Source organism: Hyperolius riggenbachi, chromosome 12 (assembly GCF_040937935.1).
Source record: "Hyperolius riggenbachi isolate aHypRig1 chromosome 12, aHypRig1.pri, whole genome shotgun sequence".
In the NCBI taxonomy this organism is placed as follows: domain Eukaryota; kingdom Metazoa; phylum Chordata; class Amphibia; order Anura; family Hyperoliidae; genus Hyperolius; species Hyperolius riggenbachi.
In genome coordinates, this window is record NC_090657.1 from 209,222,581 (window position 1) to 209,360,694 (window position 138,114).

The following is a 138,114-nucleotide window of genomic DNA, read 5'->3' on the forward strand; positions in this document are numbered from 1 at the left end:
CGCTGTGTAACGATTGTGGAATTCTCTCCGCGATCAGCGCACAAGACGTGCGCTGACACTCCGGAAATCCTCCACAAGCGTATAATTTGAGGGAACCCAGCAAAAGGTGCAATGCACCTGTAGAGGGAAATTCCTGTCGACAGGTGGAGCTGTGGAGTGCAGAGGAACAGCTCCTCTGCCCTGCCACAGACGCCAGACAGGAATTGTACGAAGGGAGGAAACGCAGGGCAAGAGAGCCATGAAAGAGAGAGATCAAAGCGACAGAGGGTATGTGTGTCCACCAAACTAGTCGCCACCCTGCGACGATGAACACACAACCATGAAGATAAAGTGAGAAGGCAATCGCCAAAGATGGCGATTGCTAACAGCGACACAAGACCGAATAAGCACAGATGAGGAATGTATGTATGTCCACCAATCTAGCCGCCAACCTGCGACGGTGAAAAAATCAATTAACCCTTCGCACACTCACATGCAAATGTTCAAACAAATGCATTCACAGATTTACTCATCCAGGCACAACTGTTATCCCTACAGCTAAACTAAAAGCCAGGGTTTTAGTTCACAGAAGAATGCATTCTTATGCTTAGTCACCTATACTGCGTAGAAGTACCCAGGTAAACATAGGTGTCCTAACTCTGGCCCTGTAACATGCATAGTGCAGACATGCAAACATATTCATTGCATCAAACCTGAATGCATTTGTTTGAACATTTGCATGTGAGTGTGCGAAGGGTAATTGATTTTTTCTGTTTCTAGCCACACCCCCTTCAGCACCTCCCTTTCCCTAATAATTTATTTAATGTCCTAACTAGAGGCGATGTGCCTGGATATATGTATGTTTATTCTTATCATTGACCCCTGTGGCTAGGGTCCAATTCGGTGCACTCCCCCTTCCCCTGTATGTTTGTCAACATGCAGACAGCTTATGCTGGTGTATGCGCATGGTGCACATGGACACATAATGTTAGCTCCCTTGTGCGATTGGTAAGATGCACTGTCTTTTCCAGGAGAGGAAGTTAGGATGTGTGCTTCTAATCCATTGATAGGTTTGATGCAATGAATGTGTTTGCATGTCTGCACTATGCATGTTACAGGGCCAGAGTGAGGACACCTATGTTTACCTGGGTACTTCTACGCAGTATAGGTGACTAAGCATAAGAATGCATTCTTCTGTGAACTAAAACCCTGGCTTTTAATTTAGCTGTAGGGATAACAGTTGTGCCTGGATGAGTAAATCTGTGAATGCATTTGTTTGAACATTTGCATGTGAGTGTGCGAAGGGTTAATTGATTTTTTCTGTTTCTAGCCACACCCCCTTCAGCACCTCCCTTTCCCTAATAATTTATTTAATGTCCTAACTAGAGGCGATGTGCCTGGATATATGTATGTTTAACCTGCGACGGTGGACACACAACAGAAGAAACCAAGTGAGTGCAATCGCAAGAGAAGCGATTGCGGAAGAGAATGAGCACAGGGACAGAATGTATGTATGTGCCCCAATCTAGTCGCAAACCCGCGACAGTGCACATACAACAGCAAATATGAAGTAGGAACGCAATCGCGAGAGAGGCGATTGCCAGAGGTGACACAAGGCTACAGCAAGGCAGAGCACGAGAGTAGCAAAGGCACAGCAAATCATACAATGAGAAGATAAGGAAAATAACAAACGCTAACTAAACGCGAACACCGCACTCATTCGCAACAGTGCACGCGTTTATGCGCGGTCCCCGCGTGTTAAGCACAACAGAGACAAGCACGCCTAACTAACCACCGACAGACAAACATGAAACAGAGGACGCGAGCGCTTGCTTAACGGTTACCTCACCGAGCCTCCAGCAAGCGTTCGTAGCTGACAAGACAGATACATGAAAACAGGAATAAGTGAGAGATACGATCCACTGCTCTTTCCGCCAGAGCGAGTGCGATCCAAGTATAGCAAGAGAGATGGAGATCAGACGGATCCACAGCACTAGCGCAAGGCGAGTGCGATCCAGGAAAGACAGATCAGATGAGATAGCTGGTAGCAACCGCTGCTCCAGCTATACTCCAAGAACAAAGATCAGAACGACTTCCTGTCGCCCACCGCTGGGACAGGACAATCGCAACAGACAAACAAAACAGATATGCAATCCTAACTGCACTAGGGAACCTGCCTAGTGCAGTCCCAGGAATTACTCTAGGCTAATCTTCAAACAAAGAGCAAGGCTGACACTCCAGGAGTGTTTCACAAGACTAACCCTTTTGACCAGCAAAGGACTCTAGGAAACATAGCTCTTTATACTGCCAGTCATCAAAGGAGGCAGGTAGGGGATTTGCATAACGAGTGTATGCAAATTCCTCAGCAGCAGAACAGACCAGAAACTTGTAATGGAAAGACAGGTCTCTCTTCCAGAGACCTGCAGCCCACAGACTAGAGGAATGGTCAAACAGCTGTCTGCCAGTGCAGCCAGCTGAGCGGATCATTACACGCTGCTATAGCATAGCACAACGTTATAGTGCGCGCACTGCACAAGGGTCATTCAGGGTTCCTGTGATCACTGGACCCCGAATGACTTCTTCCTCTGAGTTGCTAGGACTCTGAGGGGGAATAGCATCCGGCTACAGATGGGAACTGAGCCTACAGGACTTACGTAGATCATCCAAGCTTTGTAGCGTTCCTTCAGATTGTACAGGACAGCCGGTTCGTTCAGGTGAGTCAGCATGGCCATGTCCTCTATCTTATCGAACTTAGGAGGATTCATAGGGAAGACATTATCCGGTTTCACCGTGACAGTCTGAAACACAAAATACAGATACACTTCACCCACTGTCTGCCTCTTGTGTTACTTTTTCAGCTACAGTTCATTACAAATATCCCATATTCCGCAATATGATGTGTGCTTTGAGGCTGGGGGCACACTAGGCTGAAATGCTAGAGATGCTACTGTTTTTTTTTTAGCTTTTTGTTTTATTTTGGTAACTATGGGGAAGGGGTGGAAGGAGTTCGAAAATAATAAAACTGTATTTAATTTTTCTATGTGTAATATGTTGGCGCTTTATAAATACAATTAATAATAATAATATGTAAAAGTGTAATCTTGTAATTGGGTGTAGTTTCACTTTTTAGCCACAAGATGGTGATACACTAACACCATGTTCTATAAATAGAAAGGTACAGACTAACCAGCAAGCTCATGGTGACCCAGAACTCATTGGAGTGTGTAAGGGACAACAATGGTCCTAAAAGCCCCCTTACTAAGATGTTAAGAAAAACAAAACTGAATTATCGCAAATTCTTTCTGTTTTAGGAAAGCAAACTTTTGTTTTTCTTAACATCTTAGTAAGGGGGCTTTTAGGACCATTGTAGTCCCTTACACACTCCAATGAGTTCTGGGTCACCATGAGTTTGCTGGTTAGACTGTACCACTCAGTGTTACAAGCCCTACTGCATAGAGCCAAATTAATCCATGCCATGCACTGATGAGGATCAAACATTTCGAAACAGTCTGTATGCATGTTGGATTATTATGGCTCTGTACAAATGAACAAGCTGACACATCATTGCATTCCAGCGGTTCTGGAGGTGTGTTTAGCTTCTAAGGGTACAATGGTTAATTTGCATATATCCAGCAGTGTTGCTCTGGGAGACATCTCAAGCTCACTCCAACCTGAATTATCGCAAATTCTTTCTGTTTTAGGAAAGCAAACTTTTGTTTTTCTATAAATAGAAGACAGACCCAAGTGTTTACATGTGCTGTAAAGGTGCCCATACACTTAAACGTTTTACCGCCGATAGACAGCAGATTCGATCACTGTGATCAAATCGGCTGTGAAATCGATGCGCAAACGCTGACCGAACGACCGATTTCCGTCCGAAATCGATCGTTCCTGTCGATCTGTCCGCGCGGAAGATTTTGCTCGATCGCCGGTGAGTCGGTGCTAGCGGCAATACATTACCTGTTCCGCCGGCGCATGTCCCCGCTCTCCCTGCTGTCCCTTCTCCATGCTGGGCTCCGGCTGGCTTCACTTCTTCCTGTCCCGACAGGAAGTTTAAACAGTAGAGCGCCCTCTACTGTTTAAACTTCCCCTGACAGGAAGTAAAGTGAAGCTGGAGCCCAGAGCAGAGAAGAGACAGCGGAGACCGGGGGGACTTGCGCAGGCTGGATCACATAATGTATGCTGGGGGGGCGGCGGTACCGGCAGCTCCACAGATTGTGAATCGGTTTCGTAGTGAAATCGATTCAAAATCTGTTTGCAGTGTAGGCAGCCAATAGATCCCTCTTTGATCAGATTCGATAACAGAGGGATCTATCTGCTGGTCGATCTGGTGGCAATCGGCCAGTGTATGGCAGCCTTTAACCTAGTTTTTTTTTTGTTAAATCAGAGCTTTCGCTGCTGCCGGAAGCTCCGATTCATCACTGGCACAGTGATCGGGTTTGAGAACAGCTGTTTCTCATTCCCCGATCACGGAAGGGACAGGACTGCAGCGTATGTGAACAGGAGAGACGCGATAATCGTGTGCGGCGGCGGTAAGTAAACAGTTTGCATAACTACGCTCCTAAAGTGAAGTAAACAGGGGCATAGATATGCGTAGCAAGGGCGCTGAAGAATTTAAATATTATTTTACTTTATCTGCATACTTTGTTTATTGAATACAATCCATTTGCCCATAGGAGGGACAGGAAAGCATTTGGGGAAGTTTCTCCTGAAGTGAGGCTGTTCATAACAGGACAGTGGAGTCTGGAGGATGAAGCCTAGTTTGTCTATCTTCATGGAAGCCTGTAAATTTGCATATAGAAGAAAACCTGATCTTCCTGTGTTTGTGAGAGGATTTGAAAGTACAGTCCATACAGGTTGCTGGATATTAGGTGTGGTTTTATTCTTCTTCTTTTACAGTAGTGTGATGATGGTAACGCCAACAGTCTACAGTGACATCTAACTATTTTAGGGAAGTGATATTTCTTAGGAAAGATTTCCTGTAGGACTTACCCTGCCATCCTCAGTTTCTACGGTTGTTTTTCCAGCGTCTGTACTCTTGATCTTGCCTTTGACGTAATCGAGGTTGGGGTCGGTGACATAGCAGTAAGTCTTGGCTTCAAACGGCTGGTTCTGGGCCTCAATTCGCTCTTTTTCAGGCTTCCGGAGGAAGGGAGCCGCCACCCCGTACACCGCCATCTCTGCGTCGCTACTCATGATGACAGCTGGGGCCAGAAGGAAAGAGAAGAGACAGCGGTCACTCACTGGGACAGTGGTATAATGTAAAGACGCATACACACGCCATACCGCCGGCAACGACGGGTCCGTCAGACCCTCCCACTGGGCGGACATTCAGCCGACAGTAGCACGTGTGTACGCGCTGTGAGCAGACCGATAAGTCTGTTTCTGAACGATCTGCTCAGCGGAATGTTCAGAAACAGCCTTATCAGTCTGCCGACAGTGCATACACATGTGCTACTGACGGCTGAACTTCCGCCCAGCGGGAAGGTCTGACGGACCCATTGTTGCCAGCGGTATGGCGTGTGTACGCGCCTTAAGGTAGATATTTTGAGAGGCTGGATCAAGTAACTATAACAAATGGAATAAAGTCATGTTAAGCTGGAGTTCTCGAATAAGCCAGAAAATACCTTGGCTATTCAATCACCTTTTTTTCTGAATCAAATTCAAAAAGAAAACAGGTGACTGGCACTCGAGTGTCCTGGAAAAGCAATTGGAATGGGATTACCGAGCCGACTGTGCTCTCTACCTGGTGAGAGTATCACAATTAAAACTTGAAAAGAAAAGCAGGTCCGGCACCAGTCGGCAATGCTTCAGTGAGAAATTTATTCCAATAGGTACAGTAAGGTTACTTGGAGGTACAAAAAGACGGCCTTCTTTTTGTACCTCCATGTAACCTTACTGTACCTATTGGAATAAATTTCTCACTGAAGCATTGACGACTGGTGCCGGAGCTGCTTTTCTTTTCAAGTTTTACCTTTCTTCTGAATCCTGTTTCCACAGGATTCATTTTCTCTCCTTAACCTCCTGAGCGATAATCCCGAGCTGAGCTCGGGGTATATCGCGCAGGAGGATTTCTCAGGCCCTGGTGGGCCGATTTGCATAATTTTTTTTTTGTTACACGCAGCTAGCACTTTGCTAGCTGCGTGTAACTTCCGATCGCCGCCGATCTGCCGCTACCCGCCGTGCCGCGCAGCCCCCCCTCCAGACCCCTTGTGCAGCCTGGCCAATCAGTGCCAGGCAGCGCTGAGGGGTGGATCGTGACTCCCTCTGACGTCACGACGCCATGGCGACCGGCGACCGGGGAAGCCCAGCAGGAAATCCCGTCTGAACGAGATTTCCTGCTTACTCTAATCGCCGAAGGCGATCGGAGTGGGTGGGGGGATGCCGCTGCGCAGCGGCTATCATGTAGCGAGCCCAGGGCTCGCTACATGATTTAAAAAAGAATTTTTTTTAAAAAAAGTGCTGCGCCCCCTCCTGGGTGATGCAATTGTATCGCCCAGAGGGTTAAAGGAGTCGTCAAGCAACTCCTGCTACCCATAGTAGTACTTATCCGGGGCTTCCTCCAGCCCCTGGCAGCCCTTTTGTCCCTCGCTACAGCTTTGCTGGCCCGTTCTACTGCGCCTGTGTGAGCGCCGTTGTCAATCACCTCCATGTGGTCCGCATTCGGCCTGCAGGCCTTGTGTTTGACACCTGTGCTCTACAGTAATCACTTTCAATAATCAGTAAACTAACTTACTCACTAAGCAATGTGCTAGCAGTTAGGTGGTGAAGCGTTTTTGGTTTGAATTTTTTTTTTAATCTCCGTGCATAAATTAAGGTAAGAAATCTGAAATGACTTTTGATAAAATCACATCGATCTGAAGCGTGAATCTTTTTTAACAACAAAAGTGGGCTTTCCCTTTTAATAATGCTAATTATTACTTGTCCTACTAAAAACAGAAGGTATTTGCAATTATTCAACTCCCAAGGATCACAGATCAATTACTGACAGGAGAGGATTGTAATGTTCTCATGTCAGCAGTTTAGTTCTGTGTGGTCCTTGAATGCTGTCCATGGATTAGTCTGTGTGACTTGTTAGCAGCTCTACTCTAATAACATAATGTGATAATTAGTGTGAGGACAGTACTGAAGACTTCAGCAAGTCTCCAACATGTGTAATGCTCAGCTTGCTTTGGTATGGTGTACTTATTACAGTCAGAGCTATTCCTGTATCACAGACCACTTCCTGCTTCTACACAAGAGCAGGTTCCACGTCTTGGCAGGAAGAATCATTTGCCAATGTTCTGGGAGGACCCCAAAAGTCACTGTGATGCTATGCTAGGTACTCACGATACAATTTGCTGGCAGATTTACCTGCCAGATCGAACATGCTCTGATCTGAATTTTTATCGATTTTCCGATCGATTTCCATAAAAATAAATGGAAATTGATTGGAAAATTGATCAAAATTCAGATTGCACACAGTGGAAGAAAATCGATCCGGCAGATAAATCTGCCAGAAAATTGTATCATGTACCTAGCATTAGAACACCAAGTGTTAATGTGTAATAGTTCTGGGATCCACAAGTGTTAGTGTCATCATTTTGTGACCACAAGTGTTAATTCTGGGACCCCCAAGCATTAGTTTGTCATTGTTCTGAGACTCCCAGGAGTCATTATATTATTGTTCTGGGACTCTCAGGAGTCAGAGTGTCATAGTTCTGGAATGCACAGTGTTAGTGTGTCATTGTTTTGTGACCCCAAGTGCCAATTTGTCATTGCTGTAGGACTCCCAAGTGTTGGTATGTCATTGCTGAGCAGCCCCCAATTGTCAGTGTTATGGGGCTTCCAATCGAAATTTAAATTAGATATCCATGCCGTCAGCGGGGTGGGGGGTGGGCTTACCTATGCTGCCGCCTATAGCCGATGTGTTCTACTTGTGGTCCACATAACTCCACTATTTCCTCCTTCATAACCGGAAGGAGAGAATAGTGGCATTGTGTGGACCGTGAGGGTAACACATCGGCTACAGGTGGCATGGGTAAGTCAAGCCCCCCTCTCAGTGGCGTAGCTAAGGAGCTATGGGCCCTGGTGCAAGTTTTACATGGGGCTCCCCAAGCGCTATATACATAACAATTAATACCGTGCATTAAAACGTCCAAGGATTTCCACAGTGTCAGAGGTGCAAGAAGGGGATGGGAAACAGTTTGTTAATGATCACTACTATTTAAAGCATCTATAGAAGTGATTATCTAAATTACACAGATACAATATGTTACTGTTGCCAAGACCAGAGAGTGTTGGAGCATACAACGTAATACTGGAAACTTTATGGAATCACAATATATATCGTTTATGACTTTCATAATGTTTCATCTTATGGTTCAAACCTATATTTTACTAAAACATTCAAAGAACAAACAGGAAATTACCTTACTAATACGGCCAGCAGCTAAAAGGGATCAGATGGAAACCTGGAGGGGACATAACATAAAGCTTTAGATCATAACATATGGATAAATTGTCTTCCTAGACTGTTGTTGAAAGATTAAATGATGGCTATGGAAAGGTCGATATAAGTATAGTAAAACCATCATAACCAATATAATAAACCCATCATAACAATAATTACATGCTACAGAGAAAGAAGTGTGGATAAGGAGAAAAGACAGGTAGTAGGTGAAGTGGGAGAGAATACAAAGAAAGGCCGACAAAGAACAAGAAAAAAAAACAGAGAATAAAAACAAAGAGGGAGACAGAACAAATAAGGAGGGTAAATAAAAAGAAACCAAGATAGAACAGAAAAAAAGAGGGTAAGTTATAAAGGAAAAAAAGCAAGTAAAAATGTAAGAGAGAAAAAAAAAGGATGAGAATAAAAAAAGAAAGAGGGAGAGAGGGGACACAAAGAAAGATGGGGTAAGGAGAAAACACACCAAAAAATGGAGAGAAGGTACTCACCTTCTTTCCATTTTTTGGTTTGTTTTCTCCTTACCCCAACTTACATAACATAACAGGGGGGGGGGGGGGGGGTAGACTGAGGCCCTTATCAAATTCCCTTTTCTCTCCTAAGTGATATGTTCACATTTTATGAATAAAGTGCCTTTTAAGCCACCAGCAAGAAAGAAAATAGTGCTTGATTTTGACAGCCCATTTTCACTCACTTTTTGGTACTTTTTTTTTTAAATGCCGAGTGCTGAAAAGTTATTTTAAGCAGAAGATGAAAAATTATCTTCTATGAGAAAAAGTTAGTCCTCTTTTCCATGAGCATCTGACAGGTGGTGAATTCACCGCCCGTCAGCAGCTCCCGTCCACCGGTCAGATGCTTGCTAGCGGCAGACAATCCCCCCCTCCCCCACCATGCAGTTGTGTTTGAGCATTGCAGTTGCCGTACTGAAAGGCAACATGAGACGGTTTTATGCCGCATGGTAACGCCACTGCTTGTCAACTCTTGAAAGCGGGGAAAAGGATGAACGGGAGATATTCAACGATGGGGAAGTGCAAGGTATTTTAAAGAGTAACTGTCAGGCTGCAGAAGCTAATTTAAACCTCTATTCTCCTGTGTTAAACAGTTTAGAAGGAAGCTCAAAAGCCATTAGTGAAGATAAAAATCTCAGTTACCTTTGATGTGTGCTTATCAGCAAGTCTGTTATAGACCCATAAAGACGCAAGCCGCATACTAAACTGCAAAGCATTCTGGGGCCCTCCCCTCGGCTGCTAATGAGACGTTACAGAAGCTTCTAATCAGTCCAGCGTGTAGCACTGATAAATCTCAGGGCAGAGTACTCTGCAGGAGTCAGCTATTGTTCCTAGCCACATGGCTCATTAATATTCACTGCACACTGTGTTGTTCAAGTAGGAGCTTATCTGTGATCAGGAAGCAGGCAGGACATGACGACACATTTGACAGAAAAACATGGAGCCTGCCATGAGCTGTCAGGAGCATCTATCTCTGCATATACTATATACAAATTCTGTGAAATCCAAACGTGGACAGTGAAATGCATATGTAACGTAAGTACAGCCAATCTTTAGCTACTGATATATGTGTTTATTTTCTCTGAGACCTTATACCTAACAGCTCCTCTTTAAATAAGATTTCCTCCATCTGAAACAGCTTGAAACTGAATTTGATTGAAAAGGACACTGTCACAAGCCTCCATACGCCTGTTACCCAGCTAAAAATAGCTGCTTGTTATTATGGTTTATTATGATTCACATAACATTATCTCATGAATTATCTCATCTTACATATTTTCACCTCAACTATAAGGAGAGATGACTCATGAGATAAAACCAATAAAGGGCTTGACGCACTGCAGTAGAGTTGCTGTGCACAGGGAGCGCACAGAAATGTTACCATTACTAACATCAGGGGAACACCGCACGTTAACCCCTTAGCACCGATAACGCATCTGTGGCGAAACTAGGTTAACGTGTAGTGCTACTCTTGCGTTAAAACTGGGAGATTGACGAGCGCTTTCTGCGCATGGCAACGTCAGGCTCAGTTCCCACTTGAGCAGATGCAAAACAGACACGGTAAGCACATCTGCCTGTCCATTTTGCGTTCGTTCTGTGCTGTCTGCTCCGCATCCACCTGCCGACCAAAGCATTTCGCCGCTCACCTGTCCCGCCACCAATCGGACTCTATACATTTAGCCCGAAGGCTGGCAGGAGCATGGGGCTCTCCATAGGCTGCATTAGGTCAATTCTCTCTAGCAACAGGGAGAATTTTCATTGGTCCACTATGAACACCAAAGAGAATTCTCCCTGTTGCTAAGAAATCCCATTGGTCTTTTTAAGCCCAACAGGAAACCCTATGCTTCCGCTTACCACAATGGATCAAGTGTGATTTATTTATAAAATAGGAGCCGTTTACTGTCCGTTTAGCGATGAGTGAAAAACAGAAAAAAAAATGTCCGTTCCCCGCTCCAGCGGGAACACAGCCTCACTGCAGTGTAGTGCATCAGGCCCTAGGAGAAATTAATTATAGGCTAAGACAGATAAGGAGAAATACATCATAAAATAAACAAATAAGGGCCCATATGCAATTAACTTTTTCACTTGAGTTTTCTCCTAGGTGATATTTTAAAACTTGTCAATAAAATCCCCTTTAAATCACCAGCAAGCCAAAAAAAATACTCAAAATAATTTTGATAGTACTTTTTACCTACTTTTCAATACTTTTTTGCATTACAAAGTGCCAAAAAGTTATTTTAAATCGAAGACAACAATTTTTCTCCTAGGAGAAAACTCAAGTGAAAAAAGTGAATTGCATATGAGCCCAGGAGAGATAAATTAGAAAAAACTGAGATAACTTGTGAGTTAAGACAGATAAAGAGACATACCGCATAAGATACCACAGATAAGGAGAGAGAACTAAATAGTTTGTAAGTTTTCTGAATCAACCATTATATGTACGGTATCTAAAAATGGCCATACAAAATAAAACAAAACCACACTATTTTCATTGTTAGTCAATAAACTAATCAAATTATTATTTTTTCAACTGATTAAAATAAATTGATTTTCTCATGTTTTAAAATAACACTGTGGATGATATATTGAATTTACTTTCTAAAAACAACAATCGATTGAAAAACTCGATCACATTTTTTCAGTGTAAAAAAAAAGTAACAATTTTATCCCTCCAATTGATTCTTCTTTAACATACAATCAAAATGTGCACTAAACTGAATAGAAACAACCCTTTCTATTCCCACAATCCACAGTTGATGATGAAACATGATAAAAAACCTGGTGTATGGAGAGTGGTGAGGTCACACCCAGAAACATTATAACTTGGTACAGTGCAAAAGCTGTTATATCAAATACATCACACTGGCTGACATGGAGAGGCTGGAAGGGAAGGAAGGAAGGTAGAGAAAGACAGAGGGAGTGAGAGAAATCGAGTAGGGCTGGTTTAGACAAAACAAAGAACATTCATATTGTGCTTTTCTCCTGGCAGACTCAAACCACCAGAGCTGCAGCCACTAGTATCCCGCCAGTAGTGCTGTTAGGGAGTCTTGTCCAAGAACTCCTTACTGAATAGGTGCTGGCTTACTGAACAGGAAGAGCCGAGATTCAAACCCTGGTCCCCTGTGTCAGAGGCGGAGCCCTTAACCAGTACACTATCCAGTTAGATGGATGGCGGATGGCTGATAGCTGCTGGCATAAGTCCATGCTTACCACCAGGGCCCACTGCGTCCTGCACTGAGATGATTGGGGTGTTCATCTCAATGAGTTTACCGCTGATTGCACAAGAACCGCAATCAATGTAATTTTCCAAGACGCTGCAAGCAGCTTCTAGTGTTGGCTGTGTTTGTGGTTCCCTATCCACTGAGGCTCAAAACACGCCACAATGACAAATCGACAAGAAACGATGCAAAAGGGTTTTGCCACTGGTAGCCGGCCATGTGACCCACAAATAACAGACAGAAGGAGGGAGAATTCGATTAAAGTGAATCAAATAGTAGGAAAGGAAGAGAGGTAGGAAGGAAGAGAGATAGACAGGAGGCGAGAAAAAATACATAAAAAAAAGAGTGAGAACGACAGACATAATTCTGTTAATAATGAAAATAAATTCCATCAAGCAGTACAGCTCGTAGGGAACATCTAGCGACTACCACCCAAATGCGCAATTCCTCCAGCTATTGTGTTTTCCAGAAGGAAAAGGAACAGCATCTCCCCCTGAATGGAAGGCATCCCAGCTTGCTTGGATAAAGTCGCAGCTAGGAATTGTTGTGATGTCCAGCAGGTCTCAAAGTCGGTGAGGATATCTGCTAGTCTATATGCCCAGCTTATCTCAAGAGTCCTATCTGCTTAATGACTTACTGTGTGAAGCACTGCAAACAGCCTCCCGGGGAAGGCATAATGTGCTTTTATAATGTGCAACAATAATCCTCCGGTTGATCCCCCTGCTATAATTGGGAATTGGATCTGGCTGCTGCTGTGTGTTGTTTTTTTTCTTTAATATATAAATATAGCGATGATGCTGCCATCTGTATTTTGTTTGCCATTCGGGGACTTGGCCAAGGTGCACAATTGGGGGGAGTCACGACCTCCGGCTCTTAATAATAGGATTATCACCCTGGCATGAGATATGGAGCATAGTGACAGCTAGGATGCAGCACGGGAGTCTCTCCTGTCCCAGGAGCATGTGGCCACTGTACCCAATAATGTGTCAGCAGCTAGCAGGATTTACAGGCTGCAGAAGCCCACAGAGCACCAGCTGCTGAAGAACTACAATGTCTAGCACACCCACGTAAGCTCAACAGAGATCGGGAGAACATGCAAAGAGAGGAGTGGAGTTAAAGGAATACTGTAGGGTGGTCGGGGGGAAATGAGTTGAACTTACCCGGGGCTTCTAATGGTCCCCCACAGACATCCTGCGCCCGGGCAGCCACTCACCGATGCTCCGGCCCCGCCTCCGGTTCACTTCTGGAATTTCAGTCTTTAAAGTCTGAAAACCACTGTGCCTGCATTGCCGTGTCCTTGCGCCCGCTGATGTCACCAGGAGTGTACTGCGCAGGCCCAATATGGTCTGTGCCTGCGCAGTACGCTCCTGGTGACATCAGCAGGAGTGAGGACACGGCAATGCAGGCACAGTGGTTTTCAGACTTTAAAGTCTGAAATTCCAGAAGTGAACCGGAGGCGGGGCCGGAGCATCGGTGATTCCCCCGACCCCCCTACAGTATTCCTTTAGGGCCCTTTCACACCAGAGGGCTTTTTCGGCGTTTTAACGCCACTGCCGAAGTTGGCGTTTTGCTTGGTAAAAGAAAGTCCATAGACTTTCATTTTACCATTCACACTAAACGCCGCGTTTTGGAGCGTTGCGTTTCAACGCTCCCAGGCGCTTTTTCTGGGCCTACCGCGGCGTTTCTTATTACAATTGATAGTGATGTATTGGCGTTAAAACGCCTTGAAAACGCCTTGAAAACGCCTGCAGCCAAAACGCAGCGTTTTAGCCTTTTACCGCTGCCTGTAGTGTGAAAGAGCCCTTAAAGAACATTATGTTATATTTATTACAACCAAACTTCACCTTCTTATTTTTAATAATCACGTTTCATAAATACTTACCAAACGTATACTGTATTCACTCTGATGCAAGACAATGGAATTCCCCTGCCTTTCCAGTCACTGGGGGAAACACTGGTGAAAAAAATGCAGACGCAGGCATCCGATGCTGGCGTTCACACTAGTACTGGATACCATCAACGACGCCACCTTATATAGATGCGACTTAAAAGGCAACTGAAGTGAGAGGGATATAGAGGCTGCCATATTTATTTCCTTTTAAGCAATACCAGTTTCTTCGCTGTCCTGCTGATCCTCTGCCTCTAACACTTTTAGCCATAGAACCTGAACAAGCATGCAGCAGATCAGGTGTTTCTGACACCCTAGGTGGGAGATTGCATGGCACCTGGAAGATACCCTATCTGGGATTTTTATTGTAGAGCGCTTTCTTGATATGGGGCACTCTGTGATTCGGGTCCCTGTCTGTAAGTCGCTTTTTGTTTTTATGCTTTTGAGACATTTGAATTAAAACATCTACACTTAGATCGCTTTATCACCTCATTTACTATTTACCCATTGATGAGTATCCAAGGAGAAAAGCATTTCGCTTGCTGGCTGTATAAGAGTCAACGGGAGACCTGTCGGAGCTGTCCATACAGATGCTCGATATACAACCTTATAATGTGGGTTGTCATCAGCTAGAAAGCCTTTTAGTTTTATTTATGCACTCGCAATTATCGTTTGGAATGGGGATTGGATTAGACAGCGCCGAGAATTTGTGCTTCAGTGTTTTAAAAGTAACTTAAGCTCCATCTTCTTCCGACGCCAAAGTTACTTACTGTGCGCAGCTATAGGCGTAATTCCTATTACGGCCTATAGTGGCGCCGGCTGCGCCCAAATCTTCTGCAATGTTTTAGCAGCGCTCGGGAGTGCCATGGGACAGGTGAGAGTTAGCTCTGCTGCCAACACTCTTTGTCGGTCATCGCCAAACTGAAAGCCGCTAGGGTGATCAACCGAATCAATTGCTTTTGGATGGAAATGGATTGATGGGGCATTGCTGGCGGCATCAATTTTTAGCAGATTTGATCACAGTGATGGAATCTGCCAAATATGGACAAGTACAATTGACAAGTGTATGGCCACCTTATCAGCATCTTTTGGCCATCAGTGTTGTTTAGCATAAATTCCAGTATAAACAGTTTTACAACTTGTTAATATAATACAATTTTGGGAAACATTACTCATAAGGAGTTCATGAAATACTCCAGGTCCGCTTTGATGTGTGTGTGACCAGCATCAGGGCATAGGGATGGGGGTGTAAAAAGGGAGAGAGCACAAGCATTTATGTTCCAGCCAGAAGTAAACAATGGGCTCTCTGCTGTGTTCTCATATATCCTCATAAGGAAGAAACCAATAATGCATTATGTTTCTATTACTTTTTTTTACACTGTTTTTATTAAGAGCAAAATGATTAAAAAAAAGCAAAACAGTATACATACAGCATCAAAGTTATTGTTATACAGAAGACAATAGTATTCAGGTTACAGTCTGTAAGGAGCAAAGAGAAACTGCAAGTAAAGTCCAGTCAATAAGTGCAAAGAGAACATGTGAGAAACGGTCCATCCACAGAAGGTAATAAGAGTCTATGTAGTAGAAAATATTTCAGAGAAATGTCCCCTTCGGAGCTCAAAAACCATAGAATAACTTAGATAATGCTGCTAAAAAAAGAAATAAAAGGAAAAACTAAAAACACCAAACTTAACACAAGCAACTGAGAAAAATTCAACCAAGCTGGTATTAATACCACCTGTATTCAAGGAGGGAGGTCTGGTTGCTCCCCAAAATGCTCAAGCTGACGTACACACAAAAAATTGCAAAGAGGAAAGGCCCCACACAAAAATAAGACATAACAGGAGTCAAGCAACGACCTATCACCTACTGGATTGGTGCTGTTCCCATGGACCCCAGATTTTGTCATTACATATTTCTGTGTGCAGCAGAGTGGCTGTAAGCTTCTCCATTAGCTGCGTCCACTTAAAGGAGTCATCAGGCAATATAAACTACCCCCAATCCACTTACCTGGGGCTTCCTCCAGCCCCTTGAAGCTGACATGTCCCACGCTGACAGCTCCGCTCTCAGTCCCCGGCCCGGGGTCCCCGCCAGTGCAGAGGCCGACCTTGAGGTCGTCCTTCCTGCGCCCGCATAAGGCGCCGCTGTCACTCAGGTCCATGTTGTCCACAGCGTACTGCGCAGGCGCAGTAGCTCAGCGCCTGCGCAGTACGCTGCGGACAACTACTACTGAGCCTAATCGGCTCAGTGCTACTGTGCAGATGAGAGGCGTGCCCGTTCATGGATGAGAGATTATTTTTCTATATGTCCTGATGCTCAACTGAAAAAGGATGTGCCTTTGCTTCCTCATGACTATATATGTGTACAAAAGCATCTGCATACTCATACTGTACACAGTGTGAAAGCACAACATTCCAGACATTAGCCATTGAGGAAGAGTCATGCTGCTGGTATACGCAGTCTTGCGGTAACTCATTATCCCTGTAGCTTGGTATTACTGCTGATGGGTGAAGTCTCCCTATTCATTAGCAACATCAGTCTGCCGACACCACTACGGTCTCAGTCACAGCTCTCAATCAGCACTTAGTGTCTTCCATCCTCTTCAGACTGCTGAGTATTGTGTGCTGTCATCTCGCCCGCTTGTTCTTCTATGGCTGCCAGGCATAATTCTGACAAACAAGTTGACAGAGAGTCCTTTTATTTTGTCAATCCGAAATTCAGTTTACAGGAAGTCAATTACGAAAGTGACTGGGTACTAATGTGTTGCTCAAATTATTAATAAAGAATCTTCAACCGTACTTTAAAAGCTCAGCTGCAGGATTTTTTTTTCTTTATAAACAAGAGTTAACAATAACTACAACAATAACATTTCTATAGCGCTTTTCTCCGATAGGACTCACAGCTTCCATCACCTAGAACCACTGAGAAATAGGCTTTCATTAACCATTTGCATACCTCCCAACTTTTGAGAGGAGAAAGAGGGACACTTAAGCCACGCCCCTGCCACACCTCTAATCACACCCCCATCACATCCCTAGTCACGCATACCATAAAGATTTCATAGGAAGAATATGTTGTTTTATAATTCTAACCACACTGGTCCTTTCTAGCCTGGTTCATTTTCCTTCATATTAACATTATAAAATTAGCAATATATCAATTTAAAGGATGGGAATAAAGTTTAGAGTCAATCAAACAAATTTTTTAGTAGAGAAATATATATATTTAAATAGAAAGAGGGACAAAGTCCTGAAAGAGGGACAAATGAGGAGGAAAGAGGGACAGAGGGACAGGGCTCCCAAAGAGGGACTGTCCCTCCAAAAGAGGGACAGTTGGGAGCTATGCATTTGTGGACAGCGCGCAGTTAATATCTATGCCATGCTTGTGACTGACACGAAACAGCTTTAACCAGTTCACCCCCAAGGGTTTTTATCCTAACGGACCAGAGCAATTTTCAGTTGTCAGTGCTCCTCCCTTTTATTCCCTAATAACTTTATTACTACTTATCACAAGAAAATGATCTATACCTCGTTTTTTTCGCCACCAATTAGGCTTTCTGTGGATAGTATATTTTACTAAGAATTTTTTTATTCTAAATGCATTTTAATGAGAAAAACAGAAAAAAAATCATTTCTCAGTTTTCAGCCATTATGGTTTTAAAATTAAACATTCTCCTGTGGATAAAACAAACACGTTTTATTTGATCAGTGGTCCCGATTATTAAACCGTTTAAATTATGTCCCTATCAGAATGTATGGCGACAGTATATTATTTTGAAATATAAGTGATATTTTTCTGTTCTGTTTTTTTTGTTCTGGCCATAATTACAAGCCCCTATGTAATAAATTAAAATTAATTTCCCCCCATAAAATATAGAATAAAAAAGCTGAGTCCCTAAGGCAACTTTTTTTTTTTTTTTTTTTAAGCTGATTTTTTTTTTACAAGTGTTTTTTTTTTTTGGGGGGGGGGGGGGATTGGAAGTGTAATTTTATTAATGATGTGTATATACTTGAAAATGTACGTATTTTGTAGGTGTAATATACTTTTTGGCCACAAGATGGCGCTAGTGAACGGTCGTTATAGGAAGTGTTCACTTTTTTTTTTTTTTTTACACACCTTCATCCGTCCATTCACTCCAAGCACTGTGATTGGGTAGAGGACCGTTCGGTCTTCTTCCCCAATCACCCAGCACGGGATCCCGACGGAAACAGCGGCGGTAGCGTCGCGCACACGGCGGTAGCAGCGGCGGTAATGCGCAACGTATTAAACCGCCATGTTGCCATTAATAGCGGTAAGCATGACGTTTTAATACGATAGGATGTCGGTAAATTGTTAAATGGAGTCTGAAGCAAAAAAATAAATAAAAAATAAAGATACTCACCCAAGGAGAGGGAAGGCTCTGGGTCCTGCAGAGCCTTCCCGTTCCTCTCCTGGTCCCGTTGTTCCTGCGCTGACTCCCCCGTTATAGCAGTTTTTGACTGATCAGTTAGAAACTGCTCTCTGCCACCACGGGAGGCTTCGGAAGTCTTCAGGAACCAGAGTGCTCCCCATGACGGGCCGCTTCATACTGAGCATACGCGATCACACTCTCTCTCTCGCACATGTGCAATATGGAGCCGCCATCTTTGGGAGCACTCATGCTCCTGAAGACTTCCGAATCCTTCTGCGGCAGAAGATTTGAACCGGGAATCCAGCATTGGAACGCGGAAACCGTGAGAGGAACAGGATGTCTTATTAGGATCCAAAGCCTTCCCTTAGGTAAGTATCTGTTTTTTTTTTTTTTTTTAATTTGTGTCACATTTAAAGCGGTATAAAACCCTGACATAATATTCAATAAAAACACGGTTTCCTACTTTTTATATGCCATACAGTTAGCATATTTGCTTTTGTGCATAAGTATTATTATTCATTTAGAAATTATACCTTCCCAAAGTACACTTTTTTACTCTGAGCGCTGACTTTGCATTTTATTCATAACTGCTTTATTCATCGTCTAACTTAAGCATAAATGCTTTCTGATGCTTTCTGATTGTCTCACTGTCTTCAGTAGAGTTTGCAGTGTCAGAGAAGGCTTTGTTTACATTCCTCACTTGATACATTTAAAAACCAAGATAACATTATCTACAACTTTGGATGGGTCCAGCTCTGCTGGCAGGAAAGCTTCTAAAGGTCCGTACTCACGCTGGACTGGAGGCAACGACGTCCCCTCCCGCTGGGTGGGCGTTCCAGCGACAGTCCGGCGTGTGTACAGTCTGTCGGCGGACTGATACGCCGGGCGGATCGCTCAGAAACAGCCGTATCAGTCCGCCGACAGACTGTACACACGCCGGACTGTCGCTGGAATGCCCACCCAGCGTGAGGTGACGACGGACCCGTCGTTGCCTCCAGCCCGGCGTGTGTACGGACCTTTAGGCCTGTGTTAACCCTTTGAATACTGCTCTAGTAAAAAAATAAAAATGCTGGTTGTATATAATATGCTGTAAATAATCTATTAAAGCAAAGTAGAAATGCTGGGTTTCATTCCGCTTTAATTTAACTACACTTGCTCCCAATGCTTTCGCTCGCACAAACTGCTGTCTAATAACACTATTCAGGTGGCAATTTCATTGGCTGCAGACCCTGTAATCACTGTGAGCCAATCACAAAAAAAAGGCTCTGGTCTTTAACCACTTCAGCCCTCAATCGTTTTCACTTTATGCATCGGAGCAATGTTCACCTCCCATTCATTAGCCTATAACTTTATCACTACTTATCACAATGAACTGATCTATATCTCGTTTTTTCCGCCACTAATTAGGCTTTCTTTGGGGGGGGGGGGGGGGTACATTATGCTCAGAGCCACTTTACTTTAAATGCATTTTAACAGGAAGAATGAGAAAAAAACGGAAACAAATCATTATTTCTCAGTTTTCGGCCATTATAGTTTTAAAATAATACATGCCTCCATAATGAAAACCCACGTATTTTATTTGCTCATTTGTCCCGGTTATTACACCGTTTAAATTATGTCCCTATCACAATGTATGGCGACAATATTTTATTTGGAAATAAAAGTGTATTTTTTCCATTTTGCATCCATCACTATTTACAAGCTTATAATAAAAAAAAAAAGAAATATTTCATCTTTACATAGATATTTAAAAAGTTTAGACCCGTAGTTAAATATTTATGTGTTGTTTTTTTTTTATTGTAATGCATTTTTTTTTTTAAAACATTTTATGTGGGTATTTTAGGAGGGTGGGATGGAAATAATATATATATATATATATTGTAAATATATGTGTATTTTTAATTTTTTTTACATTTAGATGTAGTTTTACTTTTTGGCCACAAGATGGCAGCCATGAGTTTGTTTACAATGACGTCACTCTATGCGTAATATGTACGCTTACAGGGACGTAGGTGGACGTAGGAAGCAGAAAAAGCGAAGCTTCTGAGAGAAGCTGTCGCTTTTTCTGCGGGGGAGAGGAATCAGTGATCGGGCACCATGGCCCGATTCACCGATTCCCTGGCTAACGAACCGTGGGTCGGGAGCGGGCGTGCTTGCGCGCGATCGGCCGCGGGAGCACGTGGGAGCGCACATGGCCTTCTGGACGTAGCTTCTACGTCCAGGAGGGGAAAGTAGTTAAGGGGTTACGCCAGAACTGGATGGTGCAGGGGAGGCTAAAAACAACAAAACACAACACAACAATGCATTTCTCCAGGTTTCCAACTTTTTAAGGTTAGAAACCTGCCCACGTTTGGAAGCAACATGGAATACCTATGTCCAGTGGCTATGGGTATTTTTGCCACAAACACATGTGCGTATCCAAATTTTTTCACAAAGAGGTAAATTATTGTGCTGTTATTATGCCGAAACTTATTATGGACCAACTGCTTCTCCAATCTTGTCTTGTGGATAAATAGGTTGATAGCAGTATGGCATTTCTTGCCACATTTGACGCAATTCTTCTAGTTGCCAGGTGCAAGGAATGCTCACCGTTGTAACAGACACTGTTATATGCCTGCTGCTTCACACCCCCATAGAGGAGCAAGATAAGGGGTGGACCAGTACCTTACTGACCGGGGGCTGCCCAGCTTGAGGCGGATGATAACTGGTCAGTTAGCCACGATGGACTATCCCTCCGGCGAGAGTCACCACTGGCGCCCATTAGCGTAGGCTTATCACCGGTGACTGGGACTCCCCGTGTTGTGTCAGCTTCTTTTCAGATGCGGGTGGAGTTGCCTCTCCACAGACGCTGCATCGGCGTGACACATTTTTGAAGACACAAACTTGCCCAGCATTTGTGACCCCCTTTTGACCACATCGAGCATAATAAACAGGAACAAAAACAGGTCATTATGTGAGGAGCCAGGTAAGCTGCAGGAGATGGTGACTTGTTCAGGTTGAACCCTACTGTCGCCTACGGCACCCCAGGTCCGTTGCCCCATCCACCAACATACACCAAATTGAAGTCCATCTCCTCCACCATAGCTGCTGTTAGGGTCTGCACCCCTGGGCATGAGGTCCATGTTATACCCTGTTAAACTGGGTCCCTGAGGAATTTAGCCAACACACACACACACACTTCGCCCAACTAAAGTGAGGGGGGCCCACCCCTGCGGCAAGGACCCCCAGACAAGTATTACCTCAGGGGAAGACAGACAAGGTGGCACTGTCCGCCCCATGGCCGGGCTAATGGCTCGTATAATTCCGTAACAAAAAGTTCTAAAAGATCAGCAACAGCATAATAACCTTTACAGAAAGACATTTATTTGTTACAACTAACAGAACTCCTACAATATATCTTCTGTGTCTACTTCATGATTTCATGAAAGCACAGAAAAAGTTAACCTTTTGCTTTAAATATTAGCACATAACTTTGCAAACCCGTGGCACAGAGCTGACAGCTCAAATTACTCTTGTGATTACTTGCAGACAAGGGAGAAAAAAGCCTTGTACACACGCCTAACTAATGACCGCCTCAGTCAATAGTCAGGCGTGTGTACAGAGGCCCCAGACCAGTGATGGCCGCTCAGCGAGAGAGCGACAGCCAACTACTTTGAAAACGCCACTATCCCGCCCGCTGCATGACGTAGATCGTAGACTAAACTAAGCAGATACCGTGTAGTTCAGCCATCAGTTTGAAAGTGTATAAATTGATGCAGTACAAAACTATGCAGCCATCAATTCCCCCAACACCTCTTGGATCCCAATCAATATAAGTAACAGCTACTACTGATCAACTTTTTTTTAGTATTTCAATAAAAATCGATTGGATGAGGTCCTAGATTTTAAATCTATTTCTGTCTGAATGTTTTTATGAACTTCAATGTAAACATCTAGTAGGTTACGGCTAGCTTAAGACAACTGCTGAGACTGAAAGCTTGGCATGCCCAGTGCTCCGTTCTCAGCTTTGATGTCAGATGCCAATCATTGTCCAGGGCATCTGTACAGTGACCGACCTCTAATGCCAGCAAAGAAAAGCTAAGGGTCGAGTTTCCCTTCAGATTCTTCCAAATACCCACACGGACTTAACTGCCATGGCAGCCAGCCTTAAAAGACATACTCCAAGCATGTGACACTGTGACTTAATGCTAGAACAGCGAGAATAGCCCAACCCTCACCATTCCCTAAAATGAATCTTTAAATAACATTTCTATCTGTATAATAAGTTATATGTCATCTTATAAACTTATAAAACAGTTTAGGCTGACTAAGAGAGCTGTAGCTCCGCTAAGACAAGGAAGAAGGAAAATGCTGTAAGCCTGAGTAAAACAAAATAATAATTTAATAGGTGTAACGAATGGGGAATTATTTCCGTGGTCAGTGCACAAGATGTGCGCCGACACTGCGGAAATCCTCCACAAGCGTTTAAAACAACAGAACCCAGCTTTGGTGCAATGCACCTGTAGAGAGAGATTCCCACCGGCAGATGGAGCTGTGGAGTGCAGAGGAATAACCCCTCTGCATTGCCCACAGATGCCAGATGGGAATTGTACGAGTTGAAGCAATGCAGGGCAAGATAGCCCTTAGAGAGAGAGAGTGAGCACAGAGACAGAATGTATGTGTGTCCACCAATCTAGGCGTCACCCGGCGACAGTGAACACACAACAATGAAAACCAAGTGGTAACGCAATCGCAAGGATGGCGATTGCCAATAGCGACACCAGACTGAGTAAGACAGAGCAAAGGAACAGACAGGACTAACATCACGCGGCCCCCACACGTTAAGCGCAATAGCGACAAAGCGCGTGCACGGCACAGTCGCCACACGAGAAGCGCAATAGCGACAAAGCGTACCAACCCTGACTAACCATAGAAGCACGAAAACAAAAGAGAACGTGAACGCTTGCAAAACGGTTACCACACCGAGACGACAGCAAGCGTTCATTCCAGATAACACAGACAGAAGGAGCGACCAGTAGCAACCGCTGTTCTGGCTACACTCCTAAGGCAGAATACAGAAGGAACCACCGCCTCTACCGCTAGGGCGAATGCGATCCAAACAGACAGAACGATTCTCTGTCAGCCTCCGCTGGCGACAGAAGAATCACAGCAGAAAGACAGAACAGGCAATACAGATAATATTAGCAAACAATATGCAGAGGGCTGAGACTCAAGGTAAGTCTAGCAGGATCAAACCTTTATGACCAGCAAGGAATTCTGGGAGGTAATTGTATTTATACTGCAAGCCATCAAAGGAAGCAGCTAAACAATAGGTTAAATGCATTTACAGATGTATCTATTGAGTTTGTTGCTTGTCCTGGCCTCAGCTTGTGACCTCGGCTTTGCTTGCCTGCTCTCTTCCCTGACTTCTCATTGACCTCTGACCACAGCTTCTTCTGCACCAGCTTATACCTGCATCTCCCCGATCTACTCGGCATCTCAGCCTCCAGAATTCTCCCTGGCTCTGATGGGGTGATCCCAGGGGCTGCAACCTAGTAGTCACCAGCAGCAAAACATCCCTTGACCACTAAGTGTGGCAGTTCATCATTCCATGCAGGGTGCTCTGGTGAAGACCAGGTAGCCCTATACACACTCTGCATCTTGGGAAAGCCCTCATCAACCACTGAAGGCAGAGCCAACATTACCTGCATTCCAAGCCAGTTGATAAGTGATCAACTTGCTTGGCCAGTCTAGCTGTAAGCCTGGCAGATTCCCTGCTTTTGGTTCAGTCTCTATGCCCCAATCTCCACCGCAGTGCTCACTCGATGTGGCGCGTCCTCGCTCAAACTCAGGAGACTTGTTGCTTCTAACGGTGAACACAGTTACACCCAGGCCTTATTTCGCAAGGTATAGAGACTGAAAGAAGGAAGACAGAGATACTACCAGAACCCCCTAGACAAAGACAGGCAATACTGGGTAATACCAGGACGATGCACTGTGGAGGAGCCAGATCAGATAACAGCAGGAGTAAACAGACAAGAAAAAGGGAAGAAGATTGCTCAGAGCAACTGCAGCTCTGAGCTTCTTGTTGAAACAGCTCATTTCGGCACAGAAGTGTGCCGATGATTTGGGCGGGCGCCATAATGAGAATTAGAGCTATAGCGGCGCTAAGCGACTAGTTTGGCTATCTGCAATTGCCGGAGCTCAAATTAGAAATAAAAAGAGGTAATTTGGCCGCCGGCAATAGCCGGTACAAGAATTGCATAACTTTTTGGGTGAGGGCGCCCTCATTTTTTTCAAGGCACCCCTCGGCAAAAAACAAGTATCGAAATGCCTTTAAGACCCTTATTAGGCAGCACCCCTCCATCCAAGTAGCTAGAGATGCTTATTAGGCAGCATTCCACCTACAAGTATTCAATAACTGACCATCCCCCCTCCCTCCAAATAGTCAGTGACCCCCACGTTAGGCAGCACTACCCCCTCCAACCCCTCCAAATAGTCACTGACTTAGGCAGCATCCCCTCCAAATAATCAGTAACCCCCCCCCCCCCCCCCACCCATTAGGCAGCATCTCCCATTCCAGTTAGTCAGTGAGGCAGCATTTCCCCTATTATGCAGCATCTCCCCTGGATGAACATGAAAAGGACGGAGAGTCAATCTTGTAGAGCACATAGACCAGGGGTTGAGTCCTGCGTGAATGCGGGTGAACGGCGTCCACCCACTTTTTCTTCAAAGTGAACGCCGTTCACCCTGGCTTGTGTGGAGGGGGGCAGAGCAGGGAAGGCGAGCTATAGGGACAGTGGGGATGGGCGGACATCTCCCCCCCATCCCTCACCTTTGTGCTCCCCTTCCTGCCTCTCCCCTCCAGCGTTTTTAAGTGTCGGGCCGGCGGCAAAAGTGGGCGGAGACTTCCTGCGTTCCAGTCGCATGGGACGCTCCGCTCTGTGTGCAGCTAGTCTGGTCTTCTAGCCGCACACAGAGCGGAGCGTCCCTTGCGGCTGGAACGAGGTAAGTCTCCGCCCACTTTCGCCGCCGGGCCGACACTTAAAAACGCCGGAGGGGAGAGGCAGGAAGGGGAGCACAAAGGTGAGGGATGGGGGGGGGGGGGGGGAGATGTCCGCCCATCCCCGCTGTCCCTATAGCTCGTCTTCCCTGCTCTGCTCCCTCCGGGTGGGGGGCTGGGGGCACACCTGGCTACCTGGGCACATATACACCTGCCTACATATACTGAGGACATATACAACTGCCTACATATACTGGGGACATATACACCTGCCTACATATACTGGGGACATATACACCTGCCTACATATACTGGGGACATATACACCTGCCTACATATACTGGGGACATATACACCTGCCTACATATACTGGGGACATATACACCTGCCTACATATACTGGGGACATACCCCTGCCTACATATACTGGGGACATATACACCTGCTTACATATACTGGGGACATATACACCTGCCTACATATACTGGGCATATATACCCCTGCCTACATATACTGGGGACATATACACCTGCCTACATATACTGGGGACATATACCCCTGCCTACATATACTGGGGACATATACCCCTGCCTACATATACTGGGGACATATACACCTGCCTACATATACTGGGGACATATACCCCTGCCTACATATACTGGGGACATATCCCACTGGCTACATATACTGGGCACATATACCCCTGCCTACATATACTGGGGACATATACCCCTGCCTACATATACTGGGGACATATACACCTGCCTACATATACTGGGGACATACCCCTGCCTACATATACTGGGGACATATACACCTGCCTACATATACTGGGGACATATACACCTGCCTACATATACTGGGGACATACCCCTGCCTACATATACTGGGGACATATACCCCTGCCTACATATACTGGGGACATATACCCCTGCCTACATATACTGGGGACATATACACCTGCCTACATATACTGGGGACATATACACCTGCCTACATATACTGGGGACATACCCCTGCCTACATATACTGGGGACATATACCCCTGCCTACATATACTGGGGACATATACACCTGCCTACATATACTGGGCATATATACCCCTGCCTACATATACTGGGGACATATACACCTGCCTACATATACTGGGGACATATACCCCTGCCTACATATACTGGGGACATATACCCCTGCCTACATATACTGGGGACATATACCCCTGCCTACATATACTGGGGACATATACCCCTGCCTACATATACTGAGGACATATACCCCTGCCTACATATACTGGGGACATATCCCACTGGCTACATATACTGGGCACATATACCCCTGGCTACATATACTAGGCAACTATACCTCTGGCTACATATACTGTGGACTACTATACTCATGGCTACTTATACTGGGGACACCTATAGACCTGGCTACCTGGGGGTACCTATTTTGGGGGAACTGCTGTCAGATTATCTGCATTTTTGTGGAACCGCTGTTATGTATTTTGGGGAACAGCTGCCAGATTATGTGTATGTTAGGGGAACGGCTGCTGCCAGATTACGTGTATTTTAGGGAACTGCTGCCAGATTGTGTATGTTTGGGGGACCACTACTGCCAGATTATGTCTTTTGGGTGTTACGTGTATTTTGGGTGATCCGCTGTCAGGTTTCGCGTATTTTGGGGAACTGCTTCCAAATTATGTGTATGTTGGTGGAACTGCTGCTGCCACATTGTCTATTTTGGGGGAACCACTTCCATATTATCTGTATTTTGGAGGAACTTCTACCAGATTATGTGTCTTTTTGGTGAAATGCTGTCAGATTACATCAATTTTTGGGGGATACACTACGGCAGAGCTCAAACTTCCTTGGCAGACCTTTTACATCACTGCTAAGGTCATGTATATTTGGCCCCACCCATGACCACGCCCACAGTGTGCTTGACCACGCCCACTTTTTGGCGCGCAGCGCGAAGCAGAGGTTCTCCGGGTGAGTCCACTCACTTCTTTTCCCAGGACTAGACCCCTGACATAGACATCTCCCCACATGGAAACGGCAGTTAGTAATACCCCATTTAATTATGCAGCATCACCTCAGCACACCTTCAGATTGTAAGTGACCCCCATTAGCTGGACAGACATTTCTTTACCTATCCAGGCAAAGCTGCACTGATCCCTCTCTCCATCCCGATCCTTCTGATGTTCAACTTCAACCATGGCTGCCGAGACTAAAGGTTAACTAGTGGGTAATGCAGCCACATTGTATATCAATATTCTGTTGCATTACCTGATGGCAATGCCCAGGGTGTCGCAGCACACAGTTTGATAACCCCTGGCATAAGCTGATCGCTATCACAGGCGAAGTGATCAAGCAGGAAGAGTCATTTATGTGAACATCCACTAATGAGAGCACTCATGCAAATCCCAACTCAGCTGAATGGTAATCGCCAGGGCTGTGGAGACAGAGTTGGAGTTGGAGTCGGCGCAATTTTGGGTACTCGGAGTTGGAGTTGGTGACTTCATAAACTGAGGAGTCGGGAGTCGGATGATATTTGGACAAAATCCACAGCTCCGGTAAGTATAAGACTAAGGAGTCAGAGTTGAGGAGTCGGAGGCATTTTGGGTACCTGGAGTCGGAGTTGGAGTCGGTGGTTTCATAAACTGAGGAGTCAGAGTTGGAAGATTTTTGTACCGACTCCACAGCCCTGGTAATCACCCAATCCTGTGCCAGTCCGATGAACTGCAGACTGAATACAGATGGACAAGACACTTATTGCAAATGCATGCAATACAATGCAGCTGCACGCTTGCAGGGAAGTCAGAACTGCCTGGAAGAAGATGCCACCGGTGAGATCATAACAATTGCTGTCTATGTGGAACTGGAGAGCTTCAGCCTCTTTCTGTCACTTCAGGATTAATGGTATGGCTACTTTCACACTGGGGCATTGTGCCCCCAGAAAAAACAGGATCACCAAACAATGGAGGGGAAAAGGCGCATTGCATACTATGTGTTCAGTGCCATGCACATAGTGGAGCATAGAGTACATAGAAAGTATGTGCCACTGCCACCGGTAACGCGCATGTTATCCAGTAACACACTGCATGCATTAGGTTATGCCAACAGGTCCTGTCACACTGCAGACGCACCAATGTGCTGATGTGAACACACCATTGCAATATAATTGCATCACGTTAGCAATGCGATTATATTGTTTGATGCAACACACCACAACAAACCTCTGTGAATGTGGCCTCAGGACCCTTTCACACCTACTGCACTGTGTTCCAGAACATCGCCACATCCTGTCGCAGAAGTAGTGATAGGCCTACGGGGAAATCACACTGATCGCGGTGCAGTGAGACCCGTCGTGGCAAAAGCTGCAGTTCATCGTGTGCGATTAAAGAACCGCTCCAGCGAAAAAAAGTAAGCAGTTAAAATCTGGCAGAACCAACAGGTTTTGGACTAGTCCATCTCCTCATGGGGAATTCTCAGGGGTTTCTTTCTCTTCAAAAGCATTTTCAGAACGGCGGTTGCTAAGTCTAACTGACAAATAGTGTGCAATGTGGCTGGTATTGGAAGTTAAACAGCCGTTCAGGAAACGCTTTTGAAAACAAAGAAAATCCTGAGAATCCCCCATGAGGAGATGGACTAGTCCTTCCTTTAACTCAAACGTAATGTATACGCATTACCTTTCATGGGGCGTTGTGGTGCGATTGATGAAACTAACATTTCAAGTGTGGATGGGGCCTAAAGCTTACCACAATCATATGCTGTTCATCTGGAGGAAGACTGAGATCTTAAAGGAAACCTGAAATAACTTTAAAGGAAAGTTTCACTTACCTGGGGCTTCTCCCAGCCCCCTGCAGCCACCCTGTGCCCACACCGTCAAGGAATGATCCTCCGGACCCCGCCACAGCTAAGTTTCCTTATCGTCGATTTCCAAGCCGTTGGTCACTGTGCCTGCACGGCCCTGGCTGCTCTCTCATTGCCGGGAGCGTCCTGCGCAGGCGCAGTGTAAGGTTTTCTCATGGACAAGGACGTGCACAGCCAGGGCCGTGCAGGCACAGTGGAAATCCGCTTGGAAATCGGCAAAAACGTAACTAAGCCGCGGCGGGGGCCAGAGGATCGTTCCCTGATGGTGTGGCTGCAGGGGGCTGGCAGAAACTCTGTTTTAAGCCGCGGCGGGGGCCAGAGGATCGTTCCCTGATGGTGTGGCTGCAGGGGGCTGGCAGAAACTCTGTTTTAAGTTATTTCAGGTTTCCTTTAAACAAACAGGTCACGGGTCTTAGTACATAGGCAGAATGTGAAGTCATACACAAGATGTGAAAGCCAAGCTTCCAAGACATAGCAGGCCATAATAGCTTCAATAGCAGAAATATGCCTTCATAAGCTATAAACAGCAGAGCCCATGGCCAGCCTAACCGCACTGTTATAGCCCAGACCAGACTTCTACAACCCAGCTAAGAACTCCTTGACATTTGTCTGCTAAATCTCCTCTACCAGGTGCAAATAGCACATACCATCTCCTTAAATGTGGAACGTTCCTCCAAGGAAACAGGAGGCACAATGGGCACATGCCAGCTGCCAGGGGTTGGGGGGGCTCTGACAGACCGAACCTTAATCTTTAGGAGATTATACTGATGAAAATTTAGAACTGCGTTTCCTTATGTGGACTGTTGTCAAACTATTCCCGAGGAGAAGAAGTGAATAATCTAGCAGCCATTCACAGTCATGTGCTATTAGTATTACTTATTCATATAACTCTACAAATTCCACAACGCTGCACAGAAATCACTGATCCATTCCCAGCAGTCTCTGCACCAGATGAGCTTAATCTAATGTCCTCACTAGTTGACCTATTCCACAGTGCAGTACAGAGATCACTGATCCCCTCACATCAGTCTCTGCACTAGAGGAGCTTACACTCTAATGTCCCCACCACAGCCACACACCATTATCATTATACATCTATATAGCTCTGACAAATGCCACAGCACTGTATGAAGATCATAGATCCATTGCCATCAGTCTCTGAACCAGAGGGGCTTACACTCTAATGTCCCCACCACGGTCACGCTATTATTGTACATTTATATAGCTCTGCCATATTGCACAGCTCTGTGCAGAGACCACTAAATATATTCCCATGAGTCTCTGCGCCAGAGGAGCTTACACTCTAATGTCCCCACCACAGTCACACACTATTATTATACATTTATATAGCTCTGCCATATTCCACAGCTCTGTGCAGAGACCACTAAAAATATTTCTGTGAGTCTCTGCGCCAGAGGAGCTTACGCTCTAATGTGCCATCTATACTCACATACTCTTAATATTGTTTTACATTTACAGTATATAGCTCTGATATATTCCCCAGTCCTGTACAGAGTTCATTGATCCACTTACATCAGTATCTGCACCAGAGAAGCTTACACTCTATTGTCCTCACCCCATTCGCACACTATTATTATAATACATACAATACAATAACATTTCTATAGCGCTTTTCTCCAATAGGACTCAAAGCGCTTAGGCTCTCTCAGATTTAGTAGTTGGTAGTAGGATGAAGTATTCACACAACAAAAGTTATATTTCTGCAAATGCCAAACTGAACAGGTGGGTTTTCAGTCTAGATTTAAACACATCTAGAGATGGAGCTGTCCTGATCTGTTGAGGTAAGGAGTTCCAAAATGTAGGGGCAGCATAACAGAAGGCTCTGGGACCAACAGTTTCCAAGTGGACTCTGGGTATGATTAGATTATTAGAACCTGTGGATCTGAGAATGCGGGGATTGCTATGCAGCTGCAACATTTGTTTCATGTATCCAGGGCCCAGATTATTCAGTGATTTAAATGTCAGTAGGCCGATCTTGAATAGAACCCTCCATTCTATAGGTAGCCAGTGAAGGGAATGCATGACATAGCTCTGACATATTCCACAGTACTGTACAGAAATCATTGATCCATTCAGCTGGTCAGCGTACTAATAAGGCTGTTGCATCTGATGTAGGATCTGAATCTTTGACCAGGGTTCAAATCCCAACTCAAGCCAGTAATGTGAAAACAGTGAAGAGTCTTTGGGCAAGGCTCCCTAATGATCCTGGTTGCCCATGGAGCGCTTCTTAAGTGGCTTAGGTTGGCTAAATTATTATTAAACTATACATGATATAGCTCTGACATATTCCCCAACGCTGTACAGAAGATATCATAGTCGTGGATGGGCACTTCCTCAAAGTATGGTAGGGTGCTTGATGCCGAGGCATAGGCAATGCCTCAAAATAGATAAATCGTTCAATGTATCAGCACATCAATCTTCAATCAAACACGCTCTTTATTGAGCTATATGTTTCCACAAGAGTTTAGCCGACAATTGTTTTGAGGGCCACGCAGGGTCCCCCTTGTGTTTGATTGAAGATTGGTGTGCTGATACATTGGATGATTCAGTGCTGTACAGAGACCACTGATCCCTTCATATCATGCACCAAGTTTTTTCCTAGGACTGAAATCAGTGACTCTATGACATCATTTGAGACTATGGTGCTAAATGACCTTAAAAAAGTTAAAGGTACAACATTTTCGAATCTGTCAAAAGGTGAAAAGACAGCTATAAAGACATTGCGGGAGAATCCTGACATTATAATTTGCCCAGCAGATAAAGGAGGGGGAGTGGTGGTTATGGACAAAGATAAATACATACAGGAAGCAAATAGACAACTCAATGACTCAACAACTTACAAATTACTAAAAAGAAATCCAGTATCAGGTTTTCAAAGTGATTTGAAACTTTTGATTAATGAGGGGGAAACAGAGGGCATTTTATCAACACAGGAAGCAGATTACATTCTACAAATGCACCCGAGACTTCCGGTTTATTACCACCTCCCAAAGATACATAAAAGTGTCACTGACCCACCCGGAAGGCCAATCATTTCCGGGATAGGGTCTCTGACGGCTAATTTGTCAGAATATATAGATAATTTCTTGCAACAAGCTGTCACATGCACTCCAGCTTATCTTAAAGACACTGGACACGTTTTGCGTATTCTGGGGGAGGTGGAATGGAAGGAAGATTATATTTTATGTGTGGCAGATGTTAGTTCCCTCTACACCATCATTGATCATCAGAAGGGAATAGAAGCGGTAGCTTTCTTCCTTTCAGAATGCACTGAAATTCCTCAGATGCAAATAGACTTCATCGCCAAAGCAATTAGATTTATTTTACAACATAATTATTTTGAGTTTGAGGGGAGATACTACTTACAACAGGTGGGCACTGCGATGGGCACGTGCTTCACTCTGGGGTTCGCTAATTTGTTCATTGCCTATTGGGAGCAAACAGTCCTGAGGGGCCAGGGGGGCCCCGAGGCGGAGCTCGTGCTCTGGAAGCGTTTTATAGATGACGCGGTTTTTATTTGGAAGGGGGACGAAATGGGACTTAAGCGGTTCCTTGCCTGGTTGAATATTAATGAGTTTAATCTTAAATTTGTATGTGAATACAGTAAAACTGAAATTAGTTTTTTAGACCTTACAATTTTTGTTAAGAATAATAAATTCTGCACCAAAACCTTTTTTAAAACTGTAGACATGAATAGGTATATATATTTGGACAGTTGCCACCTATTACAATGGTTAAGCAATGTCCCTAAAAGCCAATACATGTGGCTGAGGAGAAATTGTTTCAACAATGCTGACTTTGAGGACCAGGCAGGGATACTTCAGCAACGTTTTTTAGATCGGAAATATGCTTTGGGGGATTTATTAGAGGCAAAACAGGAAGTTAAACAGATGAACAGAGATAAATTGATTGTAGAAAAAACAAAAGAAAAACGGGATTTTCCACTGTGTATTAATATGCAATATAATCAACAGGCCCCGGCAGTGAAGAAAATTATTTCTAAATACTGGCATATATTACAAAATGATAAAACGCTAAATGGAATATTGCCAGAGAAACCAAAGATAGTTTACAGACGAGCCTCAAACTTAAACAACATCATTGCTCCAACTGTAACTAACTGTAAAAAAGTGCTGACTAAAGGAGGCAGTTTTAAAAAATGCACTTTATGCTTCCCATGTAGAAATACCACCAAAGAACCTATTAGAGAGGTATTTCAATCTACAAGTACAGGAGAAAAATTTGACATACAAGGACACCATAATTGTAACAGTAAGGCCCGGTTCACATTAGCGGTGGCTATCCGGAATCGCCGTGCCGGAGCCGCACCGCATGCGGAACGGACGAAACGGACGCACGGCATAGCAATGTAAGTCTATGCCACCGTTCACATGCGTCCGTTTCGTCCGGACCGCAGCCGGACCGGATCCGGACTCCGGCGTCCGTTCCAACATGCGCTATTTTTTGGTCCGGCTCCTCCGGCAGCCGTATCCGGGGCGGAGCCGGACTGCACCATCCGGCCAATACAAATCAATGAGAACCGGATAGCGCACAACACACTGGCTAAAAATCCGGATGTTCTACCCCACTTCCTATGAGGATTGTTGCGGCGATATTGGATCGGGGACACATGGGCAAGCATTTTGGAGTGGAGCAGCACGAGCTGGAGATGTTGGCAGCATGTTGGAGGTGGAGGTGAGTGCTAAACAGCGGAGGGCCTGATTCCACAGGTCCCCCTTCTGCTGACCTCCTAGACCCCAACATTTTTTTTGTTTTTTACGTAACTTTTGCCAAACGGATCCAGATCGCATCCTGATGAACACCTGATGCAACCTGACCGGATCCGGATCGGGATCAGAACCGTACGGTTCCGATCCGGATCCGGTCCGGATCCGGTCAGGTCATCCGGTCCGTTTGGCAGACAACCGCAAGTGTGAACGGGGCCTAAAGGTGTAATCTATGTGATCGAATGCGGTTGCAAGAAACAATATGTCGGGAGGACAAAAAGGAAACTGTCCGAGAGGATCTCTGAACACATGAAATATATACAGAAAAAGGATGAAAAATATCCTTTGGGGAAACACTTTAAATATTGCCAGCAGGGGAAATTAGGACTAATGAAGTTTTATGCAATTCAAAATGTACCGCTAAATTGGAGAGGAGGGGATTATTTGAAATCTATGTCCAGACGAGAATCGTATTGGATTTACACTTTGAACTCGTTAGCTCCAGCAGGTCTGAATCATGACATAGAGCTTTTTGCATTCAATGAAGGAGTTCCATCCACGGACGGAGGGGGGAGGAGTTACACAGCGGAGGGAGGATAAAGGAGGAAAGAGACTGACCAATCACTAAGCCCGGACGAAGGAAGGCGTAACCTTTTGAAACGCGTTGGCGTGATTGGAGGAAACTGCGTGTGACGTCACGAAAATCGCTACTTCCGGTATACGGGGAGAAATCCCGCAGAGACTCTAGCATCTACGGGCTCTGTTTTTCAGCAAAGGACTTTCCTGTTAGAGGCTGTCGGCCGCAGCTATACACTATACAGGATTAAGTTATTCACCGGAACGGAACTTTCCTCCCCCCGCTGCTCCTCACATATGTTTGTATGAAGACATTACCAGCTATCAGCAAGAAGGAACACACGCTGTGGTAGCACGAGTATATGGACCAACATTGCTTAAAGCTGGCCATACACTGGCCCGATTTACCGCCGTTTCGACAGCAGATTCGATCACTGGGATCGAATCTGCTGCCAATCGTTCGCGCTACACGTCGAATTTCGATTCATTTCGTCCGATCCCGTCGATCGCGCCGTGCGGAAAATTACCGTCGATCGCCCGCGGGTAAAGAGCGCATCGCTAGCGGCGTTCGAGTGCCCGACGACCGACGCAATAGAGCCGCATACATTACCTGCTCCGCCGGCGCGACTGCCCCCGCTCGTCTCCGCTCTGGTCTCCGGCATGCCTTCACTTATTCCTGCCCGGCAGGAAGTTTAAACAGTAGAGGGCGCTCTACTGTTTAAACTTCCTGCCGGGCAGGAAGAAGTGAAGCATGCTGGAGCCGGAGACCAGAGCGGAGAAGAAGAGCGGAGAGAGACCCGGGAGTCGCGCCGGCGGAGCAGGTAATGTATGCGGGCGGGGGGAGCGGCGGCAGCAGCACCACCACCACAACAGATTGTGATCGGTTTCAGGCTGAAATCGGTTCACAATCGGTTTGCAGTAAAGGTGGCCATACGATCCCTCTCTGATCAGATTCGATCAGATAGGGATCTGTCTGTTGGTCGAATCTGATGGCAAATCGACCAGTGTATGGCCACCTCAAGGCTAATTGTTCTGCTAAATCGATAAGAATCTCATTGCTTAAGGCAAATGAATCTTGCTAATCAACAGGATTTTGCTAATCAACAAGATATAAATGGGAACTGTGATATATTGACATATTTACATAGACTTTGTTATACGAGTCAAAGTGCTCTTTTTCTATCATAAGAGATTCTCCAGGCAATTTTCAAAGGAAATCATTTTGGAGTTCTATACAAAAAAAAAAATGTTTTAGTCTTGGGATTCTATGCACAATTGATGTTCACATTGGGCCCATATATGCTCATTATCAATCAAGTTATCGATTAGGTCACGTGTACACGGCCGCTTGCTAAGTCAAGCGGGCTTATTTCTGCACAGGTCTTTTTGATCAAGATATCGATGTTTGCATATTGGACAGTAAGTTGTATGACCATATTTGTATGATTTTACATAATTTTAGCTGTGGCTAATAAAAAAATCAAGTATTTTATACTAATTTGCAGGGGCGCAGGAGTTCATTTTTAATAGTTTTGTCCTATTCTTGATGGGTATTTGAGCACTATCCCATTTCTCCGTGCAGCCCTGGTATATATCATAGGTTGTCCAGCGCTGCAATCTTTCGTTTTGAATATTTTAGCCGACAATTGTTTTGGGGGCCACGCAGGGTCCCCCTTGTGTGATTGAAGATTGGTGTGCTGATACATTGGATGATTCAGTGCTGTACAGAGACCACTGATCCTTTCATATCATGCACTATAGGAGCTTACACTCTAATGTCCTCAATACATTGCCTAAGTGGTAAATGTAATTAAATGGGACACATCCTTGAGCAAATCTTCAACAGCCACTTCTATATCTGAAGGTTTATTGGGGATGGTAACATTGGATGGTGCGTTGCAGCCTTTAATCTAGTCTGCATTTAGTCTTCCAGTTCAGTATATCCAGCATGTGTCAGAGTCAGACTGTCTTCACTCTCTTCCTTTGCAGTAAATTGTTAGGGAAGGATAAACAGGTCACATGCTCAGATAATGTGATGCTGTCAGTGAAGGGGGAGTGAAACTAGAGACCCAGGAGAAAGTCAGAGGTTAAGCAAGCTGTTGGCTGTGTGCATCCAACCCAGAGGTGATAAAGAAGCAGGACGGATTCTATAATTGCTAGCCAACAACCTAACCATATGACCCTGCTAAGCATCCACAGAGGTGTCAGATGCTGCTATACAACTTAATCAGAACTGCAACACAGCGCAGTGGTGAACTGCTTCAGAGCTCTTCTGGTCTAACCCTCTTCTCCTGATATACTCAATACTGCTAGAGCAGGGCTTCCCAACACTGTATGCAAGTCAGGGGGGTACAAGCTCTATGCAGTGACAGGGGCCAGCCTCCCTGCTGAGTGACATACATTTAACAGTTGTCATGCTCCAGCAGTTTGCACTGAGCATGAAAAACTAACAGTCTCAGTTTCGAAGATTAGGAATTCCACACTCAAGCACACAAATTGTGTTTTTTTTTTTCTTCCCCCCTGTATCCTGGATTTTTTTTTTCATTTAGAGCTGAATTCCTCTGTTAACAGCTCATTAATTCACTGGCTAGCCAGACCAGGACATACCATGTTTAGCATAGGTAAACAGGAGAGTCACGTAAGATGGGTGTATGTATTTTTTTTCTTTTTTTGCATTTGATTTTGGATCTTGAGGCAACAGAACATCTGTCCTCCTCTTCTTCCATTCTCTCCTGTTATAGAGTACAGTCATGTCACTGACTGTCCTCAGAGGAGCTCACAATCTAATCCTACCATAGTCATACTCTAATGTCCGACCATATTATTATTATGTATTTATATAGCACTGGCATCCTGTGCAGCACTTTACAGACTTTTTAGTTATACTGACTGTTCTCAACTGAGATCACAATCTAATCCTACCATAGTCATAATTAAATGTCCTATAATATTATTATTATGTACTTGCTTAGCTTTGACGCAATGTTTATTTTATGGGGAAATACTGCATTTTTTTGGGAGGGGGGGGGGGGGGAGATGGGTAGGGGCCATTAAGTTTGCCACAAATTTCTTAAGGTGGCCCTGCGCAAGGCAAGTACCACAGTACTTTTCTTGCAGGAAACCACAACCATTCACAGGTGAAATAATTGGTGTCTCAGCAGAGCTCATTAACTACCTCTGTGGATTTCCACAAAACATGCACTGTTGGTGGTACTTGAAGACAGGGTTGGAGAAAACCCTGCGCTAGAGTACTCTGCTCCTTCTACTAGTGTTGTCCGGATCATGATTGTGAGTCGAATCATCCGGATCATCAAAATGAACAGATTCGGGTCAAAAGGGGTGGAGCCAGGAGCGGAACGCCCCCCCCCCTCTCTCAGCGGGCACCGGGGTCCTGGAAGCGGAGCGGAGATGGATCGCTCAGTTGGAGGGGAGCCAACCTTGCAGGGACAGGTAGATGAGAGAGGGGACATCGGTGCCACTGCCAGATATGTGTAGAGCACATGTACTGGCTGCAATGTGCTGCTCATTATAGGCTGTCTTGTAGTTGTGAACAAATGGGAAACTTTTGGCTGAGAAGCACAGCTCAGTAACTCTGCAGACAGAGTGCTGGGCTGAATGAATGACAGGACAGGCACTGTGATTGCTGTGCAATATGATCCTCCTGCACTCTGCTCTAAACAGCTGCACTTATCTTCTCCCTAAATTTATGATGTGTTCGAGGTGAGAAAAGGGGAATGCTTTCTTTCACTGTGAGACGTTTGCATTCAGAGTATACAGATGAACATATAGGTGAAATATATGTAAAGCATATGATTGCAATTGGGTATTGTGTGCAAAAAAACATTTCTGCTCTCCCCTCTTCGTTCACCTCCTCCCTTCTGTTCACTCCTTGCCCGTCTCTGTCCACCCCCCTCCCCTTCTCTGTTCGTCCACTCCCCCCCTCCCCTTCTCTGTCTATCCACTGCAGGAAAAGTCCTGTCCTGCTGGTCACTTCACCCCCCCACCGAATGCTTCCCTAGTAAAATGATCCGAGATTCGGATCTAAGATCCGGATCTTTTCAATGATCCGATTCGAATCATCCGAATCATTGAAAAGATCCGAACTTCCCATCTCTACCTTCTACTATCTAACTCTCCTCTCCTGATATACTCTATGCTGCTGGAGGACTCTGCTCCTTCCCCTATCTAACTCTCCCTGCTGATATACTCTGTGCTGCTGGAGGACTCTGCTCCTTCCTCTATCTAACTCTTCTCTCCTAATATACTCTGTGCTGCTGGAGGACTCTGCTCCTTCTTCTATCTAACTCTCCTCTCCTAATATACTCTGTGCTGCTGGAGGACTCTGCTCCTTCCTCTATCTAACTCTCCTCTCCTGATATACTCTGTGCTGCTGGAGGACTCTGCTCCTTTCACTATCTAACTCTGCTCTCCTGGTATACTCTGTGCTGCTGGAGGACTCTGCTACTCCCACTAACTCTCCTCTCCTGATATACTCTGTGCTGCTGGAGAACTCTGCTCCTTCCCCTATCTAACTCTCCTCTCCTGATATACTCTGTGCTGCTGGAGGACTCTGCTCCTTCCTCTCTCTAACTCTTCTTTCCTGATATACTCTGTGCTCCTGGAGGACTCTGCTCCTTCCTCTATCTAACACTCCTCTCCTGATGTACTTTGTGTTGCTGGCGGACTCTGCTCCTTCCCCTATCTAACTCTCCTGACATACTCTGTGCTTCTAGAGTACTCTGCTCTTTCCTCTAATGCTCCTCAAGTGATATACTCTGTGCTGTTGGAGGACTCTGCTGCTCCTTTGCTATATACAGGGCTGTGGAGTCGGTACCAAAATCATCCAATTCCTCAGTTTAAGAAACCACTGACTCAGACTCCAGGTACACAAAATGGTTCCGACTCCTCGACTCCTTAGTCTAATACTTACCAGGGCTGTGAATTTGGTATAAAAATCATCCGACTCGGACTCCTCAGTTCATGAAACCACCGACTCCAACTCCAGGCACCCAAAATTTCTCAGACTCTACAGCCCTGGCTATATAACGCCTCACCTGATATACTCTGTGCTTCTTAAAAACTCTGCTCCTTCCAGTAACTCTTCTGATATAGTCTGTGCTGTGGAGGACTCCGCTCCTTCCCTTAAGTCTCTGCTCCTGATGCACTCAGACAGGCAGGCGTGTGGCTGCAATACAAGTATTAAACCACAAAAACATACTTAGAAATTACAGCTGAATAACCTCTCTAATACAAATGGTTAGCCTTGCGCTGGTTTAACATGACTGCCTGTTAATAGTCTGCTAAGAAGGAAAGTTTACATTCCACTTAGTCTGGCCCTGAAATGCCCATAAAGACATCCTCATTAGTGGATAGTCCTAGTGACAACTAAACACTGACCACAAGTGAAATAGTGCCTAGTGCTGGGTATTAGCAGCTGTGGATGTTAACAGTGTGTGAAAAGGATCTCTTCCAGCCCTCCGCACCTCATCTAGCTACAATGGTCAGGACCCGTTAGGCTGGGAAAGTCTCCTTCACACTGACTTTGACATCAGTGTTATTTGTGGACTTTTTATAGAGAGAATTAACAGTGCCAGGAGAATGGGCCTCGTCTCCTAAGAATGCAGCAGATGGCACCACAGTAAGAAGATCTGCTCCTCAAGAACTCTGAAGAATGGGCTTTTAAAGGGCATGCAGTATTAAAGAGGGATGTCATTGTGGCTGCCCCATACCGGACTGGATGAGCCACTATAATACCCATGGGGAGCTTAGCGTTTCAAACACCTCTGCTGACAGAAAGGCAAAGACCTCTACATATCAGACACTAGAAAGCACATTGAGAACACTACATAAATCAGACGTCCAGACATTGCACTATAACACACCATGTTTCATTATTTACTAGTATCTGTCCTGTGGGCCTTTATGGTCTTAGAAAATGTCAGATGTGGGAATGTATAATGATTCTGCCTGCACAAGAGACAGTGACAGTTGACATCTGGGTGTTCCCTATTACCCAGGTTTTGTGCCTGAAAACTCTTCAGCTAGTAGTAGGTGCTGTCCAACTCTGGTTGTGCTCAAACTCGTGTTCTTGGCTGATCAAGTCTTTGACCCGGGTAATCCTGATCTTGCCTTAACTGCCCCTTGTACGGACCTTAGCCTGCCTCTCAACCTTGCCTTGTGTGCCACTTGTCCTGAATTTGACCAGTAACTCTGGCTTTTCTGCTACTTGTGCTAACATTGGCCTGTTTACCAATTACCCTTGCCTACTGCATGGACTGACCCTGAGTCAACTACCAACCTTGCATTGTCTCCAATGAAGTTCTAGCTACGACTTCATAAGTCAACTGTGGACCCTCACTCGTTCTCTACAGCATCGGAAGGGCAATTCCGGGGGTAGTTACTTGGTACAGACTTGGATGCTCTATTGAAGACTAGAGGTTATCCAGATTTCACATCCTGTGAATGCCCACATTAGATACCAGTGCCAACAGTGAAGCCTCACCAATCCATAACACACCTATAGGGGAAAAATAAATGAATAAAACAGATACTCCCACTAACCCCTAGTCTTCCTTTTTTATACTCTGCAGGCCCCTTCTCCGCCAGTGCTTCTGGGATAGCAACAAAGATCCTCCAGATCCATCTTTCCGGCTGCTACTCTCCAGTACTTCCAATAACAGGCAGTATGGGAAGGTAGGTGGCTTTGATTGACTGTAAAGGGAAGTGGGCAGTTGTCATGTGACTGGAAGGGGCAGGATGGACGGCCACTGGAGTACAGCAGTACTTGCCGATTACCTCGTATAAACAGAGCGAGCAGATATTGCAGATACTGGATTGAAGAAATTTGGCGAACAAATGTATCAGCGCTCAGTTTTTCAGAAAACACGCTCTTTATTGAGCCATATGTTTCCACAAAGAAAGCCAACAATTGTTTCGGGGGCCACGCAGGGGCCCCCTTAATGAAGGCGTGTGGTTACAGTGTAACCAAACGCCTTGATAAAGGGGGAACCCTGCATGGTCCCCGAAACAATTGTCAGCTTTATTTGTGGAAACTTATGGCTCAATAAAGAGCGTGTTTTCTGAAAAACTGAGTGCCGATACATTTGTCTGCTGTATATGGCGGTGGCTTTGCCTATGCCACAGTATCAGGCACCCAGACCTTACCAGATGAAGTGCCCCTCCACAACTCTTGGATTATAAAAGAATAAACTTGGGCGCCCATTAAATAGCAGGCGCCAGCCCATCCAACTTACATTTTTCATTTTGATAATTTATAAATTATCGTTGTAGCTTTTTATAGCATTTTAAAAGTAGGGTTAGGTTTAGTTATAGTAAAATATCGGTAATATTTACCAATGTTTTACTATGCTTACTACGACTGTACACATATTTTCATTTTCATTGTTGTAGACAATATTTTGTGATTTTATTACCGTTATTTTAACATATTTATTCTATTTCAGATAAAGATGAAGAAACAATACAAATATTGTTATAGACAATATTATAACATTTCGGCTATACCCCGCACCCTTTCTTCCTGGCACCCTTATTTGATGTATGCGCATAGCATTGCTTAGCGATTCTGGCTACGTCTGCGCAGCAGAACGGGAGCCCCAGCTGAATCAGAAATGGCTACCAGTGGAAACCGGCCTAAGCAGATTGATGCAGGACATTGCAGGCTTTCATCTTAAGCCTAGTACACACTAGCAATTTTGATAGGCCAATCATTGGTCAATTTTACCACCTACATGTAGTATGACCATTTACCTATATAATCTGCGTAGAATAGAAAATCTGTTTGGCCCCTTTACTACATGGAGGTGGTAAAATTGACCAATCATTGGCCAATCAAAATTGCTAGTGTGTACTAGCCTTTACGTTCCCCATGAAATCCACAGAGTAGCAACAAGAGTCTATAACGGAGTTGATACAAATTTTATGGCAATTTTCATGCATAGTTATACAGCTTGGATTTAAAGAAATTTGAGTAGCTGATGATTTCGATTGGGCTAATTCCAAGCTGCGGAAAATTACAAATAGCATCACCTCACAATGATTAGAGTCTCATTGACCATCACTGCTGAAATCAGACTGAAAATCAGCACATGCTGACTGTAGCCAGCATCCTGGTTACTTCACACTGCTGCTCCTACTGTGTCAGGGACATCAAACTGGTCCTTCGAGGGCCGAGGTCCTCACACATTTTTGACACAGCTCAAATTAGTTGATGGGTCTGAATCAGGAAAGGTGTGGTCCATCAGGTAGAACACATTCCTCGCTTTCTCAGACCATCCTAAACACTGGCATGGATCTGGCCCTCCAGGCCTGGAGTTCAACACCTGTGTACTATGTACTGTATACTGTGCAGGAGACAGTTGGCATTGCTGCTCATTTCAGGCTCCACAGCACCACCTAAGAGCAACATGGAGTACAGACACTGTGTAAATGAACAGTCTCTCTGCTGAGAGTTTTAGCAGTGAAGTAGCAAAAGGGGATGCGGAGCTTGCGACCGCACAAGGGACCTTCCTTCAGCTGCTAAAATAGCTCTTTATTGGTGCTGGGCTGGTACTGATGACTTTTATATCTGCTTTGAATAGAGGTAATCACATATAATAATCGTCAAGTGTCCCTGCGCCCCCTGTCCCTGTGTGCGTTTGCACTACTGCGCATGTACAGCACGGACAGCCATTGGGACAGGGAGAGGACGGGGCCATGGGGCCGCAAGCGTCGGGCGCGCTGACATGTGGCGGTGACAGACCTAACGGGCGTAGGTCAACTGGTCATTAATAAACGATTCCCCTAACCCTGGTTACCCCTCGTGACCATGCTTTGTAAGGGTTTTTCGCCTTCCTCTGGATCAACAGGGATATGTGAGGGAGCAGGCTGGTGTTGTACTTTGTATTCTGGTTGAACTCGATGGACGTATGTCTTTTTTCAATCCAAATAACTATGTAACTGCGGCTTGTCCTTGGCAGGGTTTGGTGCTCTACATCAAATGCTATGTATAGAGTGCTTGAGGAGGCTCCATGTAAAACTTGCACTGGCGCCCAGTAAGAATGTGTGTGGAGGGGGGGTGGGGGGGAAGCATAGCAGGAACTGGGGTCCTTTGGAAAAAGTCTTGGGGCAGGGCGATGCAACAAACAAAAAAGATAAGTGTACTGGGTATATAAAATAGAACACCTTACTCCTATGCTGCTGGATAAACTCCTCAGGCCCCCTTTACACTGCCCTGTTTTGCCACAGGGTAACGCTACCAGGGCTGTGGAGTCGGTAAAAAAATCCACCGACTCCAAATCCACAGGTTAGGATTCCACTGACTCCGACTCCTCTAATTTGCATATTATAATTTGTTGATTGAAAGTATGTAACATGAAATGCATCTCTTAACTGCCAACGCTTAGGAATTTTAAAAGACAACTGAAGTGAGAGGGATATAGAGGCTTTCATATTTATTCCCTTATAATTAATACCAGTTCCCTAGCTATCCGGCAGATCTTCTGCCTCTAAAACTAGTCCTTGGTAAGAGTACTTGTAGAAGGTACAGACAGGAACAAAGAACATCTATCAGGCCCTAGGCAATGTAACTGTGTGTACATGTAAGAATGATGTGCAGGTACTCTGTAGGGGAATGAGGCGATTCTTCCTCTATTACACATTCTTCATGCACAATCTAAACCAGGTTTATGGGTGATAGACAACACCTCTGTATTCAATGTGCACAACATTCTCAGTGGATTCCCTGCTGCTCTGTGGGGAGTGCATATGTAGAGTATACAGTAGTAATACTGTGTAACAAAGTAAACCTGAGATACAGTAGATGAAAGTTTTATACATACTTGGGGCTTCCTCCAGCCCCCTTCAGGCTAATCAGTCCCTCGTTGTCCTCCTCCACCACCTGGATCTTCTGCTATGAGTGCAGGTACTTAAGCCAGTCGGGCTTGGTGCGCATGCACACACTCCGCCGCCAGGAACGTACGACACCTGTGCAGCACTATTGCAGGTGCAGAACGCTCCTGGCTGTGGGGGCGGCAAGCGGCTGGACTGCGCTGACTGGCTGAATTACCGGGACTCATAGCAGAAGATCCAGGTGGCGGAGGAGGACAGCGAGGGACTGATTAGCCTGAAGGGGGCTGGAGGAAGCCCCAGGTATGTTTAAAACTTTTCTTTTAATCCGTCTCAGGTACCCTTTAATTCGTAATCACCAAACCAAATTTTAACAACATATCAAATTATTTGATTTCATGAGCAAAGGGAGGGCATACATTTGCATAAACCAGCATCAGCGCAGAATTATTTCCATCTCATTGACCATCTCTATTAGTGACACAGCTACACATCTTTATTCTTACAGCATAGATGTTATTTAGTATATATGTTACGGCCAGAACCCGAAGTCTGGCCACTTCGGGATCTGGCCGGCCAAAACGCGACGTGGCCGTGCCCCTGCGGCCAATGCCAGAAATGAAATGATTCCCGTAAGTTTCATGTATTTTCTGGCGTTCGTTGTGGGAGGGAATCCTGCCGTTTGTTCTTGCAGAGTGGGTGCTGGCAGAAGCAATGTCTGCAGCCTCCCCGCTCTGCTTGTTTCTTGCGACGAACGACTCTGGGGGGACACGCGTGTCCTCCGGCTGCCAATGTTGTATAGGAGAGAGGCAGGGGGAGGAGAGGAGGCAGAGCCGAAGCCGGCGGCTTCATCTGTTACATTGCCGCCGGCTTAATTTAATTAAAGTAACTGTTATAATTTAAGTAGGCCTCAGTTATTTGGACTGAGTTAGTCAAAAAGGCTTGGAGTGCAGATCGGCCCTTTAAGGGGATTTTCTCTGAGAGAGAAAATCTGCAGTTCTGTCAGCAGAACTAGAACATACCAAGAAGCTGTTCTAGTACAAGGCCGCAGGTCTCCCTGACCTGGGCATGTACCGCCACTAGAACCATAAACATAAGCCATGTTATGTAAATAACCACATTCCTGCATATAGGTCAGGAGCCTCATTGATTATTAATCAAGTAGGTGTGTATGATGACACCACGAGTGGGTCCACCAATAGCCTGATCTAGGGGGTGGCGAAGATGATGTCATATTTAACTCTTTCCTAGTCAGTGCTAAAGGCTGAGGGAGCTATGGGAGCTCATTCTGCTCTTTACTTTCGCAATAGCTCGCAAGGCTGACTGGGACCTCTAAGTATGTGCTTCCTTTCTGTAATCTGATATAATGTATGCTGTACATAGGTAGTCTAGATGTAACATAGAGTAGATACAAGAAGACCTGGGTACTTTCAGCAGGAAGGTACTCACGCAGCTGTAACGCAACATGGAAGTCTGCTTGGCCAGGAGATGATAAACTGTATCTATCTGTATTTCTGTTACTTGAATAAATAACGTAAACCTTGAAGAAGCCTGAGGAAGTCTATTTCCTGCTTGCTGTGTGGAGAGTCAAGTGATCTCAATAGTCTGTGAGACGTAACTGTAAGAAGTTACTGGTGTCGAAGCAAGGTGATATAGAAGCAGGTTCTAACAGTGGTGCTGAAACCCTTCCCTGCCTAGCAAAACAGGCAGACGGGGGCCGGGGCCGAAGAAGTTTTCAAGATATTCCACAGCAAAACAAGCGGAATAGACGCGGACTGTAAAGCTTATCAAGCTGAGACTGATAAGTGGTGTGGGGAGTGTGCGTTGTGTGAGCCAAGCAAGCACACGGGCTGCAATTCGAGGATCAGCGGCGAAACTCTTGGATGTTAAACTTTGACTGTAAGTGCACATCAGTCAATAGCCTAAACCGGACCGCAGGTGACTGGAACGCTCCGAGGCCGGCTGGCAGCTGCCGCTGGAGATCGATCCGCTGAGCCAGTGTGGGTACACAGAGATGACGCTCAGGAGTTCCAGGGATCCACTCAGTTTCGTGGAGAAGTTGCCAAAAGCTGGTCGAATTGGCAGGCGTACGAAGTCCGCGGCTCAGGCACGTAAGATTTACGTTGTTATATGTACATTCTGTGTTAATTGCAGCGTGGAGGCTGCGTGCTTCATTTTTTTTTTCGTTCCTCCTATGTTGGTTTTGGTTTTTTTCTCCCCGTCCAGAGACTGGGAAGGGTGCCAGACAGATAGGGGGGGTCCCCCGCGGCAGAGAGAGAACAGCAGTGTTCCAGTCTGTTAGTAATGGATGGGGGGAGAGGAGAGGGGAGAGAAGAAAGAGAGAGATAGCTGAGTAGACAGGAGAGGGGAGTTGAGACAGTTGTAAAACTTAGAAGTTTTTTCTTCGCTGAGCTGGCGTTTTTCCAGAGCCCGATCAGTGTGTTTTTTTTCCTCTCTGTCCGTAGTGGATAGCGTAGTGAGAGGTGCAAGTTTATCTAGTTCCAGTCAGGGCCGCTAAAAGTTCTAAATGTATATATAGGTTTAATGTTGTAGTCATGTCAGACTGATAAATGTGCGTCTCAGAAGTACTAGCTGTTAATATGGTTTGGAGTTACGCTGTGCGCTTGAGTAGTTCTGGGTTATGGCGGAGATATGCTGCAGATGATTTGTGAGGAGAGAGAGGTTTCTACGTTCCTGGGTGATGCTAAGATGTAAAATATTTAGCATTGCAGCTGTGACCCGGTTTGTCTCAAGTTTGGCAAGCATCCCAGAGAGTATAGGTAGCGGAAGGCTGACTCTCGGTAAAATGTATCGATGCTGTGTGTAACTATGCATAAAAATGTATGTTCTGTGTGAGTTTGTTTTCTTTCCTAAAGTTATAGGATCGAGAGGCTGCTATGGGAGCAGCCATCTTAGCTGGCAGTCCAGGACTCAATATGGCGGCAGTGGAGAGGGCCCGCCCTCAAGAGTCATGGCCCCCACACGTCATGGAAGGGGGGAGGAGGGGCTGGGGGATCCACGTCATGTCAGGCTGTGCTCGCGGCTGAAAGGGAGGGGGGGTAGAAATACAGAGACATGCTACTGTGTGTCTCGGTTCTCGAAGTATTTCCCCAGAGTTTTTCCCTGAGTCCATGGAAAGGAATGCCAGGATACGTGCACCAAGCTATTACTGTCAGATTAGCAGGAGCACGGATAGGAAGTGTGTCCCAGCTAGGTGCAGGGACACACGTAGCAGAGCAGGTCAGGAAAGTGTCTGTACTGAGTTGCTTACGGGATTATTCCTGTAAGTGGGGCACCTTAATGGGTGGTGCAGCATGAGTTCCCAATAGAGTATAGGGGGGGACAGTGCATCAGGTGGGTGCCGGAGTTGGAAAAAAGGGAGTTAACCAATCCCGGGTTTCCGTCGCCGCTGCTGCAGAGCGGTAACGTTTTTTTCCGGTTTTTGTCGTGGACAGGGCCAGAGCTTGACTAAGAGGTCTATGCTGGGCTGGGGCTGTTTTTTGTGCGTTTTTTTTCGTCCACTGATTGGTCAAATATGTTTTTTTCCAGCTCATATCAATTGTAGCACAAAGAACAAGAACTGACAGCAGTTCATGGGGCAATTATACAAATGAAAGAATTGCCATGTACAGAGTGACAGTGTATCAGTACGGTGTTTGCCATGTGACTACCTACCACATGGGCAGTCAGGGATCTGCATACAGGCATGTGACGCTGGTATGCTTAGCCCTGCACCCGGTGTAGTTTAAGTGTTAAATGCTCCTTCCTACAGGGAGGCAGCCATTTTTATTTTTTTTTGCAGTTTAGATAGTGGCACGGCAAACATTGATCAGAGGGTACAACACACAGAATTTCTAGCAGAGCTGGCATCGCGATGAAGATCTAGATAAGTTAATGCGAAAATGAGTAAGAGCATTGCAGGGTTACCTGCAAAGCAGCAACAGGTGTGGCATCCGTAATCTGTGCATGCGACGGCCGCGCATGGACAGATAGGGGGGGATGTGGAGGGAGCTGCAATGAGGTGAGAGCTTCCAGAGGTGAAGTCCGCGGGAGCATATTTTAAACAGGTAAGTACTGAGGATAGTACTGACGTAGGGGGGTGAAGTTTAACTCCAATCTACCAATAAGAGTAAACAGAGTTCATGAGAACCATAAAGCAACGAGATCAATTACGATATATATTGATCAACTTAAAGTTTACAGAGTACAAGCCGCAGGGCGAATCCCAAATCATTAATAAGAATTGATTTGTTGGTATTTTGATTTCAGGAGTTGGGCAATAAGGAATCGAGACAGCTGCAGTGCTGGCAGCAAAGATGGAGATGTCAGTCGGATAAGCGAAAGGTTCCAGATGCCAATCTAAGTTTGGAGAAACACGAGATTCCTGAAATTGGAAAGAGACTAAAACACGAGATTCCTGAAATTGGAAAGAGACTAAAAACCGAGGTTCCTGAGATCGGAAAACGTCTAAAAAAACTGACTGAGCAAAGCATAGTGCAAATTGCTAATGTTTTTCTTTCCCAAGGTGGTGCTTTTATAATGAAGAGTACCGTGCTGATGGTGATCCTAGGTTGTCATTCCGTCCTAGGAGAACGAAGAGAGGACATTCTCATGTATAATAAGGGGTTAATGAGAATGCAAGGCCCAAGCATGTTAATGTTGGGTGACAAAGGTACTAATCCTTTCACACCTCCCTCCGCTTGGCACAGATGGACCATGCAGGGACGGAGGAAAAGAGCACTTCTGCCAGGAGAAAACAAATTTCAGGGCACAATGTGGGTGAAAGGTCTGAAGGGTCAGGTGTGCGGGCAGTGGGAATTGAATGGCAGTATAAATCTGCTATTGAGTACCACACTACCAGAATCGACGCACCGATCCAAAGGTTTGTTAAAAGGTACATTGCAGTACAATGGGTACATGCAAAAGGTGGAGTGTGTGATTCAGGGGTACCTTGTCTTGGTTATGAGATGGTTCCAGATTGGAGAGGAACGAGTAGGAGGCGTCAATTCTCCTGCCGGAGAGACGCGGGGGACAACATCACACTCTGGAGCTACCAACAGAGAGTGCCTCTGAAACAACTATACACACGTAAAGGCTGGAAAGCCGAGGGTGGGTGGTTCTCGAAACAAGAAGTAAAAATCGAGATCAAGCCACATCTCCAGGTGACAAAGAGGGTGGGGAGAGCGGTCCCGGGGGAGGGAAAGCCAACACAGGGAACCCCATTCACACCACACGGGTCACCACAGGGGACGATATTACACAGTCCATATGCAGCCGCTTATCCTCATGCTAGGTGGGTAAGTGAAGAGGTACTCTTAATTGAAAGATTGCAGAGAGTACTGTCTTCCCGACCTCAGGTACATATTGTGCCTCAGGACGTAAGGGGGGAAGAGGTCCAATCAGGACAGTTGGGGGCATATTTTGTCAGGGAGATGCTTAAAGATCCTGTCCAACTGAGATTGGACAAGGGGAGGTATATTAATTTTTCGGGAGAAGGATCTTTTGCATGGCAGCTTCGAGATGTTTGGGTGAACAAAGGGAAACGGTGCAACATTCCTTTAGGCACCGCCACTTCCTTAGTTCCCACCTCAACCCGTGTCTCACACCAGGACCTGAGAGGTCAACATTTTTGGTGATAGACGGGGAGGTGAAGCAAGTAGAGTTGTCCTCATGCGGGCAATTCTTGCAGAAGTACCTGCGTTGGCCGGGGCAAGTCAAATTTAGTGAAGAAGCCTGCAGGCTCAATAACGCAGAATGCGAGGCTACTATTCAAAAGATCCACGCTGAAGCCCAACCGATAGTTCCGGTGGCTGAAGGAAAGGTTTGTTTTTTTAACATAAGGTCTAATGATACATTCAAGGTATATTCTCATAATTGTTCCGATAAGGGAGATTTTCCAAGGGGAACATATTGTGGGAGCGGAGATCCCATATGGATCCAGTCATCCAGGTTGGATGACGTTGTTTCTCAAATTGTTAAGAGAACTCTAAAGTGCAAAGTTTCACGGGTAGTTTTCGTCCTGAAAGAGAACACGACATGGGACAAAGGGGAACAGGGTTTGATCCAAGACGACCACATTTTGTTACAAAGGTTAAACAAACAGTACACTAAGTTAGAGGTAAGATTTCACCATGATACAGGTGATCTTAACGAGGTAGAACACAAAAATGAGCAGGTGAGTGCCAGTCTGACCTGGTGGACAAAGGTTCCGGTGATGTTCCAGGGACACTCGGACTGGGCCTCTGCAGTTCCAAAGTTCTTTCTACACCCACTGGTCGTCTGGATGGGGATGACAACGTTAGGCATCATTATCCAGGTGAGGTTGCGTGTTAAAATTACGTAAAACAAATTAACCTGGTCCAGAGATTGGTGCCTCATAAACAATCTCCTGAACCGATATTTTCAAATTAAGGGATATACAGGGTTACGGGTATAGGTTTAGTAGTACCGGTGATGGAGTTGATTGTATAAAGGCGCTCTTTTAGAAGGCACCTGGCACTGCTCCATTGAGTAACAAACAAACGAGTTTCACTTTTCTGTGGTCATGCAAGTTTGTGAGTAATACGTAAGTGACGCAAATGCTGAGCATGTGGTATAGAGGGATTTAGAAGTAGGGCCTCCCCAGAGAGCCTGGTTCCAGGAAGACCAAGAGGTCTTGCTCTCTCTCTTCCAGGGGTAACCGCCTAGAGCAGAGAAGGTGTGTGAGCACGAACATCGAAAAGTGAAACATAAAGGAAAGAAACCAGGTACGGTTAGGTTCAGAAGTGGGGATCTGCGGATCAAGCCTTTTTAGGGGGGATTGTTATAATTTAAGTAGGCCTCAGTTATTTGGACTGAGTTAGTCAAAAAGGCTTGGAGTGCAGATCGGCCCTTTAAGGGGATTTTCTCTGAGAGAGAAAATCTGCAGTTCTGTCAGCAGAACTAGAACATACCAAGAAGCTGTTCTAGTACAAGGCCGCAGGTCTCCCTGACCTGGGCATGTACCGCCACTAGAACCATAAACATAAGCCATGTTATGTAAATAACCACATTCCTGCATATAGGTCAGGAGCCTCATTGATTATTAATCAAGTAGGTGTGTATGATGACACCACGAGTGGGTCCACCGATAGCCTGATCTAGGGGGTGGCGAAGATGATGTCATATTTAACTCTTTCCTAGTCAGTGCTAAAGGCTGAGGGAGCTATGGGAGCTCATTCTGCTCTTTACTTTCGCAATAGCTCGCAAGGCTGACTGGGACCTCTAAGTATGTGCTTCCTTTCTGTAATCTGATATAATGTATGCTGTACATAGGTAGTCTAGATGTAACATAGAGTAGATACAAGAAGACCTGGGTACTTTCAGCAGGAAGGTACTCACGCAGCTGTAACGCAACATGGAAGTCTGCTTGGCCAGGAGATGATAAACTGTATCTATCTGTATTTCTGTTACTTGAATAAATAACGTAAACCTTGAAGAAGCCTGAGGAAGTCTATTTCCTGCTTGCTGTGTGGAGAGTCAAGTGATCTCAATAGTCTGTGAGACGTAACTGTAAGAAGTTACTGGTGTCGAAGCAAAGTGATATAGAAGCAGGTTCTAACAGTAACTAACTTTTGATACATTTGGCCGCAGCAAGACGGCCAGAAAATACATGAAACTTACGGGAATTATTTCATTTCTAACATTGGCCGCAGAGGCACGGCCACGTCACGTTTTGGCTGGCCAGATCCCGAAGTGGCCAGACTTCGGTTCTGGCCGTAACATACTGTATATAAGAGATTCCTGTGTACACATCATATATATCCTACTACTTGAGTAAACACTGTTTTGAAGCTTGACAAAGGAGGTATGTTCCTCCGAAACGGTGCACTATGTATGCAGTGTCTTTGTAACATTAAAGAGCAATAATACAAGCTGGATGGTGCCAGTCTTTACTTGCTACAATTCGTTCTTGGATCCAGGAGTGCTGCCTGACCAATAGACCCTGGCACATCATTGGAGATACTTTAGGAGTGCTATCCACTTTGCACCTTGTTGCACATCATATATACAGTCACAATCAGATGTGTATATCTGACTTTAAAAATATGGGGACTGTTTAATTGAAGCAGCACAAGTAACTATTTTTGATTGGTTTATTTCATTTTTGTGGACTAAGCACAGCTACTACTGTATATATATAAATTATTTATGATGACTATTATCTGAGAAATAGAACATTTTATCATATTTTTTATCTTAATTACAGTTTAAATTCATTAGGAGTCGGAGCATTTTTCCCAGACTCCAGGTACCCAAAAAATACTCTGACTCCATGACTCCACAGCCCTGAACGCTACGCCAATGAAAGTCTATGGGGCATTTTATACCTGGCGCAGTGCCGCCCAGGCAACAGCGCGTTGTCAGGCAACATGCACAGTGACCGGAAGTCATGGAAGTCTATGGCGACGCAAACATTTTTAAATGTTTGGCATCTGTGTTGCAGCATGCATGCGCGGAAGTATATTTTTTCAGTATACTTCCTTGCAATTCAAATTTCGGCCACAGGAAGTGAGCGCTAAAGAGTCTCACTTCCTGCTTGGCTTGCAGCCAGAAGGGAGATTAGAGCGCATGTCGTGGTAATCCCCAAAGGTTGTTTTTAGTGTTGCAGTGCAATGCTATCATCACACCTCAACACTCCTACAATGCCGGTTGCCAGTGTGAAACCGGCCTAAAGCTTCTAGGAGGTTTGGGCTCATACCCCTTTTCAATACTAACTTTTTTTGTATCTAGTTCTGTCCCCATACATACTTCCTCTCTTTTCAAGCCAACCCAAACGGCCTCTTACCATTTTCTTTTCTGGCTCATTTTCTTTCCCTTTCTGTCTCTCATCCTTAAAGTGGTATGAAACTCATGTCTTCTTTGCTCTAAAAAAATTATTTACAACATAAAACCTATTATCACAAACAAAAACTGGTAGCAGAACAGCATTCAAACAGTTAAACACAGGACTTTCCTCTTCAGTGAAAAACTTGTTGCCTAATCCAAAGAGGTAATTGCATTATTTATTAAAGAGAACCCGAGGTGGGTTTAAAGAATGTTATCTGCATACAGAGGCTGGATCTGCCTATACAGCCCAGCCTCTGTTGCTATCCCAAACCCCACTAAGGTCCCCCTGCACTCTGCAATCCCTCATAAATCACAGCCGCGCTGTGCTGCTGTGTTTACATCTGTAGTGTCAGTCTCAGCTGCTCCCCCGCCTCCTGCATAGCTCCGGTCCCTGCCCCCATCCCTTCCCTCCAATCAGTAGGGAGGGAAGGAGGCAGGCAGGGACAGGATCTCTGCAGGAGGCGGGGAGAGCAGCAGACTGACACTATAGAGAAAAACACAGCCAGCTCTGACAAGCTGTTTGTCAGCAGCGTGGCTGTGATTTATGAGGGATTGCAGAGTGCAGGGGGACCTTAGGGGGGTTTGGGATAGCAACAGAGGCTGGGCTGTATAGGCAGATCCAGCCTCTGTATGCAGATAATATTCTTTAAACCCACCTCGGGTTCTCTTTAACATTTCCTTATCAGAATGAAAATTTAATAAAAAGATAATATATATATAAAAAAGAAAAACATTTCCTTATCAGTCACAATTAAGCTAGCCATACAATTAGGCTAGCGATGATGAGCAGATTTGACCAAGAGACAAATCTCTCTCCAATCGAATTTGATAATCTGTCGGCTGCCCATAAACCGCAGGCCGATTCCTGATCAATTTCATGCTGAAATCGATTTGAAATCGGCCTTGTGACGCCACATCCAACTGCCTCGTCGCTTACCTCCTAATGTTAAAGAGATACTTAAGCCTGGAATGAAAAATCAATTTTACTCACCTGTGTCTTCTACCAGCCCCTGCAGCTGTCCTGTGCCCTCGCAGTCGCTCACGGATCCTCTAGTGGGGACAAGTATGAGCGGCAGAAAGGTAATGTATTACATGCACTGGGCGGGACACTTAACATTAGGGGAGACAGCTCTGGGGGTTGAATCACATTCATTGATCATCCCGAAATTGCACGTCATTACCTCTCCGAACCAGATCAAGCAAGTTGACTCATCATCTTGCAGTATGCGCGATCGACTTATGTGACCAATTTCGTCCTGTAATTGGTTGCATTGTTGGTCAAGTATGCACTTGGCAGCACCAATTTTCATCTGATTCTATTACAATTATCAAATCGGATGGTCGATCGGCCGCCAAGTCACCTGATGTATGGCTACCTTTAGTAAACATTCCTGGCAGTGCTGAAACTGAGCTTCACACACAGCAAAAGCAGAGAGAGCTGAGAAGTGATCACTAGATACATTGCAACATACTGTACAATATAAATACAGCAGTCATGCAATAAAATAAAAAGGCAACTTTCAAAGCCGATAAACTGTACTTTCACCACCTGTTCACCACCTATTAGGCTTTCTTTGGGTGGTATTCTAATTATTTTATTCTAAAGGTTTTTAAACAGGAAAAAGAAAAAAATGAGAAAATTAAAATAAAATGTGCTACTATGGATAAAACCCACACATTTTATTTGCCAATTTGTCCTGGTTATTACAACGTTTAAAGTAATGTCCCTGGTACAATGTATGGCGAAAATATTTTATTTTAATATATAGGTGTATTTTTTCCATTTTGCATCCGTTACTAATTGCAAGCCCATATTTGTAAAAATAACAGTAATATACCCCTGAGTCACTAAGGTAACTTTATGTTCTTTTTTTATGTCAATTGTTTTTTTGTTTTGTTTTTTATAAAAAAAAAAAAAAAAGCTTTATTTTGTTAACTATGGGAGTGGAGGTAAGGGGTTAATTAATGGGATATTGTATGTATTTTTTTAAATTGGGATGTATGTCAGTGTAATTTTACTATTTGGCCACTAGATGCCCCCCCACTTTATTTTCCTGTGTGTACCGTTATCAACAGGAAATAATGTGTGCGTTTTCTACTTTCGTTTTATCAATGATCACGGCATCTCATTGATGCTGGTGATCATTGATCACAGACACTTAGAACGCGCACGCATGACGGGAGCGCACATTGCGGCGAGATACTTACATCTACGTTCCTGGAGTTAAGATGAAGTCTCTGGGGGTATAAATATACTGTACCAAATGTATTAACTGGTTAAATGCCAAATAATCCTGTACTCTGCAATACAGCCCACAGAGAAGAGGACAGGGGCTCAGGGAGTTCACTTACTTGCAGCTTCAGTAATGCCGATGCTTTCTTGGAAGGAGGAAGCATCAGAGTCATGTGAAGCGTGGCATGAACTACAAGTAAGTGAACTGCTCGTGATCCTGTCCAGTTCTTGGGGCGGATCGTTCAGAAACAGCCTCATCAGTCTGCCTGACAGACTGTACACACGCTGGACTGTCGCTGGAACGCCCGCCCAGCGGGAGGGTCTGACGGACCCGTCGTTCCAGCCTATCTAGCGTGTGAACGTGCCTTAAAATGTCATGTTTAACCCATTCAGTGAATGTCTGCTAAAAAAAAAAAATTGCCATAATAGTTTCTAAGCCGTAAGCAATCTTTTAAAGCAAAGTTGAAATGCTGTGTGTTAGACCACTTTAATATTCCTTTTAAAATGCATTTAGGAAAAAATAATTAACAAAATGTACCACCCAAAGAAAGCCTAATTGGTGGCGGAAAAAAATAAGATATAGATCAATTCATTGTGATAATTAGCGATAAAGTTATTGGCAAATGAATGGGAGGTGAAAATTGCTCGGATGCATAAGGTGAAAAACGACTGAAGGCTGAAGTGGTTAAACGCTCAGAAGACGCTCTTGGTGTGCACCAGCCCTAAGCCAGCACTGGATCAGGTCTGCAGAGGAAGATGGGGAAACCTCATTAGGATCCAGAGGCTTCCTCCTCCCCTAGGTAAGTGTTTTATGTCGCAGGGGTCCTTTATACCATAGGTTCTCAACGTGTGGTACGCGTACCCCAGGGGGTACTTCTGAGGGTTCTAGGGGGTACTCGGGCTTGATTATACTTAACCAAAAATAACAAATTTAGAGTTTTAGAAAATGATAAATCTTATTTAAACAGCACCAAATTAGTATTTTAGCTAATTAAAAGCAATAGTAAATGCTTGGAAATGGTTTAGAACCAATTATAATGTACTACGATTAAATATATATTTGTCAAGGGGTACGTGTGGTAATGTTTACCATGCTGGGGGTACTTGGTGAGTACAGGGTTTTAAAAGGGGTACATACCAATAAAATGTTGAGAAACACTGCTTTATACCACTAATTTTCAACTTTTAGGATGTGAAAAATTGCCGGTCTTCTTCCTGATTTTCTCTTTTTCTGCTTATTCATTAATGATTTGCGATCTTTAACAAATTGTAGTATAATCCAAAGTCCAAGGAAAACACACTACACAGTATTTATTTTTTTAATGTTTATTACATGTATTGAAAAATACTTCACCAAATGCCACAACAACCATGTCAAAAATTAATGACTCCACTAAACTTAAAGGACAACTGAAATGATGGGGCTATAGAAGCTGCCATTTTTATTTTCTTTTAAGAAATACCAGTTGCCTGGCAGCCCTGCTGATCCTCTGCATCTAAAACTTTAGCCATACACCCTGAACAAGCATGCAGTAGATCAGGTGTTTCTGACAATATTGTCAGATCTGACAAGATTAGCTGTGTGCTTGTTTCTGGCGTTATTCAGACGTTATTGCAGTCAAATAGATCAGCTGGGCTGCTGGGCAACTATTTGCAGGGTTTCCTTGAGATCCAAAAAATATTTGCAGGGTTCCTTCAAGGTATAAAGACTGCCATAGACCCTGAACAAGCATGCAGATCAGGTGCTCTGACTGGATTCTGACTGGATTAGCTGCATGCTTGTTACAGGTGTGTGATTCAGATCTACTGCAGCCAGAGATCAGCAGGACCGCCAGGCAACTGGTATAGTTTAAAAGAAAATATGACAGCTTCCACTACCCTCTCGCTACAGTGCCCTTTTAAAGTGAACCCGAGGTGAAAATAAACATATGAGATAAACAATTGTATTTATCCTCCTACTCCTAACATTGACTTTTTATTAGACATCCCATGGTTTTATTTTATATTTAAACATTTACAAAGTAGATTGAATGTTTTGTTGCCTCTGCTCAGTGGTAGCCTATTTGTCTCTAAATGAAAATACATGAACTATTGACCTTTTTCTATCTCCCTCTTCTCTCCCCATCTCAGAAGTTGTATTCTGCCAAGCAAACTTTTATGGCTGTAATCTGCTCATCAGCGATGTTTACGATATTCCCAACAAAGTACAGACAAGACAGAAGCCGTCACTTCCATGCCTAAAAAATATCTCCTTTAGGCAACAAAATAACAAGTAAAACAGCCTTGTTATTAAATAGAATCTGTACTGTCCGATGTGTACAATAAAAAACATACTGATCAAGTCACTGATCTCCAGGATCCCTCTTTGCCGTTTCTGCCGCTCCCCGCCATGATCCTGGCTTTTAATGGCCAGTTTTAGGCAGTGTTTACAAACAAAAAATGCAGCTAACCAGGAAGTGGGGTGTGTGTGTGTGTGTGTGTGTGTGTGTGTGTGTGTTGTATATCATGTTACAATATACTACAAGTTTTTATTACATAGTGAATTTTCTGCACTCTAGTCAGGGATTTTCACAGTTTCTCAACATGGGCAGCTACCCAATGATTTCCCTTCCCGGGCCAATGATTTCCCTTCATGGAAAAATTAACAGCCGAAAATATTTAGGAATTTTGGGCGACCAAGTTCATCCTATGGTTCAAGAACTGTTTCCGGAGGGGAATGCTATCTTTCAAGAGGATAATGCCCCAATCCATACAGCTAAAATTGTTAAAGAATGGCACAAGGAACATTCTAATGAAGTTGAGCATCTCATCTGGCCACCACAATCCCCAGACCTCAACATTATTGAGCATTTATGGTCGTTATTAGAGATTCAAGTAAGAAGTCGATTTCCGACTCCATCATCTCTAAAAGAACTGGAGGATGTTTTAACTGAAGAATGGGCTAAAATTCCTTTGGAAAAAATTCACAATTTGTTTGAATCAATACCTCGGAGAATTGAGGCTGTAATTGCCGCAAAAGGTGGACCTACACCATATTAAAATATATTTTGTTGATTTTCAAGGTGTTTCCATTATTTAATCCAACTCCTGTATATTACAGAGACAGTGCAACTAGAAAAGGCTGCAGTAAGCCAGACCACATTAGAACAGGTATAGGAACTTATAGGATAGAAGAAATAAGGCTTAAAATGTTGCTACAGTCTAAGGTTTTACACTGTACATACCCACGCTTATCATGTCCTATATCACCTCGGGTACTCTTTACAACCTTTATTACACATTCATCAGGGAAGCACTGGACAACCTAAGACTGTGCTGAGCAGTAGCCCCTAAGCAGCGGAGGGAGGTAGTCTGTAGGGTCACGTGATCTCCTGTACACCAGAGAAGCTGTAAGTTTTCTGTAGTAATCCCTGGGAGAAATTAAAATTTCTTCCAAGGGAAATTTCATTGAGGTAACAATGTGGTGACCCCTTCATCTTGACTGACAATTCAAAATACAGGATATACTAAACATTTAATAATTCTGTGGGACATTCAGCCATAAGTCACAATCACAATGAAATGCTTTTGGTAGAACATCAGTCTTTGACAGCAATTCAGCCCCACTGTAAGTTTTTTGACTACTACTGACCATCTAATGTTTCACCCCCTCATTGAGGTTTACCTTGGAACTGTGACTAGGTAACTCAAAACATTTAACTTGGCGCAAGGTTTTCAGCCAGAGGCAGCCTTTCTCTTATGTTCCAAGACTGTTGTCTTGCTGTATATTCCAGTTATTCTCCAGGGCACAGATGTTTGCAGACGACCCCTTACATCCAGGCCACCACTTCTTCAGTCGGTTCCCAGCTGGTAGGAGGTTTCGGCCATCTGAACCAGGTTTGCTAGGCATAGGAACACCTTTTTCTCCTCTGCTGTCAACCTCTTGAACTCCATCCAGAGCCCCCCCCCCCCCCCCTAAGGACTGTAACCATGGGTGAATGCTCCCAAAAAAACTTTCAATTGAAACAATGTATCTTGTTGCGTAGCGTATCACATTGAAGCTGCTGCTATTGTGTACTTTGTCATATTCGGTATAAAGTTGATATTATTGTCATCTTTTGGTTTTTCTCTGTTGTATTGATGTGAAGCTGTCATTTTCAACTTTATTATTTGGCTTTCTTTCCCATTCTGAGCTGTTTTTGTGCCAAACCCAATTCCAGGGCACAGCCCAGTCGTGCTTGGCGAATAAATCTGGATCTTTTAGACTATCGCCTGGACATTTCAAGCATGGCAAGTCAGACAGATCCTGAAGAATGCCCACGCCTAGTATGACAGCCAGCATATACATCGTGATTAGCTTAAAGCGGTATAAAACCCTGACCATAATATTCAATAAAAACATGTTTTCCTACTTTTTATATGCCATACAGTTATCATATTTGCATTTGTGCATAAGTATTATTAATCATTTAGAAATTATACGTTCCCAAAAGTACAGTTATTTGCTTTGTGAGCTGACTGCATTTTATTAACTGGTTTTATTCAATATGTATTGAGTCTCTGTCTGTGTCCACCAGTTCCTCCACAGTCAGAGAATGTGTCACATTCCTCACTTGATATATTTAAGTAAACACAAGATAACATAATCTACACTTAGGATGCATCCACATTTAGAACACTGAACTTTCCAGCCCTGTGTGTAACCCTTTGAATGCTGGTCCGGTAAAAAAAAAAAATGCTGGTTGTACATAATGTGCTGTAAATAATTTTTTAGAGCAAAGAAGAAATGCTGGGTTTTATTCCACTTTAACACAAAATGTGCCACCCCAACTTCAAGAGAACCTCTAACAAAAAAAAAGTTCCCCTGGGGGGTACTCACCTCGGTAGGGGGAAGCCTCAGGGTCCCAATGAGGCTTCCCCCTCCCCTGTAGCTGCAAGCAGTCCATTCTGTTTGCAGGATGGCCACTCCAGGGCAGGTCTTCCATTTTCCCAAGTTTTCTCTATGCAGACACGATTGTTCTATTCGTGGTTTATAGGAGTTGCAAGGATTTATAACTTGCTATGTAAGCATTTCAGTAACTCTAGTGCAGTCCTTACAGCCTTTCCTTTTATCAAGGAACACCTTTTCTGCTTGTGTAAACCTTTTACCCCTTTAGCAGCCAATTTATTTAGAGGCTTGCAAGTGCTCCAGTCCAATTTATTCTAGCATTTTTTTATATTTGTTACATTTCCCTGCTTTTAATTAGAACTGCTGTAATGTGTATTTAGGGCCACTTGTCACTAGGGGGCAGTGTGAGACAATAATAGAGGACTTCTGCTTTCAGTTTCTATATTTTCTGCTAGCAGAGTGAGAGATCAAAGCAGTCCAAGAATTTACAGGACGAGTTCTACCGACTGAGGTCAAAAGCAATGCACTTATCTCAAACGAGATAACGCTACTGAAGATGCTGAGGGTTAAACAACTTTGCACTGCTGTAAATGTTCTATTTTTTTCTACGTACATAAAAGAAAAAAAAATGACTAGCAATGAATTTGCTTCTCTACACAGAATGTAACCCTAAAGTACATAAATCTACAGTAAACAGGAACCATTTTCATTCATAGAAGAGCCCTTTTTTTAGCTTCTGTTACTGGAATCTCATCCACAAAGCCTAAAATAAACAGCACAGAATCCAAGTCAGACTAAATATTATATGTGAATTGGATTTCAGATGCAGCTTGGCTCCAGTAGCTTTAGAGCATCTCCATATCACATGTACTAAATCACCCTTATAAAGCAGACAATTTAAATGTGGCATTGTATATGTTCTATAAAAGAAGAATAAGTTAGAAAGCTTCTGCAAACCATTCAGAGGCCTTGGGAGTCGTTTCCGTTCAACAATCTCACTGCTCTGGGGTGATGTCTCCCAAAAACTGTGAAGTATGCAGAGAAAACCACACCTTAAAGAGACACTGAAGCGAAAAAAAAAAATATGATCTAGTGAATTGGTTGTGTACTATGAATAATTACTAGAAGATTAGCAGCAAAGAAAATATTCTCATACTTTTATATTCAGGTATATAGTGTTTTTTCTAACATTACATCATTCTATAATATGTGCAGATTACACAACACTCAGCATTCAAAATGAGTCTTTCAGAGCAGTCTGAAGTAATGACCTCTCCTCTAGCAGAGGAAACGTAAATAGTCCAGGAACAGTTGAGATAATAAAAGTCAGATAACAGCCCTCTCCACTATCAACTTAAGGCCCATACACACGTCGGATTTCCGCTAACGACGGGTCGTTTGAACGTCCCATCGTTCGCCCGCTAAATCGGGCGTGTGTACAGACTATCGTTCGTTTGATAAGAGTGGGTTTGAGCGATCCGCCCGGCGGATCACTCAAACTCACTCTTATCAAACGAACGATAGTCTGTACACACGCCCGATTTAGCGGGCGAACGGGACGGGACGTTCAAACGACCCGTCGTTCAACTCTTCCTGTACTGGAAACAATTACACTGATGTATCTGATCTTAATGTTTTATTTCTTAGCTGTGCTACACATACAAATCATAATATCATAATTTTTTTCGCTTCAGTGTCTCTTTTAAGTTAATTTGCCACAGCGGACTTCATCTGCAGAGCTACATTTCTCGGGCATCAATAAAGACCGGATGCATACATTGGAAGTTTTGAACCCACATTATAGTGTAAAGAAATATTTCAGTTACTGTGTTCGCATATTTTATAGTTATTTTTTCCAGCTACATATAGGATGGCGCACAAGTTTTATTATATCTTTTCCTCACGCCAGATTTGTAGTCACATGTAACAAATTGTAATGTGCAAAGTGAGAAGAAAAAAAGTGGGTAAACTTGATTTTGAAAAGGTGAAAATGCATTTTTTTTTTTTTTTTTTTTACACATGAACTTTTGTGTAAGTCATTAACTATAATCTCAAAAGGTAAATAAAGTGACTTCAGTTCCACTTAAATAGACGGATTTATTAAAGAGGAAATATCCCGATTTTGCGAATGCCATTTGGGGCAAGCACATGAACATGGTGCACATAACGATGTTCTGGAGTGCTCCTTTACTTCTCTAGCTTAGATATTAGGAAATCAGTGTTCTTCCATCTCACCACCCCTGCACCGGATTCCCTCAGGGTCTGAGGCTGAATGGTAAACTGCAGCAAAGGGAACAGGAATTGGAGGGTGACTACGCATAATTCACAGGAAATCCAGTGAAAATATTATTTAAAAAAAAGTGCTTCATTTTTACAATAATTATGTATAAATGATTTAGTCAGTCTTTGCCCATTGTAAAATGTTTCCTCTCCCTGATTTACATTCTGACATTTATCACATGGTGACATTTTTACTGCTGGCAGGTGATGTCAGTGGAAAAAGATGCTGTCTGCTTTTTTGGCAGTTGGAAACCGCTGTAAACAGCTGTTTTTTCCCCACAACGCAACAAGGCTCCCATAGTTTGATATCAGAACCATGGTCCTGACATCACACGGTGGGAGGGGTCCACCACAATATCAGCCATACAGAGCCCCCTGATGATCCACCTGTTAAAAGAAAAAAGGAAGGGGGTATCATGGGAAAGGGAGTATCAGCTACTGATTGGGATGAGGTTCAATTCTTGATTATGGTTTCTTTTTAAGGGTATCTAGTCTGATTTTTGCTGTAACTGTATTAAAATCAGGATCTTGGTTCACTGACTTTGATTTACTTTATCACATGCGTAATGAGCTTTTTGCTAAGTGTGTTCAGTAAGTTAGGGTTTCTCAAAGCGTAAAGTGTCTTTCTGGTTTTCTTTTTTTTTGGGAGGATAAAAAAAACAAGGTGAATTTTTGATACCGCTGCAAATAGAAACATTTCATTTCCATCACCTTGAAAATAAAAAACATAAACAGCAGAAATAATAGACGACAAAAAAGGCTGTTAAGAACACTTTTGTGTAAAAATATTTGACTCAGTCAAAACTTGTTTAATATTTAATTTACAGTTCAATAAACATTTTTACAAGAAAAAAAAGGCTTCAACACGGATCACCCATCCATAAAATGCAGCTTCGCCAAGTCAACTTCCTGCTTTAAATTTGAACATATGAAAAGCGATGGAGCTAGAGATCTCAGTGCTGTTCTTGTTCTGTCCATAATAGTCGATAAAGGAGCCGTCGGGTCCCACCAAATACATAACGATGGTATGGTCCACCTGGGGGCCAGTAGACACCCAATTAGGAGAAAGACAGAATGACAGAAAGAATGGAAAGATGAAAGTGAGAAACAATCACAAGTGGCAAATGGAAGGAAGACAAGAGAAGAGGGAGAAATAAAAAGAAAGTAAAACAGACAGAACAAAAGGCAGAAAGGGAAGAAGATAGCGGAAAGAGACGAGGACAGAACATTGTGTACGGGTGGGAAACAGGAGGGAAGAGGATACAAAAATTAAAAAGAATGACAGGTGGGGGAATGGAATGAAATGAGGACAGAAGAAAGGGAGAGACGCAATCACAAGCAATAGCATATGGAAGGAGGACAAACAGGAAAGGTGAAAGGAGAGAATAGAAAGGTGAATGAACATACCACAGAAGGAATAGATAGGAAATAAGAGAGATCTGGCCAAGAGGAACATAAGCATAAAAGAGAGAGACCAGAAGGGATGCCCAATATTGCGACTGTGAGATGGGAGACAGAATGATGGAAGAGAGAGAAGACCAAGAAACCCAGTTATCAGTCAGAGGGAGGGGTGGGACATCAGGGTAAAACGACTTGGGATGGCAGAGAAAAGAGTGAAAAACCCAGTTATGAGAAAGAATGATGGGAGAACATGGTTATTAAGGGGAAACAGAAGGAGAGAGAGGAACACACCCATGTATATAGGCAGAAGGATGGGAAAGGGGAACGTGATGGGACACATTTGGGTATAAAATACAAGAGACAAGTGGAACTCAACATTTTTTGAAAATTTTAGATAGATTAGGGAAGGAGTACAATATTTATCTGGGTATGTGTGTGTCTGTGTGTGTGTGTGTGTGTCTGTGTGTGTGTCTGTGTGTGTGTGTGTCTGTGTGTGTGTCTGTGTGTGTGTGTGTCTGTGTGTGTGTGTGTCTGTGTGTGTGTCTGTGTGTGTGTGTGTCTGTGTGTGTGTCTGTGTGTGTGTCTGTGTGTGTGTCTGTGTGTGTGTGTGTCTGTGTGTGTGTGTGTCTGTGTGTGTGTGTGTCTGTGTGTGTGTGTGTCTGTGTGTGTGTGTGTCTGTGTGTGTGTGTGTCTGTGTGTGTGTCTGTGTGTGTGTCTGTGTGTGTGTCTGTGTGTGTGTCTGTGTGTGTGTCTGTGTGTGTGTCTGTGTGTGTGTCTGTGTGTGTGTCTGTGTGTGTGTCTGTGTGTGTGTGTCTGTGTGTGTGTGTCTGTGTGTCTGTGTGTGTGTGTCTGTGTGTGTGTGTGTCTGTGTGTGTGTGTGTCTGTGTGTGTGTGTGTCTGTGTGTGTGTGTGTCTGTCTGTGTGTGTGTGTGTGTCTGTGTGTGTGTGTGTGTCTGTGTGTGTGTGTGTGTGTGTGTGTGTCTGTGTCTGTGTGTCTGTGTCTGTGTGTGTGTCTGTGTGTGTGTCTGTGTGTGTGTCTGTGTCTGTGTGTGTGTCTGTGTCTGTGTGTGTGTGTGTGTCTGTGTGTGTGTGTGTCTGTGTGTGTGTGTCTGTGTGTGTGTGTGTGTGTGTCTCTGTGTGTGTGTGTCTCTGTGTGTGTGTGTCTCTGTGTGTGTGTGTCTCTGTGTGTGTGTGTCTCTGTGTGTGTGTGTCTCTGTGTGCGTGTCTCTGTGTGCGTGTCTCTGTGTGCGTGTCTCTGTGTGCGTCTCTGTGTGCGTGTCTGTGTGCGTGTCTGTGTGCGTGTCTGTGTGCGTGTCTGTGTGCGTGTCTGTGTGCGTGTCTGTGTGCGTGTCTGTGTGCGTGTCTGTGTGCGTGTCTGTGTGCGTGTCTGTGTGCGTGTCTGTGTGCGTGTCTGTGTGCGTGTCTGTGTGCGTGTCTGTGTGCGTGTCTGTGTGCGTGCCTGTGTGCGTGCCTGTGTGCGTGCCTGTGTGCGTGCCTGTGTGCGTGCCTGTGTGCGTGCCTGTGTGCGTGCCTGTGTGCGTGCCTGTGTGCGTGTCTGTGTGCGTGTCTGTGTGCGTGTCTGTGCGTGTCTGTGCGAGACAGAGACACACACACACACAGACACACACACACACAGACACACACGTGTGTGTGTGTGTGTGTCTGTGTGTGTGTCTGTGTGTGTGTCTGTGTGTGTGTCTGTGTGTGTGTCTGTGTGTGTGTCTGTGTGTGTGTCTGTGTGTGTGTCTGTGTGTGTGTCTGTGTGTGTGTCTGTGTGTGTGTCTGTGTGTGTGTCTGTGTGTGTGTCTGTCTGTGTGTCTGTCTGTGTGTCTGTCTGTGTGTCTGTCTGTGTGTCTGTCTGTGTGTCTGTCTGTGTGTCTGTCTGTGTGTCTGTCTGTGTGTCTGTCTGTGTGTCTGTCTGTGTGTCTGTCTGTGTGTCTGTCTGTGTGTGTCTGTCTGTGTGTGTCTGTCTGTGTGTGTCTGTCTGTGTGTGTCTGTCTGTGTCTGTCTGTCTGTGTGTGTGTCTGTCTGTGTCTGTCTGTCTGTGTGTGTGTCTGTCTGTGTGTGTCTGTCTGTGTGTGTGTGTCTGTGTGTGTGTGTGTCTGTGTGTGTGTGTGTGTGTGTGTGTGTGTGTCTGTCTGTGTGTGTCTGTCTGTGTGTGTCTGTCTGTGTGTGTCTGTCTGTGTGTGTCTGTCTGTGTGTGTCTGTCTGTGTGTGTCTGTCTGTGTGTGTCTGTCTGTGTGTGTCTGTCTGTGTGTGTCTGTCTGTGTGTGTCTGTCTGTGTGTGTCTGTCTGTGTGTGTCTGTCTGTGTGTGTCTGTCTGTGTGTGTCTGTCTGTGTGTGTCTGTCTGTGTGTGTCTGTCTGTGTGTGTCTGTCTGTGTGTGTCTGTCTGTGTGTGTGTGTCTGTGTGTGTGTGTCTGTGTGTGTCTGTGTGTGTCTGTGTGTGTCTGTGTGTGTCTGTGTGTGTCTGTGTGTGTCTGTGTGTGTCTGTGTGTGTCTGTGTGTGTCTGTGTGTGTCTGTGTGTGTCTGTGTGTGTCTCCTTTATTTGTTCAGTAATTACTTAATTACAAGTCAATCTAAGAATTTGTCCAGCAGCATGCAATTATATCAATTAACACCAGTGAGTTGTAAATATGCATCCAAATGAAAATAGAGCAGTCTTTTTATGTTTAATATTATTTTAGAGCAAAAATGTAATTTAGAATTTCATCTCATTTAATTAAAATCCTGCAAAAAGCAAAAGAGGACTGAAAGAAAAGCCAAGCAATAACACTTTTTAATGTACTTTATCTTGAAAGAGTAGGGTGTTTGAACGTTTTAGATATTCATTTTTTATTGGGGAAAATACATTTTTATTCCCTCTGATAGGAAAATGTATATTACTGATTATATATTGCTTTACGGTAATTACTTGATGAGTTACTGTGCATGTGTGTGCACTGTAATTGGTAAAAAAATAAATTAAAAAAAAACTATAAATATAAAGTAGTGGTTCTCAAGAGAACAGTTATCTATCAAGAGTAAAGAGATGGATTCTATTCATGCAAAGCCAACTACTATGGCAGTTTCTAGTATCATCAGCAAGGTCTAGTAAGAGTCATGCAAAGATCAGCAGATGGGAATCTCTGGTCAAACTTACAATGTAATCATTGTCGTCATCTTTTGGCCCAGGGCTGAAATACACTCTATAGGCTTTTGCCACCTGTGCAATCTGTCCTACTGAGCCCGTCAGTCCAATCAGTTTTGGTGAGAATTCTGCAGAGGAGATTGGAATTATTCACAGAGAAGCCAAACAAAGTGTCAGATCAAGGTGAATCCTGACTGGTTGCCAGTATTTAAAAAGAACCCGAGGTGTAAATAAGTTTTAAAACCATATATTCACCTAAGGACCATAACCAAGTCCCTCTCCTTGGGGGGTTGCATTCCTCTTAGATAGCAGGGGCATGTGTGCCCTGCTAAAACGCCGCTATCACGCAGCTTAACGGGGGTCCCTTCACCCCCAAATCCCCTCCGTGCAGCCGGGGAGCGTTTCCGCATTGGGGCAGGGCTAACCGCCGCAGCCCTGCCCCACGCGCGTCTGTCAGCGCGTATCTCCGCCTCTCCCCCGCCCCTCAGTCTTCCTTCACTAAAAGGGGCGGGGGAGAGGCGGCGAAGCGCGTCTGATATACGCGACTAGAGGCAGGGCTGCAGCCGTTAGCCCTGCCTCCAGGAAGAGTTATTTCACGACCAACTTTGCGACCAAGTCTTGCGGGGGTGGGTTTGGGGGTGAAGGGACCCCCGTTTAGCGGCGCGATAGCGGCGGTTTAGCAGGGGCACACATGCCCCTGCTAACCATGAGCTCTGAAGCGAGATTTATTCTCGCTTCAGAGTCTCTTTAAGATGGGACCAATGGGATTACCGACAAGCCCTTGTCAGTAATCATTAGAGGGTCAGTGCTCGGCAACGGGACTGGAGGACGGCGTGGAAAGCCTCTACAGGATCCAGAGGTTTCCTCTACTTTGGAAAGCATTTACTTTTTTTTTTTTTTTTTTACTTTATTATGCCTTGCATAAGTGCACGTTGCGCTTTACTTGCACAACCTGTTAAGAGATCAAAAATCATGGGCAACTTGCATGCTCATAAACAACAAATAGCCTTGTTGGGCAAATGATAATTGGGGTTAAACAGGTCCGTGACCTGTTAATGACTACATACCATAGTTCTAAGATTAAGCGTTTACCCTTGAGTAATATCAAACTGAGAAACCAGTGACAGTGTAGGATTAAAAGCAATTGAAGACAAGGCGGGGCCAGCGTGCATCTCAATCTTACCTCTAATAATTTGAATACAATAATGAATTGGTATAATTCAAAAGAATTATCTCAGTTAGTTTGACACATAACATCTTTTGACCGTAAAAATGTCACAACAAAAAATAGTGGATAAGAAATTAGTAATCTTATAGTTGTTGTGACCTGGTCAAAAGACAAAGATGTGTCACCAGGAGGCCAGCAATTTACAAGATTAAAGTGGATCCGAGATGAAAAACTAACTATAACAAGTAACTTGTCTATATATCTTATCTAAAGTTTAGATAGTTTACAGAGGAAATCTAGCTGCAAACAGCTTCAATCGAATATGATTATTTCTTCCTGTGATACAATGACAGCAGCCATGTTTGTTAACATTACAAACATGCAAGCTTATCTGCATCTTGAGCACTCATCCTGTGAAAACCTAATTCCCCCTCCTCCTCTGAAACCTCTGGCTAGTAATACCTCCCCCTCCTCCTGCCCGGACTGAGCTCCCATGAGCTTTTGCTACTGTCTGAAAATGCCTTGGCGCTCTGAAAACCTGTGGGTGAGGCTTGTTTAGTTTATAGGGAACTAGAGTACTAAAACAAAAACAAAAAAGTATTTGGCTTGAGGAATGCCCTATAAACAACAGGAAAGGAAGACAATTACGAAATGAGTAAAAGTTCATCTCGGATCCACTTTAATATAACAACCTGGATAAAGAACAGCATATCCTTAAGTGAATGCGTTATGTAACAAAAATAAATGAATATATATATAAAAAGGTTCATCTGAGATGAAAATTCTGATGCAAATGAATTCTAAAGCAGGTTAATAGAGTGCACTAGTGCTGAGAGAATTCTAAACTTGCAGTACTCTTTCCAAGTTGGGTGAGGGTTGACTATTTGCATGGCGACCACAGCGTGGCCACATCGACGTCTCTCCTTATCTTTTTTTTTCAGGGTAAGCTTGCTCTACATGGTTTACTATTCACCCCTTCCGCTCCCTCTGATTTAGTGGTTCATCTGGTGTTCCTGGGCACACTTTCCTGTTATCCTTTGTTTATGCTTTATCTTCATCCACGTGGTGTGGACTTTTCACAACTTGTTTTTATTTTTTTCTTGGATTCACTTAGATTTCCCCTTCTGCTTTTAGCACGGGCACTCTATTGAGGATAACTGGCACCCGGGGCTGTGGAGTTGGGATTCGAGGAGTTGAAGCAATTTTGGGTACCTGGAGTCGGTGGTTTCATAAACTGAGGAATCGGATGGTTTTTGTACTAAATCCACAGCCCTGCTGGTACCTCATCATTTACACATGTTGCACCTTATTTGGATTTACCTTACTTCTTGCACTGCTGCTACATGGATTAGCCATGATTGTATACATATAAATGATGAGATTGTATAGATAATCAGGGTGAAAAGCTGTTCCCGATACACTGCTCATTAGAGATGGTCAATTATATGCTAATAAATCAAGCTTTCATGCTAATGCAATGAAAAATTGTGTGCAGCCCAAATTGTGTGTTAGGCCAATCAAAATCAGCAGGAAGTGCATCCGACTAAGGTGGCCATACACTGGCCCGATTCCCGGCCGTTTCGACAGCAGATTCGATCCTGGGATCGAATCTGCTGCCAATCGTTCGCGGTAAACGCCGCCGACGATCCGATTTCCTCCTGAAATCGGATCGGTCCGTCGATTGCACCGTGCGGGAAATTACCCTCGATCGCCCGCGGGTAAAGTGCGCGTCGCTAGCGGCGGCCGATCCGATGAAAAATACATTACCTGATGCGGGCTCCCGGGTGTCTTCTCCGCATCTTCTCAGCGCTGCACCCGCTCCATCCCGGCGCTTCCTGGGTCACTGCAGTGACCCAGGAAGTTCAAATAGAGGGCGCTCTATTTGAACTTCCTGGTCACGGAGTGACACAGGAAGCGCCGGGATGGAGCGGGTGCAGCGCTGAGAAGATGCGGAGAAGACGCCCGGGAGCCCGCATCAGGTAATGTATACGGGGGGGGGGGGGGGGCAGGCGGCAGGAGCAGCTGAACAGATTGTGATCGGTTTCAGGCTGAAATCGATTCACAATCTGTTTGCAGTAAAGGCAGCCATACGATCCCTATCTGATCAGATTCGATCAGATAGGGATCTGTCAGCTGGTCGATCTGATGGCACATCGACCAGTGTATGGCTGCCTTAACCCAGTTCCCACCTGCATACAAGCAGGAATTATCAACTCGCTGTCAGCCTCTACTGCTCAGTTAGAGATTCACACGGTTATCCAATGAGATTAACAGATGCCAAACCTGCAACGTTATCTGGCTCCTCCTGGTTATGAGCAAAGTAGCCCCACCCACTCAGCTGGAGATGTGGGATCTCTGTAACCAACTGCTGGGCCAGAGAGAGAGGTCACATGGGGTGTGGGGCTATCTGACAATCTAAGCTCAGAGATTATGTCAGAGGCTTGGAAGCCACTTATCCTTAACCTCCCTGGCGGTTTATTAAATCCGCCCGGGGGCAGCAAATACGTTTTTTTTTTAAAAAAAAATTCTTTCTCATGTAGCGAGACAATGTCTCGCTACATGATAGCCGCTGCCGAGCGGCATCCCCCCAGCCCCTCCGATCGCCAAAGGCGATCGGAGATCAAGAGATCCCGTTCAAAGAACGGGATCTCTTGGAGGGCTTCCCCCGTCGCCATGGCGACGGGGCGTGATGACGTCACCGATGACGTCACCAACGTCATCGACGTCAAAGGGGAATCCGATCCATCCCACGGCGCTGCCTGGCGCTGATTGGCCAGGCAGCGCACGGGGTCTGGGGGGGGGGGGGGGGGCGGCTGCGGCGACGCGTATAGCGGCGGATCTGCGGTTACACGCAGCTAGCAAAGTGCTAGCTGCGTGTAACAAAAAAAAAATTATGCAAATCGGCCCAGCGGGGCCTGAGCGGTGCCTCCCGGCGGCATAGCCCGAACTCAGTTCGGGCTTACCGCCAGGGAGGTTAAAGGACATCTGAACTGAAAATAAACTGATAAGAAAAACAATTGTATCTATTCTCCTCTTAAAAATGACTTTTTTTTACAGTATTATATCACAGTATTATATCAAAATCTAGTTTTTAGGTTTTTACTGTTTCATTATCTCTGCTCAATGACACTTTCATTGAGGTGTGTCAGAGCTAAAAATCTATGAATTGACCCTTTTTATTTCTTTCTTGCTGTCAGAAGCCATTTACTAACAGGAAAGTGTTTTATGGCTGTACTTTCTTATCGGTGAGGGTTATGCTAGTCTGACCTGGCCCCGACCTGGACAGAAACTGCCGCTTGCACACCTGATTAACTGTTTTAGGCAAAGAAAAAAAAAAAAAGGAACACAGCATAGTTATCGGTGTGCTTGGCACTGTACACACACACACACACACACACACACACACACACACACACACACACACACACACACACACACCTACCTATCTCATGTCACCTCGGTTGTCCTTTAACGAGCATCAGTTTAACTCGTATAGCTTGAGATCAGGTAAAGCTCAATCAGCCACTGATCCTAAATCATTATTTTTCCATTAACCGTAGTGAAGTATCATATTGCTGCCTGACACTACAGTGTCACATCAGCAAGGATCATTTACCTTTAATGTATTTGCCCACGGCTTCTGTGTTATCCCGCTCAGGATCTATAGTGATGAAGAGTGGAGTGAGTTTGGGAATGTCCTCCATGGCATCTGGAAAACACAAACCAACATCATCCCATATGCAATTCACTTTTTCTCCCAAGTTTTCTCCTAGGTCGTATTTTCACACTTTGTCAATAACATTCCTTTTAAACCATCAGCAACCAAGAAAATACTAAGAAAAATATTGTTATTACTTTTCCCCCTACTTTTTGGTACTTTAATTGCAAAGTCCTGAAAAGTGTCACCATACAGCGGGACCCGGCGTCACCATACAGAGGTACGTGGCGTCATACAGCGGGACCCGGCGTCGCCATACAGAGGTACGTGGCGTCATACAGCGGGACCCGGCGTCGCCATACAGAGGTACGTGGCATCATACAGCGGGACCCGGCGTCACCATACAGAGGTACGTGGCGTCATACAGCGGGACCCGGCGTCGCCATACAGAGGTACGTGGCATCATACAGCGGGACCCGGCGTCGCCATACAGAGGTACGTGGCGTCATACAGGGGGACCCGGCGTCGCCATACAGAGGTACGTGGCGTCATACAGGGGGACCCGGCGTCGCCATACAGAGGTACGTGGCATCATACAGCGGGACCCGGCGTCGCCATACAGAGGTACGTGGCGTCATACAGCGGGACCCGGCGTCGCCATACAGAGGTACGTGGCGTCATACAGCGGGACCCGGCGTCGCCATACAGAGGTACGTGGCATCATACAGCGGGACCCGGCGTCGCCATACAGAGGTACGTGGCGTCATACAGCGGGACCCATTGTCGCCATACAGAGGTACGTGGCGTCATACAGCGGGACCCGGCGTCGCCATACAGAGGTACGTGGCGTCATACAGCGGGACCCATTGTCGCCATACAGAGGTACGTGGCGTCATACTGCGGGACCCGGCGTCACCATACAGAGGTACGTGGCGTCATACAGCGGGACCCGGCGTCGCCATACAGAGGTACGTGGCGTCATACAGCGGGACCCGGCGTCGCCATACAGAGGTACGTGGCGTCATACAGCGGGACCCGGCGTCGCCATACAGAGGTACGTGGCGTCATACAGCGGGACCCGGCGTCGCCATACAGAGGTACGTGGCGTCATACAGCGGGACCCGGCGTCACCATACAGAGGTACGTGGCGTCATACAGCGGGACCCGGCGTCAGCATACAGAGGTACGTGGCGTCATACAGCGGGACCCGGCGTCACCATACAGAAATTCGTGGCGTCATACAGCGGGACCCGGCGTCACCATACAGAGGTACGTGGCGTCATACAGCGGGACCCGGCGTCACCATACAGAGGTACGTGGCATCATACAGCGGGACCCGGCGTCGCCATACAGAGGTACGTGGCGTCATACAGGGGGACCCGGCGTCGCCATACAGAGGTACGTGGCATCATACAGCGGGACCCATTGTCGCCATACAGAGGTGCGTGGCGTCATACAGCGGGACCCGGCGTCGCCATACAGAGGTACGTGGCGTCATACAGCGGGACCCGGCGTCGCCATACAGAGGTACGTGGCGTCATACAGCGGGACCCGGCGTCGCCATACAGAGGTACGTGGCGTCATACAGCGGGACCCGGCGTCGCCATACAGAGGTACGTGGCGTCATACAGCGGGACCCGGCGTCGCCATACAGAGGTACGTGGCGTCATACAGCGGGACGCGGCGTCGCCATACAGAGGTACGTGGCGTCATACAGCGGGACCCGGCGTCGCCATACAGAGGTACGTGGCGTCATACAGCGGGACCCGGCGTCGCCATACAGAGGTACGTGGCGTCATACAGCGGGACCCGGCGTCGCCATACAGAGGTACGTGGCGTCATACAGCGGGACCCGGCGTCGCCATACAGAGGTACGTGGCGTCATACAGCGGGACCCGGCGTCGCCATACAGAGGTACGTGGCGTCATACAGCGGGACCCGGCGTCGCCATACAGAGGTACGTGGCGTCATACAGCGGGACCCGGCGTCGCCATACAGAGGTACGTGGCGTCATACAGCAGGACCCGGCGTCGCCATACAGAGGTACGTGGCGTCATACAGCGGGACCCGGCGTCGCCATACAGAGGTACGTGGCGTCATACAGCGGGACCCGGCGTCGCCATACAGAGGTACGTGGCGTCATACAGCGGGACCCGGCGTCGCCATACAGAGGTACGTGGCGTCATACAGCGGGACGCGGCGTCGCCATACAGAGGTACGTGGCGTCATACAGCGGGACCCGGCGTCGCCATACAGAGGTACGTGGCGTCATACAGCGGGACCCGGCGTCGCCATACAGAGGTACGTGGCGTCATACAGCGGGACCCGGCGTCGCCATACAGAGGTACGTGGCGTCATACAGCGGGACCCGGCGTCGCCATACAGAGGTACGTGGCGTCATACAGCGGGACCCGGCGTCGCCATACAGAGGTACGTGGCGTCATACAGCGGGACCCGGCGTCGCCATACAGAGGTATGTGGCGTCATACAGCGGGACCCGGCGTCGCACAGCGGGACCCAGCGTCGCCATACAGAGGTACGTGGCGTCATACAGCGGGACCCGGCGTCGCCATACAGAGGTACGTGGCGTCATACAGCGGGACCCGGCGTCGCCATACAGGAGGTACGTGGTGTCATACAGCGGGACCCGGCGTCGCCATACAGGAGGTACGTGGCGTCATACAGCGGGACCCGGCGTCGCCATACAGGAGGTACGTGGCGTCATACAGCGGGACCCGGCGTCGCCATACAGAGGTCCGTGGCGTCATACAGCGGAACCCGGCGTCGCCATACAGAGGTATGTGGCGTCATACAGCGGGACCCGGCGTCGCCATACAGAGATACGTGGCGTCACACAACGGGACCCGGCGTCGCCATACAGGAGGTACGTGGCGTCATACAGCGGGACTCGGTGTCGCCATACAGATGTACGTGGCGTCATACAGCGGGACCCGGCGTCGCCATACAGAGGTACGTGGCGTCATACAGCGGGACCTGGCGTCGCCATACAGAGGTACGTGGCGTCATACAGCGGGACCCGGCGTCGCCATACAGAGGTATATAAATATTTATGGTGGAAGTAAAGATGCCGATGGTTTATTGATGTATGGTATAAGCCACCCCACATACCTAGAGAAAAAACAATTACTACAGCAAACCAAAAGTAAGAAAGATATAGGGTCATACATAGAAAGGTGGGATTTCAATAATTCACACAAAAACATTTTGATAAAAAAGACACAGATTTTTATCAAAAACAACAGAATAACTTGACACAAAATACTGTAGCTCTACAAAATAGCTTGACAGTAGCTGGAGAACCAAGGGAGGTGCTCTGCTTCAACTGTGCAGGTTCAGGACCACTAGAACAGCAATCACAATAGGGAAACATTTGACCAGAAAATGAACTGAATTTTGAGGAAGAGGGCAACTAAATCGATGAACTTTAACAAATGCCAAGTTTAAAGGAAAACCGAGGTGAGAGGGATATGAAGGCTGGCATGTTTATTTCCTAAATAATGCACATTACCTGGCTGTCCTGGTAATCCTTTGTCTCTAATCCTTTAAGCCATACACCCTGAACAAGCATGCAGATCAGATGCCTATGACAAATCTGACAAGATTAGATGCATGCTTGTTTCAGGTGTGTGATTTAGACCCAACTGACCAGAAAGATCAGCAGGACTGCCAGGCAACTGGGATTGTTTAAAAGGAAATAAATGTCAGCTTCCATAGATTTCACATCTCGGGTTCCTATTAACCACTAAAGGACCGCAGGAATTTTGAATGATCTGTGCTGGGTGGGCTCTTCAGCCCCCAGCACAGATCGTGTGGCAGGCAGGGCGATCAGACTTCCCCCTTCCCCCCTTTTTTCCCCACTAGGGGGATGTCCTGCTGGAGGGAGTCTGATCGCCGCCGGCTATCTGATGTAGCGGGGGTGGCTCCTAAAAGCCCTCCTCCGCAGCGCTATTCCCCCTGCCTCTCCTCCTCAGAATAGGCGGTACAGGACAGCGATTTCCCGACCAGACGCCGCCTATAGGCGTTGGCTTGTCGTTAAGTGGTTAGATCAGTAATGAGGACTGGGACAGTACAGTACTGAATAAAGACACTAAATAGCAAACTTTTCAATAATAGTAGATTATCGTACCACTTAGCCATCATTTAAAGCTTTCCACAGGGGCAATGCCAAGGATTGGATAACTGGTATCATCATGAGCCAAGTACTTAGGACACAAGTTTTGGAAAACAGCCTCCATTTTGCCAACTCTCAGCTGCTTTTATTGCTGTTAAAGAGTAACCGTTAGAAAAAGGGAATTGATTTTGGATTTTATGCCTATGTGTTAAAGAAAAGAGGCTTCCCCCATTCCTGTAGCTGCAGGCAATCCAGCGCTGGCTCCCCCGAAAAGCTTGACAAGGCTTGATATATGTACCTTGCAGGGATCCAGTGCAGGCGCAGTAGCGGGCGGCTCTTCCTTCGGGTAAGGTGGAAATAGCCGGACCCGATTGGATCCGCTCTGCTGCGCAGGTGCAAAAGGACTCGAGCTTGCGCAATAGAGTGGACCGATTGGGTCCGGCTATTTCTGCCTCACCCGCTAGTGCGCCTGCGCTGGATCCCGGCAAGGAAAATATATACATCACCGCACTGCGTGGGACCCGCGTAGGCTAACGGAGGTCCTCAGGGTGTTTTTTTTTTTTTTTTTTAATACAGGTTTTCTTTAAATAAGTAAAAATTATGCTGAACAGGCAATCCAAAAGTTCATAATTCATCTTCATTTTCTTTTCCAGAAGTAGATCAGTCCCCATGTCCCTTGCTCTTGTTTTGTACATCTGCCGCACAAGAGAAGTTGCAGTGCATACCGGGGTTTGTTTTTTTCTCCTTTACTTTTCTCCCCTTCCCATCAGACACACAGCTAGTTCAGCCCGATTGGCTGAAGCCTCTACGCCTCCCACGCCTGTTTCTCTCCGATTGGTCACCGTAGTGTGCCACTGTATGCCCCCTCCCCACACTCCCGCCGCATCCATGGGAACCACCCCTTCCTCCCGCACGGTTACCACATCCATGGGCATCACCCCTCTACCCTGTGGCATCACCCCTCCTCCCTGCATTAGAGCACAAAAGGGAGGAATAAAGGCAGCGCACACAGACTCACCTCCTCAGAGTATAGACGAAAACTACAGAGCCTGGAACCATAATAAGGTGAGTCTGTGTGTGCTGCCTTAATTCTTCCCCGGTGCACTCTGTAATGCTGCAGGGAGGAGGGGGAATGCCAGGGGAGTAAGGGAGGAAATGACATCAGGATTGGCTTCAACTTGTGGGAGCCAAAATGGCAACGGCCAGGAACAGAATTTTTTAATTTACTAAATAAATTTCACTGAAATCAAAACATGGTCAGTGCAATACATCTGTTGTGCAAGTAGAGCAAATATTTATCTACTTACATGTGTTTTTTTCCTCTGGCATACTATGGCTGATAGTCATTCTTTAATGTCCCAGCTTATTTGGAGCATGGCCGTATGCAATTAACTTACTCCTAGGTGATATTTTCATACCTTGTCATAAAATGCCCTTTAAACCACTCACAAACAAGAAAATAGTCAAAATATTTTTATAGTACTTATTCTCCTAATTTCTGGTACTTTTTCATTTGCAAAGTGCTTAAAAGTTATTTTAAATAGAAGTTGAAAAATTCTCTCCAAGGAGAAAACTCAGGAGAAAAAGCGAGTTGCATACGGGCCCCATGTTTCTTAACCTTCCTGGCGGTAAGCCCGAGCTGAGCTCGGGCTATGCCGCGCAGGAAGATATCTCAGCCCCTAGTGAGGCGATTTTGCCCATTTAAAGTGCTGTGCGCGCAGCTAGCACTTTGCTAGCCGCGCGCACAGCTTGATCGTCCGCACGCAGAGGCGGAACAGGCCCCCCCACACCAGAGCCCAGCGGGCAGCGCTATGTGCTGGATCGGAGGCGTCTGACGTCAGGACGTCGGCTGACGTCATTCCGATCGTCGCCATGGCGACAGGAGAAGCCAAACAGGGGAACGCGTTATGTACACGTTCCCCTGTTTGCTATTGATGCCGGCGACGATCGCACTAGAGGGACACATGCGCCCTCTAGTGGTGTTTCATATAGCTACCACTCTGGTAGCTTTACATGAAACAAACAAAAAAAAAATGGATTTCTGCCTATTTGGCAGAAAAAATAAACCGCCAGGAAGGTTAAATAAAGGGGACTAATGATTGTTGTTTTTGTAATAGAAGTATTTAAAGTTTCTGCAGGTGCGCAACACACAGAACTTCGACTTTAAGGTACCAACAGATCCTTGCATGGAGCTCAGTATTAGCAATTACCGATTTTATCCACAACTTCTATCAGCTTCTCTATTTCCTCTGGACAAACGTCAGGGCAGTGTGTGAAGCCAAAGTAGAGCAGGACCCACTGGCCCAGGAAGTGCTGGTCTGTCTTCGGCAAGCCATTGTGGTCAATTAGTGAAAAAGGGCCACCAAGTAATGCCTTCCCGACCGACCTGTTCTGTTCCTTCTCGATTTCTGCAACAGGAATAACAGAATTCATGTAAGAGGCTCCTTCACAGACATTATTGATTTATAAAGCACTAACATATTCACATGAAGTAATGTAAAAGGAATATAGATCTATACTCACTTATAAGATTCCCATACAATAGTAAATGCAAATGTGCCTAACGCAGTAGGAAATTAGGTGTAACATATACAGGGCATGGTAGCCATTTAATATTTTATCTGATATGGAATCCACCTTGTATGATCTTATGTATCTTGTCTACATTGGAAATATCTACTGTGCGGAAGAATGTCAGTAAGCAGGTTGTGATACTCTCATATGTAAAGTGTATGCATTTGCATGCCCTTTGAAGAGTGCTGTAATATTTGAATATCACCCATTTGGTGTTAGGCTTTTGTCATATGTAGTGAGTTTATTGGTGGAAGGGGGGATGGGGTAGGAGTAGAATCACTGGAAATACCTTCTGTTAGGCCCAGTGCACACCAAAAACCTCTAGCAGATCCGCAAACCACTAGAGGTTTTTGAAGCAGATTTTCAGAGCGATTCTAGGCATGTTTGGAGACGTTTTCTAAACATGTCTAGCGTTTTTTGGAGCGTTTTTGTGTAGCAGATGTCATATATTGTTACAGTAAAAGCTGTTACTGAACAGCTTCTGTAACAAAAACACCTGGAAAACTGCTCTGATGTAGCGTTTTTCAGAGCCGTTTTCCATTTTCCTATACTTTAACATTGAGGCAGAAACACCTCAGAAATCTAAAAAAAAAATGCTGCAGCCCGTTTGCGTTTGTGGGAAAAACGAGCCGCTCTGGTGTGTACCAGCCCATTCACTTTCATTAGCCAAGCGGTTTTTCCCCTGCAAGCGTTTACGCACCAGAACCGCTCTGGTTTGCACCAGCCCTTTGAGGGCTTTTACCACAGGATGTGATTCTTCTAAGAGTGGATTTAATAGCTCAATCAGAGAGCTTGAAAGATAAATTGTGATTGATGGCATATATGATTGGAAACAAAAGAAAAATTCTATTGTGCAGTTTTAGTTAGCGGAACTAATCAATAAATGATGCCAAAGGAGAAAAAAAAAATCAGTTAATTTTTCTGATCAATTCAATTACATTATCAAAAGAACTGTTCTATTGAATGATTGATGATTGAATGATTAGATGGTCACAGGATCGATGCACCTTGTGGCTTCCACGACAATATTTTTACAGAGCTACCAGTAATCAGGTAAAAGGGGTGCAATGACGCAGATGAGATTTTGGCACTGCCATAGGCCGTAATGTGAATTACAGCTATAGCGGCCTTAATGAAATTGAAATAAAGGTATTGTCCAAGGGATTATCATTTTTTCCCACCCATCACTTGAATGTTTTCGACACTATACTTGATGTTAACCGGTTTATCAGATCTCTACTTCTGAGGAAACATTTTGGGGATGTAGGGGAGGGAAAAAGCACATCACATACGTGCGATGTACCCGATATTGGTGACTTTAGAGACACCCGTTGCAGGTGGATGCTGGATACTCTCATCAGCTAGCGGTGGTCTAGTCACTTCAGAGGATGTCGAGTCAGTCCAGGTGAGAAACCAGGACTTTTACCCTTATGCCTCTAGGTCCCCATATGTTGACACCTTTCAGGAACTGGTGGAGAGGGATCTTTTGCAGCTGTCGAGGGGGTCATCCCATACTGTCACTTCCAATCTTACCCCTGAAGAGCGTTTTTCCCTAAATAAACTGCAGAATAACAATGACATTATTATACGCAATGCAGATAAGGGAGGCTCGGTGGTGGTTTTGGATAGGGACGCTTATCGGGCTGAGGCCCTCAGACAGCTGGGAGATGTGGACACATATCTGGGTTTGAAAATGGATCCCACCCCCGATTTTAAAAATAGACTATGTAGTCTTCTTTTATGTGGGGAAACCATGGGGGTCATTGATTCTAGATTAAGGAATTTCCTGGAAGTCAAATCTCCCATTATCCCCATTTTCCATCACTTGCCTAAAATTCACAAGCCGGGCTCTCCCCCAGAGGGCAGGCCCATTGTGGCCGGTATTGGGTCCCTGGGGGAGCGCCTAGGCTCCTGGGTTGATTCCCTACTCCAGCCCTTAGACGCCTTCCGGGATACCTGAAGGATACTAAACATCTATTAGCCAGCATGAGAGGTGTGGAATGGGGGACTGACTACATTTGGATTACAGTAGATGTTAAGTCCTTGTACTCCTGCATTCCACACAGTCTGGCATTGAAGGCGTTGGACTTTCACCTCTCCAGGTACTCTGACTATTCGGAAGATCTCCGCACTTTCATTCTTATGGCCGTCGAGTACCTCCTGGCCCACAACTACTTCATGTTTGACGGCAGCTTCTTCCTCCAGAGACGGGGCGCATCTATGGGCGCCAAATTCTCACCATCCCTTGCGAATTTATACATGGGGTGGTGGGAGGAACATCGTGTCTTTGGGGGGGACTGCCGTCTACTGGAGAATGTTGTGTGGTACGGGAGGTACATCGACGACCTTTTGATTATCTGGAGGAGCGATGCTTCCAGTGCGGCCTCTTTGGTAGAATATTTCAATCAAAACAATTTGAATTTACAGTTTACATACACGGTTGACACACTGTCCATTAATTATTTAGATGTTACACTGTGTGGGGATGCGGATACTGGGCTTGTCAACACCACAACCTATAGGAAACCGTGTAGTGGTAACGCAACTCTCAGGGCTGACAGTTGCCACCCGGCACATACTATTCGGGGCATTCCTGTTGGCGAATTCATTAGAGCCAGACGAAATTGCTCGAAGGAGGAAAATTTGCTGGGTGAGCTGGATATTGTTGAGAGACGCTTGAGAGTTCGCGGTTATCCGTCAAGGCTAATCAGGAGGGGCAGACTTAGAGCCATGGAGAGGTCACAGTCTGAGCTATTACAGAATAATGGTGGCCCGGCTCAGGGCCAACAAAAGCCAACTTTTGTGACCACTTACTCAGCAGAATACAGGAGTGTGACCAATATCATCTCCAGATATCTGCCTATTTTGGAGGGAGATGTAGGTCTCTCGCCTGTCCTGAAGGATGGTGTCAGATTTTCCAGCCGGCGGGCTCCCACTCTGGGACAGATGCTCTCTCCCAGTCTATTTACATCTGGCACCACAACGGACACCTGGTTGACAGTCAAGGGATCTTATAGGTGTGGGATCGCGACATGCAGGTATTGCCACCTACACAACAAAACTAGAACGGCTGTCTCTGCCTCTAATGGCCATACTTATAATCTCAAGCAGTTTATTAACTGTGGCACCTGTTATGTAGTTTATCTAATTGACTGCACCTTTTTTTCCGTACAATATGTTGGGTGTTCCACCAGGCCTTTAAGACAGAGAATAGCCAAACACTATCTAGGGGCAGGGTGGTCCACTACTAACATCTCAAACGTGGCTAAACACTTTAGGGAGGTGCATGGGGGAGACATGAAAGGTTTTCGGTTTCAAGGAATAGAGAGAGTCATGTCACCGAAAAGAGGGGGGGGGGGGATCTGTACAAAATTCTTCTCAAAAAGGAGGCAATGTGGATACATCGCCTGGGGACCAGGTTACCCCATGGCCTTAATGCTAGGTGGGACTTAGCGCTCATCACACATTAGCCTGTTCCCCCCCTTCTCTCTCTCCTCCCTTCCTCCTTTATCTCTTCCCCCCCCTCCCCTTTCTTCTTTTCTCTTTTTTCCCCCCTCCTTTTCCTTCCTTCTCTCCTCTTTGCCCCCCCCCCCTTCTTTGGAAGCCTTCTGTATGATCAACTATTGCCCAGTGGGATATAAATCCCCCCCTTTTTCCCATTACTTGTAATTTTTCTATTTATGGGCAGGGTCCGTATATGCCTCATATATATTTATGATGTTGTGATCACCCGCGCTGTTCTTTTGCTACATTTTATTCATTCATTCTTTGGTTCATTGTATTTTGTATTTTGCATTTTATATTGATTTTAACCTATGTGTATAGTGTGTTGCCCTGTAACGTGTTTTCACAGGTAATTACCTGTCTACCACACTTAGACCACTTTTTCCTTCACTTCTCCCTCTTGGGGCGGAGTCCTAAGTGGTCGGCACAGGATATCCTCCTACTTATAGGAGGTTTTGCCATTTTTTAACCAGCTATGATTAAGAGCTGAGATAGCACGAAACATGTTAGCGTTTTGATGCATGTGCATACTCTTATATTGGACACGTCCTAAATAAAGCTACCGTTTGGAATCCTGGACTGGTGCGGACCTTCTTGCTGTATGGCGGCATTCAAGTGAGTAATTTGGGCACCTCCAAAAGGCGGAGCTCAAATTGTGAAAACCGCACCATAAGTTGGCCTCTAGCAATAGCTGGGAGCCAAAATACAACTTGCCCTGCTGAACAACGGAGAATAGTGGTCCTGAACGCTTGCAAAGGACAGAAGGAAAACATAGAAATACACTAATGTATTTAGACCGTTTAGCCCTTCTAATCCCTCCTCATTGGTGATTAATCACAAATGTAATTTGCGCTCTCAGCTGTGTCAGATCAGGAATCTCCGCTGCCACGGCAGAGAAGCTAATTTGTAAAGACAGGATGTTAACCCTATGTCTGCTTCCATGAAAGCAGCAAGTAAGCACACCAGATTTATTGCAGGATTTGCATCAGCTGTAACAGAAAGCTTTTTCTTTAAAGGCTATTATGCTGTTGCTTATCTTTTAGGGCAGAGAGGAAGTTCGGAGTTCAGGTCCACTTTAACATCGCCAGGACATTTGTCACAGCGGGGTAAGACTTTTTTTCGGCTTCACCCCACACCCAAATCTCCCAAGAGCCTTTATTAACATGCATGTATCTGTGATCGCCTCTAGCCTTAATTAGTTGCTAGGACCAGTCCATACACGGAACGCTACATCATCTTGTAATACACGCTAATCAGCTTGCTTTCAGAATTTTCCTTGTTCACGTTTACGCTTAGTTGCACTTTAACCCTTTCACTGCCAGAGAGCCCAGAAGGATCCTAACTAACTCAGTGAGGGACATTTATCAAGAGAGTCTGAGATAAAATATTGGTAGGTTTATAGAAATCCGCGCACAACAGTCTCAGACATCTTAAGAAATCTGTATAATAGTGTAGTTTCCTTCTTAAAAACTGTTCTAAAATTGGAGGCGTTAGGAAGGTTTCTCAGTGTGTGAAGGAAATTGCTGTTGCTGAGGTAACCAATTCATCGGCTCTATTGATACCAACAGGCTCTGAGTAAATCATGCATAGCCTGCAGTGCACAATCTGTGGAAGTGCTACGCCGCTGTCTTCTGCTGCCTGCAGCTCCGGGTACTGGGTCCTGTAACTTCCTCCAGTCACAGCCAGTCTGCGCAAGAGGAAGTGCACTCAATACTTCCCAGCGGCTGCTGGTAAGATACGCAAATAGCGCACTTTATTTGCGTCAGACTGGCCACGACTGGAGGAAGATTCAGAACCCGGTACCGGAGCTGCAGGCAGTGGAGGACGGCGGTGTAGGATCGATTCGTGCCCATGGGGCTGGAGAAAGCCCCAGGTATGTATAAAAAAAGTATATGTTGTCTCTAGTACACACTTATTTGCATGCAGAATAGATCCCCCTGCTAGTTAGAACTGTTAAACCACTTGAGGTCCAGAGGTTTATACCCCCCCCTAGCGACCCTAGTTTTTGTTCAGCACTTCACAACTGTAAGGATATATTGCTCGGTCATACAACTTAGCACCCAAATTAATTTTACCTCCATTTCTTCTCCCAAATAGGAGTTTTCTTTTGGTGGTATGATTGCTGCTGCGATTTTTTTTTTTTTTATATTAACCACTTTACCCCCGGCGGTACGAATTTCTCCGTCCTTTTTTCCATCCTTTCACCCCCAGGGACGGAGAAATCCGTACCTTCCGCGCTCCCGCCGCTCGTGCACACCGCCGATCGCTCGCCCGGAGATCAATGAACGGGAAAATCCATTCCCGTTCGTTGATCTAAGCCCCCGCAATGATCCGCTGCTTCTATTAGAAACAGCGCGATCATTGTGATTCTCCCAGCCTCCTACTGCTTCCTGTAAGCGTCCTTCCGGACTCTTACAGGTCGCATGTAAACAGACTCACTGTGGCCATCTTGTGGCCAAATAGTAAACTACACCCTAAAGCATTTTACACATACAATTACATTGGGTTACTCAATAAATTAACTCATTATCTCCCACATTCCCCAATTATTTTTTTTTGTAATTTAAAAAAACAAAACAAAAATACAACTAAAAAAAAAAAAAAAAACATAAATAGTTACCTTAGGGACTGAACTTTTTAAATATTTATGTCAAGAGGGTATAACACTGTTACTTTATAAACTATGGGCTTGAAAATTAGGGATGGACGCAAAACTGAAAAAAAAAATGCACCTTTATTTCCAAATAAAATATTGGCGCCAAACATTGTGATAGGGACATAAATTTAAATGGTTTTATAACCGGGACAAATGGGCAAATACATTACATGGGTTTTAATTACAGTATGCATTATGTAAAAACTATAATGGCTGAAAACTGAAAAATAATATTTTTTCCCCACATTTTTTCCTATTTTCCCATTAAAACACATTTAGAATAAAATAATTCTTGGCATAATGTCCCACCTAAAGAAAGCCTAATTGGTGGAGAAAAAAACAAGATATAGTTCATTTAATTGCGATAAGTAATAATAAAGTTATAGACGAATGAATGGATGGAGCGCTGAAAGGTGAAAATTTCTCTGGTGTTCAAGGGGTAAAACCCCTCAGTGGTGAAGTGGTTAAAAATGAGCAAAATGTTTACTTTTTTCTTTTTTTATCTCCCACCCCCCCCCTCCCCAAATTGATCCTACACTACGTTACATACAGTAGCTATGGATTTGAGGGATTAGATAGTGAGCCCATCAGAGAAACAGTTACAGCTCATTTCCATATAGCACGCTTTCATGAACGCTTATTCAAATGCTATCGCAGGGACAGCAGACAGTGCATAGACTGCCCTGTCTGCCATTTAATGCTGAACCAAGCGCATGGTTTGCTGCATTTCGGGGTGCTTCAGCCTGTGATCCCATTCAGTATAATGAATGGGATTGCATGCCCCGCCCCCCGCCGGACGTTACATGGAATCAAGGCCTTAGTGACAAGACCACATACTCTGTACAGCGGTACGCAAGTTGTCAGCGCTATATAAATCTTTGGTACTTTTCCGTTAGCCGGGTGCATCCGCTAGGTGGCAGCAGAGTTACATCTTTCCCTACTATCCATGGCGGCCTGGAGGGGGAATAGTAATTAACGCCACCTCAGCGATCCCTATCTTTCCCTACTATCCATGGCATTAATTACTATTCCCCCTCCAGGCCGCCATGGATAGTAGGGAAAGATGCAACTCTGCTGCCACCTAGCGGATGCGCCCGGCTAACGGAAAAGTACCAAATCTTTTTGTAATAAATACAAAACACAGTCTGCCAGCACTAATCAGCCGCTGGCAGGCTGATCGCTGCGGCCGTCTGCTTACAATGACAGAAGCTCGTTCGAGTTCCCGTCTAATCCCGCAAGAGGATGCCATATGGCGCCCTGGAGGAACAACAGAGCCACTCTGCGGCCTCCAATCGGCGTTAGGAGGTCGCATAAAGGTTAAGAAGAAAAATCTTTCAGTAATGCTTTGATAAATCTGGCCCTGTGTTTCTCAAACCTGTCCTCGTGACTTCTCAATTGTGCATTTGCAGGCAACCTCACCTATGCACAGGTGGGATAATTAGTCCCTCAGCAACATGGAATCCACCTAGCTGAGATGCTAATGACCCCACCTGTGCATAGGTGAGGCTGCTTGCAAAACATGCAGCATTGCGGAGTCACAAGGACAGGTTTGAGAAACACTGATAAACTTCTAATACTGAATTTACCCATTGAGAACAAACACTGCTGATGCAGAATGTTTATTTTCTCAACAGGAGGTGGGACAAAGAAAAAAAAAAAACTTACTTTCTTCTTTCTCCTTCTTCATATATTTCATCCCTGCCATAAGAGCTCCACCCAGAGCGAGAGTGATTGCCAGAGACTTCCAGGAAACCGGCTACTGGTACAAATAGAGAGACAAGAGTCATGGTTACTATAATCTATCTGCTTAGGGAGGGAGTCGCGCCACGTTAGGCCTAGTGCAAACTACATGCGATTCCGATTTTTTTTTTATCGGATGCGATTTTTTATTCTGATTAAAAAACGCACTGCATGCTGCTATGTTGGTACTTATCCGTTAGCCGGGCGCATCCTCTAGGTGGCGACAAAACTCCACCAGAGTTACATCTTTCCCTATCCATGTCGGCCTGGAGGGGGAATAGTAATTAGCGCCACCTGCCGGATGCGCCCGGCTAACGGATAAGTACCGCTATGTTTTTTTAATTGGAATCAAAAATCGGACATATAATTTTATTTATTTTTTTTAATCGGAATCGCATGCAGTGTGCAAGAGGCTTAAAACGGTCTATGCCTTTCACAGTGTAAATGTAGACTGCAGCAGACAAATGACACCAGCATCAAAAACAGCAAGTAAGGAAACTGTGTGGAAATCTCAATGGAAGTATACCTGAAGTGTCAGGGAAGCTGTCTTATTTATTTTTACATACCAGCTGCAGCATGGCAGTACTGCTGCACCTAAACAAGCACTTGGCTAATCTAGTCACACCTCAGTAAGAGCACCTGATCTGCATGCTTGTTCAGTAGGGATGGGGATGCTTAGGGGAACTCATGGAGAAGCATGTAATTAGTTTGAACAGATGATAGATGATGAAATAGCAGCTGTTTTACCACCTTGCACCATTCTATTTTGATTAGATTTTAGCAGAAATCTGTACAAGACTTTATGCAATGTGGCTACCCCTAACTTTGATCTGATCGCTGGAGTAGAAAGCAATCCATGAACCAGTGCAAGTCCATTCACAGTATAGTACACTTGGTAGACTGCTCCCCAGAAGTCTGCCGAGGTTGCTTGCAGGGCTGTGGAGTTGGAGTCGTGGAGTCGGAGTAATTTTGGGTGCCTGGAGTCGGAGTCGGGAAAAAAATGCACCGACTCCTAATGAATTTAAACAGTAATTAAAATAGAAAATATGATAAAATGTTCTGTCTCAGATAATAGTCATCATAAATAATTTATATATACAGTAATAGCCGTGCTTAGTCCACAAAAATGAAATAAACCAATCAAAATCAGTTACTTGTGCTGCTTCAATAAAGCAGTCCCCGTATTTTTAAAGTCAGATATACACATCTGATTGTGACTGTACAGTATATATGATGTGTACACAAGAATATATATATATATATATATATATATATATATATATATATATATATATATATATATATATATATATATATATATATATATATATATATATATATATATATATTCACTAAATAACATCTATGCTATAAGAATAAAGCCTGATGTGTAGCCATGTCACTAATAGAGATGGTCAATGAGTTGATTCTGATTTATGCAAATGTACTTTGCTCATGAAATCAAATAATTTGATTTGTTAAAATTTGGTTTGGTGACTACGAATTAAATGGTACCTGAGAAGGATGAAAAGAAAAGTGTTATACATACCTGGGGCTTCTTCCAGCCCCCTTCAGGCTAATCAGTCCCTCGCTGTCCTCCACCACCCGGATCTTCTGCTATGAGTCCTGGTAATTCAGCCAGTCAGCGCAGTCCAACCGCATGCCGCTTACACTGCCAGGTGTGTTCTGCACAATAGTGCTGCACAGGTGTAGTACGCTCCCGGCAGCGGAGTGTGTGCATGCTCACTACGCCCGACTGGCTCAAGTACCTGGACTCATAGCAGAAGATCCAGGTGGCGGAGGAGGACAGCAAGGGACTGAAGTAAGCCCCAGGTATGTATAAAACTTTAATTTCATCTGTCTCAGGTTTACTTTGTTACACAGTAGTACTTCACTCTACATATGCACTCTCCACAAAGCTGCAGGGAATCCACTGGGAATGTTGTGCACATTGAGCACAGAGGTGTTTATCACCCATAAACTTGGTTCAGATTGTACAGGAAGAATGTGTAATAGAGGCAGAATCCCCTTATTCCCCTGCAGAGTACCTGCACATCACTCTTACATGTACCCACAGTCACATTGCCTAGGGCCTGATAGATGTTCTTTGTTCTGGTCTGTACCTTTTACAAGTACTCTTACCAAGGACTAGTTTTAGTCTATGACTAAAGGGAATAAATATGGCAGTCTCCATATCCTTCTCACTTCAGTTGTCTTTTAAAATTCCTAAGCGTTGGCAGGTAAAAGACGAATTTCATGTTACATACTTTTAATAAACAAGATTGTAATATGCAAATTAGAGGAGTCGGAGTCGTGGAGTCGGCGGAATCCTAAACTGAGGAGTCGGAGGATTTTTGTACCGACTCCACAGCTCTGGTTGCTTGATGATCCAGAAAGATCTTTAAGTGACAATTGGCAGGCAAGTCCATTGTTCCCCTCCCGCTGGACAAGCAGCACCTGCGTGACATCACGGGGCAGTGCTGTGAACAATGGGAACTGCGTCACTGGGGGTGAGAAGATCCGCCCAGGGGATCGCTCACCGGTTGGGGTTGCTGGCTGCCATGCACATGCCTGATTATCATCTGAGGCAGTCAGTGTGTATGAGCCTTGTGGCAGGGCCCTCCCTCCTTGGGCTTCTGTGCATCCTGCTCACAGAGTAACGTGAACATGAATTACTGAGACTATTAAAGAGGAACTGTAAACAGAAAAAAAATCCTCTCAGCGATGTCCAGTAAAAATGCCTGGGACGAACCATTTTTACTCCTGGCAGAGTAACCGTTATTTTTTTCTTTATTCCAGTAGTTGTAACTGTTATACAGTGAAGGTTGTAACCACCTTTTTTTTACTGACTGATGTCATCTGAAGGTGCCCAATGCATGTGTGGAGAGAGAAGTGCAGTTAGAGAACTAGCTGAAGGAGGCTAAAAGTAGTTTGTATATACAAACAAAATTGAATGGTTGTTGTAAAGCAGTTTTAGTAAAGTAATTGTAGCAGGGTAAATGAATGGAGAATAGTGAGGAGCGCAATGACCTAATTACGTTTACGCGAAATGTCGCGTAATTCGCGAAATTAAGATTATGGCCATAATAGAAATTTTGCAAATTTCACGAAATTACATGAAATTTCGCGTCTATGGGGAATTTTGTAATTACAATAGATTTTTCATAAGTAGGATCATTTACTTAACACAAGCAAATCAGAATTTTGTGTTTAACACGAAAATCCTTCAGTTCTTGAAATTGTGTTCCAGTCCAGAGCCTCCTGATACATTTAAAGCGACAGCACTTGCAGGGACCTTTGCATCATCAGATATTGCAAAACCAAGTGTCATGATCACTAAATGCACCTTGACAAAGGGCTGGTGCACACCAGAGCGGTTCATGAGCGTTTTTAAAAATGCTTGGGGATAGAAAACCGCTTGGGTAATGTATTTCAATGGGATGGTGCACACCAGAGCGGCTCGTTTTTTCCACAAACGCAAATTCAGGTCCTGCAGCATTTTGTAGATTTCTGAGGCGTTTCTGCCTCAATGTTAAAGTATAGGAGAGTGAAAAACCGCTCTGAAAAACGCTAGATCAGAGCGGTTTTCCAGGCGTTTTTGTTACAGAAGCTGTTCAGTAACAGCTTTACTGTAACAATATTTGTAATCTGCTACACAAAAACCCTCCAAAAATTGCTAGGCATGTTTAGAAAACCTCTAAACATGCCTAGAATCGCTCTGAAATCTGCTTCAAAAACATCTAGCGCGTTGCGGATCTGCTAGCGGTTTTTGGTGTGCACTGGGCCAAAGAGCACGACTTAGAAGTGGCTGCAGATAGAGCCTCCTGATACATTTAAAGCGACAGCACATGTAGGGTCCTTTGCATTATCATTAATTGCAATCGATGAGTGACTTTCCTGAGTTTAGTCATTACCTAAATGTGCATAATTACTATTAGGGCTGGGGCACACCGAGCGGCTTTTTGAGTGTTTCTGCAGCCGCTTGCAGCTGCGGATACGCTAGGGTAATGCATTTCAATGGGGGTGTGCACACCACAGTGGGAGGCGTTTTGCAGAAACTAATTCTCCCGGGGTGAGGCATTTTTTGGATTGCGGAGACGTTTCTGCCTCAATGTTAAGTATAGGACAAACGCAAACCGCTCTGAAAAACAGCAGATCAGAGCAGTTTGCCAGGCGGTTTTGTTACAGAAGCTGTTCAGTAACAGCTTTACTGTAACAATATATGAAATGTACTACACTGAAATCCGCAGCAGCAATCCGCAAAACGCCTCAGAAAAATTTAAAAAAGCGTTTAAAAATCTGCTAGCATTTTGCGGATCTGCTAGCGGGTTTTGGTGTGCCCCGGGCCTGAGAAATGAAATTATGTCCATTTTGTTAATTCAAATAACTTTGTTTCTGTAGAAGACATGAAATTACGAAATTTTGCAAGAGCGACGAATGCGATGAAACCCCGGCGCTGTTCCCACAATGTGTATGTACGTAATATGTAAGTTCGCGTTTACACATTACCTGTCCTGTGTTGCGGGTGCCCGCCTGTCTTCTGCTGCTCTTCTATTAGCTGCATAAACCACGCTGGCGTGCTATGCGGCAAGCAGAAGAGTGTTGGAAAATGCACGGGCACTGCAACACAGGACAGGTAATGTATAAATGCACATTTACACATTACACACACACATACATATGTACAGTGGAGAGGCGGTGGACAAGGTGGGCTCGGCCAATTCCCAAGATTTCATGCTGAAATCGGTCTGTGGTGTATAGGCAGCTGACAGATGTGTACCTAGCATTAAGGTAGCCATATCGCTAGCAATGATGGGCAGATTCGACCAAGAGACAAAACCCTCTCTAAGCGATATGGCTACCTTAATGCTAGGTACACACGTTTTAATTTTCTGACAGATTTTTCTGTCGGATCGATTATTTCCAACATGTCCAATCTGATTTCTGATCAATTTCCCATTTACTTCTATTGGAAATCCGATCAGACATGTCAGAAATAATCGATGACTGTAAATCTGGCAGATAATTGCATCATGTGTACCTAGCATTAGTTGTCAGTCTTTCAAGACTAAAGAAAAAGACTTTTTTTCTGGACAGAATATTTACAGTGCTGAGTGGACCCCCTGTAGTGTAGGGGGTTGGGGAGGAGGAGGATTGTGCTAAAGGTATGTCTTTACAAAGGGAGAGGTCAACACCCACAGACAAATGACTGCAGAAGGGGAAACAAACAAGCAGAAGCCTGCATTTGTCAGAATGTGTTGTTTACTATGGGTAGCTGTGCAGCCTTGCAGCCCCCACCTCTCCCATATCAGCGTGTTTTACTCACTTCATCCCAGCTGGAAGTCCTCCCTTATCAGCTCTTCCTACAGCCCTCCATTTCAGTAGCTCTATCTCTGCTCTGCCTGCCATGTGAGTTCACCGGAGATGCAGGCAGATGGGACAGAGATAACACAGAGATTGCAGGAGAGCTGTAGGAAGTGTGTGCGGAAAGCACAGGGCTTCCAGCTCCGATGAAGTTCCTTACACATACCAGCTGATCTGCAGGACGTGGAGCTGAGAGTGGCAGCGCAGATTCAGGGGGGCAGAGAGGAGGAAGATCTGTCACAGCAGCTGAGGCTGCAACATCGGCTGCTTCTGCCTCCCCTCGTGCACAACTACACATGTCCTTCCTTGATGACGGTGAGGACAACAGTTTTTTTTTCTCTCCCAACTACTGCTGGTGATGTCACTACCCAGGGGGCAGTGCGCACAACTAATTTATACATCCGCGGAGGAAACTCATGGAGGGGGCGTGGCTTAGCATTTAAAGGTGAAATTCCAGCAAAATGCTGGCTTTATATGAGGAAATACTGGGGTTTCCCCCATAAATTAGGTATGGCTATCTGCTGGCAATGAGTTGTCTTTGATGTTACAGTACCTCTTTAAGGCCCGTATTCACTACACGATTTTTCTGACGATTGCCAATTTTTTGAGCCACAAGCGATCGTTCCCACAATCTCGTGACGTGGGTACAGATGCACAAGTACGTGATCACCATTTGGCGACACGCAGCGATAACTACCGTCATAGTGGATCGAATCTTTAAAGGGGAACTGAAGTAACAGGTATACGGAGGCTGCCATATTTATTTCCTTTAAATCAATGCCAGTTGCCTGGCTGCCCAGCTGGTCTATTTCTCTGCAGTAGTGACTGAATAACATCAGAAACAAGCATGCAGCTTGTCAGATCTGACTTTAAAGTCTGAAACACCTGATCTGCTGCATGCTTGTTTAGGGGCTATGACTAATAGTATTAGAGGCAGAGGATCAGCAGGGCTGCCAGGCAACTGGTATTGCTTAAAAGGTAATAAACATGGCAGCCTCCATATACCTCTCTCTTCAGTTCCCCTTTAAGATCCTCAACGACTCCGTGCAAAGTACTGTGACCGCTTGACATCCCGTTCACGCCCGTCATGTAACATCGCGTGTAACCTCCAGCAGCGAGATGGATCGGGGAACCCTAGTCTTCCAGGGACGTCGCCGGGATCCATCTTCCTGGTCGTCAGGTGAGTATTCAGCTTCTCTCCAGTGTATGATCTGGCATTCTGTACCTTATTGCTTTATTGTCTGTTGTGTGTTGATGGTCATCCCCCTATTGTCCATGTCGGTAACCTCAGTGTTCTCCCCAGGCTCTTTTAGCCGGATGCTCCACCCGGCTAGTTTTGGTGAGCACCCGGCTGTCATCGGCTCACCTCCTCCTATGCGGTAAGCTGAGTTGCAGACAGAAGCACTGGACCTGCATTCTCTCATCTCGCCCCACCCACCTAATTTTTCATGCCACCCGGCTAGAAAAGCAAATTAATAGTAGTAGTAATAATAATAACTGGTCCAAACCCAAGCAGCCTAAAATTAACATAACAGTTTAATCAACACAAAATTAAGAGCATCCCATTGATCTACCCAACCGCGAGACCAATAAATGTTCACTAGCTTCTTAAACTGGCCATACAATCCTGATGGCACAATTACCTTCGATTTTACCAAATGCAAGTAGTTAAAGGACAACTGAACTGAGAGGGATATGGAGGCTGCCAGATTTATTTCCTTTCAAGCAATAACAGTTGCCTGGCAGTCCTGCTGATCCTTTGCCTCTAATACTTCTATCCACAGACCCTGAACAAGCATGCAGATCACATCACATTTGACATTACTGTCAGAATGACAAGATTCGCTGCATGCTTGTTTCCAGTTATTCAGACACTACTGCAGCCAAATAGATCAGCAGGGATGCCAGGCAACTGGCATTGTTAAAAAGGAAATAGATATCCGAAAGCATGTACTGGTCAATATATGTTGTATAAACACTGAAAATAAATATGAACGTTTAAAAAATTGCTCTTAGATGATTGGTGGAGTCCGGATTGGTGTTGCATACATTAGCCCCAATAAATATACTGCGGTATTTTAGGTAAACTTTCCTATTAGAAATAAGTGGGAGGATTGGACAGGGTTGTAAAAACTATTTGTGGCAGATTTTATGGTTCCATTCTCTGTCAGCACCTTAACTAAGTTTTGTATGATCTGCTCAGTTAAGGTTGACTCCTCCTATCCGATGTAAAATGGCTAGTTTGGTGCTGAGCATTAACCTTACCCCAGGTTTGGAAGGCTCTCCGCGACGATCACCAGGGGGTGGGGGAAAGGAGCTCAGCAGGCGAGTGGTCTTCAGGTGATTTGGCCATGATGCTGCATGATTATTGCAGAGCTGCAGAGGAAAAAAGACCAAGACTATGAACAATATGTGTACTTGCATACACTACACTCATACAGCATACAAAGCACACTCATATACTGTATACAGGTAGTCCCCGGTTAACGAATGAGATAGAGACCGTAGTTCTTAAGTCGGAACGTTGTGTCATCTCTGCCCCTGTACCTTCTCTGTGCCCCCCCCCCCCCCCCTCCTGTGCCTCCAGTGTCCCCCTCTGTGTCACCTCTGCCCTTTTAGGCTGGTTTCACACCAGGACGTTGCGTTTTAGGGGACGTTATGGTCGCATAACTTGCCCCTAACGCAACGCCTGGTGCTCTCTAATGTGGACGTCAGAGTGAGCCGCGTTGTGCAGCTTACTCTGGCGTCGGTGATGCCGTGATGCGTACTCTTGGACGCATGCGGCATGACGTGGTCCCGCCCGGCCAATCGCCGCACAGAGCGGCCGCTCCAGGTAGTAAACACTGCACGTCACTGAGTGCAGTGAATATTAATTAGCCACGTGCTTGGCTGTTCTCCGCTCCTCCCCAACATTACAGCGCATGTGCAGTCTAACGCGGCTCTGCTGCTTATAAAGTACTGCATGCAGTACGTTCTGTTATGGCGCAGCGTTACTGAGTAACGCAACGTGGGCACTGTGAACAGCCCGTTGATTTTTCATTGCTGCGTGGTGGGCTGCGTTACAGGCTGCTCTAACGTGCGCCTGTAACGTCCCACTGTGAAACCAGCCTTATACCTGTTTATACAAGGTTAAAAGCTATTTTTTCTTAGATTTTTTTTTTTAAATCGATTTTATCAAAAACTACAAGTCTAATTTGAAAACTTTTTTTTAACTTATTCCCATGGAAACAGAGAATCCATGCCGTTCGTATCGGCGGGTCGTTCGTAAATTGGGCGTTCGTAAGTCGGGGACCACCTGTATGCATATATAATCTAAACAGAACATGGACAATAGCAGCATGCTGCAAGTTTTTTTTTCTACCTTACATGGTAAACATATTACATGTGTCCCAATCTACTGACTTGAGATAGTTGACTCCAAAAATTGATTGGCATTTTGTGTATCGATTTTGCTGTAGCGATTCCCAACATGTGTCTAGCTATTTTTCTATTTATGCCTAGCGATTTTGAAGCATTTGCGTTAGGCAATTTTGTAGTTCTTGTGGCAAACAAGAAGTACACTCTGATCTGGAAGTGAACAGCTGTTGCCAAAAATCCACTTTGAAAAATCACTCTAGTCAGCGATTTTTCAAGAGATTTAGGCTCTATTCACACCTGCGTTTTCAAAATTGCAGGAGTGATTTTTCACGATTTCACACAGAAAAATCACTGAACACTGCGTCGATTTTGGCGCGATCGTGTTTTGAGCTTCTATAGCACTGAAACATGATTGCCTGGAAATCACCTGAAAATGGTGCAGGCGATGCGCTTGGCGTTTTTGGTCGATTTGCGGCCAAAGCAGAGCAGCCGCCGCCGAGTCACATGTGAGAGAATCACATGTGAGAGAGATGCACGGCGGCGGCTGCTCTGTGGTGGCGGCGCTGGAAGTGCTCCCGCTCTCTCTCCGTGTCAGAGCGGTCAGCTGTTTGATGTGAGAATATATCGGCACCTGGTCCTGGGGGGGGGAGAGGGGGGTCGGGCAGACATAGGCATGCTCTGCATGCTGAAGCAGTATCTGATATGCGGCTTTGTGTCCGGAGCTTGGGCAAAAGGCTACATAGTAAAAAAATTAGATTGATTTTTAAGTTCTGCATTGGCTTTTTGGCTCACTTAAATACTAAATAAAACATTGCTATAGAGATTTAAATTTCACTTTGGGGGCTAACAGTTACTCTTTAAAAAAAAAAAAAAAAAAAAAAGAGAGAAAAAAAAAAAAGTGCACAAAAAAGAACAAACAAACATACTACCTGCACCCCACTGCCTCCCGGATGCATCTGCACTGCTCCAGGCCACTCCAGGTGGCCCCGTTCAACCTCTGCAGCCAGTGTAATATTCAATCACCGACAGAGGAAATCCAAGATGGCCACGACCTGGAAGTACTTCCTGGGATACGGCTTAGATACTAATTGGAGGATGCCAGCGGAGGAGGGGAGCAAGGCAATTGATAGCTGGCAGGGCAAAAGTAGGCTAGCGACAATCAGATTGGGGGACTGGCAGGGCACCAGAAGGACACAGAGGCATGTTATTGGGCAGAGAACATGTCTTTGTGTCCTATGATCTATATAAAATCTGCTTTGGGTAGTCTTTAAATGACCAAGAGAGATTTCAACCAAAAGAACAAATGGTTGAAATGTACAGAACAGAAACCCGTAGGTTACCTCAACAACGTGATGGGGACTGAGTGCGAAAATCTATAAGGAAATTCTGCCAATGTGATTGGGTGGACAGCTTTAAAGTTTCAGATAGTTTGTAGTAATTACTCTACCCACTCTATTCACCTATGTGTTACAAGTTGTAGAGGGTACTGAGTAGAGAAGTGTTTTCTGATGTTTCCCATTGGGTCACCTCAAGTAGACTAGCACTGAAAACACAGCGCTAGTCTACCTTAGGGGACCCAGCAGGAAACCTCATAGGGAACAGTTCTCCAATCAGCAAACTCTCTACCGCACAAAGCATTGTGATTGGCTGAATAGTATTGGGCGTAGTTCACTGACGTATCTTAAAACCTAGCAGAGAGGGTGCCATCCACCCAATCAAGCTGACGGAATTTCCCTCTGAGGTTTCCTGCTGGGACCCCTAAAGTAAACTAGCACCAAAAAACAGTACGTCTGCTGCAGCAAGAGATGAGGTACAGCAGGGAAAAGGGAGCAAACATGGGATGTAACCACACTTGTATATGGAGAGGACACAGTGTGCTGTAGAATAACATGACATGCAATGTTTACCAGCAGCTACTGCCTGCTCAGATGTGCCTGCAAGAGTCAGGTGCTGTACCACTGCTCATGCTAGTGCAGTTGCAGCTACCTCCAAGAGCCCAGTGGACAGCAGACAACTTCTCATGTGAAAGGAGTACTTGCTTCTATTAAATACAGTTGCCCTTCTCCATACTCAACCATAAGCTACAGTGCAGAGTTGTGTGCATTGCTGCTTTAACAAGTCCTCAGTTTTCATTAGTGCAGAGACATTAGATGATTTCTATACCAACTCAGAGTCTGAGCAATTTTTGTGAACCCAGAGTCAGCGGTTTCATAAACTGAGAAGTCGGAGCTGGATGTCCACTACCTATGCGACGTTCACAGTACAACGGTAGCATTGAGGTAAAATGAGTTGCAGTTCAGGGTTACATATAATGTGTAGTACAACTTTTTTGTTCTGTTGCATTTCTGTTATACAGGGAAACACAAAGTCCCTCTGTGAATGTGGCCTAAGGAGAAAGGGATAATTAAGCACATGCAGGTTATGAAGAAGAGCTAAAGTCCAGTACAGTACAATACAATAACATTTGTAAAGCGCTTTTCTCCCATAGGACTCCAAGCGCATAAGTACAGGCAGCATAGGTCGTGGGAGGCAAAGACAGTTAAGTAGGTAAGTACACAAAGACTACAACAGTAATAGGCTAGGGTTACAGTGCTGCAGCATAACTGCTGCTATGTAGCGTGGCTAGCTGTAATGCACAACCTACAAGACATTCATAGTGCGGAGGGGTCATTGCAGTATGGTGACGCATGGAGTGCATTCGTGCAAAACACTTGCGTTAAGTGTGGGTGAAGCATACTTTTCATTGACTGTTTGCTTCACTGTAGCCAAACCAATGCTCGGATAACATGCGATCCTATTTCCCATTCCTCTGCATTTCCGCTGTTACTGGGAACCCAATGGCCATTGTGGACGCAGCCCAGCAAAGAGGAAAATGGGTACTACACAGGCGTACGTTAAAAAGGGGCGCTGGGAAAAAAGGGCGCCGGGTTTTTAACGATAAGCATGGATAACGTTTAAAAATGTATTGTACTGTATTTCGTTTAAAATTAATGTTTTATAAAGTTATAAATCATTAAATAATGTGCATTAAATCGGCAATTGTAAAAACGTTAATCTTTCGTTTAAATAGTGAAACGTATAATAACGTTTAAAAAAAAAAAATACTAAGTAACCCTCCCTGTACCTACCCCTAACCCCTAGACCCCCCTGTTGATGCCTAAACCTAAGACCCCCCCTGTTGGTGCCTAAGTAACCCTCCCTGTACCTACCCCTAACCCCTAGACCCCCCTGTTAGTGCCTAAACCTAAGACCCCCCTGTTGGTGCCTAAACCTAAGACCCCCCTGTTACTGCCTAAACCTAAGACCCCCCTGTTGGTGCCTAAACCTAAGACCCCCCTGTTGGTGCCTAAACCTAAGACCCCCTGTTGGTGCCTAAACCTAAGACCCCCCTGTTGGTGCCTAAACCTAAGACCCCCCTGTTGGTGCCTAAACCTAAGACCCCCCTTTTGGTGCCTAAACCTAAGACCCCCCTTTTGGTGCCTAAACCTAAGACCCCCCTGTTGGTGCCTAAACCTAAGACCCCCCTGTTGGTGCCTAAACCTAAGACCCCCCTGTTAGTTTATTCGTTTAAAAATAATGTTAAAAAAAAATGTACTGTTTTTCGTTTAAAAATAATGTTTAAAAAAAAAAATATTGTACTGTTTTTCGTTTAAAAATAAAATTTAAAAATGTATAAATCATTAAATAATGTGTAATCATGAGAAACAGTAATAAAACATTAAGTCTCCGGGCGCCGCTTTTAAAACGTTATTTTTCTCCGGCGCCCTTTTTTCCTATCGGGCGCCCATTAAACGATATTTATTATAGGAGTGAATGGCGGCGCCCGATTTGTCCACTAGCCTCAGGCGCCCGAATTTACTGTTTCCACTACACAGAGCATATAAGTATTGGATACAGTAGGGACAATATAATGGAGGAGGGGCTGTAGGTAGAAATACACTAGCTATAGCCTGTGTATTTCTACCTGACAGCCCCACCTCCATTATACTGGATGGTGTACAGTACAGGCAGTCTGAAAACTAAATACAGGCTCTGTGGGGAAGATACAGGCAGCGTACAGAGAGGTTATGAGGTAAGAACAGATAGGGCATATTGGTTAGTAATTTAGGGAGTTCTCCTCACCCGAAGCCAGCAGTACACAGGGGCTCCTCTGCTCGGTACTACCCTCAGCAGCACTGACAGCGGCGCCGCCATCTTTACTCTGACCTCCAGCGGCTCGCATGGATGGCACTTCCGGTGTGCGCTTCTTTCTGCTGTCCCCCGGAATAGTATACGCTGCAGTATAGTTCCGCATGCAGCCCTGGCGGGGTGGGGATATTACATCAATACACAGATACCTCAGTGGCGGGAAGCGTGAGGAGAGCCTCGGCTGTCACAGGACGTCACTAGCGGTCTCAAAATGCGCTTCCCGGCAGATTGCGCCTGTCACATAAAAAACACACACTGCCTGTAAAAGGAAGATAGAGGGACAGGGAGATTTGGTTCTCTAAGAGGGACAGTTGGGGAGCTATGTAAACTGTATTCCTATTATTGGAAAAAAAATTGCCCAGTTGCTTACCTGGGGCTTCTTCCAGGAAGCAGGTTATTTGGACATACCTCCCAACGTTTGAGATAAAAAAGAGGGACACGAGCCACACCTCGGCACACACCTAGTCACACATACCATAAGGGCTGGTTCAGACGGACGCTTGCAGAGCGTTTACAGCCAGCGTTAAGGGCTTGGTGTTAAACACTCCCATTCAAGTGAATGGGAGCGTTTGTACCAAGCTTTCAACTGCGTTTACACGAACTCGGCGTTCGGGTCCCAATTTTCCTCTGGCGTTCAAGGAGCACCTGGAAGCTACATGTAGCTTCCAGGGGCGGTTAACCGCGACGGCTAATGTCCCCCTAGGGCAGTGCTGTCCAACTTCACGGGCATGGGGGGCCATTTTTTTTCAGACCCCATGGTGGAGGGCCGAAGGTTCTTGCTAGAGCTGCAGACCCCCCCCCCCCAGGAAAAGAATGCAAGTAAAGGACAATTAGATTGGCAGCACTTTCCACAAAATGCAATTGAAGATTTTGGTGAAGTTGCGTAGCGCACACAGCGACAAAAACCATGGGGGTTCCATTGTGAGTGGAGCGGCGCGTGCGCCGTGCCGAAAAATAGATGTGCCATGGACCAGAATGTGGGTGTAGCCACGGGTGGAGACAAACTTACATGAACTTAGCAATGTGGGACATTAGATTAGGACAGTGGTGGCGAACCTTTTGGAGGCCGAGTGCCCAAACTGCAACCCAAAAGTCACTTATCTATCGCAAAGTGGCAACAGCAATTTAAACTACATACAAACTCATGCATGAACATTATGGAAAATCCAAGTTGAAAATAAACTCTGAAGATAAACAATTTCATCCATCCTACTCCTGAAAAATGTATTTTTTTTTTTTAGAACCTCCCAGTTTTATTTTCAGTTTTAAAAAGCTAAAAAAGTAGGTTTAATGCTATTGTCTCATGATGATGATTCAGCTTTTCCATAGTCTCGCAATTCACAATCATGTGACCCCCAACAAGACAAATTCAGCAATCATGAGGCCCCCGACAAATCATGAGGCCCCCAACAAGACAAATTCAGCAATCATGAGGCCCCCAACAAGACAAATTTAGAAATCATGAGGCCCCCAACAAATCATGAGGCTCCCAACAAGACACATTCAGCAGTCGTGATGCCCCCAATAAATCATGAGACCCCCAACAAGACAAATTCAGCAATCATGAGGCCCCCAACACGACAAATTCAGCAGTCATGAGGCACATAAATAGACAGCATTTCACATAAATAGGCAGAATGCCCCTTTAATATGGTAGACACCTCTCACCTAGCTTCTGAATTCTCCTCTACTGGCTGCTGTGCCTGGCTGGCCTGGCAATAGTGTTTTTGGCCAGATTGGTGATGATGTGTGGGCTGAAAGGCCTTGCGGTGCTGCTGTTGCCGGGCTGGCGGTGATGCTGTGGTGTTGGCGGATGAGGTTGTGACAGGTGCCCCCCCAGGTAGATAGTGACAGGTGCCCCCCCCAGTTAGATAGTGACAGGTGTCCCCCCAGTTAGATAGTGACAGGTGCCCCCCCCCCCCAGTTAGATAGTGACCGGTGCCCGCCCCCCCCCCCCCAGTTAGATAGTGACAGGTGTCCCCCCAGTTAGATAGTGACAGGTGTCCCCCCCAATGTATGTGGAAAATATATTATTTGGAAATAAAGGTATATTTTTTTCTGTATTGTGATTTTCGTTTTCTCATTGTACCCCAGCAATAATTGAAAGCCCTTAATTGCAAAAATAACAGCAATATATCCTCGTGGCATACAACTTTAACCACACTGCGACCGCCCAACCCTGATTGGCGACCGCAGAGTGGCTCCCCAGGACTACTTAAAGAGACTCTGTAACAAAAATTGCATCCTGTTTTTTATCATCCTACATGTTCCAAAAGCTATTCTAATGTGTTCTGGCTTACTGCAGCACTTTCTACTATGACAGTCTCTGTAATAAATCAATGTATCTTTCCCCTGTCAGACTTGTCGGCCTGTGTCTGGAAGGCTGCCAAGTTCTTCAGTGTTGTGGTTCTGCTATGCACTCACCCTTTCTGGCCCCTCTATGCACACTGCCTGTGTATTATTTAGATAAGAGAGAAGAGAGAAGCTGCTCTAATCAGCTGGATAAATCGTCCTCTGAGCTGGCTGGGCTTTCACATACTGAGGAATTAAAAACAAGGGCAAAGCTGTTTGCAGGAAGAAAAGAGCAGCCTGAAACTTCAGTGCATGAGAACTGAAGGGGGAAAGAAACACACAAATGATCTCTTGAGATTCAAAAGGAATGCTGTATACAGCCTGCTTATGTATGGATGTATTTTCTATGTGTGGACATACTGTACATCAACCTACTTCCTGTTTTGGTGGCCATTTTGTTTGTTTACAAACAAACTTTTTAAAACTGTTTTTAACCACTTTTAATGCGGCGGGGAGCGGCGAAATTGTGACAGAGGGTAATAGGAGATGTCCCCTAACGCACTGGTATGTTTACTTTTGAGCGATTTTAGCAATACAGATTCTCTTTAACGACGATTGTTGTCAAGTCCTGTCGTCATAGGCTAATGCCTATGAGAGGTGATTACTGACTGGCTCTCGTGGGGGAGGGAAATAAAAGAAAATAGGGAAATTTAGTGACAGGTGCCCCCCCCCCCCAGTTAGATAGTGACAGGTGTCCCCCCAGTTAGATAGTGACAGGTGCCCCCCCAGTTATAGTGACAGGTGCCCCCCCCCCCAGTTAGATAGCGTCCATTGTCTCTCCCGTTACCTCTCTCCTGTGTCCCCGCTGCCGCTGCTTCACAGCTCAGACCTCACAGATCACGGCGACTGAAGCAAGCAGAGCGCGCGCATGGCATCCGCGCGGTGGAATGTCACATGCGGAAGTGACTAATGATGTCACTTCCGCATGTGACGTACTCCGTGCGGGTACCGTCCGCACTCTGTTTGCCTGAGTCGCCGCGATCTGTGAGGTCTGAGCTGTGAGGCAGCGGGGACACAGGAGAGGCCACACAAGAGGGAGCAGGCATAGCGCCCATAGCGCAAGCCATGCCTGCATCTCGGGGCGACGAGCGGGCCGCAACAGGAGGCCTGGCGGGCCGGATGCGGCCCGCGGGCCGCCAGTTGGACAGTGCTGCCCTAGGGGAAGAAAAAACGCGACCGCATCCAGACGCAACACGAACGCTGCTGAAAGCCCACGAACGCGACGCCAACGAACGCAACGCCTCCAAACGTCCATCTGAACCAGCCCTAAAGGGTTAATTAAAAAAAATGTTTTATAACACTGGTCCTTTCTATCCTTGTTCATTTTCCTTCATATAAGGGCCTGTACACACTGCTGAGCTTGCGCAAGGTCTTTCAAAAAATAATAAAAATCGTGATGACCTGTACACACTGGTGTGATGCGTTTTTAGAAAAACGCAATCGCAGTGCCTGCTGCGCTTTTTTAAGCGCAGCGCTTGAAAAACGCATGAAAAAATGCAATGCGATTCCATTGCGTTTTTCAGAAGGCAGTATCCCAAAAGACTCTGGAATTTCCTGATTGCTGTTGAAATGTAAACTAGAAAAAAAACAAAGGATTCTTTAGCCAATCAGCAATTACAAAAAAAACCCGCAAACGCATCAAAAACGCAGGCAAAAGCTCATGCGTTTTTAAAACTACATGCACTTGCGATTTTAAAAACGCATGCGCTTGCAATTTTGCTTGTGTTTTTCAGTGTGTACAGGCCCTTAATGTGTATCTGAGATCAGTAAGAAGAAAGATTTTATACTTACCCGGGACTTCCTCCAGCCCCATGAACACCTGTGCGTCCCTCGCCATCCTCCTGGGTGGCTCTGTTCGGCCGCAATCAGCCCCGGTAACTGGCTCGGGTGCGTCAGTCAGGCTCTTCTGCGCATGCTTGGATGGCAGTGCATGCGCAGAAGCGCCTAACTGGCAACCCCCTGGTGACCAGGCTATTTTTTACAATTCAGTGATCTGCAGCTTTAACAGCTCGCTGCAGAGCCATACAACTTAGTGCAGAAATGAATTTTTCCTTCTTTTGTTGCCACAACAGAGCTTTCTGTTGGTGGCATCTGATTGCTGCCGCCGTTTTTTTTTATTATTATTATTATTATTCATGTTATTCGTATTTATTTTCAAATAAATTTCCCTATTTTCTTTTATTTCCCTCCCCCACGAGAGCCAGTCAGTGATCACCTCTCATAGGCATTAGCCTATGACGACAGGACTTGACAACAATCGTCGTTAAGTAGTCCTGGGGAGCCACTCTGCGGTCGCCAATCAGGGTTGGGCGGTCGCAGTGTGGTTAAAGTTGTATGCCACGAGGATATATTACTGTTATTTTTGCAATTAAGGGCTTGCAATTATTGCTGGGGTACAATGAGAAAACGAAAATCACAATACAGAAAAAAATATACCTTTATTTCCAAATAATATATTTTCCACATACATTGCACTAATGACATAATTTAAATGGTGAGATAACCAGAATAAATAGGAAAATAAAATATGTGGGTTTGATCTATGATAGCATTGTTTACTTTATACCTACATTGGACAGAAAAGAAGAAATGGTGTAATTTTTTTTTCTTTTTTTTTTTTCTTCTCTTTTTTTTCCTTTAATATGCACAGAGAATGAAATAATAATAATAACTAAAAAATACCCTCCAAAAAGCTTAAATTGGGGTGAAAAAAACAACCATGATAAAAGGTAGATCAGGGGTCCCCAAATGTTTTGGGTCGAGGGCTGGGTCAACATACTTCAGACCGCTGGGGGGCCGGAGTATATATAAAATGATGTAGAAGTCTTTGCGGGACAGACAGTGAAGCATACCCAGGTGACAACCTGCGGTCCAATTGGACAGCAGTGTCATCTGATGTGGAATTTGATTGGAAACCAGCAAATTACTGCTTTCTGGCTTCCATGTGGATGGGTGGTACCAGTACTGCTATTTTATATGTGGTCCACCAATATTTACAGATGTAGCTGATCGCATCTATAAGTAATACATTTTGTGTGGGGGGGCTGGTAAAAAAGCCTCAGGGGGCCACATTCGGCCTGCAGGTCTTTGTTTGAGGACTACTGCTGTAGATCATTTAGGTGTGATAAGTAGTGATACATTTATTGAAGAATGAATGGGATGAGTGAGGAAATGTGAAAATTGCTCATGTCTATAAGGTGAAAACAACCGGTGGGCTGAAGTGGTTAAATCAAGAAATTGACAATTTATCCTATACCATTCAATTTTCATAAAAATATATCAGAAAAATTAGCCACTCCCAATCAATTTATATTAATAAAAACTGGAAATTCTGGAATTTCTCACTCAAGGTAGAATAAAATAAGTTTTTTCTCTACAACCTATTATTTTTTATGGAATTACTATCAAATGTAATATTTTTACTGTAATGTATGTCACCACCTTTAGTATGAGTGGTGCCAATTCACAGCAAGGCAGATCCTGGAAATTTTTCTTGCTATCCCTAGTGACTATGAAAAACGGAAATATGTGTTTTAAGCAAATTATTTGAAGAAGCCTTAGCTCAGAAAACAAGAATTTTCAAGTCTAATTGGAATATTTTTGGTTTATTAACTGATACACTGATTTGCATTTTGTTTTGTTATAGAGCTCGGGGTCCACCCCTAGCAGTGCAGAATGGTAGTTAGTGGTGCCCCTGACTGAAGGGAAATCTCATCAGTGAAGTGCCAAGAGCCTTATCGTAAATCCAGCCCTAGTAATCATAATTGCCTGGAGCTGTGCATGGAGCTACAGGAAGGTTAGAAAACACAGCTGGACACTCGGAGTGTACTTTATACCCTGCAAAAACATTGTCCCCATTATCTCCTAAGGCATGCCAGTTAGTTGAGACTTCCAGTTGCCTAAGTTCCCGATTAGAGACTTTGCTGTATTGTGAAATCAATTTTGCGCATGATTTTGATGCATAATTTTACAATGGCTTGCCATTGTATAAAAAAAAAATATTGAGTTGCATCACATTTTTATGCAATCGTTTTATTCACCCCACTGAATTAAAGCTGGAAAGTCTGCAATTCAACTGCATTGTTCCATTTAAAATTCATCGTGGTGACGTACAGAACCAAAATATGACAAAAAAAAGTTGTCTCTGGTCCTCCCCAGTGTCCCGCCTGTAAGTATTGCAGACTGATAGGCACATGCACGGGTTTGCATGCGGGCGCACACATGCACACCGACCCCATACTTACAGGCGCCAAGCGGGACACCAGGGAGGACCAGAGCTGTGGCAAGGGGCCCAAAGGACTTCTAGGGGCTGGAAGATGCCCAGGTAAGTAGAGAGAGATTTATTTCTTCGCCTTGGGAGTCCTTTAAGATTGCTTTTTGTGATCCTAGTGTGAACTTTGCCATAGGGTTGAAGTAAGCAGCTAAATGGAGACAAATAACACTTAAAGAGGAACTGTACTGAAAATAACAGTGAAATATTTTTTTACTTTTTTTTACAATATTCATTTATAGATTATTTAGTCAGTGTTTGCTCATTGTGAAACCTTTACTCTACCTGATTTACATTGTGAAATGTATCACTGGTGGTGACATCTTTAATCCTGCCAGGTGATCTGTATGGAATAATCATTACTGAGTGGGAGATACTGATTGCTTGGCTGTTGGAAACATTATTATTATTTCCCACAATAAACAAGGTTCACAGACAGCACTGTCAGGACCTCGGTCCTGACGTGACATCACACTGTGGGAGGGGTTTCACCTCAATATCAGCCATACAGACCCCCCTGATGATCTATTCAAGGAAAGTTAAAGATTTCTCCTGTGAAAGAGGGCGCCAGCTGGAGCTGGGAAATTTGGGCGCATGGGGCTAGTGGACAAAAAGGGCGCCGCCATAGACGGCCATATTAATTAGCGTTTATCTGGCGCCCAACGGGAAATTAGGGCGCCTGTGTTAATATAGGTTTTATACATACACAAATCCTCATTTTAGCTTTACAAACATATAAATTACTGTTTTACATGCATATTAACAAATCTTCATTTAATGATTTAAAAAACACCTTCTAAATTAGTTTATAAGCATTCTTTTCATAAACCTTCATTTTTTCATTTCAACCGTGAAAAAAGGGCGCAGATGTTAATACAGAGTTTATACAACTAATAAACCTTAAATAGTATTTCATGAATTTTCACACCCTATTTCGATTTTTCTATTGCAAATTTATATATATGTTTAACTACATAAATATTTTAACGTTTATATACTATTTCTGTTTAATCATTATATGAACACTTTAAAAATCTGTCCACCAATTAATTTTAATTTTAATATGTACAATAAATCACTATTTCACAAATGTACGCTACTAATTGATTTATAAAAAATAATTTACAATAAATCCTTACCTAATTTTTGTATCTGAAGTTTTTGTACTAAATTACAAATCCAATATTATATAATTTCCGAAATACGTGGTATTATATTACTTATGATAAAATTATTTCCGAAACTTTTAATTTTCAGTGCCCACTCTTCTTGTGACAGTGGTATTATATTACTTGTGATAAAATTAATTCCTAAACTTTTAATTTCCAGTGCCTACTGTTCTTGTGACACTTGTATTTTCCACTCTTGTTATAAATATTTTCATCTTTAACTCTGTTGATTCCATTCCCGTGTGTAATTTCTTTCCATGTATTGCAGCTTTTTAACGTTTTAATTTACTAATGTCACTTCACCTTATGTCCCTCGTTGTATTACCCCTTTTGTAGTTGTGTTCTCTTCTTTATTCATCTTGTATGTAAACCTCTGGCTGCAAACCTCTGTGCTCCTTGTGTCACTCGTTACTATTTGTTTTATCCTCGTAATAATTTTTTAACTGTAGTATTGTGTAAAGTTTTTTTTCTCCTGGTTTCTATAATTCATGTCCTTATATTTCCCTTTACAGCATACATGTACACCTCCAATTTTTGTGTCAAATTCTAACTTAGTTTTTTACATAACTTAAACATATATGACAATGTAACTGTGTATGTGTGGCCTGATATTCCAAATAGTAACATGACTCACTTTCACAAAACACCTCTTCAATGGCTGACTAGTTGACAGTGTACCTACACACGATAGAGTTATGGCTTTTGCCTATCATTGTAGTATTGTTAACGTACTAAACCTTAAATTCTACAAGAATTACCAAGAAACACATACTTCAGTACAATATCTTTATTTAAACTTTCTTATGTATTACTTTATTTTAATCACCATTCCATACAACTGCTATATCACATACAGTATTTGGATGTAATACAATTAAAACATTTCTCATAAACAGAATTCTCTTATATATCTTTAATATATATCCTTTTTTTATCATTTTACATCTTTAATATAACCTTTAAAAACACCATGCAATTCAAATACATAATTTACATAGTATTCAAATTCCCTAGAAGTTCTAATGTTAGAGTTGTGGCCAATATTATTTTGGGATAGTATGTTCAGTACCATGCTATGAGAGAGTAGTGTATAAGAAGTTTTTTTTCTTTGTAAACTATCAAAATCTCACTAACTGTGGTGTATAAGCACCACCAGCTGGTATGTGCATGGTTGTGTTTATTTATTGTATTATAGTGTATACTAACGTGCCAAGAGACTGTAGTGTCTAAGCAACAGATGTGGCCTACAACCCCACTGACTTATGTCACGCTGAGTCATCTGTACTCATTGCTTTGTCTGACGCCACTACCATGCCATAAGACAGTGTTGTATAAGCAACACCTGCTGCTGTCTGCAAGGCTGTGTTTCTTCTTATTCCTATTGTCTACAGTAACGTGCCAAGAGACTGTAGTGTCTAAACAACAGATGTGGCCTACAACCCCACTGACTTATGTCACGCTGAGTCATCTGTACTCATTGCTTTGGCTGACGCCAATACCATGCCATAAGACAGTTTTGTATAAGCAACACCTGCTGCTGTCTGCAAGGCTGTGTTTCTTCTTATTCCTATTGTCTACAGTAACGTGCCAAGAGACTGTAGTGTCTAAGCAACAGATGTGGCCTACAACCCCACTGACTTATGTCACGCTGAGTCATCTGTACTCATTGCTTTGTCTGACGCCACTACCATGCCATAAGACAGTGTTGTATAAGCAACACCTGCTGCTGTCTGCAAGGCTGTGTTTCTTCTTATTCCTATTGTCTACAGTAACGTGCCAAGAGACTGTAGTGTCTAAGCAACAGATGTGGCCTACAACCCCACTGACTTATGTCACGCTGAGTCATCTGTACTCATTGCTTTGTCTGACGCCACTACCATGCCATAAGACAGTGTTGTATAAGCAACACCTGCTGCTGTCTGCAAGGCTGTGTTTCTTCTTATTCCTATTGTCTACAGTAACGTGCCAAGAGACTGTAGTGTCTAAGCAACAGATGTAGCCTACAACCCCACTGACTTATGTCACGCTGAGTCATCTGTACTCATTGCTTTTTCTGACGCCACTACCATGCCATAAGACAGTGTTGTATAAGCAACACCTGCTGCTGTCTGCAAGGCTGTGTTTCTTCTTATTCCTATTGTCTACAGTAACGTGCCAAGAGACTGTAGTGTCTAATCAACAGATTTGGCCTACAACCCCACTGACTTATGTCACGCTGAGTCATCTGTACTCATTGCTTTGGCTGACGCCAATACCATGCCATAAGACAGTGTTGTATAAGCAACACCTGCTGCTGTCTGCAAGGCTGTGTTTCTTCTTATTCCTATTGTCTACAGTAACGTGCCAAGAGACTGTAGTGTCTAAGCAACAGATGTGGCCTACAACCCCACTGACTTATGTCACGCTGAGTCATCTGTACTCATTGCTTTGGCTGACGCCAATACCATGCCATAAGACAGTGTTGTATAAGCAACACCTGCTGCTGTCTGCAAGGCTGTGTTTCTTCTTATTCCTATTGTCTACAGTAACGTGCCAAGAGACTGTAGTGTCTAAGCAACAGATGTGGCCTACAACCCCACTGACTTATGTCACGCTGAGTCATCTGTACTCATTGCTTTGGCTGACGCCAATACCATGCCATAAGACAGTGTTGTATAAGCAACACCTGCTGCTGTCTGCAAGGCTGTGTTTCTTCTTATTCCTATTGTCTACAGTAACGTGCCAAGAGACTGTAGTGTCTAAGCAACAGATGTGGCCTACAACCCCACTGACTTATGTCACGCTGAGTCATCTGTACTCATTGCTTTGGCTGATGCCAATACCATGCCATAAGACAGTGTTGTATAAGCAACACCTGCTGCTGTCTGCAAGGCTGTGTTTCTTCTTATTCCTATTGTCTACAGTAACGTGCCAAGAGACTGTAGTGTCTAAGCAACAGATGTGGCCTACAACCCCACTGACTTATGTCACGCTGAGTCATCTGTACTCATTGCTTTGGCTGACGCCAATACCATGCCATAAGACAGTGTTGTATAAGCAACACCTGCTGCTGTCTGCAAGGCTGTGTTTCTTCTTATTCCTATTGTCTACAGTAACGTGCCAAGAGACTGTAGTGTCTAAGCAACAGATGTGGCCTACAACCCCACTGACTTATGTCACGCTGAGTCATCTGTACTCATTGCTTTGTCTGACGCCACTACCATGCCATAAGACAGTGTTGTATAAGCAACACCTGCTGCTGTCTGCAAGGCTGTGTTTCTTCTTATTCCTATTGTCTACAGTAACGTGCCAAGAGACTGTAGTGTCTAAGCAACAGATGTGGCCTACAACCCCACTGACTTATGTCACGCTGAGTCATCTGTACTCATTGCTTTGTCTGACGCCAGTACCATGCCATAAGACAGTGTTGTATAAGCAACACCTGCTGCTGTCTGCAAGGCTGTGTTTCTTCTTATTCCTATTGTCTACAGTAACGTGCCAAGAGACTGTAGTGTCTAAGCAACAGATGTGGCCTACAACCCCACTGACTTATGTCACGCTGAGTCATCTGTACTCATTGCTTTGGCTGACGCCAATACCATGCCATAAGACAGTGTTGTATAAGCAACACCTGCTGCTGTCTGCAAGGCTGTGTTTCTTCTTATTCCTATTGTCTACAGTAACGTGCCAAGAGACTGTAGTGTCTAAGCAACAGATGTGGCCTACAACCCCACTGACTTATGTCACGCTGAGTCATCTGTACTCATTGCTTTGGCTGACGCCAATACCATGCCATAAGACAGTGTTGTATAAGCAACACCTGCTGCTGTCTGCAAGGCTGTGTTTCTTCTTATTCCTATTGTCTACAGTAACGTGCCAAGAGACTGTAGTGTCTAAGCAACAGATGTGGCCTACAACCCCACTGACTTATGTCACGCTGAGTCATCTGTACTCATTGCTTTGGCTGATGCCAATACCATGCCATAAGACAGTGTTGTATAAGCAACACCTGCTGCTGTCTGCAAGGCTGTGTTTCTTCTTATTCCTATTGTCTACAGTAACGTGCCAAGAGACTGTAGTGTCTAAGCAACAGATGTGGCCTACAACCCCACTGACTTATGTCACGCTGAGTCATCTGTACTCATTGCTTTGGCTGACGCCAATACCATGCCATAAGACAGTGTTGTATAAGCAACACCTGCTGCTGTCTGCAAGGCTGTGTTTCTTCTTATTCCTATTGTCTACAGTAACGTGCCAAGAGACTGTAGTGTCTAAGCAACAGATGTGGCCTACAACCCCACTGACTTATGTCACGCTGAGTCATCTGTACTCATTGCTTTGGCTGACGCCAATACCATGCCATAAGACAGTGTTGTATAAGCAACACCTTCTGGTTGTGACTTTGTAAAATTCTAGTTACATTTTGTACTGTGTGTAGTCTGTATGTATATTATTAAAAAACTGTACTATTACCATGCCAAAAGATAGTGTTGTATCTTCCCATAAAAATTATTACTTTTTAAAATATCTAAGATGTTTATAACTAATAGTGTTGTAATCAGTTATAACAATTAATAATGCAAATTGTTTTGGAAATAGATGTTTTGTTTGTTTTTCAATAATATTAGCAGTGTAGTTTAAACTATTATGTCGTAGGTGGCGGTATTAAATAATAGTCTGTTGTTATTAATAGATATGTTTATTGGCCTTGCATGAAGTAGGTGCCATGTTTTTTCAGCATTAAATCTTATACAGTTGCCTGATTTTTGCATTATACATCTTTTTTTTTTTTTTTTTTCAAATGTGGGCCGTTGTGTATCTATGGCCTGCAAAACTTAGCATTCTCGCTGTAAATATTAGTCTGGAGGAGGTGGTATAAAATAATAGCTTGTTGTTAATAGTAGATATTTACATTGGGCTTTCATGAAGTTGCTGCCGTGTGTTTTCATCATATAATAGTGGAGACCACCCTGATTTTGGATTTATAGTACCATTTTTTTTTTCCAATGGAGGTCAGGTGTTTATCTATGCCGTGCAAAACTGAGCAGTCTAGATTTGAATATTATGCTTGAGGCGCTGGTATTAAATAATACCCTGTTGTTAATAAGAGAAATTTTAATTGGACTTGCATGAAGTAGGTGCCATGGGTTTTCATCATTTAATAGTACACACCACCCTGATGTTGGCTTTATAATAATTTTTCTTTTTTTGCAAATGTAGGCCGGTGTGTATCTATGGCGTGCAAAACTTATCAGTGTATCTTGACACATTAGGCCGGAGGAGGTGGTATTAAATAGTAGCCTGTTTGTATTAACATATATTTACATTTGGCTTGCAAGAAGTTTGTGCCGTGTGTTTTCATCATATAATAGTGGACACCACCCTGATTTTTGCTTTATATTAATTTTTTTTCCAATGGAGGTCAGGTGTTTATCTATGGCGTGCAAAACTGAGCAGTCTAGCTTTGAATATTATGCTAGAGGCGCAGGTATTAAATAATACCCTTTTGTTAATAACAGATATTTTCATTGGGCTTGCATGAAGTAGGTGCCATGGGTTTTCATCATTAAATAGTACACACCACCCTGATGTTGGCTTTATCCAAAAAACATTTTTTCCAATTGTAGGCAGGTGTGGATCCATGGCTTTGGAAGCTTTGCTCATATAATGTTATGTTAGATGGTATAATTGTGAAGTAAAATGGCTCAGTGGGTCATTATCCCAAGAACTCATGTGCCGAGCAGTGTAAGTAGATCGAAATTCGATCATAAATAATCAGCACATGGCATGTGAAACAACTCAAGTGTTCTTTTGCCAGAATCCTTGTCCTCGTCCTTCCTTTGCGGTTAACAGAAATACAGCGATTTGGATAAAAATTGTATTACTCCAAACAATTTTTAATTAAATATCTTGCATTAATCTAAGGCAAGATTTGCTGCGGCCCCTCTTAGGTATTCTTGGAAAGTTCTGTCATTGTATTCCTTTGCAATTTTTTTCAATTTTTTATCCGAATCCTTGTATTTCTTTCTTTTGTCTTGTGCTGGGTCCCCGCGCACATACTGCTGGTATAGCAGGTCTCTTCCTTTTTGAAATTCTCGCAGGCCATCAATGAACTGCCATATGCTCGAGTGTTCGAATCCCAGATGTGACCGCAGGCAACGGTGCGCTGCCTCCACATAGTTGTTTGTGCGGTCCAAGCCAGTAAGAGTGCGCTCATAAACCGACCACAGGGAGGGAGGAAAGATCGGTTTACGAAGCCCGCTCTCACTGACCCCAATGTAAACCCGACTGAACCATCTGAGCAAAGGTAGAATATCGGGTCTCAGGTCAAACCTGATTGCATCTAATGCCGCCTCCAAATCCACAGGGGGGACAAAGGCAAGAGATGCAATCATTTTTGCCTGCATAGAAAACTCTGCACTACTTGTGTAGAGTTTTTTTAGCCCGATTTCCTCCAGTTTTGATTTCACATTCCTCTTCAAATGAAAGAAGCAGCCATGAACACGACAGGAGGGGAAAACTGCTTTGAATGCATTGATGCCTGCCACTTCAAAATCAGAGGAATAGTGATCAGGGTTCAGTTCAGGCCACATCCGGTGGATAGCATCAAACATTTTTAGGTACGCAGCTTGCGTCTTGTTTGGCAGCAAGCAGTACAGCAGAGGGAGAACATAGTCATTTCTTTTTCCCAATAGTTCAAACACTTGCTTGAAAAGGACCGGAGCAACTTTAAATGTTCCGTCCCCGTATAGCTGTTTAACATTTTTAATCCAAGCACCGTTTGAACTATTGCCAAAAATCAAAATCCTATGTTCATCATCAGGTCCAGAATCGTAAAGGAGAAATGGCACGGTCTCTAGATCTGACACAGAATAAGTTCTGTACGCGTCAGGTATGACAAGGTCAGATAGAGAGACAGGATTTGTTGGATGTGCCATTTCTCTTTTTCTGACATTCTGGACCATATGACGTAAACTTTCCCTCGGCGGTAGTGAAGCTAGTACTGCAGGTTCCACATTCTGGATTGCCAAATTAATAATTGTGGAGGGACCACCCTTTGAGCATATTGCTTTTTCTTTGATGGCGTTGCGAACTCGTGTTACCTCAACCGCCTCTATGGATTCCCCATGGAGGTGTTCCTGAACTATTTTGAACACCTCCCCTGTCGAAGCATCAGTATGTATTCTCCCAAGACATGGCGGGTCTGCATTTTTTTTCTGACAGCGCCAGAAGTTCTTCAGTCCGTCTTTGCTTTTTCTATCGAAGGTGTAAATGTATCCTTCGTGTTCAAAAATATTGTGCCCCTTGTTTGATTTTAATAAGGGGTCAACAGAAGATTGTGCCTGTAATTGCATAAGAAAATCAATTACTATTTTTCCAATATAACAGTGATGTACCAAACAAAGCATTCCTTCTCCATTATTACGTCCAGCTCAGTGCTATGTCAATATATTGCACATTTTTATTTAAGGTGTTGGTGGGAGCATGTGTGGTACCAATCTTTATAAACCAAATTATATAACGTTGTATGAAGGGAATCATCAAAATGCCAGTGTGTAATCAAAAAAGCCGTGTTAATTATAAAACTCTTAATTAAAGAAAACATCCAACTATTTATTGACAATGGTAGGACAACGTTGGTCTTTTGCGCTGTTAACATGGTACATACATAATGAAGTTACATTCTGTTTTCGTGTTTTTTATTAGTTGTCTTTACCAGGGTTCACAAACCTTTTGAAGCACGGTGGCCACTCTTGGGCCCAAATGTTTCTCTGTGTCCATTGGGGGGTGCGTTGTAACTTTTTTGGGCAAACACCACCTTTTTTGTAGATCCTGAATGTAGTATATCGGCAAGTCGGTATCTAGGTTGAGTTCCTTTTTTATATTCCCCATTGCCTTTGAAGCATCTCGTAAAGCAGGGCTTCCTGCTCTTGAGATGTGCTGGAAGGAGTGAAGGAGGCGGGTCAGCATCGTTCAGTAGCGTCGATGCCCGCTATCAGGTGAACAGCTGTCCTGCTTCCTTCCCTCCCAGCAGCTGAGCTTGAAGCACTGCTGTATGTGATGCTGTCAAGGCTATCGGAAATATAAGTAAATAAGTAAGTAAGCAGCCGTTCGCTCTTAAGGTAACAGAAGTGGCGTCCGGGGTGGGGGGGGGGGGGTGTGCGGGTGGCAGAGGTAGACGACCCGGCCCACCATTACAAATCCCACGGCCCATCATGTTGGGAACCCACGGTCTATATTACTGACCAATTTGGTACTCTCCGTAACTTTCATTCACTTTATGAATTTGTGGGAGAAAACAATGTCACTAACATCAAAATTTTACAAGTCTAGAATTTTTTATTTTTTTTTATTAGATTTATATATTTATATTTTTGGTTATGATTTTGTTCTTTTATGTATCTTACTCGGTTTTCAGTTTTTGTTTAAATGAAGTTTATTTAATTTTTTTATTTTTTTTATTTTTTTTGAATATTGAACTACACTTTGTGAATCATTCATCTTTAATTTTATAATATGGATGAACTCAGAGGGCAATATTGGGTACTTTTTTTTAGAGTGAATGACAAATTAAGTGAGATGAAATATAATCAAAAACCTGGTTTTAACATTCAGTCAACCAATGGTATAGGCAAGTGATGAGATTACACCACTCCTCACTGAGCATTACAAATTATCTTTCTGAACCTATGAACAAGGTAAGGTGGACATTTCCCTCAACCGGTACTTGATACATACAATTTGTATGGGCACAGAGGCGGCGGCAGGATTAAATAAGACAATATTTCGTGTCTGCTCATGTGGAGAGAAGCACACCACTTTCTCCAATCAACGTGTTAACCATTGTATCGGATTTCATCCTGCTTGCGCCTCTGTTCACAGTAAAATTTAAAGTTCAGTGTGAAACTATTCACATGGCAAAATCTGAACAAGGAACCGCTATATTTAATTCTGAATATTTACCATTTTGCGTCCTTGAGTGTCCAAAAATTTAAAAAACGCGGCAGTAGAATAAAGAAATTAGCAAAGACGGACTGAAGAGCTGTCTTGGACTGCTTCTGACAGTAATGGAGAAATCCACAGCTGTAGTAAAACAAATTGAGAAGGTTAAGTTTCCTGTGTAATAACCTGTAAAGCGTGTAATATGCTTTCATAACCAAATTTAAATTTTTAACAAGTTATGTATAGAGTTCTCCTTAATCGATAAGTAACTGTAAGTGTGTATATATATATATATATATATATGTATATATATATATATATACATATATACATTTATATATTTGTATGTGTGTATATATATGTAAATATATATATATATATATATATATATATCTATGTACTTTTCTGAATTATATTTAAATAGAGATAGATAAATAGAGAGAGATGGAGGGACTGGATGGCGATAGAGCGTTGTAAAGAAAGAGGGAGGGAAGGGGTTCAGTGAGTGAGTGTAAGGGATATGGACGTAGTTTGATGTGGTGAGGGAAAGCGAGGGAGGCAGGTAGGTAGGGCAAGTGATGTAGACATTGTGTGAGAGAGAGAGTGATATAGAGAGTTTGAGAGAGAGATAGAGTTTGAGAGAGAGATAGAGATAGAGAGATAGAGATAGAGATAGAGAGATAGAGAGATAGAGATAGAGATAGAGAGATAGAGATAGAGATAGAGATAGATTTAGAGATAGAGATAGAGATAGAGATAGAGAGAGAGAGAGAGATAGATAGAGAGAGAGAGAGAGAGAGAGAGAGAGAGAGAGAGAGAGAGAGAGAGAAAATGAATATGAGTGAGATAAAGAGATAGAGAAACATACATTCAGAGAGACCGATAGAAAAAGAGATATACATAGATGGCAGGAGGGTAGAAGCGTTGATGGAGGTGGGTGGGAGAGTGTGATAGAGAGACAGAGAGAGAGAGTCATTGAGGGAGTGGAGAGAGAGATAGAAATGGATAGAGCGTTTGAGAGAGAGAGAGAGAGAGAGAGAGAGTTTGAGAGAGAGAGAGAGAGAGAGAGAGAGAGAGAGAGAGAGAGAGATGAACATCAATCTAAGTATTAAGAAACCTGTATGAGTAAGTAAATTTGTAGTAAGTAAATTTTTTTTTTTAATTATCAACTTTATTTTTGTAAACAATTGCATTTATCGTTGTTGTTTGATAAAGTTTGTTATAATTTAATATTTAAAATGTGTTATTAAGTATATGTGAAAACTTATAATTGTAGCAAAATATAATTACTTAATATCATGGTCATGGCAACCCCATTGTGTGTGAGTATTCTTTACTAAACAATTCTAGATAGCACAATGGAGCTTGGTCATTACTTCAAAACCATATGACCTACAGCACAATTAACCTAAATTTAACATCCATTATAATAATAATGCACATTATTGTTATGTGAATAATGTTGTAGTGTTTTCAATATCAAATTTCATTGATGTAACAAAATATCAACCGACATTTACATATACTTACAGCGATAAAGGACGAGTACAGTCCAAAAATTTAAAATCACTCTAAACGGGGACCAAACACAATGAGTTAACCTATGAAAGAAAAATAAAACTGCATCATTGACCTATTCTTTAGATATCTTATAAAAATTACACAGAACCAAAGCTGAACATTAATTTACCACAAAGGAAGGACGGGGATATGAAGACAGAGATACGGGCTTGCCCTCAACTGACGCAACTCAATCGAAATAAACCTATGAAAAATTAAAAGCAAGTCAGTGCCATAAATCCTCTATTTTTGTCTCACCTATACATACAAAATGCACATGATCACTCTCTTACATTACTTACTTACCTAACCAACAGGCTGTTTCACTAACGTCCCGAAGGTCCACGGACAAGCAGGCGGGTTCCCAACAATCAAGGTCCGGAATGTCACGAAAGGGCCACGGACAGGCAGACGGTTTGGCTGCAGTCCAAGTCAATCTGTGGAGAAGCACAAACAAGGTACAGGCCTAAGTTAGTCTTTCAGCTCGGTAAAGTTGAGAGAAAAGCCCTTCCCAGCTCCTCCCACGATCTCAACTACTTACCAAGCCAACAGGCAGTCGCACTTAGGTGCCGAGTGGACACTGAGGAGCAGGCGGGTTGACAAAAAGGAAGGCAACGGACAGGCAGACGGTTTGGCTGCAGTCCAAGTCAATCTGTGGAGACGCACAAACAAGGTACAGGCCTAAGTTAGTCTTTCAGCTCGGTAAAGTTGAGAGAAAAGCCCTTCCCAGCTCCTCCCACCATCTCAACTACTTACCAAGCCAACAGGCAGTCGCACTTAGGTGCCGAGTGGACACTGAGGAGCAGGCGGGTTGACAAAAAGGAAGGCCACGGACAGGCAGACGGTTTGGCTGCAGTCCAAGTCAATCTGTGGAGAAGCACAAACAAGGTACAGGCCTAAGTTAGTCTTTCAGCTCGGTAAAGTTGAGAGAAAAGCCCTTCCCAGCTCCTCCCACGATCTCAACTACTTACCAAGCCAACAGGCAGTCGCACTTAGGTGCCGAGTGGACACTGAGGAGCAGGCGGGTTGACAAAAAGGAAGGCAACGGACAGGCAGACGGTTTGGCTGCAGTCCAAGTCAATCTGTGGAGACGCACAAACAAGGTACAGGCCTAAGTTAGTCTTTCAGCTCGGTAAAGTTGAGAGAAAAGCCCTTCCCAGCTCCTCCCACCATCTCAACTACTTACCAAGCCAACAGGCAGTCGCACTTAGGTGCCGAGTGGACACTGAGGAGCAGGCGGGTTGACAAAAAGGAAGGCAACGGACAGGCAGACGGTTTGGCTGCAGTCCAAGTCAATCTGTGGAGACGCACAAACAAGGTACAGGCCTAAGTTAGTCTTTCAGCTCGGTAAAGTTGAGAGAAAAGCCCTTCCCAGCTCCTCCCACCATCTCAACTACTTACCAAGCCAACAGGCAGTCGCACTTAGGTGCCGAGTGGACACTGAGGAGCAGGCGGGTTGACAAAAAGGAAGGCCACGGACAGGCAGACGGTTTGGCTGCAGTCCAAGTCAATCTGTGGAGACGCACAAACAAGGTACAGGCATCAATCACTTAATCTTTACGTGCACGCGCATCCACTCACCGATGCTCCGGGCCCGCCTCCATTTCAGTTTTTGAATTTATGATTTTAACCACTTGAGGACCCACCCTTTACCCCCCATTAACGACCGGCGCTGTTTGTTTTGAGGTGTTCTGTGTGGGCTCTGCAGCCCCCAGCACAGATCAACGGACACACAGAGCGATCAGATTGCCACCCTTATTTCCCCCATATGGGGATGATGTGCAGGGGGGTCTGATCGCTCCTGCCTGCAGGCATGTTGCGGGGGGGGGGGGCATCGGCGGCCTGCAGGCTATTCACGGATCCCCCCGCCGTGAATTGACAGGAAGCAGACGCTCACACGAGCGGCTGCTTCCTGATTAATTAGCCTGCAGCCGGCGACGCAGAACTGCGTCGCTGGTCCTGCAGCTGTCACTTTGCCGACGCGCGTTATGAGTGGTTAAAGTCATAACACCATTGCGCATGAAATTGCCATGTCGTCGGTCCCGCTGATGGCACATGTATTTTTAAGCTGAAGTCCACTGTGGTCTTGGGTCTGCGCACTATGCTCCTGGTGCTATCAGGTGGAGCTAGGATACGTCAATGCTGTTGTAGTGTTTTTAAGACTTTAAAGTATTAAATACCAAAAGTCAACTGGAGGCGGGGCAGGAGCATTGTAGAGTGGCTTTGCGGTCACGGGATGTCTGGGGGGGAACATTACAAGGCCGGGTTAACTAAAACTCATTTTCACACGACTGGCCTACAGTATCACTTTAAAAAGAGGATGTAACATTAATATTTTTTTGGCCAAATGTAAGGCACGTCCCAATCCCTAAAATGTTAAAAACCTCAGCAAAAAATTTTTTTAAATTCTGTGTACAAGTATTAACAACGTCTCTATTTCAATGGTATTCTTCTAGAAAATATAACTGTAATAATTTTGTTTTTGAGGGCCGAATGAACATTTGCAGCGAAACTTCCTTACTAAAAAAATGTTCCTGCATACTACTGCATAGAGTTGGATCACTCGACTCCAAGTAAATAACCGAATCACAAAAGAACCAATCAATAAACAACAATAACCAGGTTTTATTATTGGTATGAAATAATGTGGTTTTGCACCATACATGAAAAGATTGATTTATACTTTGTTCACCCAAAAAAAAAAAAAAAAAGTTTTCCAAGTAAATAAAAAGTTATTGCAGCAGACTCGACTCAACTACCCATCTTTCGATTGAAAACTAAGGATATTCCACTGTAAAACCTATCAAACACCTGTTTTTAAAACATCTTTGAAAGTAATTGGTACTTATTGTGAAATTTTAATTTAAATTTCGGTTGCCCAGATAATATTAATATTTGTACCCGCAAACAGAAAAATACATTATCTCCTTTAAATTTAGAAACATATACTCAATACATTAGTATTGTTGAACTCACATTCATAAGCTGGAATCCTTCTTCAACTATGCTGACGGAGTTCTCACTAATAAATTGCTCACTGGTGCACGGACAAGTGTGTGCTAACACACACTGAAGGATGCTTTTATGTACAGTATAAAAAAATTCTCAATTCCCCATTGGTGTTCACTTGTGTCAATCAAACAGGCAGAAATGAATTATGTTAAAAAAAAAAAAAAATAGGCATGTGATTGGTTAGCAAAATCTTTATTTGGTGACGTGTCATTTTTTCACAAATCAGATACTCTCCCGCATTTTGGTCATGGGCGCGCTAAAATCTAAATTAAATTTCCTGACGTCAGGGAAACTTCATCTGCGCTTCTGAAGTACGGGTACCGCGGGAATGAAGTCACGTGACGGGAGTTAAGTCCCGCGCACACGTGATTACGTAGGGTTTGCGGCCAGTTACGCCCTTTCCTCTGGCGCTGTGGTGGAGAAGAGGTGGCGTGCCGTGACGAGACAGCGAAACACAATGCCGGGCAAACGCGGACGTCCCACTAGGATCTCCAGACAGCGGCGATGTGGGAACTGCGACGACGAGCACGGTGCAGCTCACGGAAAGCGTGTTAACAAGAAAAAAGAGGTATCTGAGCAGATTCCCGAGGACGAAAACGTCAATGCAGGTGACGCATGTCAGACATTGTCTGATACAAGTAGTGTGACGCAGCAGCCATTGATGCCAGTGGTAGATGAGCAATCCCAAACAGTTACAATTTTTTTAGTACCTATGGAGAAAGCAACTGTGGCTAGTCCTGTAGATATTGTGAATTTAGAAAATAATCAAGATTCATCATCACAAAACCAAAACTTAGAAAACCAGGGCCTAGTTGAGGAAACGCACGAAGGTTCCATGAACGAGCAGGCCTCAAATTCTAATAATGACGTCAATCTTAGTAGTGAAAATCCCATAGATATGGAGTTGATGGACAATTTTGAAGGAGTTTCTATGCGTGAACCATTACTTATTGATACCGCAAGTGAAATTGTGAACTTCAAACTTGCACTAGATGATAACATTGATTCTGACGATGAGGGCGAGGAAGCATTAGATCTCAGTACAAGACCTGCCTGTCAAAACACGGTGGAGACCCTTGAGAATGATGTGCATGTTAGTTTTGATAGGGAATTAGACATTGGACATACAGAAAAGGAATCTGACCAAGATGCAAACCAAGCGAATGTGCATGAGGAAAATTATTTTAATCAATCTAAGGATGCAGAAAATGTACAGGAGCATAACAATAATTCAAAACACAGAGATTGTGATGATGAAGAGGAGGATGACAATAAGAGTGTTCAGGATGTTGCAGAAGGACAAGAATGTGTAGAGGATCAGGATAGTGAACAAGGTTCGTCTAATGATGAAGATTATGAACCTACAACCAGCGTCAATGATTTTCAAGGAAACCGAAGCTCCTCAGACGGTTGGGGAAATGATGATAGCAGTTTTCTTGGTGATGAGTACTCACTTCATGACAGTGCTGAAGATAATAATGATTCACAAGAAGATGTTGATACTGACACACTTATTTCAGAAGTTAATGACTGTGATAATCATAACCGACAACGAATTGCAGTGCTTCCAGATCATGCAAATGACAGTGCACCAGAGAATTCTGATGTGGTTGTTGTGAATGAAAATGTACTAGACAATTCTGAATTGCATAGGAATGATTCTGACATGGGCAGGCATGGTAATATGCAAACAAACGAAGAGGCCAATGCAAATAGCGTGGACGAGAGTTTTAATGAAACGATCACTAATAATTCCCAGCAATCCAAAGGTGGGATTAGTAGAATGCCAAAATTTACAATTGCAGAAAATCTGATGTTGTGTCGCTTCGTATGTGCAGATTATGAGTTTCTGTTAAAGAGGGATAAGAATGAAGATGTTCGTCGGATGAAAAATCAGAAGTGGAAGTACATAGGAGAAAAGGTAAACAACAATTTCTATCAAGTTATCATTACCAATTCATTGATTACTTTTCAATACTGAGAATTAACGCCAAAAGTACTGTATCTTTTTAATAGTGTACTACCTCTTTGTAACATACTCTTTTTTCAAATCTGTCATTCAAATGTATAATGTTGTTATCTACATGCCCCTCACATGTGTTGTAATTTGCTTGACCTCAGTTATGTGCACTGAAATCTCCTCTTACCTGTTTGTAATGAGAAATTTCCATTTCATTTAGCCCCTGAGACAAGATAGTGAATACGCAGTAAAGGTCATTTGAAAGCAGCTGATTATAATATTCTGTATAGTTGGAAGTAGGCCTGAACGATTGTATGAAAAAATTGAATTGAGCGATTTCTGTTGCAAATCACGATTTCGATTCGATTCACGATTTGCTTCAAATTAAGCTTTGTTCCCCCTCTGTGTCTTTCTGTCCCGTCTCTCTTTCTGCACTCTGTGTCTTTGTGCCCCCTTTCTCTCTCTCTCTCTCTCTCTCTCTCTGTCTCTCCCCCTATTGTGCCCCGTCTTTTTCAGTGTCCCCTGTTTTTTTTTTTGTCCCCTCTGTGTCTCTCTCTGCACCATCTTGGCCTCTCTCTGTCTTGCTACCTTTGTGTCTCTCTTTGTGCCCCTTTTGTCTCTCTGTGCCCCCTCTGGGCCTTTCTTTTGTCCCTTTTGTGTCTCTTTTTGTTCCCTTTTTGTCTCCCTGTGCACGCTCTGTCCCCTAAGCTGCGGTAGTTCTATACCTACCTTCCAGCATGAGCCTAGCGATGCCAGTCTATCAACTTCGTGTCCTGCAGGCTCTAATGCATGGCCTACTTATTGTATGTCACATGACATACAGGAACCAGGAAGTATGCCGTGCACAAGAACCAGCAGACGGCAAGAGAGGATGGACAGCGTTGGACTCCTGTGGAAGATCTGACTGACACTGCGGGTCACATACACGTTGATTTTGACGTTTCAAGCAGTGTCTCCAAACTTCCCCCTTGTGGAAATGTCACGATATTGACCACTTACACGAATCCGAAATTGTGAACTTGTTGATCGCGATTTCGATTTAAATTCGATTTATCTTTCAGGCCTAGTTGGAAGACAGTTGCAAGTTGACATACATAAATACTGCATATTTGTAACAGCAATAATAGTATAGGAATTAAGTAAATATAATTAATTCTAAAACATTTGAAATTCCGAAAATATCACCTGCGTGGCTACTCACCTAGGTAGCGTGAAGCCTCAGGATCCTAATGAGGCTTGGCACGCCATCCTTAGTAACTCGGTGTTATCCCTCATCATGTGTAGTTTGTCCAAAAAACCACCAACTGAAAATCCTCAGTTTAAGATTCCTCCAACTCAGCCTCCGACTAAGACTCCTCGACGCAAACTCCTCTAATTTGCACATTACAATATTTTTTATTACAATTAAGTGACATTACATTCTTGTCTAACATTACAAATCTTATGCATTTTAACAGACAGCAGAAGTGAGAAGGAAGTGTAGAGTACTAAATTGTTTCACTGTAAAATAAAAATAGTCCTTCTTAAGATTGAGTACTTGTGAACGGTACAATCCAGAAGAAAGGACAAATATAAGGCCCTAGGCAAGTAAAATGTGGGTTCATGTAAGAATGATGTGCAGGTAGTGTGCTGTGGAATGAGGAGATTGTAAAAAAACAACACCTCTGTGTTAAATGTAATTGGATTCCCTGCAGCTCGGATAGTAATGCATATGTAGAGTATAGTACTACTGTGTAACAAAGAAAACCTGAGAAAGAAGAAAATATTTTTTTATACATACCTGGTGCTTCCTGCAGCCATCTTCAGGCCAATCAGTCCATCGTTGTCCTTCTCCATCCAACGTGATGTTCTGCTATGTAGTGATGGTACTTGAGCCAGTCGGATGTACTGTGCATACACACTCTGTCCTCAGGAGCATAGTACACCTGTGCAGCACTATTGTGCAGGTGAAAAATGTTCCTGGCTGTGTGAGCGACATGTGGACGGACAGCGATGACTGGCTGAATTTCCAGTACTAATAGCGGTAGATCCGGATGGTTGAGGACAGCGCTGGACTGATTAGCCTGAAGGGTGCTGTAGGAAGCCCAACGTATGTATAATACTTTAATTTTCATCAGTCTCCGGTATCCTTTAATGTTTAATCAAGAAGGGAAATTTTAACCACATCTCTCTGCTGTTTTCATTCAAATGACTGTTAATATTTGAATTACTTTTGTAACAGAACACCAGGAGTTGAAAATTTTAGATAACAACATTTTTGTGTGGTTGAGAATTTAGTCAACCACAACACTTTTCTGCTAGCCATGCCTTCAATTTATATTCCAGTATATGTTTAAATGTTCGGTGCACACTGATAGGGATGCTTAGGCACTATCAACTCTTTGATTCCGACATAAGTTGACTTCACAATAACACCTCATACTCCATAGACGCTTTATTCTCTAGAGAAGACAGGCACAGGTACTATGCCTTAAAAATTAATACTGCTGTCTTCAAAATTGTACATGTAAGCATATGTAGCATTTTTGGATGCACCCGTCAAAAGATAAATTTAGAAGAACTCTATGAAGAAGGCAGAGTTCTGCATTGACATCATAATGTGCCTGTATTAACTACCAATAAGTTTATGTATGCACTTTGCGTCACAATGGCCTGTATATGTATTAAGGGTTGCACTGCTTAATTTAAACTTTTCATTTTCTTGCTACATTTTTGTTTACCAAGGTTTCCGAAATTAAAAAGGTTAGGCGTACAGGAGAGAGATGCAGAAAGCGGTTTCAACAGTGTAGACGTCTCGTTGTAAAGATGATGGAAGACCGAGACATACAGGATGCAGAGTATAACCGCTGGCAAGAATTAGTTAGAAATACAGTGCGGTCTATGCCCAAAGTTGCTCGACGGTTCGGTAAGGACAAATTGTAATAAATTTATTTTAACGTTCAATAAATGTAAATAATATGCATCCTTAGGTTCACTAGATGTCCCTTCTGCAAAGTATTAGGGGGGGTGATAGTGAACGATTGATGGGTGATTGAAGGTTAATTGATTGATGGTTAATTAGTGGGTGTTTAGAGGAAAGAACAGATGTAAACAATGCACTAGGGAGCATATAGGATGACAGTTTTTAGAGAGTAATAATGTCGTGGAAGGGTAATCATATGCGCACTAGCGCCATGTTATGTTCTGATGTGATGGTTGGAAGTGACAGCTAACGATTGATGACTGATTGATCGGTGATTGAAAGGTGATGTTCGTTGGCTTATTACAAGGGGGGACAGTGTACAGTTTACAGGGGTGGTGGATGGTGTGGTCTGGGAGAATGAACGGTGCTGGGGGGGCCCGGGTGGCAGTTAGGTCCATAAACAAATAAAAAGTTTGAAAGAAAGTGACATGGAGTGATTGATGGGTGATTAGGTGGATGTTTTGTTTTGAAGTAGGTGGTTTGGCGGTTGGCCGGGGGAAGATCGGAGTGTTGCTGTGACGATCAGGGGCCAGGGGTGGTGGAGGATCAGTGTGCTTGTTGCAGACTAGGGTGGCTGCAGCCTGCCCTGGTGGTACCTTAAACATTGTGACCACCAGGGCAGGAGGCAGCCTGTATGATACGCTTAGTATATATTGAAAAACAAATCATATGCTTGGTATGCGTCGATGGTTGAGTTAGCAGCTCGCCAGCGCTTGGAAAAGGCCAGCAAGCTGTAGCTGCTTGTGGACGGAACCAGTTGCAGTGGGCAACGCACGTCGTCAGTGACGCGATGGCTACCCGGGCACGCCTTCGTTAACCGCCACGTTTGCGCCTTTGGCGTTCCGTAAGGCTGCCACTTTGACGCCCCGAATGTGTCTTACGCGGTCCTTAATTTTTTCATGTATGACCGTGTTATCCATTTGGTGTCTTTAAGTGTACATTACTGTTGTAATGTATAAAAAAATCCTGCTTATTCATTCAAGGGTTAGTAGTAATGTTTTTAAAGGTAGATGATCACAAGCAGTGCAAGTGAAGTAGCATTGCTTACATGTATATATATATATATATATATATATATATGCCAGACTCTTTATCACTTCTTAAATAAGTTTTACTTTCCTCACTCCGCTTTACAACCATTGTTCAAAATAGGCATCAAGGTCACCTTCACAACAGCTCACCTTCAAAATTCATCCGGCATATGTTATAGTCTTTTTTTATAAGCCCATAAGCTAAAAAAGCAAATTTTATGGACCTTGTGAAAAGGGGCGTAATCTAACAGTATTTTACCATTGTTGTATTAGCCCTGTTATTATATTGCTTTTATAAAGACCAATGGAGGTTGTGAGGTATGAAAAGTTAAAACATTTTTGAAAACAGCGATCTAATTGATGAGATGGGTATGTATATTAAGAGAACAGTGTTTGCAGGACTATTTCAGCATTGTGGTTTTGTTTTTAAACTACTAACAGTCACTACGATGCATCTTAATATATTAATGGTTTTTGAAACTTTACTTACTTTGAAGTACACTTTTTTGTAGTTGTAATTGTTGTATGTGAAGGTTGTATGCATATCAAACCACATTAACTCAATGTTCTCCTTCTCAACCAGTTACAAGACCGTACAGAAAAAGGAAAACCTCCAATCCACCAGACTACGCAAGCTACGCTTCGTCAAACACTGCAAATCAGCATGACCAACCTGAAGAACCTTCAGAAAGAGACCAAGAAACAAGGAACTTACCTGTAAAGAAGGTAAATAATCACACTATCATTCCACAGAAAGCTAATTCTTGCAATGCAACAGCAGATAAAAGCAGTGTTGGAAAGAAAATGGCAGAAAATGGCAGAAAATCAGAAAAGCGTGGACACGGTAAAAACCAGGAACATTGTGAGGTACTTAACGTGACCAAAGTCTCTGATACGCAACATACAAGGCAAACAGACGGAACTGCAGTACAAAATACAGTTAAAGTTTCGAAAAAAAAATCTACTACCACAAATGTTAACAACATCAGTGATAGTTTGCTTACTAATGATAATGATTGTGCACACAATGTAAACAATAGGCAGCAATCAAGTCAACGAAGTGTAGGTAAAGAAAAATCCACTGATAACGTGCTTACGAATGTCAGTCGTCCAAGTTGCAGACCATCGGTAGATTTTGAAGTTCATGATGCAGTACATGCTGGAAGTGATAGTGGTTGTGGTAATTTACACTCTGATTCACAAAATAGTAGTATTAGTGAAGACATAGTTATTGGCAGAGCAGGAAAACAAAAGTCACAGGTACCATCAGGTAGAAAAAGTAAAGCCAAATCTGATTGTCAAGCCGTTCAACCATATTACAAACATGCACAACTAAGTACTACACCTTGCAGTGGTAGTATGCAAATAGTGCCTGCTCACAACAGGGAGTTTGATATGACATGCAAATTACTAGAGGTACAACAAACAACTCTACAGTTACTGGCTACCATAGCTGAGGGACAGAAACAAATGTTGGATAACCAAAAGGGAATGCTGAAGGAAATGAAACAAAAAAACAAGCGTAGAAAACACAAAAACAATTACAGACAGGCAGAGAGTTCCGATTTCGAGGATTAGACCTACGGAATAGTACTTCAACAGTAATACCATTTTTTTTCCCATTGCCCAAAAAATTAACATATGCCCATAACAAAATAAGAAGTTCTTTTTCATAAACCCCCCAAAAAAACCCTGCTCTTTTGCGATCTGTAAACACAATGTAAATCAAGGATTTCATTATTTTACTATGGAAAATATGAGGATTCACACATTTGTTTTTTTTTAAGGTTACCTGTGCTTGTAATGGTCACTCGCGGGCATCCAATGACCGTCCAGGTAATGAACCATGCTCTTGGCTTGGCCTACAGTTTACTAAAAAGGCATGTGAGACCTTGAAGTTTAATAAAATCTATACAAGCATTGGCGTGCCATTCCTCGCGCTCGTGTTAGCTGTAGCGTACTACGCAGGCACACAGTATTCTGTGTGTCCGTAGTACGCTACTACTGACATCAGCATGATTCAGGAGATGGAAGAAGGGACCATGGATTTTATACTTTAAAGTCTTAATCTTCATAAATTAAATGGAACTAGAGAGGAAAGCAGTAAAGTTATTTGTACATACCTTGGTCTTCCAGCAGCTACATAAAGACTAATATCTCCCACGACGGGGTCCTCAATGTACTCCGTTTTGTATTGTGGGTCACGTCCTTCCCTGGCGATTGTCCTGTCGGAAGTCTGCTCCATGCTTACCTCTCCAGCGGCTGCTGTACATGCGCACAGAGCGCACTTCACTGGCGTAATGTGTACCCTCCCCTTTAAGGATGTGACACACACCAGGCAAAAGGAGGAAGCGTAGGACCGCGTTGTGGGAGCGATTACTGTTTGTGGAGCTGCGTTAAGATCCATGTATGTATAAATTAATTTCACTTTCCTCTTTGTTTCCCTTGAAGCCGACGCTTAGCCCGAGCATCGGTGATTAGCTGCGGGAACCAAGTGTCTTTGTGTATGAACCATTACAAGCATCGGGAAGCTTCTAATCTTTTTCACTCCACCCCATCACTGTGTATCCATAAGTGTAAGGTTTCACATGCTTACATGTCACGTTACTGTTTACTTGAAAAACATTTTTGGGGTACAATGTTCAAAATAGATTGCTAAATAAGGTAACATATTCAAACTATGCACATTGATGGAAAAAATTTTTTACTCCTAAGATGATATTTCTTACAGTTGGTTGAAGTTATTTCACAGTGAGTAATCATTTTGGATTACTCAATCTCAGCATAGTGTGAATAACAGTTATTTATGTTGTTGTAATGCAAGTTGATCTTCACAACTGTTCAAAGATTTAATTTGTAAAAGTAAAAGTTAACGTATCCATTCTTTGGATACTTATAACGGCTCTGTCATTTTCACTGACTTCAGTCATTGCCTACAATACACCAATACTTACATGGCCTACTCAAATAAGTCATATACATCCAATAAGTTAAGGAGGAACTTTAAGAGCAGGGTTTAAAGAATGTTATCTGCATAAAGAGGCTGGATCTGCCTATACAGCCCAACCTATGTTACTACTCAAAACCCCACTCCAGTCCCCTTGCACTATGCAATCCCTCATAAATCACAGCCGTGGTGTGAGGCTGTGTTTACATCAGTAGTGTCAGTCTCAGCTGCTCCACCGCCCTTCCCTCCGGTCTCGTTCCCTGCCCCCGTCCATTCCCTCCAATCATCAAGGAGGGAAGGGATGCAGGGCGGGACTGGAGTTATGCAGGAGGGGGGGAGAGCAGCATGCTGACACTATTCAGAGAAACACAGCCACCTCTGACAAGCTGTTTGTCAGCAGCGTGGCTGTGATTTATGAGGGATTGCAGAGTGCAGGGGGACCTTAGGGGGGTTTGGGATAGCAATAGAGGCTGGGCTGTATAGGCAGATCCAGCCTATGTATGCAGATAATATATTTCAAACCCACCTCCGGTTATCTTTAAGAGCAAGGCCTGAGAAAAGATCACAATTGAGGAAAATGCACCGGCCGAGCTGCGGTGCCATACAATTTCTTTTATCTTATGTTACTGTCACTTACAGTCAATTGTCGATATCAGACAAAACAAAGTTTTTATACACTATTGACCAAAATTTTGGACAGAAAAGGAGTCTGTCCAGAATAGGAAACACACCCAGCATCTAGTTGAAATAGTATGTGGTAAATAGCTTAAGCTTAACACATAGTCAAGTAACCAAAAATGGACTTTGTCCAAAAAATTCATTTATGAATGAAAGTGACATCAGCATAGGCGAAAAGTAATGTACACCAAATTTTACATTGTTGTTGTTTATCTGTTTGTTTGCACATAGTGTTCTTTTAGTTATTGTTAAAGATAATGATGCTGTAAAGGAATTATTAATCAAAAACCATAATGTTACATTCACAAAGCGCTGCCTGCACAAACTTGTTGCCAAAATCTCTCATAAAAGAACAAGAAGTGTCCGCCGCAGTACAATGGGGGACATGTAGTGACTTCAAGAGCACCCTTCAGATGCTCGGGGCTCTTAAAGAGAGTATGAAGCGAGATTACATCTCGCTTCAGACCTCATATACAGCAGGGGCATGCGTGCCCCTGCTACAACGCCGCTATCCCGCCTCTTAATGTTGGTCCCTTACCCCCCAAAATTCCATCCGTTATGCGGGTGAGCGCTTCCTGGTATGGGCAGGGCTAACCGCTGCAGACCTGCCCCATGCGCGTCAGTCAGAGGCGTACCTCTGCCTCTACCACGCCCCTCTCAGTCTTCATTGACTGAAAGAGCCTGGGGAGAGGCGGCGATGCACGTCTGATATATGCGCATGGAGCCAGGGCTGCAGCCGTTAGCCCCTGCCTCCAGGAAAGAACAAAATCTACGACCAAGTTGTTCGTAGATTTGGCGTGGGATGGGTTGGGGGGTCAGGGACCCCCGTTTAGCCGCGGGATAGCGGGGTTTTAGCTGGGGCACACGTGCCCCTGCTATATATAAGAGCTGAAGCGAGATTTTGTCTCACTTCAGTGTCTCTTTGCAAGCCCCAGCTGAGTTTCACTCATTTCTTTTCGGCCTTCAAGGATACCTCAACAGAAATGTAACATAATGAAATAAACATCTGTATGCACAGTGCCTAGCACACATACAACTGCGTCTACCATAGAACTACACTGTGTTCCTCTTATTTCTTTCCCTCCCTGCCTGCCTGAAACAGTACAATATCAGGTATGTAAGTGGCTGACTCAGTCCTGACTCAGACAGGAAGTGACTACAGTGTGACCCTCACTGATAAGAAATTCGCCTATTTCACATCGGTCTTGCTCTCTGGAGCCATTGTATTCTATTAAAGTGTTTTATAGTTGAAATTAATTATGAATGAGGATCACACTGTACTCACGTCCTGTCTGAGTCAAGACCGAGTCAGCAACCTACATACCTGATATTGAACTCTTTCAAGCAGGGAGGGAAAGAAATAACAGGAGAACAGCAAAGTTATATGTGTGCTAGGCACTGTACATACACATCTTTTTCTCATAATGTCAAATGTATGTTGTGGTATTCTTCAAGGTTCACTTTAATGAGTAATGCAGATCTACAACTTGCATGCAGAACAACATGCTTGCGGACAGCAAACTAAGATATACATGTATATCTTCGGCAACAAGGGAATGGAGAAAGCTAAATTTTTGTAATTTTTTGTAAGTTTTGATCACTCCTTGCAAATGCGATTGTTGAAAGTATGTAATAAGTAAAAACATGTTTTATTACATCTGTTTCAATGTTTATGTATGATGTATATTTAAATAGAAAAATTTTTTATATTACAGTTCTATTAAAGTTTTATTTGAAATGAAAAATGTGTGGACAATTTCTTATAGGAGTTAGAGAAAACATAAGTAATCGATGAGAAATAACTATTGTTAAAAAAATTCATCTTCAAATTTAGACGTGTTCACCTTTAACACTAGATGTTAAAAGGTAACTGTGTGTACTCCTTTAACACTATATGTTAAAGGGTAACTGTAGTAAAAACTACTATATGGAGGCTGCCATATTTTTTTCATTATAATCAATATCTGTAGCCTGCCAGCCCTACTGCTCTATATCTCTGCAATATTTTATGAAGAACACCGGAAAAAAGCATACAGCTCGTCTTGTCAGATCTGACAGTAATGTCAAAAACACCTGATCTGCTGAATGCTTGTTCAGGGGCTATGGCTCTTAGTATTACAGCCAGAGAATCATAAGGCCAGCCAAGAAAATTTTATTGATGAAAAGGAAGTTATTATGGCAGGCCAAGTATACCTCTTACTTCTGTTTCCCTTTAAGATTATAGATACCCATAGGCCTACATAAAAAATATCTTGAACTAGTACCAGCCCAAGCATCACTTTTGTACACTGAAATAATTTTGTAGCGGCTCGGACTCTACAGTAACTAATATTTTAAAATTTTACTTAAATGACAGGTACACGTGTTTCCTTCTTCTCTATAACCTGTTCATTAGCATAATGTGGTACTGCAGTATGCTAATGCAGTTGAGTACGCAAATAAGTGCACACATGGCCGTGGTTGCATAAGCACAGGTAGGCCACAAAACACCATGACAATGCTTGCAAACTACTTCCCCAAAAAAATAGAGCATGGAGAAGGATAGCCAGGTACTGTTCAACAAACTTATGGCAAGGGCTGGTGGTACAAGACCAACACAAATACCTAAAAATTTAATAAGTATACTATGTACATGCATTTATATTTAAGTGCGCTTGTACACCAAGTACCTTGTGTAATCTAAGAATTCCACACTAATTGTAACAGCATTCAAGAGCCCACTGATGCTCCATTATAGAAAATGAATACCTTACTCTGATGAAAAGGGTCATCAGCTAATGTAGTCAGTGGCATGTTTTACAATCTTTATTACTGTTTTCCTTACAGAACACAGACCACTGTTAATATCAACTCATAAGTAATAAATAAGCAAGTAGCATTACGAAGACAGAAAAGTAGGCCACACCATTAGCACCTCATGACATTCACAAGTGTTATACACGATGAGCAAATTCTTCGTCCGTTGGCTGAAAAAGAAGACATGAAGGTAACATACTATGCGTACGTTAAAGGGACACTGCAGGGGGTCAGGGGAAAATGTGTTGAACTTACCCGGGTGTTGCCATGTTGCCCCCTCAGACGTCCTGTGCCCGCGGAGCCACTCACGGATGCTCGGGCCACACCTCGTGTGCACTTATGGAATTTCAGACTTTAAAGTGGTAAAACCAATGCGCTTGCATTGCCGTGTCCTCCCTCCTGCTAATGTCAACAGGAGCGTACGGCACAAGTCCAGCTTGGTCTGTGTATGCGCAGTACGCTCCTGGTGACATCAGCGGGAGTGAGGACCCGGATACACAGGCGAAGTGCTTCACAGACTTGAAAGTCTGAAATTAAGGGAGTGAACTGGAGGCGTGGCCTGAGTCCTCTGCGTGGTACCAAGAGAAGCCCAGGGTAAATTCAAATCATTTTCACATTACCCCCCCTACCCCCTTTTAAGGGCAAGTCAACTGCAATGAGGCGTCAAGAAGAAGAACCCGAAGAAGGAATCCACTTGTGAAAAGGCACAGCAGCAGTCATTGGAGAATATATAAACCGTGCAAGGTATGAAATAGTACAATTAAAGCTGGCCACTAATGATCCAATCTTTTTCATACAATCTTGCTATTTCAATGTAATATAAAGGTAACTGCATGAAGTATCTATTCAGTTAATTCAGTGAATTTCACCTTTCACTACATAGATTTGGTAAGATTGGATTAAAAAGAATGAATAATTATTAGCCACCCTAAGGAGTACATTTCAATTGTTGGAATTCGGTATTAATGATTTAAATTCTTAAATAAGGACAATTCTTAAATTCTTAAATAGAGCGTACTGACAATATACTCAGAAGTGATTACGTTAAGATAAGTATCCTTAATTTAAAAGTTTACAGCAGTACAAAAAAAAATTATAATTTTTATCAGTCCATTTACAATGCATATTAATACACTTGTTCGATCTGTAATATTAAATTGAGTTTAAAAGTGATAAACATTGTAAGATATCTATTTTGTAAATCTTTATCTTAGATTTACATCAAAAGTTAAATATCAAACTACGTTTATTTGAGTTATCCGGAATTCTTATAAAGTGATTTATTCATAACATCATCTAAAAGCTTATTTTAGTTTGTATCTGTTAAACGTTAATGTATGTTTCCTCAAAAAGTATTAAACAGCGTTTATTTGAGTTTTGACTAATCGTGAAAATATGATTTATTAATAAGATCATGTAAACGTTAATGTAAGTATTAACCGGTGCATAAGAACAGTAAATAGTAATTTAATTTTCTAACATTTATACTTTTAAAGTTATGATTAAATCTAAGTAAATTAGATTTTAACATTTAAATTTTTCAGCAATAAATTTTATTATAAAGTTTTATCCACGCGCCCTTTTTTCCCGTCGCCTTTTTTAACATACTCTAATTATAAAATAGCTTTTTAACAGTACAGCAATCGATAAATAGCGTTTCCACCAAATGAGAACCGATAAACATAAATTAGTGATTTAATTTGAATAAACGTTATAATTAATCGTCAAAATAGGTTTTAATTTTTGTTAAACGTTATTTCCTGATAAGGTTTACACCAGGCGCCCTTTTTTCCCAACGCCCTTATTTAACGTACGCCATCAGCTACTGATTGGACTGAAGTTTAATCCTTGCTGAAAGTTCAGCTTTAAACTAGTTTGCTACTGCCATCTTGTGGTTTAAAACCAATACTACAAGGAAAATGCTAAGATATTTCACATTTGCTCTATTAGTGTCCTATCGTTTTGTTCTTCTCAAAATTGATTTTAATGTTATTTAACTCAGGGTAATGTGGGTTTGCATGAACACTTTTTTAAAAAAAATATTTAACAAATAGGAGGCATGTGTGACTAGTCTGTCACTTCAAAACATTTATAATAAAGTATGGCAGGTTAAATATTGCTTGATGGACAGTAATCACCAAACGGCTTAGGTACGTCAAATTTTATGTGGAATAGCAAGGTAAAGTTTTCTCTTAACCTCCCTGGCGAAACTTCCCCAGAATTTCTGTGCAAAAAGTGATAAAATTAATTTTTATAACTTTTTTTCCTGTAACTTGCCAAAATGTGTCAAGCAAGGGTCTAGTATACAGTACAGGAGAGTATTGATGTGTATGCATGTTTATACTGTTCACAACATGTTTTATATGGACGTATATATCTGTCAATACCGCTAGGGAGGTTAAAGGATATGTGAACTGAAAGAAAAGAGTTCAGCTTTACTTACCTCGGGCTTCCTCCAGTCCCTTGACGTCTTTGTGTCCCTCGCCGCAGTTTCCCTGTCTCCAGGCTGCTGCTTTCCCCTTCCTAAGATTCTCTAACCCCAGGATGGGTCACTGGCTTCTGCGCACCCTCTTTTGCGCGCACTCGCGTGGCTGAGAGCACTCTGCTTAGCCATCTCAGCCCAGCTGAGCTTAGGTTAAAGTGAACCAGAGACGAAGCACCCTGATGTATTTTACCATATATATCAGTGGGAACATTAGAGAAAACACCTACCCTGCTCTCTGTTTCATTCTTCACTGCTGAGGCTGCATGTTATCAACCCTGATAATATCCCTGACTGAGCATTCAACCAGCCTTTGCTCAGGAATCATTATAGCTGGGACTGTCTTCTCTAAAGTTTTTTCAAGCCCAAGCCTGCCCCCTTCCGGCTCTGCTTTCCTGTTCTGTATAGTATGTGCAGCATCACAGAGAGCTGTGATGAGATGGAAGGAGTTGCAGGTGTCTGCTAATGTAATGGCATATTGAAAAACTTTTTTTTTAAATCTATATTTGTTAGTCATAAGAGGTTTTTAGGAACGGTGATTTCATTTTGCACACAGCCCATTAAATAATATGCTTTTCTGATGAACTGTGTTTTGCATAGACTTTTATAAAAATAAAAAAAACGCAACAATGGCACACCAGAGTGGCGAAAATACCAGGTATAGTATTTATTTTGTAAAATTTATCGGGGGATATGTTTATTTTGTGCCAAAGCCTTCATCTCTGGTTTCCTTTAAAGGTATGCCGGCCATAATGAGTAATGGGTTGACTGCTGGCATACACGACCAAAAGATTGCATTAACCAGCAGACACAAATGTGCAGTACTCAAAGGCAAACATTCGCACAGGTGACTGGCCTACAGTAGTCACTCCTACAAAGCTCTCATCGATGCTATCTACTTTTCTGATGGATCCTTCTAAAAGCTAGCATGGTGATAGCTGACTGCCCAGAGCAGGGACTCACTTACTGGAGTATCCTTATCCACTGTTTAGAAATGTACAAAGGACACCTGTATAGCACTTGTTCTGTTGTATTTAAAGTGTGTGACAATCTAAGCAAGCAGAACACTAAAGTGATTGCACAGGAAGAGATTACTGCTCTGAGGTCAAGCAATGGATTTTAAAGTGAATAATGTTTGTTTACAAGTGTGCAATATATACATATGATAAACACAGCCAAGTGCACGGTGCACCACAGATCCCAGAATGGCAAACCTAACTAACAATAGCAACTACAGTGGGATGCGAAAGTTTGGGGAACCTCATTAATCGTCATGATTTTCCTGTATGAATCATTGGTTGTTACGATAAAAAATGTCAGTTAAATATATCATAGGAGACACACACAGTGATATTTGAGAAGTGAAATTAAGTTTATTGGATTTACAGAATGTTATAAACTGTTCTAATCACCTTGCTTCGACACCATCGTCTCACAGACTGTGAGATCACTTGACTCTCCACACCGCAAACAGGATATAGACTTTCTCAGGCTTCTTCAATGTTTACGTTATTTATTCAGGAAACAGGAATACAGATAGATACATTCATCATATCCTAGCCATGCCAATCTTCATGTTGCATTACAAGCTTGTGATTAGACTCCCTCTTGAAGTCAATCAGGTACCTTCTTCCTAACTACGTTACACTAAACTACCTATGTACAGCATACATTATATCAGATTACAGAAAGGAATAACATGCTTAGAGGTCCAAGTCGGCCTTGCGAGCTAGTGCAGAAGGAAGAAGCAGAAGTGCGTTCTCCATTGCTCGCTCCAGATTTAATACCGACTAGGAAAGAGTTAAATATGACATCATCTTCGCCACCCCCTATATCAGTCTATTGGTGGACCCACTCGTGGTGTCATCATACCCGCCTACTCGATTAATAATCAATGAGGCATTTGACCTACATGCAGGACCGTGGATGTTTAGTAAACATGGCCAATGTTTTCTGTTCCTGTGGTTGAGGTCAGAGTAGTCCGATGGCCTTCTCTTAGGAACATGTTCTCAGTATCTGCGTGTATCCTCTGCTACACGCAGACCCCGAGATGCCTCTGCCTGCATCACAAAACCTCTATTTATTTTAAAGGCATACACTGCGGACAAGCCTTTTACATAAAACTCAGGCCAAGTAACTGAGGCCTACTTAAATTATAACAATCCCCCCTAAAACTGCTTGACCCGCAGATCCCAGCGTCTGAACCTCCCAGTACCTGGTTTCTTTTCTTTTATGTTTCACTTCTCGATGTTCGTGCTCACACAACTTCTCTGCTCTAGGCGATTACCCCTGGAAGAGAGAGAGCAAGACCTCTTGGTCTTCCTGTAACCATTCTCTCTGGGGAGGCCCTACTTCTAAGTCCCTCTATACCACATGCTCAGCATTTGCGTCACTTCCGTATCACTCACAAACTTGCATGACC

At 43.9% G+C, this 138,114-nt stretch overlaps 2 protein-coding genes across 2 annotated transcripts; both read right to left on the reverse strand.

Moving 5' to 3' along the window:
• Positions 1-2,537: 2,537 nt before the first annotated feature.
• Positions 2,538-39,792, reverse strand: LOC137541042 (myosin-3-like). Its single transcript, XM_068262191.1, has 4 exons — positions 39,662-39,792; positions 8,391-8,432; positions 4,972-5,183; positions 2,538-2,777 (listed from the first exon to the last, which is right to left on the reverse strand). Exons 3-4 carry the CDS (start codon positions 5,173-5,175, stop codon positions 2,538-2,540), a joined length of 444 nt encoding a protein of 147 aa, XP_068118292.1. The 5' UTR covers positions 5,176-5,183; positions 8,391-8,432; positions 39,662-39,792.
• Positions 39,793-63,453: 23,661 nt separating this feature from the next.
• On the reverse strand, positions 63,454-99,596 carry SCO1 (synthesis of cytochrome C oxidase 1). The gene is made up of 7 exons (XM_068264597.1): positions 99,486-99,596; positions 94,272-94,382; positions 86,568-86,658; positions 78,379-78,576; positions 71,995-72,087; positions 67,223-67,338; positions 63,454-63,716 (listed from the first exon to the last, which is right to left on the reverse strand). Exons 1-7 carry the CDS (start codon positions 99,555-99,557, stop codon positions 63,582-63,584), a joined length of 816 nt encoding a protein of 271 aa, XP_068120698.1. The 5' UTR covers positions 99,558-99,596; the 3' UTR covers positions 63,454-63,581.
• Between the last annotated feature and the right edge of the window lie 38,518 nt (positions 99,597-138,114).

Excerpts from the sequence above, each read along its gene's own strand:
- LOC137541042 (XM_068262191.1), bottom strand. The coding sequence starts at position 5,175 with ATGAGTAGCGACGCAGAGATGGCGGTGTACGGGGTGGCGGCTCCCTTC. Across the intron at positions 2,778-4,971 it reads TAGAAACTGAGGATGGCAGG|ACTGTCACGGTGAAACCGGA; the intron begins GTAAGTCCTACA and ends TTTGTGTTTCAG.
- SCO1 (XM_068264597.1), bottom strand. The coding sequence starts at position 99,557 with ATGGCGGCGCCGCTGTCAGTGCTGCTGAGGGTAGTACCGAGCAGAGGA. Across the intron at positions 86,659-94,271 it reads GAGAGCCTTCCAAACCTGGG|CCGGTTTCCTGGAAGTCTCT; the intron begins GTAAGGTTAATG and ends TTGTACCAGTAG. Across the intron at positions 78,577-86,567 it reads GAAGAAGGAGAAAGAAGAAA|AAATCGAGAAGGAACAGAAC; the intron begins GTAAGTTTTTTT and ends TTCCTGTTGCAG.